Source organism: Monodon monoceros, unplaced genomic scaffold (genome assembly GCF_005190385.1).
Source record: "Monodon monoceros isolate NGI ecotype Baffin Bay Population unplaced genomic scaffold, NGI_Narwhal_1 Super_Scaffold_20, whole genome shotgun sequence".
Lineage (NCBI taxonomy): Eukaryota > Metazoa > Chordata > Mammalia > Artiodactyla > Monodontidae > Monodon > Monodon monoceros.
Window position 1 is genome coordinate 73,715,230 of NW_021703777.1, and position 144,179 is coordinate 73,859,408.

The following is a 144,179-nucleotide window of genomic DNA, read 5'->3' on the forward strand; positions in this document are numbered from 1 at the left end:
TTACAATAATTGAAAAGAATCCATACTGTTTCCTCCTGGGGAGTCCCAGGGCAGATGCTAGGTGACCAGAGGCTGGGGGAATCAGAGACTGAACCAAGAAGGTCAAAGGATTAAACACGCATATCATCCAGTCATATACCCTGAGGGAAATATAACTCGAAGTCAACTCCTAGATTAAATTGGTGTTTGGAGAGAGTGAGGGGTCAGAATTAGGAATCTGGATATACTCTGTCCAAGAAGCCACCAAATGTTTTAGCCCATCTACTAATGTGTTGATATGCATCTGAGCTATTCCATGCCAGAGGCACAATCTGGGTGAGAAAGGGACAGATAGAAGCCATGCTATTAATGTACTGGTGTCCAAAGGCACAGGCTCACCCTAGGGCAACCTGTTACATAGCCTGGGAAATTCTTAGTAGGTAGTGAAGATGGATCTTCTAGTTTAGACAGATGTACGGCTTGACCAGGGAAGTCTTCATTTTAAACTACAAAATTTCTCTTGCAATATCAGGGAAATCTGAGGTGGTAAAATTTCCATTTATGTAAAGCATCTCAAATATTTAGCAGTGTATCCAGCTACAACCTACCAAGGACAGGAATCTTTCGAGATGTCTGACGATTATAAATGAGCAAATTTCCTTTAACAGTTCCAACAGCCAGGAAACTTCCAAATTTTGACCAAAGAAGGAAAGACAATTGATCCCTGTAACATTAAGATACAAATTACTAAATAATTCACAATTATAACCCCCTAAGTAGTCCTTTTAAAAAGTACTTCATGAATAGTTTTAACATCTACGTAGAAGCTGAAGTACAAAATTACAACTTAATGCTTTAGGACTACGAAGAAGTGCTAAAGACATTCTGAGACACTATAAAATGATCTTAGGTGAGTGAGACTTAAAATACAAATGTATGATGAATATAGGCTTCAATTCAGTCATGATGGAATCTCAAATTTCATCAGATGACTCATGATGAGATACTTATTAAGTTGTCTACTAATGATAGTTGTAACTCTAATTGTGGTAAAAATCTTCATGGATGATAACATCTTATGCTTTAAAAAAAAGTAGGGTCCAACTATACGGGTCCAATGATTGGAAAAATCATTGGGAATTCATGATTCATGAAAAAGGACATACATTTTCCAGCTCTGCTAAGAGTAGCTAAGAAGGAGGTAGAAGGCACGTTTGCCTACCAACAGTTCTTACTGTGCATTCTAGGATCCATAGGTTGAACTTTTATACAATCCTCTACTAAAGGGAATCAAGACTCCTTGGAGAGTAGCTCACTTATATATTGAGGAAAGAAATCACAATGGATCTAGAAAAGTGGTTATGAAAATACAATCCCAGGACCAGCATCATCACCTGGGAACTTCAGAAATGCTAGTTCCCAGATCCCACCCCTGTCCTACTGCATGAGAAACTGGGGGTGGTGCGCAGCTGTCTGTGTTCGCATAAGCTCTCCAGGTGATTCTGATGCAGCTAAACTTTGACAGTCACTGATAGATCAAGCTACTGTTTTCAGAAAGCAACACAGCTCTCAAGAATGTTGAGGGCAGTAATAAAAGGACAAAAGAGTCAGCTTAAAGGGGACTCCTCTGGCTAAATTAGAGGAATTTGAGCATTAAAAATTACATATTTAATTGAAACAAGCTGAGTTTGTGAAAGGCCATAAAACGTAATGATACTTGGAAGACAAAAATTCACTTAAAGCATAGGAAAAGTTAGTTGTAATAATAAGTGAATGTAATAAAATGTTTAGCTAAAAATTAATTTTAACAAGAAGTATTAATATACTGGGCTGCTAGCTTTCTTCAATTGAGTATATATTTACAATTATTGAATATATTAAGTATACAGTATATTTTATAAAAGATATTAAGTACATACTTTATAAAAGATAAATATGCATTTGTCTCTCAGTTTAAGTAGGTACAGCAGCCCTGAGAATATGCCTCTCAGATCTCCAACTATAGAAAGTATAACCGACCAAGGCGCCCAGCTGCTAGGCATTGGAATCCATCACTTCAACGTGCTGGGACCACACCTTCCCATGGGCTGCTCCCAGACAATGATTGCGCATGGCAGGGGTCCTGCTGAGGCCCATTCCTGGGAGGCACAGGACTCCTTTGATGGTAACCTTGGCTCAGACTGGGCCTAGCTGAACTTTTTAGAACTGTGCTGCGGTCCCAGATGTTTCTACCCCCCCTTTCTTTCTTCCCTCTCTCCTTTACAAGGGTCTGACGGCTCTTCTAACTTCTTCTCCCTCTCTGTTCCCTCACAGATATTTCCTGTGATAAACACCTTACACACTTAATCCCATTTTGGAGTCTGCTGCTCAGAAAACATGAATTTAAAAAATTGGAGTGAGCTAAATAGTACCAGAGAAAAGAAGAACTATATGACAAGAACAAGGTCTGATTAGCAACTGTGGTCACATATAGTAAGAGTAGTGTAACAATATTAGTCCAGTCAATAGTTGATCAGTACTAACAGTCACAGAACCACCAACTAGAAAGAGGGTTAAATAGTGGATTACAAGAAGATCAAGTAATCAAATGTCATCAAAAGAAGAGTTAACTGAATGGGCTTTATCTTTCCTCTCTTAGGAGATAAGATGTCTAGAAGGTCCTACAAAGTACAGTAAGATCCCAAGGCATACATGTTTCCAATTATGCTAACCGATGAGGCCAACATATAATAATGACACATATTTCTGGCCAAGAAAAATGTAATGAATATATTATTTTAGGAAAATGCACCTGGCTACAAAAAAAGGCAACCTATGTGAAAGGCAAAGGTTTGTAAAATCCAGGCTGATATGACAGTTGAAGGTCAATTAGAAAAGAAGCTGAGTAGGGTGACTAGTACTCAGGTGTGAATGGCCTTGGGAGAAGCAACCATGTCCCATGATCCAACCAAGAATCAACTGGTTGATGAACCAGATGTTGTATTCAGAGTTTCTCTGAAAAGACTGCTGTATCCCAGGTAAAAAACTAAATGATTACTGCTGTCGGCCTAGGTAGGATCAGGGTAAGTACCACTATAATCTTAAAAAGGTATAAAAAATACATTTAGTAAAAATGATGAAATAAATTCAACCCATTGTGCTAACCTAATAATTTAAGATAGTTAAGTGGCATTGCAGCAAGTTTTGTAATAATTATATTTGATGCTTTGTGAATTATTTGTTTGAAGTGCGCAGAAGAATCTAATCAGATTAAATTTGTAAGTGAAATTTTAATTGTTTAAAGGAAACTTAAGTTTGCAAAATAAGAAAATTTTGCAAACTTGATGTTCAAAATTTTTAACTATCATGATGTATTAGATTGATCATTAACAAAAAAACAAATAGTAGTAGGTATACCTTTCTATAGCCAAAGGCCTTTAGACATTAAATATTAATAGCAACAGTAAAACACCCTTAATTTTACCTTATTGATAATTACAATAACATCTACTGTTTCCCCAGTTCTTATTTTGGTGCCTGGCCACTGCATACAATTAACTATCACAACAATCCTGAGATGATGCGAGAAAATGGAAGTGGGGGAAGATAGACAGTGGGAGGCAGAGCTGCCAATTCGAAACACCTGGGATTAATTATGCGTTTTTCTCTGGGTCAGGACGTGGCCTCACTGATGCTCAATTTGGTTCAAGAAGCAGTACTTGATGTTTATAAACATCCTCTTGAATGGAAGCACATTCAAGGGTGTGTAAAATCCTTCTGAAAAGTGATGTACCGAAGTGTTAAAGGACAGAGCAAGAAATGAAGGTTCTCAGACCTAGCAAGACCTGATGTTGGTCAGACACTATTGCCTGTGGATGCATGTCTCGTGCGTCACTTTGGAGGGTCAAGAGAACCTGCGCTAAGGTGATGTTTGGTCCTGCTCTGTTATTCCTTGGCAAGTAAGCTGGAAAAGTATAGTCTAACCTTATGGTGTGTGTGTGATCTCTTCCTGCCCACCTGCAGGCCACATGATGCCATGAAGCAGATTATTATTACTATACACTCTTTACATATATGAAGAAATTGAGGATTAAAGAGAGGTTAAGCAACTTGTCCAAGGTCAAAATTGCAGTTTTAGTTGTAAATACCAATAGGTTTTTCTTTTCCATATGGCAAAATGGTTTCCATTTTAGCAGAGACCTGCAATTTATTCTGTCTGCCCAGGATTTTTCCCACTTGTGAACTTCCCCACCCTCACTCCACTCTTCACTGGGTAGGATTATCAACCCCATGGCCTATTCCCTGCCTACCCCTATTCAGAGACCTTCTGAAGAAATGAGTGGACACTAGTAATGTGATAGGGGCATGCTCTTTCCTGTGGCATAACTTGCTGTGAAGAATGGTATAAGCTGATACCTGCCAGTAGCCAGCAAGAGTCTGACTTACATATATAGGATGGATAAACAACAAGGTCCTATTGTATAGCACAGGGAACTATATTCAATATCTTGTGATAAACCATAATGGAAAAGAATATGAAGAATATATATGTTTAACTTAATCAGTTTGCTGTACAACAGAAATTAACACATTATAAATCAACTACACTTCAATAAAATTTAAAAAAGAGAGAGAGTCCGACTTAGAAGTCAATACAAAGAAAGGAAGAGCCGAGAGATGGAGACAGTCTTGACTGCATCATTAGAACCCCTAGATCCAGCCATGCATGCAGCCAATCCCATCTCCAGATTTTCCCATATACGTTTTCTCTCTTCTTTGGACATTTTAGTCTGTTCCATTGAAAGCAACTTTTTAAGAAGTCATATTTTATAATCATAACAACTTTATTCTAATTAACTGAACAAAATTAATAGGATTATATATAACAATTAAAAAAGAAATGAACTTTTTCCTTTACAAGAAAATAACTCATCAATGCATCTTTATAATGAAAGTAGTATTTGTAGCATCAAACCTGCAAATAATGATATTTCTAAGTGAAGATTTAAAATATAAAAAAAATTATCCTTACCTCATGCCACTGTCTAACTGGCTGGTTTTGTTTGTGTTGGCATCCCACAGATAAATGCAACTGGATTTCTCAGCAATCACTGCTAGGATATCTCCATCCTTATCCCAATCCATAGCAACACAGTTACTTTTTAAAAAGAGAGCAAAACATCACTATGCATTTTTTTTAAGTAGGGAAAGAAATTTAAACACTCAACTATTTGTGATTTTTGTCTATAACAAGACCATTCAATCTATTTTTGAATATGTCATAAACTTTCTAAAGTGAGAAATATAACTCACCATTCAGTGCCTGGATAAAACTAACACCAATTATGTCGTTGTTGAGGGAACAGAAACATTTTAAATTCTATTTTAAATATCATTTTCATATACTATATTAAATATAATTATGCCTAATAAGTTAGCAGATTTTCTCAACACCTATAAAGAGCCTGGCCCTTTGGTAAAACAAACTCATCAAGCACCTCTGGAAAGGAATCACACCTGGAATCAAGAGGAAATTTGTATGATCAACTTTCAAAAGGTTATTTCAGATTTACAGAGGGAAAAAGTAGGTACTGATAAGAAATGATGCTATATCTAGGTAAACTGAGTATTGAACAGATCAAGGCTGGGTAGACGTAGGACTGCAAACAACAAGAAAGACTTGAATTCTGAAATAGTAAGAAAGTTTATTTTTATTTCATATCTTAATAGAATAAGTGATTCAATTAAGATAACAAAATTGTTATAAATAGGAAATGCTCTATTTAACATGTTTCTTACTGTTTAAAATTACTCCAAATGTCTATTACAATTTAAGAACTTCCTTGAAGATTAACCTTTCCTTCCTTCTCTGACGCTATATTTCATTTGGTGACCCTCTGTTCTTGGGTATTGACTAAGCCACACTCAGCTTTACATTGAAGACAGCTGGGCATTACTTAAGTTATTTTATTCTTCGAACTGTTAAAATATGTTTTGGGGGACTTCCTTGGCGGCCCAGTGGTTAAGACTCCATGCTCCCAATGTAGGGGGCGTGGGTTCGATCCCTGGTCAGGGAACTAAGATCCCACATGCCACAGTGTGTGGCCAAAAATAAAAAAAGTTAAAAATAAATAAATAAAATATGTTTTGGGATCTCAATTTTCTATAATATTTTCAGGATTTTGAGAGTGTGGAAGAGGGAGGCTTTCAAATTGTTGATAAAATCATCTGCCAATTAAAGACAATATATAATGGCATTTTATTTATGTGGAGATCTTTTGTCAGCCTAATTCAACTATGATGAATACAGCAAAAGAATTCATAAGTGGGCTTCCCTGGTGGCAAATGGTTGAGAGTCCGCCTGCCGATGCAGGGGACACGGGTTCCTGCCCCGGTCCGGGAAGAGTGGCTGGGCCCTGAGCCATGGCTTCTGAGCCTGTGCGTCCGGAGCCTGTGCTCCGCAACGGGAGAGGCCACAACAGTGAGAGGTCTGCGTACCGCAAAAGCGACAACAACAACAAAAAAGAATTCATAAGTAAAAAAATAAGGCCATTGTGTAACCAAAATAGATGTCACAGAGATTATGCAATAAAGCTCATACAATTTACTCAAAGAAGTTCTTTTACTAAGTGCCTTCTTACTTTATTTTAGACATAATTATAACTAGCTTGCCCTCTGTTTCCTAGAATAGAGAAACCAGAAGCAACAATTAAGAGAGCAGTGGGATACAGATGGCCAACAAACACATGAAAAGACGCTCAACATCACTAATTGTTAGAGAAATGCAAATCAAAACTACAATGAGGTATCACCTCACACCGGTCAGAATGGGCATCATCAGAAAATCTAAAAACAACAAATGCTGGAGAGGGTGTGGAGAAAAGGGAACCCTCTTGCACTGTTGGTGGAAATGTAAACTGATACAGTCACTATGGAGAACAGTATGGAGGTTCCCTAAAAAACTAAAAATAGAACTACCATATGACCCAGCAATCCCACTCCTGGGCATATATCAGGAGAAAACCATAATTCAAAAGATACATGCACCCCAATGTTCACTGCAGCACTAGTTACAATAGCCAGGACATGGAAGCACCTAAATGTCCATCAACAGAGGAATGGATAAAGATGTGGTACATATACACAATGGAATATTACTCAGCTATAAAAAGGAATGAAATTGTGCCATTTGAAGAGAAGTGGGTGGACCTAAAGACTGTCATACAGAGTAAGTCAGAGAAAAACAAATATCATTTAATATCGCTTATATGTGGAATCTAGAAAAATGATACAGATGAATTTATGTGCAAAGCAGAAATAGAAACACAAGACGTAGAAAACAAACATATGGATACCAAGGGCTGCAGGGGTGGGATGAATTGGGAGGTTGGTATTGACATATATACACTACTATGTATAAAATAGATAACTAATGAGACCCTACTGTATAGTACAGGGAACTCTACTCAATGCTCTGTGGTGACCTAAATGGGAAGGAAATCCAACAAAGAGGGGCTATATGTATATGTATAGCTGATTCACTTTGCTGTACAGCAGAAGCTAACACAACATTGTAAAGCAACTATACTCCAATAAAAATTAATAATAATAAAAAAAAGAGAGCAATGGGAAATGCTAAAATGGTGGCATTAGGTGGATGGGAGAGAAGTAAAGCAACCTGATTTGCATAGATGGTGGCGATAAGCTACAGAAAGCAGATGTGAATTTAAAAAGGCTGGCAGCATAAGACCATTCAGGTGAGGGACTCTACACATCATAATAACGACTAAGATTATCAGTAAAATAACTACTACAGGGAATGATAAAACTGAATCATTAAAAATGCTTATGTTACGCTTACTGTAATCTAGAATGACTTCCTTAAAATAGATAAAATAAGGCCTTTGTCCTTTAAGAAGTATGCAGAAAGTAACTATTAGAGAGGAAATACTACAGCCATATGGGCTTATCTTATCTGCATATACACACACTAAAGCTTGTTTATAATTAAATAAGAATTATTTCACATGGACTCATTTATAATTCTGTCTTACAGCTTATCTGTGAATGTATGAGTGTTTATAAACGTTAAATTCTAATTCATATGCTATATATATACATATTTCATTAACTGTTTATGGTATAAAAAACCAAATCTCTTTGCAAATGGAGAAGGCAAAAGAGGAGATACAGGTTAGCTATAAGTTATAAAATTCTATTTGATTATAGTTTTAAGACAGTGTTTTTTTATTTTTTAGGCCACAAAGCTTGAAAAAGTTTTTGATCTACCACTGTACTTACCCAGATAAGTTGATTTCACTTCTTTTTTGACCATGGCGATCAAAGATTTTCACAATATGATCAGCTCTAAAAGCAATCAGAACACAAAGATACGATTTAAGTGTTTCTTATTTCTCTAGAGTTTTTTTATACACCCAACTGATTTTATTTTCTCACGACAGTTTCATAAATTATATGTAAAAAGTTATTACCAGGGAAAAGGTTCTATGAATTGTGATGTTAATGGAAATATATTACTTTTCCCACCATTCAGTCATCACCCAAGAATTTCTACTGAACAGATAGTGTAGTTAGGTGGGCATACAACCATTTGGAGTCAGGATGATTTACCAACATTCGCTAATTTCTTACCCTGTTACTGCAAGGTAGTTCCCTGATGTTTTCTGCCAGGTAAACTTTATTGGTGTGCCAAGCCAAGTCTTTTCTAGCAGTGAGAAAACACGCTAAAAAACACAATACAATTTCTATATTTTCAAAACATACAATTAAGCGTTGGTCAGAAAAGATGTCAAAACATGATAATGAAAACAGTAGGATTCAGGATGGTGAAGGCTTATGCTAGAGCTTACCCAAAAGAAGTCAACAATGTAACAAACAAAATGACCAACCAACCAACCAAATAATCACAATCTGATCGGTAAAGTATGGACCTCAATATATATGGGAGCATTTACTATAAAACGTTTTTGCTTTTGAATGTTTTCAAATATTAATTTTATAAAAATGTATGGCTTTAGTATTTTATAGCTATTAAAAATTTAAATAATTTAAACTTGAACTTAGCTAATTATTAATAGCATAGATTTGGGGAGATTAAATTTAACAAAATTGCTATTAAAATATTAACTCTGATAGAAATACAAAATGTCTATACGTTCTTCAAAATTATTATTTTCCTTTCCCCATCAGTTACATTTACTTTATCATTAAGTGTTTAATTTGGCTATTGGGTGGACACTTTTTCAACTGAAAAATCATTCTTTTCACTTAGACAATAAAGAACTGTGTATCCAGTATGGAAGCCACAAACCACATGTGGACTTGGAATTTTATTGAGGACTTGAAATGTGGGCAGTCCAAATTTAGATGTGCTGTAAATATAAACTACACATGGGGTTTCAAAGACTATAAAGGAGAGAATGCAAACTATCTTCACTGATAATTTTCATACTGATTACATGTTGAAATGATAATATTTTGGATATACTGGGTAGAATAAAATATATTATGAAAAGTAATCTTACCTGTTTCTTTAAAAACATTTTAATTTGGCTACTAAGATTGTTAAATTACATTGGCTCACATTATATTTATATCATAACAGTGCTGATCTAGAACATCTAGGAACTTAAGAGCTTGGGATGCATAAATGTAGATTTTAACATTAGGTTAAATTACAGGTTAAACAATGATGCCTGTATCTAGGCGTGTGAAGTTTAGAGACTACTGCAGGTGGCTTGACAGTCTGAAGAGCAACACAAAACTCTTCAAATGGTCAAAATTGAACACCAATCATAGGCATTTACTATGTTAAAGATTAAATCCACCTGTACTGAAAACAGATGCGCTAAAATCACAGGTGCATCCAAGTTTTGTGGAGCATGAAGACACCCTTAAAGAAAAAAAGAGTATAAAAGCATCTTACTTTTGCAATTTTATGACCACATTGCCCTGGAACCCCTGCATGCAAGTGAGGGGTCCCTAAACTTGAATTTTACCAGCTTCATGGTAGACCTCCCCTGGCTGTGATCTTATATTTTTCTTCAAAGGAGGTTTACAGACACTCCATACACATACAATGGACCATAAAAGGTGCTAGCTTCACAACCAGAATACCAACGTTTGTATTTGGCTTTTTATTTATTAGCTGTAGGGCTTAAAGCAGGTCGATTAAATTGCCTCAAACACAGAATTCTCAACTGTAAACCAGGAATAATAATATCTCCTTACTTCTGGTACTTCATAAATTGTGAAGAGCTTTAGAAATGAGTTAAGATTACCAGTCTGTCAACTGCAATCTCCACATTAATAGCCACCAGAACTTATAAAAATTAAGCTTTCCATTTCTTTGCCAGATCAGGGCCAGGGTGTGTGTTTGTAAGGGGATATTGCTCGGTAAAGCGAAGGGTGAATGATCTGTAGCCAGTGACCCGGGAATGGGGTTCACGAGAAGCCCAAGCCTAGAAACCGTGCGTGCAGAGGATGACGCTCTAGAGCTTGAGACCTGCGTGTGCAGATTTCCCCGTGAATAATGTACATCGCCACCAGGTGATCTGTAAATTGCACCAGTCACAGGCAATACAATTTGGGATTATTTTTTCGCAGGCTTTTCACTCGTTTTAAGGCGCTGAGCAGTCGCGCGGCTTGCCAGGTGTTTAGCTGCAATAAATGAGGCAGCTCCTTGACACCCGAACGAGTCAACTTCACCGCGACCCTCCAAGCGCTTTCACACAACTCGTTCTTTCTACCGTGCGAAGTTTGGGTTCTCTTCAGATCCAGTCTGCTCATTTCCAGCCGTGGCGGGGTTCCCTCTTCCCGCAAAGCACCAACCCCATCCGCGGTCCCAGAAATGAGAGGCCTCCCTCCCCGCCTTCTCCTCCTCAATTTTCCTTCCTATTCCCTTGTTCCTTCAACTTCGCCCCTGCTCTCCCCCTCCCTGGTCGCCCCGCTCCCTTCCCCACTTCTCACGCACTCGGGAGGACGAAAGGAGGTCACAAGCTCCTATCCTCAAAGCGACTCTTGGCGGGCTTCTTCCCGCTCCCCCGGGGTTCGTAAGTTATTTACCTTCATCTCAAAGCTCGAGCAGCCGCGCGATCTACCAAGTGCGCAGGCGCACGCAGTCTCCTCCAAGAAGGCTACCGCGTTCCCGTCTCCCAGGAGACCGCGCGAGCAATGGCCAATCAGCGAACGCCAGCTGAAGACAGTGCCTAGCGGCGACCTCCGCGAGGAAGAGCGGGCGGCGTGGACTGAGATCACGTGATGCCCGCGAAGCAAGGTCCAGAGAAGTTGAACCTCGCGAGGGTTTGCAGCGCCCTTGCTTTCTGGCTGGGCCCTGATTGGATGCGACCCAGGGGAGGCTGACTCTATGAGACGTTGGAAAGCGCCTGCGTAAATTTCGGCCTCGGCTGCTAAGAAGTCAATAGTTGCCGGAGGAGGGCGCTGAGAATTTCAAGAAAAGAAAGGAACTGAGTGTGGATAAAAGGAGGGGGGAGCTGGTTCATGGGGCAATACTCTTAAGCAATCCACGCAAAGAGATCACTCTGAAGCTATTCAAAGGATGTTAAAATTGAAGACTGATTTCTGCTGGGGATATATTTGTATCTTCAGATGTTTAAATTTGGGTGCAAGACCTGCACATTTAAACAGATTTTTTTTTTTTTTGGTACGCGGGCCTCTCACTGTTGTGGCCTCTCCCGTTGCAGAGCACAGGCTCCGGACGCGCAGGCTCAGCGGCCATGGCTCACGGGCCCAGTCGCTCCGCAGCATGTGGGATCTTCCCGGACCGGGGCACGAACCTGTGTCCCCTGCTTCGGCAGGCGGACTCTCAACCACTGCGCCACCAGGGAAGCCCCAGGAGATGTTTTTAATAGGTGACTGAGTGAAGGAGAAAAAGGTTAGAGAAGTAGAAATTCAGAAATTGTCCTTGTAGTATTTAAAACAGAGTGAATGGGACTTTTTTAGATTTCGGGAATGTGAGACAAAATTTTACTTTTACCTTTAGGGCCTGAGAAACTGACATACGACCAATTAACAGGGGAAAAGCATACAAATTTCTATGTATTATGTTTACCTGATATGGGAGAATGAGTTGAAAAGAAAGAAAACAAAAATCCCACATCAACATATTAATTTGGGGGGGCATATTTCCCTCTATTTTTTCCCCTATGTATACCAATTTTACTATGTATTTATAATTATGGTATATATGTGTGTATTTAACACATTTATTTAGGTCAAATAATATAACACATTTATTAGGGTGCTTAGTACTGAGCAATAGAAAAGCGTACAATCCTAATAAAAGTTTTTAGTTTCCCCATACCAAGAAAATCAACTTTTTCCACTCCTTCCACTGCTTCTGAGGCTGAATCATTTAGAAAAATTGGTTCTCTAACTTTACTGTGTATCTGGTAGGTTTAGTGGGTGTCAGACTCACCTAGAGGGCCTGCTGAAACACAGATTGCTTGGTTCCACCTGGAGTCTCTGATTTAGTCCTTCTGGGGTTGATGTGGAGAATTTACATTTCTAACACATTCTCAGGTGATGCTGATTATGCCCATCTGTGGATTACACTTTGAGGCCACTGTTCTCTCCATATTTGTTTCCTAAAGCCTCTCCACTTTTTTGTCCTACGTGTTATACTAAAAACAGTCTGTATTCCTTTTTATGTTGATTAAATTTACAAAGCAACAAATCTTTTCCAAGTATATGCCTCTGAAAGTCACTTTTCAATTTATTATTTTTAAGCTGCAAGGAGCATTTGGTATTATTTTAGATAAAACAGGGATCCTAATTAATGCCTAGTTTTTTGTTTTTTATTACTCTGTTTCTCTCATTAGGCTGACAGAATAGGCAGGATTTCAATAGGTGGATAAAAGAGGAAGGATACTTAGAGGTAATGAGGTACATGGTGGAAGATGCAGACAAACTGATTTGAACCCAGTAACAACCAGTTAGTAACAGATTACGTACTTAACTTTCTCAGCTTCACTTTTTTAAAATTGAAACATATATTTGACATATAGTGTGGTATAGATTTAAGGTGTACAACATGTTAATTTGACACATTTATATACTGTAATATGATTGCCATTGTAGCAATAATTATCAGCTTCACTTTTCTTTCTTTCTTTTTTTTTTTTCTGGCTGCACCTCGGTTTGCAGAATCCTAGTTCCCCAACCAGGGATTGAACCTGGGTCATGGCAGTGAAAGTGCCAAGTCCTAACCACTGGACTGCCAGGGATCTCCCCCTAAGCTTCACTTTTATTATCTATAATGGAACTTGAAAATTGATAAAAATATTTTTAGTTGTGGTATTCTTCTGGAAGTTTTTGTATACCTTGGAAATACGTGTATCCTTACCTGAATACAAAATTTTATGTAAAATATTTGGGAAAGAAGAGAAATACAGCTTCCCATTCTAAAATTTAAGAACCAGGAACATGATTAAACCTGTACATCTGGGAAAGGATCTGGTGTCCATTTGTTGGGAGAGATTCACTGAAGAGTTAGCCAATCTGTTATACAATCTATGGGAAGGGGTAATTCTAGAGTGCACAGAGCTATTTTTTAAAATAAACTATACAACTTAAAATTGATTCCTTATTTAAGTATAAATAAATATGTTATTATAGTAATCTCCAGGAACCTCTAATTTATCTGGAAAAGTATGGCATTATGAGAAAGTATTTGTCAGAATCTGCTATAAAAGCTGGTAAAAATGGTATGAAGCTTCTCAAACGGATATTGAGAAAAATGAATAACATAACTTGTTATAATATCAGCAAAACGTTTTTCCAAAGAGAGAAAGAGGAGAGCTTCTAAGGTGAAGAGAAAGAGGGATAGCATGGGATTGGGGATGGAAAATACTGACATTTAACACTAAGTACAGATAAAGAAACTAGGACATTTAGGTGGAATTCAGATTTTAAAGATAAATAGATAAAAATTCAGAAAGTTTTTATTGCATACTACACTTCCAGGAAATGCCAATATTGTTTGATCATCTTATAATTTGCCTTCAGTTTATCATTTACACTTCCAAACTTTAAAATGATAGCCATTTGAGGAAATAATTTCCTACCAATATTATATAGAGGGCTTCCCTGGTGGCACAGTGGTTGAGAATCTGCCTGCCAATGCAGGGGACATGGGTTCGAGCCCTGGTCTGGGAAGATCCCACATGCTGTGGAGCAACTAGGCCCGTGAGCCACAACTACTGAGCCTGCGCATCTGGAGCTTGTGCTCCGCAACAAGAGAGGCCGCAACAGTGAGAGGCCCATGCACCACGATGAAGAGTGTCCCCCGCTCGCCGCAACTAGAGAAAGCCCTCGCACAGAAACGAAGACCCAACACAGCCAAAAATAAATAAATTAATTAATTAAACAAAAATTATATAGAAAGGAAGTCTAATAAGCCTAACAATAACTAGAGAAAGATAGTGTATTCAAAAATAATATCTGGGGCTTCCCTGGTGGCACAGTGGTTAAGAATCCACCTGCCAATGCAGGGGACACGGGTTTGAGCCCTGGTGCAGGAAGATCCCACATGCCACGGAGCAACAAAGCCCATGCGCCACAACTACTGAGCCTGCGAGCCACAAGTACTGAAGCTCACATGCCTAGAGCCTGTGCTCTGCAACAAGAGAAGCCACTGCAATGAGAAGCCCACACACCACAACAGAGTAGCCCCTGCTCGCTGCAACTGCAGAAAATCCGTGCACAGCAACAAAGACCCAACAGCAGCCAAAAATAAATAAATAAATTTATTAAAAAATATATATATATAATTGAATATTCAAAATTAAGCCAATTATTTTTGTCTAGTTCTGTGCCAAGCATGATTCTAGATGCAGATACATGGCTATGAATCAAATAGCCAAGGAAATTAAGAAATTAAAATTAGTTCTGGGAGGCGGAGTCAAGATGGCTGTGTAGGAGGACACGGAGTTAGCATCTCCCCACAACTAGGGCACCTGCTGGCCACTGGTGGGGGACTCTGCTGCCCATGGAGATGCGAGGAACCCCAAAGTGAACCAGTGTGATGTAGGAAGACTGAGGGGGTAGGAGAAGTGGAGCCCAGGGGGGATAGGTGCCCCTGAGACCGGGGAGATCAGGAGAGGCAGGTGGGAGGGACTCTCCGGGAAGAGGGGGAGAGGAATAGAGGGTGATCGCCTGGCCCACCAGGCCAGGGAGCCTGCTGAGCTACCAAGCCAGTACTGCCCCCTCCAAAGTCCCATACAGGCTGTGTGGGTCCTGGGGGCAACAGCAGGGAGGCTGGGAAGATGAGGAGAGGCAGGTGGGAGGAGCCCTCCAGGAGGAGTGGGAGAGGAGCAGAGGGCGCTGGCCTTGTCCACTCGGCCTGGGAAGCCTGCTGGGCTCCCAGGTGAGGTCCCCTGCCCTCTGAGACCAGGGGAAGGGCACACCTGGGCCCCTTCTGTTCCTTGAGCCTAAGCCCCACCCCCCACATCCCCCAGGGCCTTTTCCAGCCCTGTGGGTCCTAAGCATTGGCCCTGCCCTCCACCCAAAACTCGCCCTTGCTTAGGACCCACCCTCCACAGCCAAGGTCTTCCCTCCTCCCTTTTTTTTTCTTTTCCCTCCTCCTCTTTTTTACTATTGTGGTACTCATGTACCTTCTGGTTGCCGATTCATCTCTATTTTAATCTTTATATTCTTCCTAACATATCTGTTAGTTTCCTAGTGTAATTTTATTTTTTACTTTGTTATTGTTCTTTTTTTTTTTTTGCCACCCCAGGCAGCTTGCAGGATCTTGGTTCACGAGCCTGGGGTTGGGCCAAAACTCCTGCAGTGGGAGCTCCAAGTCCGAACCACTGGACTAACAGAGAACCTCAGACCCCAGGGCATATTCATCAGAGTGAGGTCTCACAGAGGTCCTGATCTCAGTACCAAGACCCGGCTCTACCCAATAGACTATAAACTCCAGTGTTGGACGCCTCAGGCCAAACAACTGGTAAAACAGGAGCACAATCCCACTCATCAAAAAAAAAAAGAGAGACAGCAAAACAATACATCACAGATGAAGGAGCCAGGTAAAAACCTACAAGACCAAATAAATGAAGAGGAAATAGGCAATCTACCTGAAAAAGAATTCAGAGTAATGGTAGTAAAGATGATCCAGAACCTCGGAAATAGAATGGAGGCATGGACTGAGAAAATATAAGAAATGTTAACAAAGATCTAGAAGAACTAAAGAACAAACAGAGATGAATAACACAATAACTGAAATGAAAAATACACTAGAAGGAATCAATAACAGAATAATTGAGGCAGAAGAATGAATAAGTGAGCTGGAAGACAAAATAGTGGAAATATTTGCTGAGAAGCAGAATAAAGAAAAAAGAATGAAAAGAATTGAAGACAATCTCAGAGAGTTCTGGGACAACCCTAAATGCACCAACATTCAAATTATAGGGTTCCCAGAAGAAGAGAAAAAGAAAGGGTCTGAGAAAATATTTGAAGAGATTATAGTTGAAAACTTCCCTAACATGGGAAAGGAAATAGTCACCCAAGTCCAGGAAGCACAGAGAGTCCCATATAGGATAAAACCTAGGAAAAACACACCAAGACACATATTAATCAAGCTAACAAAAATTAAATTCAAGGAAAAAATATTAAAAGCAGCAAGGGAAAAACAAAATATAACATACAAAGGAATCCCCATAAGGTTATCAGCTGATTTTTCAGCAGAAACTCTGCAGGCCAGAAGGGAGTGGCAGGTTATACTTAAAGTGGTGAAAGAGAAAAACCTTCAACCAAGATTACTCTACCCAGCAAGGATCTCATTAATATTCAATGGAGAAGTCAAAAGCTTTTCAGACAAGCAAGAGCTAAGAGAATTCAGCACCACCAAACCAGCTTTACAACAAATGCTAAAGAAACATCTCTAAGTGGGAAACACAAGAGAAGACCCACAAAAACAAACCCAAAACAATTAAGAAAATCGTAATAGGAACATACATATCGATAATAACCTTGAATGTAAATGGATTAAATGCCCCAACCAAAAGACACAGACTGGCTGAATGGATACAAAAACAAGACCCATATATATGCTGTCTACAAGAGACCCACTTCAGACCTAGGGACACATACAGACTGAAAGTGAAGGGATGGAAAAATATATTCCATGCAAATGGAAATCAAAAGAAAGCTGGAGTAGCAATACTCATATCAGATAAAATAGATTTTAAAATAAAGACTGTTTGGGCTTCCCTGGTGGCGCAGTGGTTGAGAGTCCGCCTGCCGATGCAGGGGACACGGGTTCGTGCCCCCGTCCGGGAAGATCCCACATGCCGCAGAGCGGCTGGGCCCGTGAGCCATGGCCGCTGAGCCTGCGCGTCCGGAGCCTGTGCTCCGCAGCGGGAGAGGCCGCGACCGTGAGAGGCCTGCGTACCGCAAAAAAAAAAAAAAAGGAAAAAAAAATAAAGACTGTTTAAGAGATAAGGAGGGACACTACATAATGATCAAAGGACCCAAGAAGAAGATATAACAATTGTAAATATTTATGCACCCAACATAAGAGCACCTCAATACATAAGGCAAATGCTAACAACAATGAAAGGGGAAATCGACAGTAACACAATAATAGTAGGGGACTTTAACACCCCACTTTCACCAATGGACAGAGCATCAAAAAAATATAAACAGGAAAATATAAACAGACCTATCACAAATAATGAAATTGAAATTAAAAATCTTCCAACAAACAAGAGTCCAGGACCAGATGGCTTCACAGGCGAATTCTATCAAACATTTAGAGAATAGCTAACACCCATTCTTCTCGAACTCTTCCAAAAAATTGCAGAGGGAGAAACCCTCCCAAATTCATTCTATGAAGCCACCATCACCCTGATACCAAAACCAGAAAAAGATATCACAAAAAAAAGAAAATTATAGACCAATATCACTGATGAACATAGATGCAAAAATCTTGAACAAAATACTAGCAAACAGAATCCAACAGCACATTAAAAGGATCATACACTATGATCAAGTGGGATTTATCCCAGGGATGCAAGGATTCTTCAATATACGCAAATCAATCAATGTGATACACCACATTAACAAATTAAGGAATAAAAACCATATGATCATCTCAATAGATGCAGAAAAAGCTTTTGACAAAATTCAACACCCATTTATGATAAAAACTCTCCAAAAAATGGGCATAGAGGGAAACTACCTCAACATAATAAAGGCCATATATGACGAACCCACAGCAAGCATCATACTCAATGGTGAAAAACTGAAAGCATTTCCACTAAGATCAGGAACAAGACAAGGATGTCCACTCTCACCACTCTTATTCAACATAGTTTTGGAAGTCCTAGTCATGGCAATAAAAGAAGAAAAAGAAATAAAAGGAATACAAATTGGACAAGAAGAAGTAAAACTGTCACTGTTTGCCAATGACATGATAGTATAAATAGAAAATCCTAAAGATGCCACCAGAAAACTACTAGAACTAATCAGTGAATTTGGTAAGGTTGCAGGATACAAAATTAACACACAGAAATCTCTGGCATTCCTATACACCAACAATGAAAAACAGAAAGAGAAATTAAGGAAATACTCCCATTTACCATTGCAACAAAAAGAATAAAATACCTAGGAATAAACCTGCCAAAGGAGGCAAAAGACTTGTACTCAGAAAACTATAAAACACTGACGAAAGAAATCACAGATGACACAGATGGAGAAATATACCATGTTATTGGATTGGAAGAATCAATATTGTGAAAATGACTATACTACCCAAAGCAATCTACAGATTCAGTGGAATCCCTATCAAACTACCAATGGCATTCTTCACAGAATTAGAACAAAAAATTTTACAATTCGTATGGAAACACAAAAGACCCCGAATAACCAAAGCAACCTTGAGAAAGAAAAACGGAATTGGATGAATCAGGCTCCCCGACTTCAAACTATCCCACAAAGCTACAGTAATCAAGACAGTATAATACTGGCACAAAAACAGAAATATAGATCAATGGTACAGGATAGAATGCCCAGAGATAAACCCATGCACACATGGGCACCTAATTTATGACAAAGGAGGCAAGAACATACAATGGAGAAAAGGCAGCCTCTTCAATAAGTGGTGCTGGGAAAACTGGACAGATACATGTAAAAGAATGAAATTAGAACACTACCTAACCCCATACACAAAAAATAAACTCCAAATGGATTAAAGACTTAAAGGTAAGATCAGACACTATAAAACTCTTGGAGGAAAACATAGGAAAAACACTCTTTGACATAAACCACAGCAAGATCTTTTATGACCCACCTCCTAAAGTAACAGAAATAAAAACAAAAATAAACAAATGGGACTTCATTAAACTTAAAAGCTTTTGCACAGCAAAGGAAACCATAAACAAGACAAAAAAAACAACCCTCAGAATGGGAGAAAATATTTGCAAATTAAACAATAGACAAAGGATTAATCTCCAAAATATACATACAGCTCATGGAGCTCAATATCAAAAAAACAAACAATCCAGTTAAAAAATGGGCAGAAGACCCAAATAGACATTTCACCAAGGAAGACATACAGATGGCCAAGAGGCATATGAAAAGATGCTCAACATCACTAATTATTAGAGAAATGCAAATCAAAACTACAATGAGTTATCACCTCATGCTGGTCAGAATGGACATTATCAAAAAATCTAGAAACAATAAATGCTGTAAAGAGTGTGGTGCAAAGGGAATTCCCCTCCTGCACTGTTGGTGGGAATGTAAGTTGATACAACCACTATGGAAAACAGTATGGAGGTTCCTTAAAAAACTAAAAATAGAATTACCATACGACCTGGCTATCCTACTACTGGGCATATACCCTGAGAAAACCATAATTCAAAAAGAGACATGTACCACAATGTCCATTGCAGCACTATTTACAATAGCCAGGATATGGAACCAACCTAAATGTCCATCGACAGATGAATGGATAAAGAAGGTGTGGCACATTTATACAATGGAATATTACTCAGCCATAAAAAGAAACGAAATTGAGCTATTTGTAATGAGGTGGATAGACCTAGAGTCTGTCATACAGAGTGAAGTAAGTCAGAAAGAGAAAGACAAATACCGTATGCTAACACATATATATATGGAATTTAAGGGGAAAAAATGTCATGAAGAACCTAGGGGTAAGACAGGAATAAAGACACAGACCTACTAGAGAAAGGACTTGAGGATATGGGGAGGGGGAAGGGTAAGCTGTGACAAAGTGAGAGAGTGGCATGGACATATATACACTACCAAACGTAAAATTGATAGCTAGTGGGAAGCAGCCGCATAGCACAGGGAGATCAGCTCGGTGCTTTGTGACCACGTAGAGGGGTGGGATAGGGAGGGTGGGATAGGGAGGGTGGGAGGGAGGGAGACGCAAGAGGGAAGAGATAAGGGAACATATGTATATGTATAACTGATTCACTTTGTTATAAAGCAGAAACTAACACACCATTGTAAAGCAATTATACTCCAATAAAGATATAAAAAAAAAAGAAACAAAATTGAGTTATTTGTAGTGAGGTGGGTGGACCTAGAGTCTGTCATACAGAGTGAAGTAAGTCAGAAAGAGAAAGACAAATACTGTATGCTAACGCCTATATGTGGAATCTAAAAAAAAATGGTACTGATGAACCTAGTTGCAGGGCAGGATTAAAGAGGTAGACATAGAAAATGGACTTGAGGACATGGGGTAGGGGGGCGAAGCTGGGGCGAAGTGAGAGTAGCATCAACACTACATCATACACTACAGAATGTAAAATCGTTTGCTTGCGGGAAGCAGCAGCATAGCACAGGGAGATCGGCTCAATGCTTTGCGATGACCTAGAGGGGTGGGATAGGGAGGATGGAAGGGAGGCTCAGAGAGAGGGGATATGGGGACGTGTAAGCATATGGCTGATTCACTTTGTTGTGCAACAGAAACTAAACCAGTATTGTGAAGCAATTATACTCCAATGCAGAGCTATAAAAAAAAAAACCAAAACAAACAAACAAAAAATTAGTTCTGGGTCCATGACAATTTAATGATTCCTATTCTCTAGGGGAAATGTTTTGCATTACTCCCCGGAGTTCATATTGTAGTTCTTAATCCTGACTGCCATTAGAATGACTTGGTGGTCACTTGGGGTGGCTCAGGCTCAACCCAGATTTATTGAAACAGAATTTCTAGAGATGAAGCCTATCTTTTCTTTCTTTCCTGCTCTGTCTCTGTCTCTCTCTCTCTCTAATTCTCTGGTGTACAGAGGTGAGAACCATTCGTTTATTCTAGAGTATGCCAAATGTAAAACAGCAGATGGAACGCCTGTTTTGTTTCTGAAAGTGGAGAGCTAATTCTGGTAAAAGCCTATGCTCACTAATGTAAAATGGTTCAGTTGCTCTGGAAACCAGTTTGATGGTTCCTTAAAAAGTTAAACATAGAATTACTTATATGAATCAGTAATCCCACTCCTAGGTATATACCCCAAATAATTAAACACAGGGATTCAAACAAATACTTGTACACATATGTTCATAGCAGCACTATTCACATTAGTGAAAAGGTAGAAACCACCCAAATGTCCATGAAAGGATAACCAAATTTTGGTATACACATACAATGGAACATTGTTCCAAAATAAAAAGGAATGAAGTGTTGCTACATTTCATGCTACAAAATGGAGGAATCTTGAAAATATGCTAAGTGAAAGAAACCTGACATAAAGTCACATATTGTATTATTCTACATGAAATACCCAGAAGAGGTAACTCCATAGAGATGGGATGCAGATTGGTGGTTGCCAGGAGCTGGGGAAAGGAGGGATGGGAGGTTACTTCTTAGTGGCTACAGGGTTTTCTTTTGGGCTTATGAAAATGTTTTGGAACTAGATAGAGGTGGTGGTTACACAACAATATGAATATACTAAATACTACTGAATTGTCCACTTTAAAATGGATATTATGTTACATGAATTTTGACTTAATTAAAAAAAAAGCCTATGCACAAACATTGAATCTTTACATTTAATGTGATTTTCTTGATAAACAAAACTAGCTTTTCTGAAAATCAGATTAAACCTTGTCATAAAACAACTATTGAATCTACCTAATCACACGATCCAGGCTTTTTGTTTGTTTCATAAAGAGCCTTAGGTAGAAGCTCTCACTTACCTATATTCTGAATATACCTAAGAATATACTGTATCTGGGGATTTGAATTTTTTTTTAAACTGGGTGTTTAGGTCCTCAGTGAGGAGCATGCAGTTACCAAAGGGTATCCCTTGTCTCAATTATTAGTGATATAAAAAAAATATTATGTCTTTATTTTTAAAAATTTTTATTTATTTATTTTTTGGCTGCATTGGGTCTTTGTTGCTGCACGCAGGCTTTCTCCAGTTGTGGAGAGCGGGGGCTACTCTTTGTTGCGGTGCATGGGCTTCTCACTGCGGTGGCTTCTCTTGTTATGGAGCACGGGCTCTAGGTGCACGGGCTCAGTAGTTGTGGCTCACGGGCTGTAAAGCACAGGCTTAGTAGTTGTGGCACACGGGCTTAGCTGCTCCGTGGTATGTGGGATCCTCCTGGACCAGGGATGGAACCCGTGTCCCCTGCATTGGCAGGTGGATTCTTAACCACTGCACCACCAGGGAAGTCTCTTAGTGTTAGTAATTTAAAAACTTCTGGATGGACCTGTCCTCCAAGGGTAAATGATTGAAAATAATGCTTTCTCTAAAAGGGCAGAGGAGAAGCATGCCAAAGGGAAGGAAAGAAATTAAGGAAAATAAAAAGAATAGGAAAAATCAGAGTAGTAGGGTTGAGAAATGTGAATATTGTCTTAAGTAGTTGCAGACTTCAAGATTTTCCTTGAAAACACACCAGAAATGTGACTTTTTCTTAAAAAAAAAGAAAAAGATATCCTATGGTATTTAAAAATGCCAAGTGGATGGGATATATTTGGAACCAAGGGAAAAGTTACTATTTGAGAGTGAAAAGTTACTATTCTGAAAGAATGAAAATAATGGATAAGTAATGTAACTGTTACACTGCAACATTCTATGATAAACACACAGGATCAGACTTACAGGGCAGAAGTGGTCAGGGACCCGAGACCTGCCCTTAGATTTCTTCTAGCTGATACTTCTATCTATAGAAGGACCACTAATATAACACAGAGCTAAGGCCCTAAAACACTCTGGTTACACTCTGGTCTTTCAAACCCTAAGGCTATCCCTGAATATAAAACACCTTTTCATCTTCCTAGTTAATGTGTAAAATATATGCTACTGATTTCAAAGGTTTCAGCATTTTTTTCCATGCCTTCACTCACTTTATCTAATCTCTTCCATAGGGAAGGGTATCAATTTGCTTCTAAGAATTTCTCGGAAGGAAGAAATGGAAAACTGAATTTTGTCTGCTTCATTTGCAATATGGATCATTTTCACAAAATCGATCTCATATTGATGGAGTTATATGTGGAGAAGCTATCATTGGCAAATCTGAGATCAGATGTGCAGTTTTCAATAATCAACTACCTGTAGATGATTTTCAACTCCACTAATGTTTCCTATACATCTGAGGAAGGCAAGAAATATGCTTTGTGGAAAACTGGAAGGAAGAGGCCTAGAACACAGTGAACATGTGTTAAGCCTAAAATGGGCCTACTTTTTAAAAACCACTTTCCCAAATTTTGAAACAATCAGAGTTACAGAAAAGTAACGCCCCCCTGCCCCGACTCCTGCCCCGAATTGTTTGAGAGTAGGTTGCCAGCATGATGGTCCATCACCCCAGAATACATTGTATTTCCTACAAAGACAGTTATCTACAAAACCACAATACAACCATAAAAATCAAGAAGTTAACATTGATACATTACTATCATCTAATTCACAGAACCATTCAACTTTTGATAGTTGCCTCTATAATGTTGCTTACAGTGAAAGAATTCAATCCAGGATCATGCATTGCATTTAATTGCCATTTTTCTTTAGTCTTCAATCTGGTATAGCTACTCAATCTTAACTTTCATGCCTCAACATGTTTGAAAATTCCAGCCTAGTTGTTTTGTAGAATGACCCTCAATTTTACTTCGTCTGATATTTTCTCATGATTAGATTCATGTTACGCATTTTCGGCAGGAGTATCACAGAAGTAATGCTGTGTTCTTCTCATCCCATTCTATCATGTGGCGTAAGACTTTGATTTGTCCCATTACTGATGATTTTCAGTTTGATCACATGATTAAAGTGGTATCTGCCAGGCTTCTTACCTGTAAAGTTATCCTTTGCCCTTTGTAATAAATGAATATTTTGGGGGGAAGATATCTTAGAACCATGTAAATATCTTGTTCCTCATCAAACTTTCAGTTTGTGTGTTTATTTATACCTGTATGGATTCCTCTGTTATTCAAAGGGATATAATTCATTATTCTCATTTATTTTTACGCTTAAATTGGCTCCATTTTGGCCAGTGGAAGCCCCTCGAAGCTGACTTCTGTGTACTTTTGCTATGTCCCCAACATTCTTTGAGCACAGCCTTGTTTACTGGCACAATAAGATGTTCCAGGTTCACCATGTATTTTCCCTGCCTCAACTCTGGAACCAGCCATTTGCCCAAGGATCCGTCATTCCTTTTGGTAGAAAGTGATGTTTGGAAGTCAAGATCTGGGCACAAGATGTGATCACTGTTATTCCCAGACTCTCTGTGGACTGAGCTAGGGAATATATCTATTTATCTATTTATTATCTATCTATCTATCTAAATCTATCTTGAAAACTGAGTTCATACTAATGTGCCCAATTCCAATTCAACACTACAGTGTTCATTCTAGTTTTTTTTCCCTTTTCTGTATTCATAACTCTCTTCTCCAACAGTGAGAATCTGGTCTTTCATTATCCTTAATATAATCACTAATTTGATTAATCCCCTTTAATAGTTCTGGGACCAATTCCAATGTCTGCAGGGTTTTTCCACACCACCAAGCAATTCTCTGATATCAGCTGGGTGTCTTGCAATTCAACTCAACTCTGACACTACCTGGAAATATCCCGGCAGATCCTACAGGTTAAGGGCTCAGTCCTTAGACTGTTACCCCCTACTCACCCACCCTCACACTCCTAACACCAATCTCAAGCCCAGGCGTCACCTGTGATTCTGACCAAACAGCTATAGATTGGAGGTTTCAACAACCTCCTCCTTAGGTTCCATCCATTTGCTAGAGCTGCTCACAGGAACATTTTATTTACCAGTTTATAAAAGGATATAACGCAGCAACAGCCAGGTGGAAGAGATGCATAGGGCAAGGTATGGAGAAAGGGTTCAGAGCTTCCAGTCCTTGCTGAGCATTCCATTCCTCAAATCTCCATGTGTTCACCAACCCAGAAGTTCTCCATCCCTTTGGGTTTTTATGGAGGTTTCATTACAAAGCACGATTGGTTAAATCATTGGCCATTGGTGATTCAACTTCTAGCCTCTCTCCCCTCCCCTGAGGTAAAGGAGGTGGGACTGAAAATTCCAACCCTCTAATCACTAAGTTGGTTCTCCTGGCAACAGACCTCCATCCTTAGGTGCTTTCGGAAAGTTACCTCATTAACACACACAAGACACCTTGATCTCCCTCAGCTCAGGAATTTCCAAGGGTTTTAGGAGGCTGCCAGAAACTGGAAGACAAATAGTGATACACATTTCTTATTATAAATCACAACATCACACCCTTGTATGCAAACACTCTTTAATCCCTGCCCCCATTCCCTCTCTGCCCAGATGCCCATGCCTCCCTGCTGGGCTCTAAGTCCTCTTTCCAGACTTTCGTTATGTGTCATCCTCCCCACACACACCTTCCTCACTGCTCAGGCTCTGACTTTCTAATGCCAGGCTGCCCCCTGTGTGGTTACCCTCCTTACCTTGCTTGGGGTCTGACACCCTACCCCAGGCCATCCCTCTCCTCTGTAGGATGCCCTCTTCACCCCACTTGGACTCCAATACCCCACATGGGGCTACCATGACGTCCTTCAACACCACTGCAGGTGCCATCCTTGTCATATTCCACCTAATGGCTTTAGATCACATTATTAGGATAGGAAAATGCTTTTCTAAAATGAAATTTAAATTATTTACTTTTTTTTTCTAATTAAAAAAAAATTTATTTATTTTGGCTGAACTGGGTCTTTGTTGCAGCGCACGGGCTCTCTTAGTTGCCCCGAGGCATGTGGGATCTTAGTTCCCCTGACCAGGGATTGAACCCACGTCCCCTGCATTGGAAGGTGGCTTCTTAACCACTGGACCACAAAGGAAGTCCCTAGTATGTTTTTATCTGAATTAGATTAATTTTACAGTCAGTCATTCTGATTCTCTTACCTACTTTTAAATTGGCTTGGCAACAAAATCAGATGGTACTTTAGGTTGAAATTACTGGTAAACAGTATACATTTTTCAAGGGCTGTTGTTTTTACTTTCAAAAGCCTTGTAAATCTTGACAGTTTGTTCCCTATTCTTTATTTCCCCCTTCCCTATTCTTTATTTCCCCCTTCTCTGTTCAACTTCATAATATCCCCTGTAAACCATTTTTTCCCCATTGCCATGTTCTTCCTTTTTTCTATTATTTAGTCACTCATTTTCTTTTCTTTTCTTTTTCATTTCTCGAAGGAAGGGTCCATAGTCTGGTATGACAGTCTAAGATAGCCACAACAGATTTTGTTGTTATTGTTAGTTCATGCAGAAAAGGAAAAGAACATCCTTTATTGCTCTCTCAATTGACGTTTAGGTAGAACATGAGATGTACCTCCATGTCTCTGTTGAACTTCTGAATCTGAAGTTTAATTGGGGCTGGACAAGGGAATCAGATCATGGAAGGAATATTAGATGCTACACATTAATTTTAAAATTTGAGACATAGTTTAAATTCAGCGTTGCCTACCATTTACTACAAAAGCAGTGGATTCCCCAAGTCAGGGAATTTCCTACCTGGGATTTTCCACGTTGCTCATGTGGGACTTGGGAGGCAAGGGGAATTAACCCAAAGATGACAGTCATACTGCTTTCTACGCCTTGAGTAATAAAGTCCTTTTTCTCTGATCCAGGAGTTTTGTGTCTTCCGCCAGCACCCATGAAACAATAACAGGATAATTTACTAGCTTGCAAATAGGGCAGAATCAAATTCCAAATCTTAATAACCAGCCAATCCTTTGTGAGTTCAGTCCTCTATTATAGCATTTAATTCTTTATATCAAACCTCCCCTGTTCAAATTATTGTGTGGTTTCTGTCTCCTGATTGGTCCCTGACTAATACATCATAACTACAGAATCATCTTCCTCATATCCTTAGAATTTTTAAGCACTTGTCTCTATTAAATTATACTAAGCTTCTAATAATGGATTCATGACTTTCTACTAATGGCTCATCTTCTCATTTCCACTCATTGCTGCTCTACTCAGCATCCCTGCTCTTCACTCTATTGACAGCACCAATTCTTCTCTGTACCCAGGACATTAAATATGCCATCCTTACTAAAATGCCCTGCTTTTGTCCTCTCACCACAGAAAGGTACTTAGTAAGGATCAGTTTCTGCATGTGTGTGTGTGTGTGTGTGTATGCACTCATGCACATAATAGGCAGAACTACCCAGCCTGTTTCTACTCCTTAAAAGCTTAAAATGTAGCACAGATGTGATGAGGACACTATCACAATATCTAACCTTGGCATCAAATAGGTACCATCATCCTACGTAATCAGGACAGCCAGAACTCACCTTCATGTGGCAATCTTGCATAGATCTTTGTTAAAGGCTCTAAGGTCATACACATCTGGTTGGTTTTTAAATTTGGCTCTGTTAGTTTCTACATCATTAAGTGGGAAAAATCATATCTACTTCATAGGGCTATTGTAAAGATTAAATGTATGAACATATACATGATGTACTCAGCACACAGTATCTGCCACGTAATCAAGTTGACTCAACCTCCCTATATTTCGGTAAACAAATGACCAAGTCTGAGGCAATTTAATAAAACATGAGCTTTTAGCCCAATTTCATTTAAATGCTTCAACACCTAAGAGAGGCTCTGCTTGTCTTTAGGCCCAGAGACTCAGTGGGGAGACCTGACATACTGAGTTCAAGGCCTCATTCCTCAGTCTTTCATCTTCTTTCAATCACTTTCTTGATGTTGGAAGCTCCACCTTGGTTTACCATTTTCTTTGCTATGTAATTTCTCCACATCCTCTCCAACACTTATTTTCTGTTTTTAAAATTATAGTCATCCTAGTGGATGTGAAGTGGTATCTTATTGTTGTTTGGATTTGCATTTCCCTAATAACTAATGATGTTGAGAATCTATTCATGTGCTTGATGGCCATTTGTATATATCTTCATTGGAGAAATGCCTATTCAAGTCATTTGCCCATTTTAAAATTAGATTGTTTGTCTTTTTGTTGAGTGTAGGAGTTCCTTATATATTCTGGATACTAGACTTTTATCAGATATATGATTTGCAAATATTTTCTCCCATTGTGTGGGTTGTTTTTTCACTTTGATAGTATCCTTTGATACAGAGGCTTTTAATTTTGATGAAGTCCAATTTATCTATTTTTTCTTTTGTTGCCTGTGCTTTTGATGTCATATTTAAGAAATCATTGCCAAATCAAAGGTCATGAGGATTTATGCCTGTTTTCTTCTCAGAGTTTTATGGTTTTAGCTCTTATATTTAGGTCTTTAATATTTATATATGTTGTAAAGTAAGGGCCAAATTCATTCTTTTGAACATGAATATCCCTGAAGAGACTATTTTCTCCATTGAATGGCCTTGGCACCCTTGTTGAAAATCAATTGACCATAATATGTTGACCACAGTTTATTTCTGGACTTTCTATTTTATGCTTTTGGTCTATATGTTTATCCCTACACCAGTACCACATTGTTTTGATTACGGTAGCTTTGCAATAAATTTTGAAATAAGGAAACGTGAGTTCTTCAACTTTGTTCTTTTTCAAGATTGTTTTGGCTCTTTTGGGTCCTTTGCAATTTTACGCAAATTTTAGGATCAGCTTTTCCATTTCTGCAAAAAAAGGCCATTGGGCTTTTGACAGAGATTACATTGAATCTATAATTTGTGGAGTATTGCCATCTTAAGTCTTCCAAACCATGAACATGAGATGTCTTCCATTTATTTAGGTCTTATTTAATTTCTTTCAGCAATGTTTAGTAGTTTTCAATGTATAAGCCTTGTACCTCCTTGGTTAGATTTATTTTCAAGTATTGTAAATGGAATAGTTTTAATTTCCATCTTAGCTTTTTTTTGGGGGGGGCCTGTGTATAGGAATCAACTAACAATTGTGTGTTGATCTTGTATCCTGCAACATTAATGAATTTGTTTATTAGCTCTAATAGTTTGTGTGTGTATTCTTTAGGATTTTTAATACATAGGATCATGTCAGCTGCAAATGGAGAGTCTTACTTTTTCCTTTCTAATTGCGATTCCTTTTATTTATTTTCTTGCCTAATTGCTCTGGCTAGAACTTCTGGTACAATGTTGACTATCAGTGGTGGGAGTGAGCATTTTCCTGATCTTAGAGGGAAACCTTTCAATCTTTCACCATTTAGTATGCTGTTAGCTGTGGGTTTTTCGTGAATGCCTTTTAACAGGTTGAGGAAATTCCATTCTCTTCCTAGTTTGCTGAGTGCCATGAAAGGGTACTGATTTTTGTCAAATGCTTTCTCTTATCAATTGAGATGATAATGTTTATGTTCCCTTCATTCTTTTTTTTTAATAACAAAGAGCTTTATTTTCATAACACTGTTCTAGTTTCTTCTGAGTTCTCTGCATTCTATTATGTGGTATACCGCATTGACTGATTTTTATATGTTGAATCATCCCCATATTCTTGTAATAAATCTTAGTTTGTCATGGTATATAATCTGTCTTTGTCTGGCTTAGGTATCAAGGTAATGCTGGTCTTATAGAAGGAATTAGGAAGTGTTAACTCCTTATCTATTTTTTTTTGTAAGAGTTTAAGAAGAATTTGTGTTAATTCTTCTTTTAATGTTTGGTAGACTTCACCAGCGATTTCTACTAAATTCTGGTTCTGTACTTTCTTTGTTGAGGGGTTTTTGATTATTGATTCAATCTCTTTGTTATAGATGTGTTTAGACTTTTTACTTCTTCTTGAGTCAGTTTTGGTGATTTGTGTGTTCCTAGAAATTTGTCCATTTCATCTAGGTTATCTATTTTGTTGGCAATAAAGCTTATTTTTGATGAATAAATTTGTTTATGGTTCAGCCATCCAAAATACCATGCAATTTATCTAATATTTATAAAACCTGAAATGTATGTTTTCTTGCATTTAGTCTTCTAAAGCAAAATGTATATAAAATTCCATAAGAGAATTAAACAAAATTTCCCCAATAGTAAGAAACAAAAATCTTCTGATAGGAGTGTGACTGATAAATTTCACTTCTAAAAAGCATAAGCCTTCTTCACATTTCTTTTTGTTAAAGTAAATGATTTCTCACATAAAAGGAAACTTCTTTTTCTACCTAGAAACAGGAGTGATGACAGAATGGACTCCTGAGCCTCTGCCTGTGTTTGAATCCCTGCTCTGCCACTTATTTGCTATATAGAATCTTGGGGTTAAACTCTTCCTGACCCAGGTTCCTCATCTGTAAAAAGGAGAATAATAACAGAACATACCTCATAAGGTTGCTGTGAAGATTAAGTGCATTAATACATGCAAAAACTTGGTTCCTGGTTCATAATAAGCATTCAATAATTATAAGAAATATTATTTTTCATAAGGTGGTCATTAATTGGGGTTAAAATTAAGAGCAGCTAGACATCTCAGTGCAGAAGCTAACAGTAAAAGTCAAGACAGCAATGTTAGATGATGCACACAAGGAAGGGCCATATTTTCCTCTAGATTTATAAGATCCCAGACTAGGAGAAGAATGAATGCTTTGGTGAATGCTCTGTCACTAGAAAAGAAATAGTTTTCTTCACTAGTACCCAGAAGAGCAGAGCCTGCTGATGACAAAACTGCATTAGAGAGGCCCCTTCAGTGGGATAAAAAATCAAAGGGACTGTTCTATGAATCTCATAAAGGAAAGGAAGATCCTCAGAGAAAAGAATCAGTTCCTTTACTTTAAGGCGAGTCTGACTCCATTGCGGGCACAGGGAACAAGAGAGTGGATGATGAGTGGAGATGAGAAATGATCACAAGTGTAAGTACTTTCCTTCCAAATCACAGGTCTAAGCCTCCACAAGAAGGGATGATGTACTGACACATTTCTGCTTTTGAAATTTTTGCTTTGTTTCTTATAGCTTTTCCTCTTCTTCTCTCCCTTACCCTAAATACATAAATATACTCTACCACTGATCCCTCCTTGTCAGGAAAGTAACTGAATTCATATCCACACTATAATGAATATATGAAATATTAATGTATTTGTCACTATCACTGCTATTTTCTTAGTGGCCACACCAGTAAAATGCCCATGGAATTTGTTTTGTGCATAGACGTACTAAATTTCTTTGTTTCCTGTGTAGAAACATTTCACAAGCATTCAAAATCAGCTAAAAAAAAGTTTCTTTTAATTTTTAAAGGAAGCAACTAAAATAAAGCCTACCCTGATATAAAATGTAAAAACACATTAACCACAATATGGACTTTTAAAAGGTGGGAATTTAGTTTATACTCATTTTATATTAAGATATAAGTTAAAGACTTATACCTTAAAGGATTTATCATAAAATGTTACTGCCCAGTGCATTTTTGCAAACAATAAATAATTCACTGAGAATATTAACATCCACATGTGTAATTAAAAGTTTACAAATGTACAAAACTTTGGGTAATAAACACTTTAAACTTATTTTTCAAACACTGAATAAGCCCCTTCCCCCCAAACTGTTTGATTACAAAGAAGCACAAAGGATTAACTAACTCTGGCAAAAGATAGCAAACAAGGCAGGGGAGGCAAATAGAGATCTGAGAACATAAGAATATCCAAACAGTTCTGTCAATATAAAAAGACAAAATCAAAACATTTTTAACGATATAAAAGAAAGCAAATTCACACGATTAAATGCTAATTAGGTGAAAGAACATTAGAGGGTATATAACATTTATTTTCTCCACAAAATTTGCATATCTTAAATTTAATGCAAAACACCATGTTTCAATTCTAATTTAAGAATATCAATAACATGGAGTTCTTGGTGAATCTAGATGGAATGAACATTTAAAAAGATCCCAAAGGTCATATCAAGTTTTTATTTGGTCTTTGTTGTTCTAACTCTTTAATATTTTTATTTATTCACTGGACTAAGCCGATTTTAGAAATATATCCACAAGCGAAGCATATATAATGCAGCTATTTCTGAAAACAGCTAAATGCATAGTCTTTAGTAATATCATTAAGACAGTGGTTGTAGTTAAGTAAACAAATGAATAAAAATTACCATAATTCATGTATGATAAAGTTACATAGCAAAACATTAGAAGTTTTACCTGGGGTATTTGCACTGTAAGAAAAGAAATGTGGATAATATCAGCAAAATGTGCTTGATTATTAAAAGAAATGAAATTCCCAGTTAACACTGGGTTGTGTCAGGAGCAGTGCATTTGTCCTCATATTTTATATCAGGAACATACATTCACAATCCACCAGCTGCAGTTTTGATTTGCTAAGAAATGAAAGTATTTAATCCTGGTTCTTCCTTGTTTTAACATCTTCCCTTAGAGACCAGGCACTTCGTGCTCTGGAATGTGGCCTTGCAAATTTACTAAAAACGTATCCATTGATAGTAGAACAATTATACTAAATTCATAAAGGAAGTGAATATCTTCATTTAGAAAACAAAGCACTAAGTTATAACTTTACAGTCACAACGCAAGCCCCAGCTCTTCCTAGGCACAGTGGAGCAACCTAAAAAAAAAAAAAAAAAAAGACATGTGTTGGGTTTGTGGGTAAAAACATTGATAATACCACACCAGTCGGTGAAATACTGAAATAGTTCGTACTTGTTGGCAAAGAGCTGCTGCCTGAACCCTAAGCTGGCCCAGGTCTTAAACAAGACTCTTCCTCCTGATGCCAAAGCTTCATAGACTAAATTGTTTTGGGTATATAACATAATTATGTAGTATTTACTTCTCTTTAAAGGTAATTTTTAAAGATAGCACAGGAATTGTTCTACATGAAACACTATTTTGGCCAACATGATGCACAATATGGATGTGAGGAAATGCTGAACACTTAGAGTAACTTTGTGACTAATATGGAGAAAATATCAAGTATTATCCTGAGAGGCCATGCAACGGAAGTGCTACCTCAGAGAGAGTACACAGAATATACCACATGCCCTGGGTCTGTCGACTCCAGAGGAACCGCTAACTTTACATTCACTGATGACCTTCTCAGCGTGGCTGAAGGGTCTAAGCCCATTCTACTGCTTTTTAACCAGAGTGAATAAATAATAAATACTACCGATTGAACTCCTTAGGAGTGGAAACAAACCTGGTGAATAAACTCCATGACAGTGAGATAGAAGTATGAGGTACTACGGGAAAAGTATAATCTTGACTTATGCATTAGGAACAATTCTTAAATCTTTCACTTCTTGTCTTTTTTTTAAAGTACTCTAGACACTGGGCAATTCATAGCGGAGATAAGTGTGGACAAGGATAGTTTTAAAAGAAGGACTACTTGGAGCCCAGTAAGAATCTATGCATTTGAGCTAACAGAATTAAGACATTAGCATTTGGGAAGGGGTGACTAATATAAAGTACTAAGAAAGTTTGTTTTGTACTTATGTATGTGGGTGTATGTCATAAAGTACTTTTGTCAAATACATGATATCAAAGTGACTTTCTAGTCATTTTGACTCCTCCTCCCCAGACCAATGAGTGGATCTTAAGAATACATGTGACTTCAATTTTAAGAGAATTCGTGGTTGTTCTCCATCTGAATCAGTTGTTTTGATCACTGTTATATCTTTTTGAACAAATAACCTGTTTTAAAACCATATTTACTTACAGTATTCTAGAAGTAACCTCTACGTCATTTAAATCAAAACGTCTGTAATCAGCAGCTTTTCTCAAAACACTCAAGACACTAAGCCTCTACATTGTGAACAGCTGATGTTGTCACGACACCAGCTAGAAGTTTAGCTTAGAGAATTTATTAAATACAATGCAGTCACCTCCTGCTTTGGGTCAAGGCTGGTAGTGGGGTGGGTGATGGCTTAAGACTTAGTAATCGCATTTCACTCCCTGTACAAATAAATGTCCTCTTGTCCATTTGTAGAAACATTGAATGGAAAACATTTATTTTTCAGGTACTATGGTTGTAAATTCACATTTAGGAGCTTTAAAATCACTTTTATGTAGAATCTAAAAAATACAACAAGCTAGCAAATATAACAAAAAAGAAACAGACTCACAGATATAGAGAACAAATTATTGGTTACCAGTGGGGAGAGGGAAGGGGGAGGGGCAAAATAGGGCTAGGGGATTAAGAGGTACAAACTATTATGTGTAAAATAAGCTACAAAGATGTATTGTACAACACAGGGAATATAGTCAATATTTTATAATATCTATAAATGGAGCATAACCTTTAAAATCGTGAATCACTATATTGTATACCTGTAACTTATAATATTGTACATTGACTGTACTTCAATAAAAAAATTTTTTAAAAAGTAATGGAGATGGCATGTAAACCAAAGAGCTATGTGGTCACAGGTTATTAATTTTGATACAGGGTGATTCAGCATAAGGTATTAATTATCTGTAACAACAAGTCTGAAATACTGGCTAATAGGTTTCCTTATAACTGGCCTAAGGGCTTAAATAAAATACATCTCAGGAAAAGAGATTCTTCTATCTCTTCTTGGATTCCTTGGTTATCATTCACAATTACTTCTGCCACGGTAGGAGGCTGATGGTAGGTAATCTCATAATTTCTATGAAATCCCGTAGCTCTAACTCAAGCTCTCAAATTATGCCTTCTCGCCTTCACCAAGTGATCTCACTTACTTAAGAAACAAGATCAAGGTCATAACAATCTAAGTCTCTTTTTCTATCCTTCTCTTCACTTGAAAACACTTTGTATCTTTCTACACTGATATTCTCATTTTTCCCTCCAGCTTTGGAGGATAAGATCTTTCCTCCAGTCTAAGGAGGACCCGCCTTTGCTCTCAATTCTGTTCCTGTCCTTCTTTCAGAAAAGTGCCCTTCAATTTTGCTTTCTCCTTCTAGCATCTGGAACCCTGTTCAACTCTCTTGTCTTCATCTCTATTGTGAAAAAGATCCTAGGCTCAAATTCTAACTCTACCATTTATCTGCTGTGTGACGTTGGGTCGCCTATTTAACCTCTCTGTCTCAGACTCCTTCATCCAACATAGTGAGGAAATAATAGTACTTTCCTTATAGTGTTGTTGGGAAGATTCTTTAATGTAAAGTACTTAGACCAGAGTTGGGTACATAAAATGTACTCAGTAAGTATTAACTTTCTATCATCATCATTATTTTAAAATTGTATGCCCCTCTAACTCCCACATTTACTTTTACTCTTCTCTTTACTTTTTACACTGTGTGGTGGCTTCTGCTTCTATCATATTCTCAAAGGTCCTGACAACTTCATGAATGACAAATCTTCTTCATTCTTCCTTACGCTGTTGAAATTCCCCTCTCCTTTTTTTTTTTTTTAAACACTTTTTTTGGCTGCGCTATGCAGCATGTGGGATCTTAGTTCCTCCACCAGTGATTGAACCTGTGCTCCCTGTGTTGGGAGTGCAGAATCTTAATCACTGGACTGCCAGGAAAGCCCCCTGGCCCCGCCTTTCTTCTTTTTTTTTTTTTTCCCCCGCCTTTCTTTTAATGTTCTATTTCATTATCTACTAAGACACTCTCTGATCATTCCTTTGCTGTTTCCTTCAGAAGCTGCACCTCTCTATACAACCTAGTAAGTGTATAAATTAAAAATAAACAGGACTTGGTAATATCTCTTGGATCCATCTGTATATTTAACACTTCAAGCCTTATAACTGAAGTAACTTTATAAATGTTTATAAGTAACTTCATAAATGTTTATAAATGTTTTATAAGGCTTCACTTACCCTGCCCCTAACCCAACTTACCCTGTCCCCACCTGCTGACATGTGGACTTTCTATTACTGCATTGCTCTCTTGGTTAAATCTCTTGGTTAAAAGTCTCCACTGGTTTCTCATTACCAAACTCTTTAGGTTGACCATTGCGGACCTCCATCCTGACCCCAACCTTCCTGTCCAATAAGAACTCCTACTCTTCTCAAGCATGGAGCCTTATAACCCGCCACACTTCCTTAATAGAGCCTGCATATTTCTGCTTTAGTGACATTTCTTTCATGTTTTCTCACACAATTTCCTTTTTCCTCCTACCTTTTATTTTTTGGCCACGCTGCGCGGCATGTGGGATCTTAGTTCCCTGACTAGGGAGCGAACACTCGCCCCCAGCAGTGGAAACAAGGAGTCTTAACTATTGGACCACCAGGGAAGCCCCTTCCTTCTATCTTTTTGAATTGGATCAATTCATTAAGGCTTAGATTAAATCCCACTTCTTCCTTACCGAAGCCCTCTCAACTGCCATTTTCTCTCTTCTCTTTGATTTCCTAGGCCACTCACTGCCTATACCATGGGACATTTCATACCAACTGCTCCACACTGTGGATCCTCCCTTTACATGAGCAGATCTCACCTACCTAAGTAGTTAAGCTCTGTGACAGCAGGGATTCTCATAGGTATTGTTTTCTTGACAGTACTTACCACTGCTCCTCGTATGTAGGAAAACCTTGGCTCAATTAAACATCTGAGTGCCTTTTATGTACCATATACTGAATTGGATGCCAGAGGCAGAAAATTCCTGGTTCTGTTCTGGGTGATGATGGAAACAAAGATCTCAAAAGATCATTCTTAGAAGTGCTAGGCCCTCTCAGAAATAGACAAAGAGGGAATTTTTTCTGTTAAGTTTGTCAGGTCAGGTTTCTTACTTGTTAATGTAATTTAGGATTGCCATCTTTACTAGGTTATAACCAGACATTTGATCTGCTCCCAAATATCTGTGGCTTGAGTATTTAAAAATTATTGCTCATGTATGGGTAAGTGGTTCATTTGTTCCTGACTACTATCTTTGTTTTTAATTTTCCACAATCTCCCTCCCTTTATTACAGCCCTCTTGTGGTCCTATCAGCTCTATCTATGCTAGAACATCTCATCAATTCTCAGCAAGTAAATGGTGGCAGCTAATAATAGTAATAACCAACTAATAAGAATTTCTTTGAGTACTAACTTGTATTTTAAAGGTAATTTTGGATTTTAACTATACTATAAAATTAAACATTCCCTGTTTTCTTATATTTAGTTAAAAGATGACTTTATCATGTTTATGCTATATATTTTGATATTGGACATAATTGAGAGGATTTGTTTTACCAAAACAATTGTTTGTAACAAAAACAGAGTAAATGTAATAATGAAAAATGAAATGCCATACCTGGGTCCACTCATTTGTCTGGGGATCATAAGCCTCCACTGTATTAAGGTAAGTCTGTCCATCATACCCTCCGACAGCATATAATTTATCACCAAGTAAACAGACTCCCACGGCATCTCTGCTGATGCTCATAGATGCCACTGCAGTCCACATATCCGTTTTAGGATCATATCTGAAAGAAAATTTTAGAACTGGAGCTGATATTGTTCTCACAGTATTTTACATAAAAATAGTTTTGTCCTTTAATCTTATCTTATCTGCTATATAAAGTACATTTGAACATATTTTAGAGAAAAATATCAATATTTTCCTGAAAACTTTTAACTTACAACATAATAGAGCTATTTTGCAGATGCATAACACTTAAACTAGTCAAAAGAGCTAATGTAAATGTTGAAACTGCTTTAAGGTTTCAGGTTGCCTACTGAAAATTTGAGGAAATCAATTCATGAAGCTCTATGTAAGATGACTTACAGCCTCAATCACTGCTAACTGTCCATTTTTGGAGCTTCTTGTTCCTTTCATGAAGTATGTTAATTAGAACTGCCCCAAATTGTCTATCTGAGAGCAGATACATCATGCTAAGATGACTTATACTGCTTCCAATACTTGTATCAATGAACAATTTTTCACTGGGTGCAGTCCTGTAGTGGGCCTGTAATTTATGGGGCAAAGTATATAAAGACTTCTATATCCCTTTCCTGGATTATAACATGTAACAAGCATAGTCTGAATTATTTTCTCCCCAATACAGGTGAAATGCAGGTGTAACTATCATGCTCTCTCAAAAAACACCAACCAACTCTGCTTATTATTTCATAGAAAGCACTTGTCATCAACAAATCTTCATTTCACTTTTTATTCTTCTTCTAGTCATTTAAAACGTATTGAATAATATATACACACACATTCATTAACTTCCCATTGCTCTTTAAAATCCAAAGTTTTTAATAAGGCCTCAAGACTCTGCATGATCTGCCCCAATGTCCCCCCACTCCTTTCCTGCCACTCTCTCCATCATTCTTTTTTCTCCAATGACAGTGGGCCACCTTCCAGTTTTCTGAATGAAACATATTCCTTCCTGCTTTGGAGTGTTCATACACACTCCTATTGACTCTACCTCCTAAAGCCCTTCAATTCTCCCCATTCCACTGACCATAGCAGATGGGAGCCTAAGCCACTGTCCAGAGCTTCCACTGACGTCGGGCTCTTTACCTAGGCCCATATTTGAGTTTTGAACAAGGATGACTTGATCAAGATTTCAAGCCTTACTAGCCCTTTATTTTCTTTTAGTATTTCATACTACTTCATTTTATATCAAAATATGTCAGGAATGTCCCTCTCCTTTTTGCTTATTTGGCCTCCAGCCCGTAATTAATTCTCTGTGAAATTTGTCAAACCCCTTTTCTTATTAGGTACAATGTCCAGTACAAAATAGGTACACAATAAATGTTTGTCATATGATTCAATTAATAAACTGTATAATCAATTCTAAGGTCAGATTGAGAGAAGACTGAGTAGGCTCTTGGTGACAGACTGAGAGATGGCCTGAGCAGACCACCCAGTGTTTACAGAGCTCCTAAGGAACTGCCTTGCACATGGTGGATGCTCAATAAAGAGTTACCAATTCGTGTGGAAGTATCAGAGGCTTAGGTTTGATTTTTTATTCCTAGTTTTCCTTCACAGGAAATTACCTCTCCACACAGTCTGAGAGTCTGGAAGTCAAGTTGGATGCAGGTGCATCGTGGCCTCCAATGGCGTACAGCAATCCATTCCAGGTAGTGACTCCTACTCCCCCCCTCCTTTTTGACATTTGTGCACAGAGTGTCCATTTATTAGTATGAGGGTCAAAACATTCTACTGACTTGAGACAAGAACTGCCATCACGACCACCAACTGCATAAAGTCTGTAAAAACAACAAATGGGATGATAAATAAGAGATGGTGCTATTATTATGCATAAGACAGAGGTTATTCTTATGGTATTTCATTGAATTCAAGGTGCCTATCAACGATAAGAAATACTGTCAATTTATGTGCCATTAAGAAAGAAGATGGGACTTCCCTGGGGGTGCATTGGTTAAGAATCTGCCTGCCAATGCAGGGGATATGGGTTCGATCCCTTCCAGGAAGATCCCACATGCCGCGGAGCAACTAAGCTGGTGTGCCACAACTACTGAGCCTGTGCTCTAGAGCCCGCGAGCCAGAGCTACTGAGCCACTGTGCCACAACTACTGAAGCCCACGTGCCTAGAGCCCATGATCTGCACCAAAGAAGCCACTGCAATGAGAAGTCCGAGCACCGCAACAAAGAGTAGCCCCCAGTAGCCGCAACTAGAGGAAGCCCGCGTGCAGCAACGAAGACCCAATTCAGCCAAAAATAAATAAATAAATACATTTATAAAAAAGAGAAAGATGTGCTACCAATTAAATGGCACATATATATATCATATATTATTCTGTACATATATAAAAAAGAAAACATAAACTCACATGAAAACAATGACAACATTTTCACAGCTGCCATCTGTTTGACAAGTTATCATTGAGTGTAAAATGCATCACAATTTTAGAGATGTTAAAGTATGTCTTAAAATAGATAAAATATTGTGTATAAATATACCATGACATTTCTTAAATAGCTAAGATAGGACTTGGTGATAAATGAAAGAATCTAACCTTCTCTGAGCACCTACCACAGGTGAGGCACTTTACATGTATTAATTTAATCCCTATAATGATGCTATGACAAACCATTTGTATCCCTGTTGCACAGGTGAAGAAACTGGGGTTCATGGAGATTAAGAGACTTGTACATGGTCACCCAGGAAGAAGCAGAACCAGGACAATAGTTATATTAATGAGCAGTTGGACAGTCAAGAGTCATCTGGTATGTACTTGTAATAGTGAAATATGAGAATAAAACTATAGATTCAAATATATTGATTTACTAGGCAACGTTTAGGACGTTAACATACCATATTTATATTTATTGGTATGTTAACGTCCTAAACGTTGCCTAGTAAACCAATTTATTATCAATCAATATACTGCATTAATTTAAAAGTCTTTTTACTCTGAACTTAAAATATATATAAAATATTTTAAATATTTAAACATTTGAATATTCTTTATTAAGCACAAAATCTTCTTACACTTACTATTCACATAGGAAGCTCTTTGTAGATATTTTTTCTATCATTTAAAAAATAATAATAAATTCAGTTCACTGCTTGTTCAAAAGCTCACACATTTTGAATTTATGGATGCCTTAGTTAATATTTAGCTATTTTTAATTCTTGAGAAATAATATTTGAACTATATCAAATTTCTGCCCATTAAAACTCTAAGTATTTATATTTGGATAAATATACATATTTTAAAGACAGATTTCATAATTTTGATTCATAATTTAAAGTACCTATGCCACTCAAACTGGTTCTTAAATAATAAGACGACCATATCTTAAACAGCAAAGCATGTTTGTAGCAGTGTCTTGTTCTAAACTTAAAATATATTAATAGTATGGAATTTGAAATTTATTTGAAACTTTAATCTGTTAAAAATTTTATCTGTTAAAAACTATTTTTTGTACTACTGTTCTTAATATTAAGCTGTCCTCATCTTTAACTAATACTTGGAAGAATAATTACGTAAATATGGATCATAGAATATTAGAAGGAATCAACTAGAAAATGTCAATAACTAAAAATATATGTACACACTCACATATAGTATCATAGGCTTCCAGCACCCTTCCCTCTTCGCAGTGAACTCATAGGTCTTCTTGTGAAAAGTGGTGTACTACAGTGATTTAGAGCATGAACTCTGGAGCCAGACTCTCTGGGTTTGAATCCTGGTTCTACCACTTATCACTTACTAGCTGTGACTGTGGACAAGTTATTTAATCTCAGTCTGCCTGAACTTCATCATCCATAAAATCTATAAGCCCTGCCTCACAGGATTATTGGTGATCAAATTTAAAGTACTTTGAATATTGCCTGGCACATGGTAAACATGGTATGTGTTAAAGGGGAAAAATAAATTCTGTCTCTATTTGCATTCTTTTAGAAAACGGTATTTTAGGAGATGTTAAATGTACAAACAACATTCATACTGAGATAATATTAAGGGCTAAAATGTATTGTAACACTTTCTGAAGAATCATATCTCACACAATGGTTTTCAAACTGTATCCTAAGACCAGGACTCTGTGGAGGATGTTAGGGGGCCCCCAAAATGGTTCATTTAAAATTAAAGATTAAAAAGTAGTTTTAATTTTCAAAAGTATCACCTGGCTCAATTAAACGTCATGCAAAATTCAGAACTCATCTTTCTTCCCCATGACAATATCTATTACAATAAAAAGATAAATATTATGTCAAATTGCAATAGTTTTGTACTACATATTTAAAAATAAGATTTAGGTCTCACCTGACTTCTAAAATTATGATCAAGAATACAAGTGGCTGGTAGATATTGTTTGAGATTCAGCTGAGAAAAAAAATGTCTACTACTTTCAAACTACTTGAGCAATTTAACTGAAGAATTTCCTGTGATTCCAATTAAATTGCTCTAGTAGTTAAAATAACTATTACCAATTTCAGCTTCTTATCTGCGAATCAGGATTTTCTTCATACTGGACAACCAAAACAAAACAGAAATAATCTGTGTTCTTTAAAACACTTATGCTTCTACATTGATTTTTACAGTAAGTATTATAAACTCAAACTTATAATAAATTTAAAATAAGCTTATTATAAACTTGAACCTCCATTTGCCTTAAGTATCGAGGTTTTTGTAAGATTTCACTTGAAAGAAAGATTCTATTGCCAAAAGTATTTGCCAGCCAATGGCTTAAAAGTAGCCTGAGCAACTGGAAGTTTAGACAAAGCTTCTTTCTGTCAAACATGGCAGAAATAAAAATTTTAACACTTTCAAAATTTTAAGATACAGAGTGTAACTCATAAAACATTAAAACAGTTCTTCCCTAAAGAAAAGAACTATATTTTGCATCAGGAAGCATTGTAAAATAATTTAAAATAACAAAAACAGTATTTAACTGGGCTTTTCATTTTATAAATTAAAAAAATTGAGGCACAGAGAAATGATTTGTTTTAAATCACAAAGGACTGGTAGAGAGAAGATACGTAATTAATTTTTTCAATCAACTGCATATTTAAAATATTAACAACATAATTTCTATTTTTTCCAGGTTCTGGATTTGTACCCTAAAATGGAAACTAACAAAATATTTTAAAACATTGCTACTTTATTTTAGTGCAAGCTTAGAAAAATGGTGGTTGATGGATTAACACATCCTCTTCTTGGGGTGATTAAAGCACTACTGCATATAACTGGTACCAAGATATTCTTCACTAAGGTTGCACACTTCAGCTTTACGTGCTGGATACTGTGCTAGGTGTAAGAAACAAGAAGTCAGATCAGGTCATTTAAGACCATGATCTGCTATAGGAGATGGACCAGTCAATAACTACAATAGAGTGGTACATGCTGCAATACAATTATATACAAATTATATACAGTAAAATTGCTGAGGATGGAATGGACAATCAGTGCAGGGGGAATGAAGAGATGAGAGTGGGGATTGGAGGTTTCCTGGAGGTGATTTTTAAGCAAGTTTCAAGGATGCTGAGTTTGCCATCTGAGAAAGATGGTGTCGGTTAACAGATAATAGGAATGTGAAACAAAATGTATTTTTCACAAATGGATTAGTTTTGCTGGAGTGTATTATGCATGGGTAGAGGAGAAAGAAGAGGCTAGAGAGGTGGACAGAGGCAAGATCAAAAAGGAGGCTTGGTCAGATAAGCTACTGAAAGGTTTTAAGTAGGAAAGTGACATGGTCCTATTTGTGTTTTAGGCAGAACATTAGGTGAGTCTCTAAAATGAAGAATGAAAGGAAGAGAGTTAAGGTTAGGGACAAAGTGACCAGTCTACCCCAATAGACCAGTTAAAATCACAACGTAGATATACGATACTTTCAAAATCAACTGTCTTACTACTTAGTAGATAAGAAGTCCTTAGCTTCTGATATTATTAGGTACTCTCAGAATTATACTCAATAAATTGTGCTTCAGGTAGGTTAAATACAGAAATATTTATTTCTCATTAGAGAGCAAGAAAAGGTAAGAAAGTAAGATACCTCTATGCCTAGAAGTCCAGGATACTGTAGGTTTGGAAATCAGGTTTTAGAGAAGGCATTTATTCTTATGTCTTCTATTAGAAATAAATATTTCTAGCCAGAAATAGTAATTTCTTTTTTTTCACTTTCTGTACTCTTTGGTGGCTGACTCTTCTACCAAAGAACTAGGAGAGAAATGTAGTGATAAAATTTGAAGCCATTTCTTTAGCTAAAACAAATGAGGGGAGCTGTATTGAGATCAGATATATTTAAAAAATGGGTTTCTATTTCTATATCTTATTACTTGTAATCGTGCTAAAAATTAACAAAAAAAAAAGGATGCAACTAACAGATCCTGAGGAAACAAGACCTTAGGTCATAAAATATAAAAATATTACTAACATTTTTTGATAATCAGTAACAATCCAACAAATAATTTTAAGTCTCTATGTTTTAACCTTGGTTCTTTCCTCTTCCTGGAAATGATGATAAAACATTTTAAGTGAGTAAAGGTATGCAACAAACAACTTTTATTTAATAACCATAAGGGCTTCATTTTATGGAAGAAAGGCCTGAAAAAGATACTATGTATTTAGTATTTGAGTGGTGGCTCTATCCAAATTTGTTTATTTAGAGCAGATAAGAAGCAAGAAAGCACCTCTTTCTAAATGCATTCTAGTTTTCAGCAGTTTACCAAGATAAGAAGGAAGTAAAAGTAAGGAAAAATCAGTAGAAGAAATGGAAAGAATTATTTAGGGAAACATGAGAGAGACCATACAACTTTTAAAAGACCATATACTTTTAAAGTTATATGAACCACCAGATTTTGACGACATTGAATATTCATATAAAATTTATTCACTCAAAATGATAACTAGAAATTTATAATATCTGCACATTAGAATAAAAGACTAACAATGTTGAGCTATTTATATTTAGAGCTATTATAAAAAGAGACTATTTAAAAAGGTTGTTTACATCACTCAGAGTTATTTCTCTCATGATTTCTATATATCTTTAAGTTGGACAAGATATAGCTTAATACATTTAATTTATTGTGTTTTAAGTGGAACCTTAAATATTTCCTTACTTTCCGCTTAGTACTGCCACACCTACTGTGCTTCTGGGAGTGGACATAGTGGCAACAAAATTCCACTGGCGAGCCTGAGGGTCCCATCTTTCCACTGTATTCAGATAGCTCCAACCATCATGCCCTCCTACTGCATACATAGGACCTTCCAATACAGCCACACCTACAAGGAGACAGGAAAGAAGCAATGACTTAAAAATCTTTTAACTGAAATGTAAGTACAATGAACCTTTAACATGCAAATTTAACTAGGCAAAAATTTATGATAAAGATATCTGGCTTCTTCATAGCTCTTCTTGGTAGATACGTGGGTGGGTGAGGGGGAGCAATAGCACTGTAGCTCTTAAAAGTTTTAGAGGCAGGCCTTCCCTGGTGGCGCAATGGTTGAGAGTCTGCCTGCTGATGCAGGGGACACGGGTTTGTGCCCTGGTCCGGGAAGATCCCACATGCCGCGGAGCGGCTGGGTCCATGAGCCATGCCGCTGAGCCTGCGCGTCCGGAGCCTGTGCTCCGCAACGGGAGAGGCCACGGCAGCGAGAGGCCCGCGTACCACGAAAAAAAAAAAAAGTTTTAGAGGCAGTATTTTGAGGTCCAACAGGGGAAAGTTATTTTAAAAAAATACAAGATGCACACATTGCCATACTTAAAACATTTTTCAATAATTTGGATTTATAATATATTAGAAAACAGCAATTTTATTCTTTTCTCCCTTTAATTCAAATTCATAATATTTTGCTGTAGATTAGATACCACAATCTATTGGCGTGTTTCATCGCGAGGGAACCAAGCCAAATTTCATTTATTCAACAAATAGCTATTGAGTTTCTACTAAGTGTCAGGCACTTAGTAGAACGTAATAGATAAGGCCTCTGCCCTGATGGACCTAATATTTTATTTTATTTTAATCATTTATTTATTTATTTTTGGCTGCTTTGGGTCTTCGTTGCTGCACGCAGGCTTTCTCTAGTTGCGGAGAGCGGGGCCCACTCCTCATTGCAGTGCGCGGGCCTCTCACTGTGGTGGCCTCTCTTGCTGCAGAGCACAGGCTCAGCAGTTGTGGCGCACAGGCCTAGTTGTTCCGTGGCATGTGGGTTCTTCCTTGTCCAGGGCTCGAACCCTTATCCCCTACATTGGCAGGCAGATTCTTAACCACTGCGCCACCAGGGAAGCCTCGACCTAACATTTTAGTTAGGAAACAGATACAAAGTATATTTCAGGCATTGATAAGTGCTAACAAGAAAAAAAAGTAGTGGGACTTACCTGGTGGCGCAGTGGATAAGAATCTGCCTGCCAATGCAGGGGTCACGGGTTCGATCCCTGGTCTGGGAAGATCCCACATGCCAAGGAGCAACTAAGCCTGTGAGCCACAACTACTGAGCCTGCGCTCTAGAGCCCGCGTGCCACAACTACTGAGCCCGTGTGCGGCAACAACCGAAGTCCGAGGCCAAAACACAAATATTGTGATACGAAGACATTTACTTTTGTGAAATCATGGCCAGATGACATAGTCACCATTCATGTATGACCAAAACCAATGTATCATTCCACTCATTTGTGTTCTGCCAGTACTGGCTATAGGAGGTCTATCTATCTATCTATTTAAGTTATCTCCAATTATATATAATACATATTCAATTATATATATGTGTGTGAGTATAATTAAGTAATTTAAAATTTACTTACATAAAGATTTCTTTTATAAGTTCAAATTTAAAACATTATTTATTATAAGGTAAATAATATTACAAGGTAAATAGTTACAACAAAGCTGTTTTGAATGACACAAAAATGGAAATAAAGGTTTAAAGAAGACACTGTGAGTGATATGATCATTCTTCTCTGAACTTGCTGCAGTTCAATAAAGTCTTTTGTATGGTACCTAGAACTAATGATAGTATTCCATGCACAATCTCATCTGCACAAGACATAGCTGGATCATGGGCATTCTCATTCTATGTAATACTATATATATAAGATTTATCTTAAGTTAGAATTGATTTTCTTTTCCCCATAGTAGGGGAAAGTTTGCAATTGAATCACACTTTTGACCCTGGATTTTATGGTCAACACAAATTTGTAAGTCCTGTTCATGTTGCTTTTAAGATATATCTTCTTGTTCTGTGCCTACGTAATAGTTGATTTTATGGACTCAAGAGTAATGTGTTATGGTTTTCTTTGTTAAATTTCATATAGTTAATTTTAAGCTCTTCTCTCAGTACCTTAGCCCCAACTGTCTGGTTTTACTCACTTACCTAACTTGGAATTTAAGATCATCTTTCATTGAAACCCAAATGCAACTAGTAGAAACACTTGTCTCTTTGATTTTTTGCTGTATCCACTACCATACCAATCTTCATGCCTAGATATTTTTCATTGGCCTTTTGGGCAACCTCTACTGTGGTGCTCAGTATTAATAAACTGAGTATAGTAGAAACCTATGCTATCCAAACTCAACTATCCTTTCACTGCTACTCATTCATCTTTTAACTCATCTTTTATGATAACCTATCAAATTCTTTATTGCAACTATTTTAAACATTTTCCAAATTGTGATAAACTGACGATAAGGTCACATATTCTTCCTTTCCCAGAATACATGCTTATTTTCAATGTGATTCTTGTAGGTCCTCTCATCAAGAGGAGGAGTCTATTTCTCTATCCTTTGAAGCTGGGCTTGGCCACGTGGCTTGTTTTGGCCAATGGGATGTTAGCAAACATGAGGCAAGCAGAAGCTTGAAAAGTGTTTGTGCATTGAAGCATGCCTTCTCTTCCTGCTTTTGAAACCCTGTGACTGCCACCATTTGCAGAAGCCTGGTCTAGCCTGAATGATTAGCATCATATGGCCCAGTTGCCTCTGCTGCCCAGGCTGACAGCCTGTCTACCAGTACCCACGTGAGTGAGGCCATTCTAGATCAACCGGCCAACCAGCCTGCCTGCCCAACCTAGATTCATGAGAAAACCCAGCAGAAATCTTCTAAGACAGTCCAGACCAGAAGAACTGCCCAGCTGATACACAGATCCATGAGCTAAATAAATGGTTCTTGGTTTAAGCCTCCAAGTTTTGAAGTGGCTTGTTATGCAGCAAAATCTGGACGATACACATACATTGCAAGCCTCATCTTTCTCATCTTTGTATACCTACAGAACACAGAGCATGGCATACAGCACACACTAAGCAATATCTGCTCAGTGAATTCCTGAATTAAAGGAAAAAAAGCCTCTATCATTACATTCTCTGTGCCACCTCAAAATTTTTCTGCGTCGTACTCATTTCTGCTTAAAAACTAAGGGATATAGATGAAAACCAATAATGCTAAAGGTTTTTAAATAAGTATGCATTTCAATTAGGTTAGATAACACTAATTGTCAACATAGAACCCACATGTCAGAAGGTGGCTTGTCAGTCCATCGTGGTACACCACAATTCTTAAATATTCATGTTTTCACTTGTGCTGGTTGCACAATATACATTTATGTACAGGCTTGTTTTCTCTGCTTCTGCTTCTCAGATGACAGGGAGCATGTGCAGGAACGCTTGGTGACTGCTGTTGGCCCAGCAGCTGCCACACTGCTCTTCTGCCTGGTAAGGAATGTGAAAATGCCATGCAAGCCTAGGGTATAACCTTATGAATGAATCTGCAGTTATGCTTACCAAGGCCATGCCTATGTGTAGACATAGGAGGCATCACACTCCAAGTTTTTGTTTTGGGGTTGTAGCATTCTACAGTATTCAAAGTCTTCAGTCCATCTCTTCCTCCAACCACATACAGTTTGTCATCTAACACTGCAACGCCGAACTGCAGCCTCCTCCCATTCATATTGGCTACAGGAGTCCACATATTTGTACGGAGATCATATTTTTCAATGCTTGTTGCTCCTTAATAGTGATAGATAGAAGTTAGGCAAATAAAAAGCTCACCATGCTTGAGTGTTTTATGAAATTAGACATATAAAAGTATATTATTAGCAGTGACAGTAATACATTTAATAAATTACAATAAGCCCCTGCATGAGCTCATCCTTGCTTGTATCTCTGTCCTCATCTCCTACTATTCTCTAGTACCAGAGTACACCTGGCTCTGGTACTAAGAGGTCAAATGAGAAAGGATTATCTGTAAAAGGGGGCTGAGTAGCAACAGCCAGAAGTGGGAGGAAAGCAGGGTAGTTTAGCACCGTGGACGCCAAAGTAAAAAAGTGTATAGCTGCTGAGAGTATCAAGTAAGATGAAGACTAAAAAGTATGACTGGATTTAGCTGCATGGAGGTCACTGATGACTTCAGGCAGGGTCCCTTGTTTGAGCAGTTGAGACGTGATTGAGAGGTGAGGAAATGGAGACAGTGAGCATAGACGATTCCTCTAAGAAGTTTGGCTACAAAAAGGAAGAGAGAGATAAGAATTACTCAGTGGAGGGAGGTTTCGTTTTGTTTTGCTTTTAAAAGTGGAAAAACTTGAGTCAATGGGAAGGATCTAGTTGTGGGGAAGGAAGCTGAAAATACAGGAGATGAAAGGATCCTCATTAATGGTGGGAGGTTCCTGAAGAGGCAGGAAAGGGCAGTATCAGGGCACAGTGGAGGGGCTTTGATAGGAGGAGGGAGAGGATACACACTCCACTGCAACCAGGAAAGACAAGAGCATAAGTGTACATCAAGTGCTTTGGGAGCTATGAGAGTGGAAAGTTTAGGGAATAACTGCTGGACAGTGTATACATTTTTTTAAGAATTAGAAGAGCCAAGGAACTCTTTTGTTCTCTTTATGAGGTAAGAAGAGTGGAATTAAGAAAAAAAAAGACCCACTCCTCTAAAACAAACAAACACCCAACCCCCAGGTATGAAGAGTTCAATTAGTATCTACTTTACTTCTGTCTTCTAAGCTTCTAATACAACATGTTATCAGTGCTATTCTTACAAAATTACAATCAAGACAAACATTTATTCTAAAGTATTTGCTACAATTAGGTCACCAGAGCACAGACGCTATTGATATCTCCTAAAATTTAGAAACAGTTTTGCCATATACATATATGGCAAGAAACCTTTGAAGGTTTATATATATGTGTGTGTGTATATATAAAATATATTTTTCTTATATATTTGAGTTTTATTATTTTTTATTTACTTTACAAAATTTTAAGTTATTTGCAATAAATACCAAGTCTCTTTCCATCTTTGCCTTCTCAGTGGCATATAATAGACTCCACTGTATACAGTAGCTGTTCAAAAATATTTTTGAGGACTTCCGTGGTGGCGCAGTAGTTAAGAATCCACCTGCCAATGCAGGGGACATGGGTTCGAGCCCTGGTCCGGGAAGATCCCACATGCCGTGGAGCAACTAAGCCTGCGTGCCACAACTACAGAGCCTGCGCTCTAGAGCCCATGAGACACAACTACTGAGCCTGTGTGCTGCAACTACTGAAGCCCGTGTGCCTAGAGCCTGTGCTCCGCAACAAGAGAAGCCACCGTGGGCTTCCCTGGTGGCACAGTGGTTGAGAGTCCACCTGCCGATGTGGGGGACACAGGTTCGTGCCCCGGTCTGGGAAGATCCCACATGCTGCGGAGCGGCTGGGCCCGTGAGCCGTGGCCGCTGAGCCTATGCTTCCAGAGCCTGTGCTCTGCAACGGGAAAGGCCACAACAGTGAGAGGCCCATGTACCGCCAAAAAAAAAAAAAAAAAAGATGATGTGGTACATATATACAATGGCATACTACTCAGCCATAAAAAAGAACGAAATAATGCCATCTGCAGCAACATGGATGGACCTAGAGATTGTCATACTGAGTAAAGTAAGTCAGACAGAGAAAGACAAATATTGTATGACATCACTTATATGTGGAATCTTCAAAAATGGTACAAATGAACTTACTTACAAAACAGAAACAGAGTTACAGATGTAGAAAACAATCTTATGGTTAACAGGGTGAAAAGGGGAGAGGGATAAATTGGGAGATTGGGACTGATATATACACACTACTATATATAAAATAGATAACTAATAAGGACCTACTGTATAGCACAGGGAACTCTACTCAATACTCTGTAATGAGTATTACTCTTTTCTCTATATGGGAAAAGAATCTATAAAAAGAGTGGATATATGTATATGTATAGATGAATCACTCTGCTGTATACCTGAAACTAACATAACATTGTAAATCAACTATACTTCAATAAAAATTTTTAAAATATTCATTTTTCCATTCCTTCAAATAAAAGATTATTTAATACCTTTTGTTGAATCCATTCCTCCAACTGCAAATAATGTACCAACAGTTGACTTCCTAGGTTTTGTCCGAGGACTCTGTAACATGGGCCGTCTCTCTGGTAGTAGGTGATACTTCATTGCTTCCATAATTAGTTTCTGACATTGTATATCATCTCGAAAAAGTGCATTATTTTCCATGTCTGCTAGGAACTAGAAGAAATAGTATGTGTATTGAATGACCAATAAAATAGTAAGGTTGAAAGAATAAACTAGTTCACAAATGGAAATGATCTCATTAAAAAAAAAATCCAAGGGACTTTCCTGGTGGTCCAGTGGTAAAGAATCTGCCTTCCAATGTAGGGAACATGGGTTCAATTCCTGGTCGGGGAACTAAGATCCCATATGCCATGGGGCAACTAAGCCCACGTGCCACAACTACTGAGCTTGCGTGAGCCTCGACTAGAGAGCCTGCATGCCGCAAACTACAGAGCCCACGTACCCTGGAGCCCACGCGACACAACTAGAGAGAAGCCTGCGCACCACAAGGAAAGATCCTGCATGCCTCAACGAAGATCCTGTGCGCCGCAACTAAGGCCCAATACAGCCAAAAAAATTAAAAAAAAAAAAAAAAAAGATAAAGCAAAAAGTTAAAAAAGAATCCAAGTCTGGACATCTATTTTTAACTAAAATATTCAACATTTACAAAATTTACATTTTACATTTCATTGAAAAACAGAAACTGAGGAGAAGTGGTATGCTTTAAAATCTTAATAGTGCTTATCTCTGGGTAGTGGGGAAACTGGTGTTTTAAATAATCTTTCTTTGTATGTTTCTATATTTTCCAGATTGTCTAAAATAAATCATTTTACTCTTTAAGTTAGAAATAGTTTTAACTGAAGAATAATAAGTAGGAGTTGACTAACTAGACTGCATTTAACTGACCTCTCTAAAGAATGTTCAACCAGCAAGCAACAGCAAAAACAAAACTTTCCAATTCTTTTAAGGGGCAAAGAACTCCAAATGGTGATTTATTCTAAATGAATTAAAATTCCTTGTACTTCACTGAATCCTATTTTTTTACCTATGTAATTTTATGTAAATGCATAAATATGGTCATACCCTGCCTTTTAAAAAATTATTTTTTTCCTTTTTCTACTTGGTTCTCCATCCCCCTCCCTGCCCCTTTATTGCCTTATTTCTTTCATTTAGGATATTGAGCCATATGAAATTAATTTTTAAACAGAAGATGAGTTGAGAAATATTTTTTCTTCCAAATGAATAGCTAGTTCTGTACCGGCACCACTTACTAAATAATTCCCTCCATTTCCAACTGAATTGAACTTTGGTCATAAATAGTCTCAGGATATATGAGATCTGCTCTTTAATCCTCTAATCTATTTGTCTATTCCTTTTCTAATACTATATTTTATTAGAGCATCTTTATGGCATTTCCTGCTTATATGATATAAATCTACCCTCACTATTCATTTTCACAGTTTTCTTGGCCTTTTTTTTTTTTTTTATAGCGGTACGCAGGCCTCTGACTGTTGTGGCCTCTCCCGTTGCGGAGCACAGGTTCCGGACGCGCAGGTTCAGCGGCCATGGCTCACGGGCCCAGCCGCTCCGCGGCATGTGGGATCTTCCCGGACCGGGGCACGAACCCGTGTCCCCTGCATCGGCAGGCGGACTCTCAATCACTGCGCCACCAGGGAAGCCCTTGACTATTCTTGAGTCTTTACTTTCCATATAAACTTAAGACAGATTTATCTAATTCCCCTTTGCCATCTTGATCCTGTTGGCATTCTAATATGAACTGCATTCAATTTATTAATTTTGGGAGAATTTACATTTTTATGATGCTAAGTCTTTTTGTTCAAGATGCCTTTCCACTGTTTATAGCTTTCTTTATATAGGTACTATTATGCCTTTTTAAATTAGATATGCTAATTTTATATTAAATGTATTAAATAATATATTAAATATATTTTTAAATTTTTTATTGCTATTGGAAATAGATTTTGAATTTCCACTTTACATATCTTTTGTCATTGTATACTTGTATCATAACCTACAACTTTACCACATTCCCTTATCAAACTCTAGCTATTAGGCATGTAATCATAATAATCACCAAATAGGGATAGTTACATCTTTTTCTAATATGTATGCCAATTATTTCATTTTTATTTTATTATGGTAGTTGCTAAAACCTTCAAAGCAATGTTAAATAATTACGGTGATATAGAGTATCCATTTTTCTGGTTTAAATTGATATGTTTTTAGTGTTTCACTATTTAAGATAATAGTTACTATAGCATTTAGTAATCCATCTTTATTATAGATAGGTTGTTTTCTTCTCTCCCTATTTTACTTTAGAGTTTTAAAATTAAGAATGGTTGCTAATTTTTTCCAGTATCTTTTATACATCTATTAATATGATCATATGGCTTTTTCTCCTTGAAGTTACTGATATAATTACCTTGACAGATTTCCTAATACTCAACCATTCTTGTATTCCTAGAAAAAGACCTTCCTGGTCATAGTGTTTCATCCTTTTGATACACTGTAGGATTGTATTTGATAATATAAGGTATACTTTATATATTTTATAATTCACCATTTCAAGTATACAATTCAATGATTTTCAGTAAATTTACCACGTTGCGCAACCATTATCATAAAACAGTTTTGGAACATTTTCATTACCCTGATTAGATCCCGCATGTCTGTTTACTGTTAATCTCTGTTCCTATCTCCTCTTCCAAGCACTAATCTGTCTCTGTAGATTTGCCCTTAGATGTTTCGTATAAAGAGAATCATACAATATGTGGTCTCTTGTATCTTGCTTTTTTCATTTAGCGTGTTTTTGAGGTTAATCAATGTGTAGCATGTATCACTACTTCATTTGTTCTTACTGTTGAATAATAATTCATTGTATGGCTACATCACATTTTGTCTATCCATTCACCAGTTGATGGACACTTATATTGTTTCCAGTTTTGGGCTATTAGGAATAAAGCTGCTAAGAACATTTGTGTGCAAGTCTTTATGTGGATATATGTTTTCATTTCTCTTGGGTATATACCTAGGAGTAGAATTGCTGGGTCATGTCATAAACTTATGTTAACTTTTTAAGAAAGTGTCAAACTGTTTTCCAAGGTGGCTGCACTATTTATATTCACACCAGCAATCTATGAGGGTTCCTGTTTCTCCACATTCTCACCAACAATTATTACTATCTTCTCTTTTTAGCCACTTGAGTGGGTGGGAAATGCAGTTTTACTTTGCATCGCCTTAATGGCTAATGATGTTGAGAGTATGTTCATATTTTGATAATGGAAGAGAAGGAAGAGTCTCTAACAAAAGTCACTGTAAAATAGTTTGTGGCATTTGGAAACTGAGAACGGCATGCTAAAGACAAAAAAGCCAAATTAAGACCTAAGTCTCAGGACCTAAGCCAGAGTATAAATTCTGGTATTAATTATTCTATATTATTCTGTGCACACAAAATACAGTTATACTTGCTAGAGAAGCCATTAATGAATATGCATTGAGTTGGTTCATTTAGATTCATCTTAGTGTTTATATTACTTTGGTTATATATAATTGCTTTAGTCCTTTGAAAAAAAAATAAATGTGAAAAAATTATAGAAAGTAAAGTCTTGTAAGACTCAATAGTTACTGCAATATGAAGCAAAATATATTTCTTAGCATGCTGACATTATAATTTTTGAACAAATGGAATTAATTATATTTAAGTAGAGAGATGAAAATAATGGAAGAAAATATGAATCCATTAATCTAAGTATCAGATTAATCAAATAGAAGGTACCAGATATCATTTGGAAAATCATTCAGAAGGCACTGATAAAGCACTACAAAATACAGACTCTCATATACTCTTCATTTTAGGTGAATACTATGTACCTTCTCTGCCATAAAAGAATGGCAAATTATTAAAATGGAAACATTTAGAAAATAGAAGAAACATTTTCCATTTGTAAATTTTTATCTTCACTCACATACTTGTTCACTATATGACTATTTCACTAAAACTGTCCCTTCAACTACTACTAAGAGTGAAAAACAGAATGTGAATGATTTATGAACTCTACAGCCTTTAAAAGTTTTTTTTTACAAACTTGCAAAAAAAGTTTTTACAAAACTTGTAAAATAAAATACTAAATATAAATACTGACTCGTTTTATATTTCTGAATTTTAGTAAAAAACAATAATGAGAATTGAGAACAGAATAGTGGAGACCAAGACACTTGTAATACAGGGTAAACATTGGGAACATTAAGAATTTAGGTGCCAAAATCTTTAAAATAATGTCCTAATGCAGTTGACCCTTGAACAACGTGGATACAAAACACACAGGTCCACTTACACACAGATATTTTTCAGTAGTAAATACCACGGTATTACACAGTCCACTGGTTGAATCCACAGATATAGAGGAACCTCAGATATGGAGGTTATACGTTATACACAGATTAATCCCCATGCTGTTCGAGGGCCAGCTGTATTTCTATACACATTATTTAAAATGGGATCAAACAGAAAAGTCTGAAATGCTTTCGAAGGTAAAATAAAACTACACACACGCTTGTCTTCTGGATTATTCAGAGTTTAAAAAAAAAAGCCACACTAAAATGATCATTTGGATGAGGATTACAATGATATATATGATTTCCTATATCATTTTAAGGAGACACTACAATAAAATTACTATATGTCAGTTGAACTCTTTCTAGTTAGGGTAAATAGAATGTTTCTTATCAACGGAGTAGGGTAAAACCTCATTGAAAAAGGAATTATTTCACAAAAGTAAATTCATTAGGTAACTGGATCTAATGTCAATTAAAAAATTAGTCATTTATTTGATAGGCACTAGACTTCTTTTGTTTTCATTTTTCACTTTTGTTTTTATTGAAATATAATTGACAGAGAACATATTAGTTTCACGTGTACAACATAATGATTTGAGATATATATATATATATATATGAAAATGATCACCACAATAAGTCTAGTTAACATCCACCCCCACAGAGTTACAATTTTCTGGTGTGTGATGAGAACTTTTAAGATCTTAGCAACTTCATCCTTTTCCTATCTTTTAAAATAAAACATTCAGAATACAATCCAACATTTTCTTGATGATTTCAGAGTCTACTTCAATACTTCATCACTTGACAACTCTAAGTCTGCAAACTTGCCCTTTACTTTTAGCAAGGGAGAAAAAAAAACCCTGCTAGTATCTCTAAATGCCATAATGGTGCAACAGAGTATTACCACTGCAGAAAAGAAAAACAGTGCTCCAAGAGGTGTTATTAACTTGTTTAAATTATACAGAGCAATGTGGCTTCCATCACAACTACTCATCAAGCTAAGACAGTGGTTCTCAAACTTGAGTGGGCATCAGATGCACCTGAGGGCTTATTAAAACACAGCTGGCTTGTGTTTTAATAACCACCCCCAGAGTTTCAGATTCAGTAGGTGTAGACTGGGGGCCTAATAATTTTCATTTTAAACAATTACCCATGTGGTGCTGATCCTATAGTTGGGGATCACACTTTGAGAACCATTGGGCTAATCCAGTGGTTTTTCCATCCTTATCTGTCTTCTCTGTAGCATCTGATGATGTTAAAATTTCCTCCTTCCCTGGTGGTGCAGTGGTTAAGAATCCGCCTGTCAATTCAGGGGACACGGGTTCGATCCCTGGTCTGGGAAAATCCCACATGCCACGGAGCAACTAAGCCCGTGCGTCACAACTACTGAGCCTGCGCTCTAGAGCCCGCGAGCCACAACTACTGAAGCCTGCGGGCCTAGAGCCCGTGCTCTGCAACAACAGAAGCCACCGCAATGAGAAGCCCATGCACTGCAACGAAAAGTAGCCCCCTCTCGCCGCAACTAAAGAAAGCCCACGTGGCAAAGGAGACCCAAAGCAGCCCCCCTGCAAAAAAAATTTCCTCCTTCTAGAACTTGCAATCTCTTTTTAATGGAACTACAGGTATTTAGGCAGCTTTGGGACTACCACTAAATATTAGTAATTCTTAGGGTTCCACCCCTAGTACCCTCATGTTCTCTTTGATCAGTGTCACTCTCTTCCCCTTGGCTTCAACAACATAAATAAGTAGTTTTCAAAACTTCTTAGACTCTAAGAGGGTTCAAGGTGTCAAGAAGCTCTGGGAACATGGTTCTTCTACTTTCTTCCCCACCTTCAAAATCAGCTCTTCATCCTGTATTCTGTCTTAATCAACAGCACCTTCATCAACCTAGTTGCACAAATCAGAATTATTCTGGACCCTTCTTTTTTTTTCTTTTTTACCCCACACCATTCAGTTGGTCATTAAGTTGCATCAATTCTACCTTCTAAATAGCTCTTGATTCTGGTAATTAATTTCTCTACCTCCACTTCCAGAAAGTGATTAATTCACTGGTCTGAATCCAATAGCCTTCCTAGTGTATTTCTACTTTGACTCCTCCAATCCATTCTCTGCAATGCAGTTATAGGATCTTTCTAAACTAAAAGGATAATTATGCCATTCCCTACTTAAAACCCTTTAGTGCTTCCTCACTGCTTTTAGGATAAAATTCAAACACCTTGGCATGACTGAGTTCCTTCACGATCCGGTCTGTTTACCTCTCCAGACTCATCTCTCAACATTGCCCTTTTATTTCTGTACTCTAGCCATGCAAGCTATCTTCAAATTCCAGAACACGATATATGTGCTCATGGCTCTATAACTAGAACCCCTTCTTCCTTGGGCTATCATGCCCATTCTTTTGGGTGGCGAACTCAGCCTGCAAACTGACTGACACTTCAGAGGTTCTCCTAGCTTCCCCACCATCGGTCTGGGTGGGCCACTCCAATTATTTTCATAATACCGTGTTTACGTATAGATCACAGCCTTCATCTCATTATATTGTAATTACTGATTTATTTTTTATTTATTTATTTTTTTGTGGTATGCGGGCCTCTCACTGTTGTGGCCTCTCCCGTTGCGAAGCACAGGCTCCGGACGTGCAGGCTCAGCGGCCATGGCTTACGGGCCCAGACGCTCCGCAACATGTGGGATCTTCCCGGACCGGGGCACGAACCCGTGTCCCCTGCATCGGCAGGCGGACTCTCAACCACTGCGCAACCAGAGAAGCCCTGATTTATTTTTTAATCTATTTCTTCCTCCACCTGATGTCCCTCCCCCCACCTCGCAAATTTACACAAAGTACATTCAAAAGGCAGAATAGTTCAGTGGAAAAGGCATAGAACTTTATTTGGGTTCAAGTCCTACCTCTGTCTCATAACTCTAATATATGTTAGCCAAGTAACAAAGCCAAAGAAAACTACAACGCAGAAGGGATTTATGCAATCACTTTGCGATTTTGCGCATATGGTTTTACTTTTTTGGTCTGTTACTTCATTTGTACAACAGGTGTTAGACTAAATGTTCTCCAAAGTGCCTTTCAACTCTAAGATCTTATGGCTATGATTATCAGCAGTATCCTGGATAAAAGAAATTTTAAAGATCTCTTAGAGTCATGCAAATATAGTATCATAAACATTTGAAGCTACAGGACTGAAGTAAATTGTCAGGTTACTTAATTGCACAGATTCTTTTCAAAGTCCACTAGGATTTTTCAGATTTTATTTTCTTTCATTTAGAAAAGGATAAGAAAAAAATTCTGTTGTATATCAGCAAAAATAGTCCTCTCATCTTTAAATCTGATTTTAAGAGAAATGTTTTATGATGTTATTGTTCCTGAATTGTCACCAGTTCGTGTAGTTTCACTCCTATGAATTCAAACAATATTCTATCTGTGAAGAGAGGTCTTTCTTATAAAGCAGCAGCACTGATTTTTGTTTTATAAGGTAGAGAACAAACAGTAACTTTTGCTCACAACAGATGGAAATAATATATAATGCTCAAGATAAATACAAATAAAATTAAACTCATGGCACTTTAAACAATAACAACAAAAAATCTGATCTCAAGCAGTAACAACTCATTCTTTCTTTACTTTCAAGGACTCTATTTAAGGCCTCAAAATAAGTAGCAAAGTATGCAGAGGAAATTTTTGTATATTCCAGCTGAAACTGTAAAAAGGGGAAACTATGCATGTAAATACGTTACTGATTGCTTTGACTATACCAACTAGATATCTCAATTCTAAAATAATGGTAATAATTATACTAATATTATTTATAACACATTTTATTTCACAGAGCACTTTTCTGATCCTCATTAAAATCCTGTGAGATAGAAAGGATGTTATCTCCACTTGACAGATGAAGAAACCGAGGTAAGTGAATTTGCCAAGTCACAGAGTTTTAGGATGTCAGAGCCAGAACTATTAACATGTTATTAATTTATATACCATCAGAATCCAGCATTTAGTGGATACTTAATAAATGTGTGGCAAATGAATTAATCTAAATTTTCTGGTTCCTAGAGTCCAGTGTTTCTTTCATTAGCAGCTTTATTAATTCTTCAGTTGCTAGGATAGGTCTGCAGTTGCTAGGATAGGTCTGCAGCTGAGTCAAATAAAATTACTAACCTCAAAGCAACAATGTTACTTAATGGATGCAATTTAGATAGACCTTCTGGGTTGAAAACAAACAGAATTTTATTTTTGCTATCTTTTCACCTTAACATTTCATAGGGATATATATAAAATAACCATATTGAATAGAATAAATAAGCTCATATTAATGTAATTAATAGATAAGCTCATATTAATGTAATTAGCATAAAGTGAATACAGTAGTCCCTCAGTATTCTGGGGACAGGGGGTTGGTTGCAGGATTTGTGTGGATACAACATTTCACCTCAAATATGTAGTATTTGCAGATAACATCTACACAGTCTCCTGTATACTTTAAATCATCTCTGGATTACCTACAATACCAAATACAATGCAAATGCTATGTAAATAGTTGTAAATGCAACGTAAATGTTATGTAATAGTTGCTGGTACAGGACAGCTTCAAGTTTTGCATTTTGGAATTTTCTGGAATTTTTAAAAAAATATTTTCAATCTACACTTCGCTGAAATTGAGATGTGGAGCCCACAGATGTGGAAGGCTGACTACTCAAAGTTGCAGCAACTACTGTTGTTGAAATTATGACATTGATTTTAAATAATCAAAAATAGTTTACCTGTGGCGCAAGGAGAGGTAGCCTAATATAAGCCAAAAGTTTACTGAGATCTTTCCGTCTCTCTTCCAAATCATGACGGACCCAAGTAAGAAGTGCATTCAATATTGTCTCCTCACTAGGAATGTTCATGTCATCACTGGCCAAGAGCTTTGCAATTTCACTGGCTGGTAATAACACAAACTCCTGGTTTCGAATTACTTCCATGAAATGTTCCTAGAGGGAAAAAGAGCATATAATTGATATTGTTTCTTCTGTCCATCACAGTTTAAAAGAAACTAAACATTTTTTAATTAGATGCCAAAACACAGTTTATACTTCAGCCCTTCCTTACAATGTATTATTGCGTGCAAGGGAAAAAACACAGAAGAAAATAACATTTAAACTGTAATTATGTTGTTGAAATTCTTATTTCTATGTAAGTAGAATTAAAGCTTTGTATCATTTATTACAATTAAAAAATAAATTTGGGATTTTTAGGCATTGCTTTGCTCAAGTTAGGGAATAGTTTTGGCCAGTCTTTCAAAGGAAGATAGAAAAAAATGACATAGACACTTTGTATGATTAACATCAAAAGTGAGTTTAGATTTGTGGTGCAGAAGATTTTGGCCAAGAGGGGAGCGATATACCTGGGTGAGAATGAAGTTATTTCTCTTACCCAGAAATGGCCTCTAGGGTGGCTAAATTTCCCAAGACCATTCTGAACCACGGAAGTCTTCTCAGACTGCCTGGGAAGAGAATGTGTCCTTAGAGCTATCCATGAGCCAAACTGGCCTTTAAAAGTATTTTAATATTATTTATAAGACCACCAAGGATTTTAGGTCTGATTTGAAAACTTTAATCTCTTCTTACCTGATTTATGTACAAAGTTCTTTTGGTCTCATAGGAAAAACAGCCAAAACAAAAATGTTGACCTACAGTACACTGGGACTCCAGGGCCTTAGACCGAAGATGACTCAGTTCTGGCTACATTCTAGAATCAGCCTCTTTATAATTTGAAATGGAAGATAAAAATACCCTTAGATAACTTTTACTAGGCTATTATGCTAAACAATCTAAAGAGAAAAGAAATAGTCTTCTGTTGTAAAAGGTTACAAGTCTTAATGCATGGGCTGCTTACACAGTTATAATACAAACGCAAATGCTACAAGTATTGTCCCTTAATGTTTTTCTTATGCTTCTTAACGTACTATGGCTGTCTCAGCATACAGTTTTAATAAAAAAAGCTAAGGCTGTTTAAATCAGAGCTATTTAAAAATAGCTCAAGATACTTAAATTAGAGCTAGAGATAAGGACTATCAACAATTATCTTCTATATTAAGATGAGAATTGTATTTTCCATATAGCATCCAGTAACCCAAGTTAGGTACTGATCTAAGATATATCTTGGGTTGACATTTCACTCCTTTCCAAGAAATTCTTAAGAGGAAAACCATACATGAATAATTAACTACATTCAATTGCCTCAATTCATCATGATTTGTTAAAGATGCCCAAATGAATCTATTTTAATATGACTGATTATCATTTTTCAGAAATATATTTTAACAAAACCTCAGGGCTGGAATGGCTTCAAGCAAACTGTACTACTCAATTGTATAGCGACATTATAAAATGATTTGGTAACACACAGCAAGAGCTATAAAAATGTTGAAGCTCTCAACTCGTAGTTATACCACAAGTAGTTTAATCCTTAGTAAATAATTCACAAGAGGGGGAAGAAAAAGCTGATGCTTCTCTAATGGTGCTTCTTTGTATTATTATTTATAATAGTAAAAAAAATGGGAAATAGCTTAAATGTCCAGCTCTAGGGGGTTGTAACTCAATTGGCTATTTTTCAGGCATTAACAATTTTAGGGACAAAGACCACATAGATAAATGGAAAGATATTTATTATATAATGTTAGATGAGATTCTGAAATCAAAATAATATACATTTCTAATTGTTCAAAAGTATAGTGTATAGCACTGTCAGCAGTTATAAAACACTTGCCATACTTTCAAATGGAATTAATTTCATTTTATCAATGAGAAAAAGATTATATAAATATTCATTTAATTAATAGTTTATTTGTTGATATATCTATTTCAGAACAATGCCCATGCCATTCTGGTATAATTTGTATTAAGTGAAAATGGAGTTTTTCAATACCTTACAGAAATACTACTGAACTGAAGGTTAAACATAAAGTGCTTTTCAAAAGTATTAATTTGGTTTTGAAGCAAGTACTTTAGCAAAATTCAATGTTTTTTTACAGGTTTTCTAGAACAAGAAACAAAATTTAAAATTGTAAAATCAAATGTTTGTATTTATTTTATCAATCCACAATGACATTCAATATTTGTAATGACATAACCAGTCTTAAGATTTTTTTTTGTAGAGGTTACATGATGTCTTCCAGGTCACGTTCAGTGGCAGTCAGAACAAGAACAAAAGTTTCCAGATTTCAGGATTACAAGAAGGAACTTTTCATCCTTTTCTATTTGTATTCGTGCAGGATGGGTGAACATCCCAAGTATGTGCACTATTTGCTAATTGTGACAGTTGATTTCACTCTGTGGCATTGTGCTTACTTCATATTTTAAATCCATTTTACGATACAAACAGCTATCATGCTACCAAACACTTGCTAGCATTATGCTCTTTCCTCCTTTGGAATAGTTTTCAAGCACATGAAATAACTGAGGGATTTATTTAAATTGAAGACTGAATTTTGCTATACATTTTGATTCAGTTCCCACAGCAACAACTCAAATCACACAACCTGCCTCTAAATTACTTATTGTTATTAGAATTCAATTTCATGTCTCTGCTGAAACTGAATAATGTTAAATAATGGCCTTGGGGAGAAAAAAACTACCACAACTAACTGGCTATGAAAATAGCTTTATAAACATCGAGCTAATTTAAATTTAATTTATATCTAAGCCTTAAAGGAGCAACTGTGCCTCTACTGTAAAGAACAGCAATGGCCTAAATGCATACAAATGTTTGCATGTGAATAAAACTCCTTCTTAGGTAAGAAATATTATGTAAATTATGTAATAATTACAAAGGAAAAAAATCCACCTTTATTTTATTTATATTTATCTTATTCGAAAAAAAATTTGAACCTGAGCTATAAAAGTTAAACTAAGAAATTTACAGGGAAGAATAAAGACTGGGGGGGGAAGATAACTTCAACCACCAGAGGGCAGACAGCAGAAGCAAGAAGAACTCCAATCTTGCAGCCTGTGGAACGAAAACAACATTCACAGAAAAACAGACAAAATGAAAAGGCAGAGGACTATGTACCAGATGAAGGAACAAGAAAAAAACCCAGAAAAACAACTAAAAGAAGTGAAGATAGGCAACCTTCCAGAAAAAGAATTCAGAATAATGATAGTGAAGATGATCCAGGACCTCGAAAAAAGAATGGAGGCAAAGATGGAGAAGATGCAAGAAATGTTTAACAAAGACCTAGAAGAATTAAAGAACAAACACCTAGAAGAATTAAAGAACAAACAAACACAAATGAACAATACAATAACTGACATGAAAAATACACTAGAAGGAACCAATAGCAGAATAACTGAGGCAGAAGAACAGATAAGTGACCTGGAACACAGAATGGTGGAATTCACTGCCGCAGAACTGAATAAAGAGAAAAGAATGAAAAGAAATGAAGACAGCCCAAGAGACCTCTGGGACAACATTAAATACACCAACATTTGCATTATAGGGGTCCCAGAAGGAGAAGAGAGAGAGAAAGGACCAGAGAAAATATCTGAAGAGATTATAGTCGAAAACTTCCCTAACATGGGAACGGAAATAGCCACCCAAGTCCAGGAAGTGCAGAGAGTCCCAGGCAGGATAAACCCAAGAGGAAACACGCCGAGACACATAGTAACCAAACTGACAGAAATTAAAGACAAAGAAAAATTATTGAAAGCAGCAAGGGAAAAACAACAAATAACATACAAGGGAACTCCCATAAGGTTAACAGCTGATTTCTCAGCAGAAACTCTACAAGCTAGAAGGGAGTGGCATGATATACTTCAAGTGATGAAAGGGAAGAAACTACAACCAAGATTACTCTACGCAGCAAGTATCTCATTCAGAATCAACAGAGAAATCAAAACCTTTACAGGCAAGCAAAAGCTAAGAGAGGGCTTCCCTGGTGGTGCAGTGGTTGAGAGTCTGCCTGCCGATGCAGGGGACATGGGTTCGTGCCCTGGTCCGGGAAGATCCCACATGCCGCGGAGCGGCTGGGCCCGTGAGCCATGGCCGTTGAGCATGCACGTCCGGAGCCTGTGCTCCGCAACAGGATAGGCCACAACAGTGAGAGGCCCACGTACCGCAAAAAAAAAAAAAAAAGCTAAGAGAATTCAGCACCACCAAACCAGCTCTACAACAAATGCTAGAGGAACTTCTCTAAGTGGGAAACACAAGAGAAGAAAAGGACCTACAAAAACAAACCCCAAACAAGAAAATGGTCATAGGAACATACATACAGATAATTACCTTAAATGTGAATGGATTAAATGCTCCAACCAAAAGACACAGGCTTGCTGACTGGATACAAAAAGAGACCCATATATATGCTGTCTACGAGAGACCCACTTCAGACACATACAGACTGAAAGTGAGGGGATGGAAAAAGATATTCTATGCAAATGGAAATCAAAAGAAAGCTGGAGTAGCAATACTCATATCAGATAAAATAGACTTTAAAATAAAGAATGTGACAAGAGACAAGGAAGGACCTACATAATGATCAAGGGATCAATTCAAGAAGAAGATATAACAATTATAAATATATATGCACCCAACATAGGAGCACCTCAATACATAACGCAACAGCTAACAGCTATAAAAGGGGAAATAGACAGTAACACAATAATACTGGGGGACTTTAACACCTCACTTACACCAATGGACAGATCATCCAGACAGAAAACTAATAAGGAAACAAAAGCTTTAAATGACACAACAGACCAGATAGATAAGGTACTTGTAGGATATTCCATCCAGAAACAGCAGATTACACTTTCTTCTCAAGTGCACATGGAACATTCTCCAGGATAGATCACATCTTGGGTCATAAACAAGCCTCGGTAAATTTAAAAAAACTAAAATCATATCAAGCATCTTTTCCAACCAGGACGCTAGGAGATTAAAAACAAATCACCAGGAAAAAAACGTAAAAAGCACAAACACATGGAAGCTAAACAATACGTTACTAAATAACCAAGAAATCACTGAAGAAATCAAAGACAAAGTCAAAAAATACCTAGAGACAAATGACAAAGAAAACATGACAAACCCAAACCTATGGGATGCAGCAAAAGCAGTTCTAAGCCAGAAGTTTACAGCAACACAATCCTACCTCAAAAGAACAAGAAGAATCTCAAATAAACAATCTAACCTTACACCTAAAGGAACTAGAGAAAGAAGAACAAACAAACCCAAAGTTAGTAGAAGGAAAGAAATCATAAAGATCAGAGCAGAAATAAATAAAATAGAAAAAAAACAACAGCAAAGATCAATAAAACTAAAAGCTGGTTCTTTAAGATAAACAAAATTGATAAACCTTTAGCCAGACTCATCAAGAAAAAGAGAGAGGGGACTCAAATCAACAAAATTAGAAGTGAAAAAGGAGAGGTTACAACCGACACCACAGAAATACAAAGCATCCTAAGAGATTCCTACATGCAACTCTATGCCAATAAAATGGACAACCTGGAAGAAATGGACAAATTCTTAGAAATGCACAACCTGCCAAGACTGAATCAGGAAGAAATAGAAAATATGAACAGACCAATCACAAGCACTGAGATTGAAACTGTGATTAAAAATCTTCCAACAAACAAAAGTCCAGGACCAGATGGCTTCACAGGTGAATTCTATCAAACATTTAGAGAAGAGCTAACACCTATCCTTCTCAAACTCTTCCAAAAAACTGCAGAGGAAGGAACACTCCCAAACTCATTCTACGAGGCCACCATCACCCTGACACCAAACCAGACAAAGATACTACAAAAAAAGAAAATTACAAATATCACTGATGAATATAGATGCAAAAATCCTCAACAAAATACTAGCAAACAATCCAACAACATATTAAAAGGATCATACACCACGATCAAGTGGGATTTATCCCAGGGATGCAAGCATTCCTCAATATATGCAAATCAATCAGTGTGATACACCATATTAACAAGTTGAAGAATAAAAACCATATGATCATCTCAGTAGATGCAGAAAAAGCTTCTGACAAAATTCAACACCGATTTATGATAAAAACTCTCCAGAAAGTGGGCATAGAGGGAACCTACCTCAACATAATAAAGGCTGTATATGACAAAACCACAGTCAACATCATTCTCAGTGGTGAAAAACTGAAACCATTTCTTCTAAGATCAGGAACAAGAAAAGGTTGCCCACTCTCACCACTATTATTCAACATACTTTTGGTAGTTTTAGCCACGGCAATCAGAGAAGAAAAAGAAATAAAAGGAATCCTAATCGGAAACGAAGGAAAACTGTCACTGCACGTGACATGATACTATACATAGATGATCCTAAAGATGCCACCAGAAAACTACTAGAGCTAATCAATGAATTTGGTAAAGTTGCAGGATATGAAACTAATGCACAGAAATCTCTTGCATTCCTATACACTAACAATGAAAGATCAGAAAGAGAAATTAAGGAAACAATCTCATTCACTATTGCAACAAAAGAATAAAATACCTAGGAATTAACCTATCTAAGGAAGTAAAAGACCTGTACTCAGAAAATTACAAGACACTGATGAAAGAAATCAAAGATGACACAAACAGATGGAGACATATACCATGTTCTTGGTTTGGAAGAATCAATATTGTGAAAATGACTCTACTACCCAAAGCAATCTACAGATTCAATCCAATCCCTATCAAATTACCAATGGCATTTTTTACAGAACTAGAACAAAAAAATTTTAAAACCTGTATGGAGACACAAAAGACCCCGAATAGCCAAAGCAGTCTTGAGGGAAAAAAATGGAGGTGGAGGAATCAGACTCCCTGACTTCAGACTACACTACAAAGCTATAGTAATCAATATGGTACTGGCACAAAAACAGAAACATAGATCAATGGAACAGGATAGAAAGCCCAGAGATAAACCCATGCACCTATGGTCAACTAATCTGTGACAAAGAAGGCAAGGATATACAATGGAGAAAAGACAGCCTCTTCAATAAGTGGTGCTGGGAAAACTGGACAGCTACATGCAAAACAATGAAATTAGAACACTCCCTAACATCATACACAAAAATAAGCTCAAAATGGATTAAAGACCTAAATGTAAGACTGGACACTATAAAACTCTTAGAGGAAAACATAGGAAGAACACTCTTTGACATAATTCACAGCAAGATCTTTTTGACCCACCTTCTAGAGAAATTGAAATAAAAACAAAAATAAACAAATGGGACCTAATGAAACTTAAAAGCTTTTGAACGGCAAAGGAAACTATAAACAAGACAAAAAGACAACCCTCAGAATGGGAGAAAATATTTGCAAACAAATCAACGGTCAATGGATTAATCTCCAAAATATATAAACAGCTCATGCATCTCAATATTAAAAAAAACAAACAACCCAATCCAAAAATGGGCAGAAGACCTAAAGACCTAAATAGACATTTCTCCAAAGAAGACATACAGATGGCCGAGAGGCACATGAAAAGCTGCTCAACATCACTAATTATTAGAGAAATGCAAATCAAAACTACAATGAGGTATCACCTCACACCGGTTAGAATGGGAGTCATCAGAAAATCTACAAACAACAAATGCTGGAGAGGGTGTGGAGAAAAGGGAACCCTCTTGCACTTGAAATTTTGGTGGGAATGTAAACTGATACAGCCACTATGGAGAACAGTATGGAGGTTCCTTAAAAAACTAAAAAAAGAATTACCATATGACCAAGTTATCCCACTACCGGGCATACACCCTGAGAAAAACCATAATTCAAAAAGACACATGTGGGCTTCCCTGGTGGCGCAGTGGTTGAGAGTCCGCCTGCCGATGCAGGGGACACGGGTTCGCACCCCAGTCCAGGAAGATCCCATATGCCGTGGAGCAGCTAGGCCTGTGAGCCGTGGCTGCTGAGCCTGCGCGTCCGGAGCCTGTGCTCCGCAACGGGAGAGGCCACAACAGTGAGAGGCCCGCATACCGCAAAAAAAAAGACACATACACACCAGTGTTCATTGCAGCACTATTTACAATAGCCAGGTCATGGAAGCAACCTAAATGCCCATCGACAGATGAATGGATAAAGAAGAAATGGTACATATATACAATGGAATATTACTCAGCCATAAAAAGGAACGAAATTGGGTCATTTGTGGAGACGTGGATGGACCTAGAGACTGTCATACAGAGTGAAGTCAGAAAGAGAAAAACAAATATCATATAGTAACACATATATGTGGAATCTAGAAAAATGGTACAGATGAACTGGTTTGCAAGGCAGAAATAGAGACAGAGATGTAGAGAACAAAAATATGGACACCAGGGAGGGAAAGCGGGTGGTGGTAGGATGAATTAGGAGATTGGGATTGACATATATACACTAATATGTATAAAATAGATAAGTAATAAGAACCTGCTGTATAAAAAAATTCAAAAAACAACAAACAAAAATTTAAAGAGGGTACCAGTCTCCTTAAAAAAAAAAAAAAAAAAGAACGGCTTGAGGGGGGAAATATTTCAAAGGACTTAATTTAAAAGATGTTAAGCTAATATGATGCTAGGTCTGTACAGTACTGCCCTGTCTACACAATCTCTATTTTTTCACTTGAAACACTTTGACATCATAAATAAGAAACATTTCTAAGAAGCGATTACACCATGGGGAGAATAAAGGTTCTGCTTTTGCCTGAGTGCTTTTGCTTGCTCACATAGATCACTACTGTGTTGAACAGAGTAAATCTAAATGATGATGACAATGATGATATCATTTATTGACTGGGTATACTATGTATCAACCACTGTTTTAAGTGCTAAACTTCTATTAACTCATTTAATCCTCACATTAAGCTCATGAAGTAAGCAGAATTAATCTTCCTCATAGTTACAAATATCTATTCTTATAATTTTTTCCAAATCTCTATTTCTCTAGTAGAAGATTCCTAAAGTACTGTTCAATCCCTTCACCTACAAACCAATTCAATGGAAGGAAGGGGGATGGAAGAGAGGATAGACAAAAAAATATCCCCTAAATGTTGACTAAATCAGTAACAGGGATAATGATATATGTGTATGTGAATGTTCACATTCTTTCTTCTCTCAGAAGCCGTATTGCCCTAAATGAAGCATTTAAAGCAAAAATTTCAATCACTGCCCAAGTGTGAAGACCCATGTGTAGCAAGATGGTCATTCCTTAAAAATCCACACACCTCCGTTCCCCAAATCCCTCTACTATTAAGATGGTGGAGGCTGGTCCCAACAGTATGCCCTCAACATGCCCTTATTTTCTTGCTGTCCTAGATCAATCTATATCCATTATCCTCCAGGCTTCTGAATCAGAACCCCCTGTGTTTTACTTTGAGCACATAATTTGCTACAATTAATAAGAACATTTTTCTATGTAGCTAAAGACACTTCTAACATATAGTCAGATTTATCCTTAATAAAAAGTCTCCCTTTCATCCTCCTATCTTCTGTACTAATACTGCACCAATACACTACAATCACTATCACCAACTTCCAACAGTATGTGGACAATTCTGAAATTCATCCATGTACTACAAAATAAACTGTCTGGGGGGGAAATCCTGCTTTAAAAAGCAGCAGATCTGAAAATCTTGAATGGAATAGTCCTAGGCTACCGCTCTGCTTCTTAGTGGCTATAATAACTTAAGGCTTGACTCATAAGTCCAGGAGAAATATTACTTGACGTTTTTTCCTCATAACTCAATGAAAATATGACAAACTACACAGTGAGCCTGAACCTCAAGACATATGCAGAGCCATGGGAAGACAGCAACATGTAGATAAGCCTGCAACAATAAGGAATAAAGCAAAGAGCATATACCTTCCTGCTTTTCAAAAAATACATACCATAGTATAATTGTGAGCCACTTTATGCAAATCTGTACAACCTTGAGCATCAGCAAAAGAACGGATTCCAAGACAGTTGGATGGGTGAAGCTGTTTCATTAAAAACTTACAGCATGCTTCCACAACCTGTGAAAGCTGAAGAAGGCAAGCTGTAGATAACAGGCACTCAATATTATCTTCTTTTAATTCAAGGCGGCCTTAATGATAAAAAGAAATTCCATTAACTATGGAATTATATTAACTTTAGTTTATAAGGTAATTGGTGTTAACAGTAATAATTCTAAACAAGAGCTCATTACATGCATTCCAGACACAGATGATTTAAGACATTCCAAAAAGAAAAAAAAGTACTAAACATGAAAAAAAACGATTAGCACTTTGTGACTTCTACTAAAATTTAAAAATTAATAGCTTGTTTCCAGAATTTTTAAAGAATGATTTAATTAGTAATATATCTATTACATATAACTAAAATTTTAAATGCAATAATTAAAAAACATAACTCATCAAATTATTACATTAATATTTAAAAATATCATTCAATAGCTTAATTATGATAACCATTTTAAAGGTTCTAATATAGAGATTTTAACCTATATACATACCACCAGGGGTGGTGATTATAACAGCAGAATTAACTGTTAGCTAAGGCAGGCTTTATTAAAAGCAGAAATCTGAAATCAAATAATACAACTTACATTTAAGAAGTTTTAAATTCATATTTTCAGATTTATTACCTGTATATGCATACTGAATCAAGGACCATAGTGAATTTGGTTCTACACCTTCCATTTTTATTTCTTCTTGCCTTGCTTCCCTGACATCATTAGTAAACATGGCAGCAAAATAATCTGAGACAGAAGAGAGCACCAATCTAAGAACATATTAGAAGAAAAGCAACAAATCAGTGACAACATCAAAGCTGATGTTCATTAGTAAATGCTGCTGCTTTCTTTTTCCTTATTTTTCTTTTCCTTTTTAAAAAAAATTTTGTTACCCATAGAAAGTGCTTGGTACTGAGAAATGCATTTTAAGTTTGACAAACTGCTTTATGCTCTAGCTCCTTCCTTTGAGTAACAAATTACCATTACTGAAAATTTTCTGCTGACATAAATGATTTACTCATTCACTACTTAAATATCCCTTTTTAACATCCTGAAAAAAAAGCTACAAGCTCACAGCATTAAACTGATGGTAAAAAAAATGGGGGGAAGAATGTAAAGGTTCTTCTTTTTATCACTTTTGAAAATAATCTAAGTTTTGTTTTAATTGTAGAGGTAGTCAATATATGGAAGACATTTGAGACTGGTTTTAGGTTATTTTTAAAAAATATTTATTTATGTATTTGGCTGCGCCAGGTCTTCATTGCCACGTGTGGGATCTTCGTTGCAGCATGTGGGATCTTAGTTGTTGGCATGCAAACTCTTAGTTGCAGCATGTGGGATCTAGTTCCCTGACCAGGGATCAAACCTGGGCCCCCTGCATTGGGAGCACAAGTCTCAGCCACTGGACCACCAGGGAAGTCCCTAGCAGGTTATTTTTAAACTTCATGATTTTTAAATTATTATAGTATATTATAATGCTTGTATTTTGTTATAAAATTATATCATTATCACAATACAAAACTATACTTTGTATTTTGTTATAATACATTATTACATATTAGGTATGTCTCTGTCCAAATTATTGATAGTCACATATTAAGCAAAAATAGGTTATAAATATATGTATTTGAAACGTGCATTTTTCATTTGATAATATGTCTTGAGGATATTTTCCATATCAGCACACTTACACAGATTTACTTTATTCATTTGTTAAAGAAGTAGAAATTATGATACAGGTAATAGTTGAAGCTCTCTCTATGCTCCTCTCTAATTCCCTTTACCTCTCTCCCCAGGAGAGAGGTTTGCCAAACTGCTCTCCAAAGAGCTGTGCCAGTTTAGTCTAGCATCAGCACTACATAAGAGTTAACCTTTCCCCACAATATTGTCGATGTCAAAATTTTGGCCACCTGCAAGGTGTTAAATGGTATCTCATTGTTGTTTTAATTTTCATTCACCTGATTGTTAGTGAGGTTGAAGGTGTTTTCAAATGTTTTATGGCCATTCAGGTTTCTTCTTCTGAGAACTGCCCATTCATTCAGTTATTCACTGAACAAATAATAATGCACACCTAATAAATACTGGGCACTGTTCTAAATACTTGAGATGTATTAATACCTTCTATTATGGAGTCTTATATTCTACAGGGAGACAAACAATACCCAGCAGAAGTAAATTCTACAGTACATCAAAAAGTGATAAGTGCCATGGGGAAAAAAGCAGGGTAAGGGCAAATGGGGAGTGGGTTTAAATAGGTGGTCTCATGGGAAGGTGACACTTGAGAAAAGACTTGAAGGAGGTGCAGGAATTAGTCACACAGGTATTTGGGAACAGCATTCAGGCAGAGTAGCAGCCAGTGCAAAAATCGAAAGGCAGAAGCGGCATGCCTGCCACATACAAGAGACCACAAGGGGGTCAGTGTGGTTCAAGCAGAGTGAGAAAGGAGGGCAGAACGGTAAAGAGGTAATGGCAGGCTGGGTCACATAAGCCACTGTGAGGAAATGGGCTTTCACACTGTGACATGAGGAGGCACTGGAAAGTTTGATCAGAGAAGCAACCAGATCTAAGTTCCATTTTAAAGGATCACTCAGGGAGCTGTGTAGAAAAGGGAATGTAGGAAGAAAAAGTGCAAACAGGGAGACTAGTTAGGAGTTTCTTGCACTGGTAATCCAGGTGAGATGGTAATGGCTTTCACAAGCATTGCAGGTAAGGTAATGAGTTTTGTTTTGTAAACAGGGAATTTGAGATGCCTGTATGAAATTTAGGTTGGAATATCTTTCTTATAAACCCATGCTCACAACATGGACTTTCTGTCACAATATATAGTAGCATCTCAATAAATATATGCTGAACTGAGTAACTGAAAACTTTAAGACCAAGACCATTTTTTCTAATTTTACTTTCGCTTTGGAGGGTTTAACAAAACTTTTGGGACACAGTATTAATTAGTTTTGAAAGGTATTATAAAAAAAACCTTTGGGATCATAATGGTGATTAACACTGAACAATTAAATATGTAATTATTAGGAGAAAAATAATGAATCGTTATTTATTTAACAGCTTCTATTTCCTTTTCTTACATCAAGAAGTAATACTTCATTTCTGTTAAAGGCTTTTATTCCCTAGCACCACTGCTTTTCATATTTCTTGGAGGCAGGCAAACAGAAGTTGGAATAGATGTGGCTATTTAAAAACTCAACAGTTTTGCCACTCCATTCCACCAGCCTTTTTGTTTCTAAATACTCAAAGCTCTAATTTCTACTGAGCTTACTGAAAGTTATTTAATTAGGTGGAGTGCTGCTCATAGTAGCTGAAATCTATACCAAACAATACTGATTTCAGGCTGGTATGTTTTGTTTTTATGCTTCTACAGAGGGAAAGTGATCCTTTTGGGGTCATTTAATGTGTAATAATTTCATATGCACTGTCTTCTTTGCAGAAACTCCATGAAATATACCACTTTACCAAAAGAGTCCATTGCATAATCAATTAGAACAAGTTACCTCAATATACATAATTAAATGATCAAGGAAATATTTCACACATATAGAAATTTAGAAAACAATTACCTGTGAGCTGGAATTCTGCGATCACCAGCAACTAGAATTACATCACATAACTGTTTGTGTCTCAAATAGTTTTCCATCTTTTTGAATGTTTGTTCAGCATGATTAAGGGCTTGGAAGAATTCATCTGATGAACATGGCTCCATAGTATGGCAGGATGATAATGTCTGACTGCTATTGGAAGTCCTGAAAAGAAAGAAAACACACATTTTGAAAAGTTGCTAACACATTAAAAATATCTTTCCTATTAAGTCCTTTTAAATCCTTCAAATGTAATAGAAGCAATGCTATCGGTCTATATTAATGAACAATCATTCATCATTTTTGCCTTTGAAAATCAAATGATGGCTCAAATCATATGTGTGTCTTGCAAACATTGTGAATGTGATACCTTCTAGTTAATAGCTACATATATTCTTTGCCTGTTCCTGAGGTCTCTTCTCTGGTCAATACGACGTCTCTGCTGTAAAAGAGCCAAACTATATTCATATTGATAGTCATAGCTCCAACATTATATTTAAGGGCATAAGAGATCTTTTTTTTTTTTTTTTTTCGGTACGCGGGACTCTCACTGTTGTGGCCTCTCCCGTTGCGGAGCGCAGGCTCCGGACGCGCAGGCTCAGCAGCCATGGCTCACGGGCCTAGCCGCTCCGCGGCATGTGGGATCTTCCCGGACCGGGGCATGAACCTGTGTCCCCTGCATCGGCAGGTGGACTCTCAACCACTGTGCCACCAGGGAAGCCCAAGAGATCATTTTTTGAAGGCAGAAAGGGAATTAAACCCTTTTGGAGATATAAACCCAAGCCATCCTTTAGTTAAAAATGGGTTATGTTCACAGTTCATTTATAACTGCTTAGAATACAAAATATATTATCATAAAATTATAAATGAATTATAAATAATTATAAATTATAAATAATAATTATTAATAGATCATTATAAATTATAAATAAATCATTTGATTCTCTGACTAGTCTTCAATAGCCCAGGTAACCTATAACTTAGATTATAGCTTAAAAGAATTTGATGGCCTAACCCAGGTATCTAAAAATTATTTGAAATTTCCAAATTATAATTTGAAGAGTATGAGTTCTATATTTTCATTATGATTCATTGATGGAAATGGTGAAAAAGTGAAAAGATTGAAACTAAGAATGAAATCCTAAACCCACCCCTCTCCCCTAGATCCCTTCTCCAAGATCACTTGAATCAAGTAATCAACATCCCTTGGTTATACAATTAACTACAAAACCACCGACTATGCCATAACTTAGTTATCATTTCTCATCAGATCTACTTTTAAGGATATAATGATTCTGATAAATGCTTTGCTGAATTAAGCCTCACTATATCTTAAGAGAATTTTCTTAATATAAATATCTAATATCTTACCAGGGACCAGCTGCCCTCTTGACCACCAACCCTACCCTCTTTGCTGATTTGTATTAGCTCTCTGGCTCCTAAGAATTCAAATTTTCTACTCCTATTTACACTCTCTGCTGAACATTTCGAACTTCTTGATTTGCTTTCAAGGCTTCATTTGCTATCACATGTTAAATAAACATGTTATTTCAATGTGACAATTAATTCAGAGATTTTTGGGTATAGCAATCACTCCCACTGCTCCAAATGAAGGATCAAAAGAAGTGCAGGCTTCTGATTTGTAGTCTGTGGAAAAGCAAAGCTGTCCATTCACAAAAGGAACATGAAAGAGGTAGGAACAAAGCTACTCAGGCTTAAAGAGCTGCACAGCTTTCTAGCATTTCTTGTTCTGTTTTAAGAAATTTGGGACCTTGCACATACAATTTTAATAATGGAAGAATTTACTTAAAAAAAGAATTTGCTGCATATCCAGACAACTGTAGAACCTAGGTATCAGAACCATTATACACAGAATTTTTACATCTAGAAGGAACCTATGTAGTCATTTAATTCAACTCCCTTATTTTGCAGATGAGAAAATTTTGAGGCCCCAAATGGCTCAAAGTGATCAACCAAGGACATATAGGTAGCTGGATACAAAACCAGGGATCAGGAGGCATTCAGAATGTTGGTCAAATCACTCACAAAGGAATGGAAATTTTTGCTTACCTTTACCTTAAGGCATCAGTCAGTGCAAGGACCAAGGGTATGAAGGGAGAATGATAGTACAATATGAATGAGGATAATCTAACAATAACAACAACAACAACAAAAGACATGAGAATTCAGGATCTTAGACAAAAGTCTACTGCTCTGTTACTGCCCCTTAGCTAGGGTTAAGACAGCAAGAGTCTCTTAGTTTTCCATGGGGCAGAGATAACATCTCTATCTCTGGCTAATCAAAGGTTTTTAATACTCTGGCTCTGTGTAATTTATAATGTCATTACTTTCTTACTATTTCTTTTCCTATTATGTGTTTTGGTTTGGAAGCTTGAATTGGACAGGTATGGGGTAGTGATTAAGAGCATTTTAGGAAGGTTCTAGAACTGTGCTGTCCAATATAGTAGCTACTAGCCCCCATGTGGCTATTTTTTTTTTTTTTTGCTGTACGCGGGCCTCTCACTGTTGTGGCCTCTCCCGTTGCAGAGCACAGGCTCCGGACGTGCAGGCTCAGCGGCCATGGCTCACGGGCCCAGCCACTCCGCGGCATGTGGGATCTTCCCGGACCGGGGCACGAACCCATGTCCCCTGCATCGGCAGGCGGACTCTCAACCACTGCGCCACCAGGGAAGCCCCCCATGTGGCTATTTTAATTAAAATAAAATAAAATTAAAAAGTTCTTTAGTTGAACTAGTCATATTTCAAATGCTCAAGTAGCCCCATGGGGCTAGTGGCTGCCAGATTGGATGGTGCAGATATAGAACATTTCCATCATTGCATAAAGTTCTATTGCATAGTGCTGATTCAACTCTGTTACTATGTATCTGGACGAGTTATTTAACTTCTCTAAGTCTTACCTCCAATAGCAATACAGGAATAAGTAATACATAGTACTTTCTTTTAGAGGATCCTTCATGGGAGGATTATTAAATGAATGCATATCCCTAGCACAGAAAAAGTACACAATCAAGGTAAATAAACTCCTATTAGTAGATCCTTGCTTTTCAAAGGCCAATGGGAAGGCCTGTAATCTCAGTCTTTTGTCTTATACAATGTTGTTTGGTTGTCTTCCTAAAAAACGATCGCCAACATTATCAATTTTTATAACTAAATTTCCTGATTCTTAATTAAAATGGCCTTTAACAAACCCAGTAGACATCCTAACCCACAATATAAACATCTGGGAATAGGCCATTTATGGAGCATTTAAAACATATTTCTCTGTGATTCCTACTAGATCTTTACATGGTAACAGAGGAAATATATCTAACATTTCTGCTTAGTTTTATTTCTTTGATGTTACTAAGATGGTAAGTCATATTTCAAAGAATTGCATCATGAGATCATTCAAATCTTTTGTAACAGACGTTCTTTGTGATGAACTCTACCTTGCTGGATATTTCCAGACTACCGGGAAACATTTAATTTTTAGCTTATTGTCCCTCTGCAGTAGGCTATGAATTTGTAAGTCAGAAAATGCCTAAACATAGAAAAGAGGCAAGTATCAAACAAATCAAGTCACCAGCTATTTATAGAGTAACTCCTGAGATGCATGATTGCACCAGTTGTTAGAAACTGGGGATGCAAAGAAGGTATGATTTTTTTCTTTTAGTGAAGGGACTTAGAATTTGAAGACTTGTTTTATAAAGTGGAAAAAAGTAAACAGCAACACTAATACTTGCAATTCTTCAGATTTCACACATCTGTGCGCACACAATATGCACCAATACTATCTTTTTATTAGAAACTATTTAGATTTCCTCACTATCATCACCAGAACTTGCATTAGGCTTTCTTAATGGAGTAATTTTTCAAAAAGAAGTTTTAAAAATCACTTCACAAGAATTATACTGTATATGATTTTGCATAGAAAACAAAGCTGCATTGAAACTCTTAAGTGGTCTGTTTGGCTCACTCCCCAGGTAAGTGATAAGCTGCCTCATAGCTTCTGGCATTCAGAATTCATGCTTTTGCCAAAGTGCAGATTACTATATCATGAATCTTTTGACATCTTTTACACATATTCAAAGTCACAAATGTAAAATAAGAATGTAAGTTGCTTAGTATAGGCTAGCAGTCTCTAAAAATATTTTTATGCATATCCTTTTCAGTATACTTTTAAGCATGTGCCCCAATATATGGATATTTATGAGTTTATAAAAGATATACATATATCATTGTACAATTATTATTTACATTATAAAACAGAAAAAAATAGATTTAAAAAATAGAATGTAAATAAACATTCTAATATATATACATATAATTACCATTTCTCCAACAGATCATCTTGTACATCCCCAATTGGAACGTAACTGCGATCAGAATTTACAGAAAGGAAAGATCAGTATGGGCTGGTGTTCGGAAAGGCAACAAGCAGCAGGTGAGATCTGAAATACACCTTAAGGTTTAGATGAGCAAGGAGGAAGAGAAGTTGGGGTTTTCTCTTTTAAGGAGAGGACAAGGCAGGTGCATAAAGAGAAATGGCAAGAGGCAAAGAAAAAGAATACCTTCACCTCTTCCCTTCTCAAGAGAAATACTTTTTCATTTTGGAATTTAAGGAGTTCTCTGCTGATCCTGCAGTCAGAATATCTTTGGTGAAAAGAGTCAAATGTTGTTTATAAAAGAATCAGATTTTCTTAAACAATAACCAGTGTGAAGGAGAAGGGCCAGTGGGCCCTCTCATACAATGCTGCTGAGAATTAAAAGAGGAGTAATGTTCCTGAAATAACTTTGAGAATACAGATCAAAAACCCTAAAAACGTGCACACCCTTGGGACTTTATCCAGAGGAAATGGTCATCTGTATGTAGAGATCTAACTATGGGGAGGGGGTTATCACAGGTTGTTTCTAACAAGAAAATATTGGAAACAATCTAAATTCCAAAAAAATTCGAATATTGGTTAAATAACCAAAAGGTATGTCTGTGCAAGGGAGAATGATGCAGCCATTCACAAAGATACAGGAGAACATTTAATGACATAGCAAGCTGTTTTACTGGACACTGCTTTTGCCTATCCAGGATTCTTTCTATGGTAACAGACCCATCTCGACCTTTTGGGAAACCACACATACCCTACCTCAGTTCACAGGGCTTGGGCAGAGGTGAGCAAGCGACTGAGGCCTGGCCAACAGGAGTATCATATCTTCTGGTTATAATGATTGATTTGGGTGGACATAAGATCCAAACAAGACCAATGAGAGTCCATTTCAAGATGTTTGTTGGTACTCTTGGAAAAGAGTCACTCTCTTTCCATTGAGGAGGTTAAGCTGATAAAAAGTAAACTTAGAGCTACTAGTGGCTTTTTGCTACCACAAAGAAAGCCTGTCTAAGGTAATGCCATCACAAAGGAAAACAGATTCTAAAGAGGGAGAAAAAAAGGATTTCTGGTGTTATTTGAGTATCTGGATTCATCATGTCTAAAGTTGTTTGAGTTTTTATTTACTTATGTGAATCAAAATGTTCTAGTTTTTGCTTGTCAGTTTGAGTTGGGGCTTCTGCCTTTTTTGACCAAAGGAGTCTTAATTTTATGTTTACATTAGGGTGAAAAAGGTTACAAAATAGTATGTACAATAAGATTCAGATTTTTATTCTAAAAACATATTTGTATTCTATACTTACCTAAAATATACTGGAAGGATACTTCCTCAAATTGTTAATGGTTATTATTTTGGGGTGGCAGGGTAATTTATAATTTTTGTTTTTCCATTTTTGCTTATCTCTATTTGCTCACGTCTCAGTGGTAAAAATAGTAAATAATATGGGGAAAAACTCATTAAAAAATTAGATCCAAAGATTCCGAAAAGTTCTATCCAGCTGTCCTCACCTCTTGCACCCTGTTGATTACAACCTCCAAACCATTCTTCACATCTACCACAGTAATGAGTTTTAGCTGGACACATGGCTACCCAGGCAGAGACCACAGCTGCGCCTCCTTTGCTACTAGTTGTGGCCATGTGATTAGGTTTTCAACAATGGCACGTGAGCAGAAATGATATATGCAACTTGTGTTATTTGCTTAATGTCCTCCCTTTTCTTTCTTTGGTCCTTCCCATAGGCTAGAATGCAGAGGGGGAGCTGAGGAAGCTTTGACCATAAAGAAATAATAACACCCTACAGGATGGAGAAACAATATGGAAGGAATCTGGGTCTCTGAGGGAACCTGTGTAGCAGAGCTACCTGTCTGCCCTGGGCCACTTCCCCATTTGTTAAGTGATAGAGAAAAAAACTTCTATTTTATTTGAGCCACTATATTTCTGAATCTCTTTGTTATATTATCTTAGCCTATTCTCTACTAATATATTCCCTAAAGTTAAATGGCCAAATTATATGGCTCTGTGCATATGAATGATTATGTGGGGTGTGTATGTGTGTGCATGTGTATCATTGTTTTCATGCCTAATATATCTAATTCTAAAAATGTAAAACTTCACTATCTAGTTCCAACTAGATGAAAATAAAATATAAGCAATAAGTGTCATAAAAGGTTCTTTTGCCTTAAAAATCTGGACTTATAAAGACCAGTTGTGCAACTGTAATGCTCAACCTTTTTCCTAAGCTGATTCTTTCTAGGAACTAATATGATTCCAATAAATTCCTATTCTGTTTAAACCAGCCAATTTCAGTTGCTTAAAACTAAGAACACTGATAGAGTGTACAGACAGGTTTTAGAGGGTTCATGAATTCCTTGAACCCCATATGAACCCCATATGAAATATTTAACACACATATGTGCACATACGCACATGTATGTGCACACACACATACAGACGGTTTTCTGGGGAGAGGTTCCATGGCTTATGTCAAGGGAATCCATGATATGACTTGGGCATACACGTGTGAGGGAGGACAATGCAATACATCCTTCCCAGATACAAGTACAATATAGTTGAACTTCTTTGCCATCTCTGGAAGCAAAATTTTTTTCATGTGGAAACATATAAGATTTTAATTTTAAAGTGAACCAGAATTAATAGAATGGTTCAAACAAGGAGATGTAGAGACAACCTAAAGAGGGTCAAGAAAAAGGAGATAGCACTTGAGAAATGGTATATTATGAAGATAACCCCTTGTTGGGAGAGGAGAAGGACCTACATGCCTTCAAGATGAGTCAAAGAATAGCAAATCAACTGACAAGGTATAGAAGAGTTCAAGGGTATGTGCAGGTGAAACACAGAGTAGCAAACAATGGGTAAGACAGATCGGATGACTGTGGGTAAAGGGTTGTGGGTGTGTCGAGAGATTATACCTGTATGCCAGCCAGCCAGGGTTGGCTTTTTCAAGAACCAGCCTGAGAAAATTAGTTGAGGAGAGAAAGTGAAACTGGATAGACTGAATCATTAACTGTTATGTTGATCCAAGTTGAACTCAGTGATTAAATGAATAGTCACAGAGAACTGCTTACTGGTATGTGTGCATGAAATCTACATGTTAATCGTTTGGGTTCAAAATGCAGCTATTTCCAAGTGATCAAGGTCAATATCAACAATGATAAGTTAGATTGATGATATGTATCTTTGATATGATGTGCTGAAAATGGTACTTTTCCTTTGTGGTCTTCCTCCTTAAAACTCATTAACCCCCACCTAAGCATGAGAAAAATATCAGACAAATCCCAACTGAGTAAGACATTCTACAAAACACCTGACCACTACTCCCCAAACTGCTAAGGTCATCAAAAACAAGGAAAGTTTGAGAAACTGTCACAGCCCAGAGGAGCCTAAGGAGATATGATGATTAAATGTAACTGGTATCCTGGACTGTAACAGATAAAAGGACGTTAGGACGTTTTCTGTAACAGAAAAAAGGAAATTAAGGAAATCTGAATAAAGTATGGGCTTTAGTTAATAATAATGTATCATACTGGTTCAACAGTAACAGATACACCATATTAATATAAGATATTAGTAATAGGGAAAACTGGGTGTGGGATATAAGGAACTCACTATACTATCTTTGAAATTTTCCTGTAAATCTAAAACTATTGTAAAAATATAAACTTTAATTTTTTAAATGCAGTTTCATTTTACTTACTAATCTTGAGCAAGTTACTTACCCTTTCTGTGCCTCACTGGCCTCATCTCTACAATTAGAAGAATAATAGCAATCTAACTCAGAAATTTGTGAAGACTAAATGAGGTAATATAGTACTAAAATGCTTAGAACAGTGTCTCACAGATAGCAAGCACCCAATCAATATTAGCTATTATAATTTTTGGATATTTGTATAGAAGTATTTTATACATATTGACTAAAAATAGTCTGATATATAAAATATTAAACCCTAACTTTATAAACAAAGGTTGAAATAATGAAAATTTCTCCAATATGTCAATATTACATAATTTCAAAATTGGCAAATCCAGTAAAGTGTAAACTGTGTTTAAGCTATGGTCACATGGTGAGCCACTATGTAAACCTGGCTGGCCCTGGTGAAAATTCATCCTGAGTTAAAGTCATTGGAACTTACTGCTCACATAGGTCACAACTGTTACTTAGGGTCTAAAATTCCTCATGGTATAAAAAACAAAGTTTTTAATTTTATTTTAAAAACAAAGTAATGACTTAGAGATGATTCCATAGACAGAGAGTGGCTAGGCTATAGACCCAAGATCCAAGTTAAAAGATAAGAAACTTTCAAATCACTTAGATGTGTGACAGCAGAAATTACCATAAGCCGAAGGCTCAGGCAGACATTTCTCCTACTTAGAATACAACTGATCATACATATTAGCAAAATATGCTGCCTCTTAACTTCTGCTTTAACTTGTCTGGACCCACTGTAGGGGTTATGATTCTGTGTATGTAAAACCACTAAGTTGTCTTCCCTTTTTTCTAATAACTCAAAATTTCAATCTGAGTTCTGAGGTCTATGCAAGTATTATGACCGCTGAAATGAGAAATTCTTCGTATATTGTATTTCCCCACCATGTGATATCAATCTATAGTATACTCAAATAAAATGTTTACTATATATTCTATTATTTGCAAATATTATATAATGAAAATAACTATTTCCAAGTTATATACAAAATCTGATGAATGTCAATGCAGCTTCTTTCGACATTAACAGTGATAGTTTTTGATTTGTTTACAGTAGAAGGGCAAACACCTAGAGAGACTGCTTACTTAATCAAAAAGCTGGGGGCAAAAAAATTTATCCTCATAATGAAGATCAAAGACTCAGAGCTGGAGGACTGAAGGAAGATGTGAGAATTAGATATATTTAAATCTAGGGAAAAAATGGAAAAGTAAAAGTATACACACAAATGACGTTTCTAAAATCTAGAATGCTTTTTACTTTTTTGCAATAAGATGTTGGGATAGAAATTTTAAACCACCAGGAATATTAAATTTCTTTGACAGATTTCCCCTCTTATATCTAAAAATCAAAGACATGTTCTCTAAGTACATTTTATTTTTGAAATAATATTTTAGAAATAGTTTGGTCACTGCAGATGTGAACTGTTTACTCCCATCGACAATTGTATTTTCTTGAAGTATGCACATAGCCACCTCAGTAAAAAAAAAACAGTCTTTTTCTGTCATAATGAATATCCCATCAAGATGACACTTTAATATGGATACTAAAGAATAGATTAACTTAATTTCAGTAATCATTAGCTATGCAAACTACTTCTGTTGAAGGAAGTAAATTATAGTGACCTATGTGTGTACAACCTTTCTAAGGTTATACATGTATATAAATTTTATACTCACATATGCATAATCTCTCCAGGTAGTAGATACATGTTAAGATTTTCATAACTAATGCTGGTAAATGAATGAATGTTTTGTTTTTTGTCTAATTTTGTTAGAATATTCTTGATACATTGCATTGGTTTCAAATAAAAAGATGATTACTCTTTGGTTTCCCACCAAATGGGAATGGTTTTATCCCAAAAATGATAAACCCTGAACCTTTTAATATATACTTTATTCTTTTTATGGCAACAAGTATCCAAAGAAAATACAAAACAATGAAACCATATTAATTCGAATAATCTCCAATCAAAATTATTCGTGGCTCCTATTCCCTTAAAATAATGCTAAATCATAAACTAATTAAATTTTTAAAAATTAAATACACTAGTTACCTATGTAAAGATATTCCCCTCTCTCCATTACACAAATGATTATAGAGGACTGTTCTATATTTGTTATTATTCCAGCATCACAGTTCAGAATTCCATATTCTGAAGATTAGAAGAGAAGGCGGTAAATATCCCCAAGTAAATGATATCTGAATATACAAACTCATTGTCTCCATCTCTTATGATGCCTATATTAATAATAACCAACATACAAATTACAAGTGTTATCAAAACCTGTAAAGAAATTTTAAAAGAAAAATGATCCAGTAATTAATCTAGAAAAATAATAAGCCTTTAAATATTTTTGAATGAAGATGAATCAGAAAGATGACTTTCAGGCCCTAACTTGTTACATAATATGCTATAGTATTGATAGTTTAAACTGATTAAGAAGAAAATTCATTTCAGAGGTAAAGACTGGTTCCATGGGTGAAGGTGGATAAAGTCATTATGAAATTACCAATTTTTAATTTTCTCTCCTCAAACTCATTTCCTCTTCTTTTTGCCCCCTTTTCACCAGCTGACCACATCTAGCTCCTCTATGTTCCCTTACACTCTCCTGAAGGAATGTCCTTCGTTTCCCTAAATAGCACAATTTTCAGAGAAGTGAAGGCAACAGGAATTAGTAGCTGTCATCTTAGAAAGAGACATGTTACTGTATTCTCTGAATTAGTCTGGAGGGCTGCAACACAGGACAAAGAGAAATAACCATAAGAAAAATATTATTGACAACTACAATGGTGCAAAAATTATTGGCAACTACAATATGCCTCTCCTCATAAAATCTTTCATTTTCATAAAAATTTAAAAATGACTCTATAATCTGTTGCAAACTAAAATGTCATAAAAATTTTTATACTATAGAAATGTCTTCTATAGTTTTGCTATGACTATAGAAGATAAACGAATGAAGCAAAATGCAAGGCAATGATGCATAAAATTGCTACCATGTATTATTTTCAGGGCAGAGCCAGATCTATATAGGGAACACAAGATATTTCAAAATGAAAGCTATTTGTTGTCTTTATAATTTTACAGAATTAAAATCAATATTAGAACATTTTTAAAAATCCCAGCAAAAGTATCACATATACATACCAAGACATTACGTATGTGTATATATGTAGAGGTATATATATATATATATATATATAAAATCATAGATTTTAAATAATAATACTAAATTATTTTAAACAGTATATAGAATATACCCCCACACCCCATTTCTATCAGTAAGAAAATAATCAACCTGCATGAACTGGAATCAGATTCATTTTCTTCTTCACTAGTGCCATCATCCACTTCTGGTCTATCCAGCCAGTGTGCACCGCCACAATCTTCTGCTGTAAACTCAAACGCAGGGACTTCAGAGGTGGATGCCATTGGCCAAGAAGGTGAATTCTGAAAATCCAGTTGGCTGGACCTTCGGTAACCAATTGAAGCCAAAGGCAATTGTAGGCTACACGGATCTAAAAACTTTCTCCCACCGTTTGCTCCAGTCTGTCCTCGATTCCAAAATTCTCCCTGCTGGCTGTCAACTGTAGAATTCGGAGATGATGCTTGATGGCTAAACCACCTCCATCTGATTTTCAAAATCTGCTTCACATCAAACTCTTTACGAGAACCAGACATCCTCAGAGAAACCAAGTGATCGTCTAGGCAACGGGCAAAAAGCACTGCACAGAGATTTGTGCATCCAACCAAGACAAGAGAAGTATATGCCCTGTTGTACACAACAAATTGAAAGGAAAATAAATCACATTCACATATATATCTACATTTACTTTTATACCAATATATCAGATTATAGAGAACAAAGGACAATGAAAAAAAGATGAAACACGGTGGAACATTCCATTCAATCAGAGCAAACTCTCATCCACCTATCCTGAAACAGCTAGACCACTGTCCCCTACTCTCCTTTCCCTTACTGACCATTAGCTCTCACAAACACTGACAGCATTCATTAAAGTCCTTTTAAACGCAGAACACCACCCCCTTTTCTTAAACCACAAACGACAGTGACAGAAAGCACTATCCCGTAGTCGCAGTGTCTCAGTCTCTGCTGCTTAGTATATTAACTCTTTTATTGCTGAAACAAGAAATGTATGCCACAGCATTTTCCTTTGTACTTAAAAATCACTGTAAAACTAAAATGTTTCTATTTTTATACTAAGTTCCTAAATGAGATATCACAAAACAACAGGTTGTTTTAAAGTTTTTTTAAATTAGATGAGTTATAGTGATTTTCAAGCTGGCTCTTTGGATGCAGGGTCAGGAAGAAGGAGGAGTACAAAGGTGGGGTTCCCGTTCACTGCTCTCCACTTCTATCTTCTCCCTTCAGGAAAGGAGTGTGTTTCATTAATACAGTAAGATCTGGGTAAGACTTCATCTGAGCAAAGAATATTGAGAAGACTAAGAAGAAAGAAAAAGTCTGAAAACTACAAAGGATCAAAATACGACAGTACTTATTCTTTCTCAAATAAATGACCTGAAGTCCATATTGCTCTATAATTAGGATTGAGCCACTCTAAATTACTACGATAGCCAAATTTCTATGACACTACTTAGGAAAAGGAAAGTGTGGCTCAAGAAAGCTACCTAGGACTGGGATAGGATTATTTCTTGGATGTATAAGTACCCTGATGGTGCCCTCTGTTGTTGGCAAAACAAAGCAATGGTCTGAACATGGTTACAGCTAAGGAGAATTGATAAAGCAAATAAAAATCTATCAAATGCAATCAAATTTTAAAATATTGAGTGATTATTGTGAGCAAGACACTCTATAGGCATTATGGGGGAACAGATACATACATCTTGGTTCCTACCCTCAAAAATAATTAAATCGAGTTACTGAAACAACAAAATTGATAACTTAAGTATAAGAAATATTATAATGCTGCAGTATTAACATTTTGTCATCTACAAAGACAGAGTTTGAGTTTTCAGGGTGCTGAATATCTAGTGCTATATCAAAATGACAAATGACAAAAAAAAGCTGCTTTGGAGGCTTACAAAAATATTGTGAGGTATATCTTAACCTCACACAGCTCTTTAGGAGAATAAAAATTATTCAGAGAAATAAGACTAATAGGCATGAAAAGCCATATATAATTTTGTGCCAAATACTGTAGGACAAACCATAAATACTATAAGAAAGAGAAAGGAGATATCAGGATGGTGTGGAGTGCTATGGGCCAGTTTCATTAGGGAGGAGGCTTCTAAGAATAGTAAGAAGTTTTACAGCCAGAATGATGAAAGATTTTATAAAGGAAGAAAGATATTAACAAAGCATGAAGTGAGCACACTGACAAAGAAAGAGGGGGGAATATCAGTTTGATCAGCCAACCAGAAATACCTAATTAATATTAAGGAGTAATAAGAGATAAATTTGGATGCATAAGATGACATAAAATGCCCTGAACACACATCAAAGGTGTAAAGGCTAGCAGGCAATGTTAAGTGGACTGTTGAACGGGGCAGTGTTTTAGAAAATTAATTTGTCAGTAGTATGCAGGATGCATTAGAGAGTGAAATGACACCATTCCCTCTCCTCTCACCTCTGTCAGACTCCTTTTATCAACGCCCTTCTAACTCCACTCTACCTATCCAACTTTGTTTCTAACTATTTTCCAAATGGACACACTGCTTCATCAGTTAAGACAGAGTCTACTGTGCTTCCTGTTTTACATGCTGTTTGTGTCCCAATTTCTCTGGTTTTGAAATCCCACTCATCCCTCAAGGTTTAGCACAGATACTGCTGCCCTTAGAAAGGCTTCTCCAATTACTCTAGCCTTGTGGTTCTCAACAAAGGCAGCAACAGCTCTCTGTTCCCACACCCCAGAAAGGCTTCTGGAAGTAGGGGGCATGGATTTTTAGTTGTTGGAATGACCAGAGAGGGCTATGGGCATTGAATGGGCAGGGGCCAGAGATGGTAAACATCTTGCAGTGCATGGTATAGACCCACACAATGAAGAAATGCCACTGTAGTAGTTCATAATGATCTTGCCATCACTGTCTTCATGCAAATAAGTATTTACGAAGCGTTTAAGGCACCACAAGAGGTAGAAAAATAAATAACAAAGATCTTTCTTTAAAGAGGGCTATACTCTGGTAGAGAAAAGGATAATTAAACGAACATTACAAATAAAGAATACATTTTGATATATATAATTTTATATAAATATAATTTCTAATTTCAAATTCAATCTGTCAACATGAGAACAATTACCAGAGAGCCCATTTACACTGTGCCAGCTCCAAAAGCTAATTTTAATTGTTTTGCTGTTTGGTTGATTGGTTGGAGCCTGAACACAAGAGTGGACTTCATTAAAGACCACTGAGATGGGCTTCCCTGGTAGCGCAGTACATAAGAATCCTCCTGCCAATGCAGGGGACACAGGTTCGAGCCCTGGTCCAGGAAGATCCCACATGCTGCGGAGCAACTAAGCCTGTGCGCCACAACTACTGAGCCTGCACTCTACAGCCTGCGTGCCACAACTACTGAAGTCCGCATGCCTAGAGCTTGTGCTCCGCAACAAGAGAAGCCACTGCAGTGAGAAGCCCGTGTACCACAACGACGAGTAGCCCCTGCTTGCCCCAACTAGAGAAAGCCCACGTGCAGCAATGAAGACCCAATGCAGCCAAAAATAAATAAAGTTTAAAAATTTTATTAAAAAAGACCACTGATATGCAAGACATTTCCTGATATAGAGAAGAAATCCAAAGATGTGAACGTTAAAATGTTGAACCATGCCTCCACTCCCAAGAGGGGCCAAAGACCCTCTTCACCAAGATAGTGAGATATACATTAAATAAATACCTCTTTAATGTAGTAGCTCTTCTGAGTAGACTAGAGATGCATATGGGAGATTAGCCACTGAAATAGGCTTTCTGATTTTAAAGGGATACTAGGATCTTGGGTTGACAAAGGCCAAGTAGCAGCCTTTAACCACTGCTGTAATAGTCATGGGTTTGGTTACATGCATACATACATACATACGCATGTATATACAAAAGCTCACCACCACCCCAACCTTTTGTATCGGTGGACTCATACTGCATGCTTTTTTCACTGAGACACTTATTTTGTCAATCTTCCTCCTTCTTCCTGGTAATCAATGTTGACAGCTTGGTGTATAGCCTTTCACACCTTTCTCTTTGTTTATAAAATTCATATCCAAACTTATATACACATATATAGGAGTTTTTGTTATTATTTTATAAAAGAGATCATACTGTATACATACTTTTGGCATTTTGCTTTTCCCACCAAAATTATATACATGGAAATATAAACTAATAATGATCTTTTTAATAGTTGCATAATATTCCATAATTGTAAAACACAATTTATTAAACTACTTCCTTGCTAGTGGGCATGCAGATTGATTTCAGGTTTTTTTGTTTTATGCTATTAAGATAATGTTGAAATAAACATCCTTGTGAGGCTTTTGTGTCTCTGGAATTTATTCACAGGAGTGGAACTGCTGGGTTGCAAGTATGTGCATTTTAAATTTGAAAAGATAGTTTACTTTCCTGAAATTTATATTTTCAAAAGTAAAGTGAGTGTATCCTCATTCATTTTCACAGGCCCACCAGTCAACAATAAGTATTATAATTCTTTATATTTCTAATATGAGCCCTCTATTATCAACATCATTTTGATATAAACCACCCTTTTCCCACTGAATTCAGGTATTATTTTTGTTATGAATTTTAACAATTCAGGATGCTAATTCTGTTGCACCATTTGTCTATTTTTATGCCAATATTAGTGTTTTAATTACAGTACATTTACAATATGCTTATTATTTGATAAAGCAAGTTCCTATCTACACATATATTCTTTTACAATAAATTTTAAACTAATTTTGAATATGTACTCTTCTATATATACTTTAAAATAATATTACCCAATCCTCTCAACAAAAATCTCCAACCCTAGGGACTTCCCTGGTGGTCCAGTGGCTAAAACTCCATGCTCCCAGTGCAGGGGGCCCAGGTTTGATCCCACATGCTGCAACTAAAAGATCCTGCACACAACTGGCACAGCCAAATAAATAAATAAATAAATATTTTTAATAAATCCAACCCTATTGAGATTCTAATTGGAATTGCATTAAATTTGTGTATTAATTTTAAGATGGTTGGCATTTTATGATATCAAGGCTTCACATCCAAGCATGTTTTTTAGTTTGTTCAGATCTTATGCTCATTAATAAGATTTTTAAATCTTTTAACTATAGGTCCTGTGCCTTTCTTATTAAAATTTTTATCATGTTCTTTTATTTTCTCTTTTTTCACTGTTGTAAATGCAATAAATTTTTTCTAGCATTTCCACACGGTTATTGCCATTATAATAAAAGTATTAAGTACATTTATCTTATATCCAGTCCTTTTATCATACTTTCTCATTAGCTTTGATATTTTTAAAATTAGTGTTCATTTCTTGATAAGTTAGAGGCAACTTTGAGACATCTAGGTAGATATGTCAGGTAGTTGGATAAATGTTCCTGGAGCTCAGATCCAAGCTCCAAGGAACTCTAACAGATGAAGGCAAAGGACACTAAGGAGGAACAACCAACGAAGTAGAGGAAAATCAGCAGCGTATGGTGTTAGGCAAGTCAAGGGATAAAGGTGTTTCAACGCAAAAGCCATGGTCACAATGTCAAATGAGAGGTCAGGTACCACGTGAAAAGAAAAATGTCCACTGGAATTGGCAATATAAAAATTTTGCCAAATCAGATAGGAGCAGTTTCAGTAAAGGGTTGGGGACCAAAGCCAGACTGCGGTGGGTTGAGAGTTAACGGAAGATGAGAAATAAGAGAGAGCATGTACAGACAACTCCTTCAGAAAATTCTGCTCAATAGTGAGGCTGTGGAATGAGATTACAGCTGGAAGAGTTGAGGAATCAAGGCAATGGATTTGTTTTGCCTGCTTGTTTATTTGTTGATTTTAAAAAACACAGAACATATTAGAATGATGAGAATGATCCAACAGGAAGGTGAGATTGATGATTGCAGGCGGAAGCAATGGAGCAAAAAAAGTGAAGACTTTGATAAAAGAAAAAGGAATGGCACCTAAGCACAGTGGATGGCTTGGATAATCATTGTAGGTGGGATATTTCCTCTACTGTAAGATATATGACTTTCTAAATGCATTGATTATTTAAAAAGGAAAGAAAAGACATGCACTAGTCAGTCTATTCAAGTTGAAAACCAAATAAGCCCTCTAAAAGGAGTCATGAAATAATAAAGATTAGAGGAAAAACTAAAGAATTAAGAAATGAAATGACACAATTAGAGATCTAGCTCTTTAAAAATGTGCTGTACTGATGAATGGGGAGATTGGGATTGACATATATACACTAATATGTATAAAATGGATAACTAATGAGAAACTGCTGTATAAAAAAAAACAAAAAGAATCCACCTTCTAATGCAGGGGATATGGGTTTGATCCCTGGTCAGGAAGCTAAGATCCCACATACTGTGGGGCAACTAAGCCCGCACACCTTGACCACTGAGCCCGTGTGCTCTAGAGCTCACACGCCACAAAAAAAAAAAAAAAAATTTGCTGGTATCTTCTCTTACCTCCTAGCAAGTTCAATCAAAGAAAAAACAAATTAGAACTTAGAACGAGGATAACATGACCATTAAAATAGAATATTTAAATAAAAGACTTAAAAAATAAAAGATCACTATTGCAACAAAAATTTTAAATGTCATATTGAATAATGGAAATGATGACAAATGGAGAGAATTTAGGTAAGCAAAGTTGGAAAATACTCCTCAAAGACAGAATTTGCTCAAAATCCTTTATAGCTAGGTCTCTAACAATTTTCACCTAAGCTTAAGCCTGTCTAAGCATGGGTATTTTGGGGAAAAATCTTTACTCTAACAAAATACATTAAAAAATGATCTATTCATAAAGTAGCTTGTTATAACCCACTGATAGAAAGGGGTTTACAGAAATATTTCCCAGCTTTAACTGAATTCTTGGGCCAAATACTTTATGAAAAATATGTAGTAAACTTAAGCATTAAGGTTTTCATGGCATGGAATTCAGCATTTATTTAAATAACACTTTTTCTTCTGTCCCATCAACTTTTACTATACAATATAATATTGTTTCACTCAAAAATTTATGCATTTCTGATGAGAAGTCCTTCCTAGGGTAATTATTTATGAAAGAGCAATACATACTAAAAGGCATTACATTGTTAAATTATCAAAATGGTTTGCACAGGCTACTCTATATAAATTAGATCCCTCATCATTCTCTAACCCCTTGACCCTCCTGATTTTTTTCACAGCACTTATCACCCCCTAGCATATTAGATGCTATTCCCTTATTATTATCTTTACCCTCACCACAAAGTTAGCTGCAGTACAGCTTTGTTTGACTCACTGCTGTAGCCCTAGCACTTAAAACAGTACCTGAAAGACAGGTGCTGAATAAATATTTCTCTAATGAATGAATCCAATAACTATAAGAGCAATAATAAAAGATATATACTTATTATGTACATTTTTGAAATTATAAAATAAACTTAAGGGGCTTCCCTGGGGGCGCAGTGGTTGAGAGTCTGCCTGCCGATGCAGGGGACATGGGTTCGTGCCCCGGTCCGGGAAGATCCCACATGCCGCGGAGCGGCTAGGCCCGTGAGCCATGGCCGCTGAGCCTGTGCATCCGGAGCCTGTGCTCCGCAACGGGAAAGGCCACAACAATGAGAGGCCCACGTACCGCAAAATAAATAAATAACTAAAAATAAACTTAAGAACCAAATGTTAAAAGAATATTAGAAAACATTTACCTCTGGTGACAAAACCTTTTTAGTATTTTTTCAACTTAAGAAAAAAATCACAATATATTACTCAAAGAATTTCTCTTTCCTATTTCATTCTTTAGGCATAAAATTTGTATCACTTTGAAATCTACTGGCTAAACAGCAGATATCTTTTCAGACTGACATTTCTTTCTTCAAACTGATTATCAAATTATATTCTGTACCTCTTGTTTTAATAACTTTGCTTTACTTAAATTTGAGATACAAAAGCTCACACAGTATTTAAAATAGGTGTCAATTATGAATACATTTTTTTAAAAGTAATTAAGGAATACACATGCAATTTCTGCTTCAAAACTTCTCATATGTTAGTTTGTGAATTTAAAAGATGACATTATTCAATATGACAATAGCAACACTGAGATGTCATTAAGATACACTGCAGATGAGCTCACTTCAACAGTATGGCTTTTAAAGCTATGGCTTAACTCAACAATTTAAATTACAACCATTTAGTAACTGGTTTATATGTGTAATCATTATTATACAAACCTCTCTTCACATAGAGTTTTTAAGAAAACAGTATTTGTTTTATGAGTAATCAATTTTAATGAATCTATTCCTATAGTTTTAAGTGTTTACTACATATTGCATAAAACACATCAAGAACTAATTTTACTGTACTAACTTAGCAGCACTTCACCTCCCCAATTTTCCCCTCAACTATAAAAAGAATAAGTTACAACACATGATTTCAAAGAACCCTTTAAAGTTTGATAATTCCAGGACACTTTTAAAGCTCTGTCAAATTAGGTCTTTTACGAGAACTTGGCTTATTTTAAAAATTTGAAGACTGATATAATTCCACTAACATTTAAAAATGTATGGTAGCAGGGCTTCCCTGGTGGCGCAGTGGTTGAGAGTCCGCCTGCCGATGCAGGCGACACAGGTTCGTGCCCCGGTCCGGAAGTTCCCACATGCCACGGAGCGGCTGGGCCCGTGAGCCACGGCTGCTGAGCCTGCGTGCCCGGAGCTTGTGCTCCGCAATGGGAGAGGCCACAACAGTGAGAGGCCTGCGTACCGCAAAACAAAAAAATGTATGACAGCAGAAAATGGCAGTCAAGTATTTACCCAGGTTAGGAAAGATTTGAGATTTAATTTTAACTTTAATTCCAGAAACAGATATTCTGTACCTCTTCCCCAAACTCATTAAAAGCAAACATTATAAATGGAAAAAAAAATCCTGTATTTATATAAACTCAACAAATTTTGCTATAAGCAGAAAGAACTCAAAGATGAGAAAATAGACAGTAAAATCCATCAGGGCAGGGGCCACTATATCTGTAACAACTTGTATAGTGCACGACATTCAAACTTTTACTGAATTTAAACCAAAGAATAAATGAATAAATTAATGGCACAGACCTTGAAAGATCTTAAAATATAGCAGAAGAGGGTTTTGAATGAAACCCTTACTAATTATCAAGAGGTAGGTATGTCCTTTATTTGAGAGAGGATGAGGTTCTTGAGTTAAGAATTTTGAGGTATACCTCAAAAAAATTAACTTGCTAAGTGAAGAATGGATTTGTGAGGGCAGATGCCATTGGTAGGAAAATCAGAAAACTCTTTGAGGTGAGAGGATAGTAACCTTGGCAGGAAGCAATGAGACCTGAAAAGGGGGTGGCTGTTAAAGATACTACAAAAACAGGCCTGATAAAATGTCTGTGGCAAATGGACAGGAAGAAGTCAAAGACCACAGCATTTTCAAATGTGGGTGGCTGCAAGAATGGTAATATTAACATAAATAAGGAAGTAAGAAGGATACAGTTTCAGGGGGACTGAGTGTAGCTTTAGACAAACTTAGCTTTAATTATCTACTTAGCAACAAAATAGCTAGGAATATGGAGTCTAGAGCCATATTTAGCTTATAGTTAAAAATCAATCTACAATCTATCTAAGAAAAGAAACTTAAAGTGTGGATAGATGAATCCTGGGCTGTTAACATTGGTTATCTTTGCATTCTTTCCACTCTTTACTACAAACACATGGCATCAAAATCTCTTTTGTAATAAAAACAAGCTTAGAAACACACTCTGAAATCCAAAATTAAATTTCTCGCACAATGTTAAATCTTTCACTCAAAAATATTTGGGAAATATTTGTGATTAAACAGTAAATGAAAATTAAAAATAAGTATTGAATTTAAATTCAGCTGTAACAAGCTAAGAGATTTAGTTTAGCTTTGTAAGTTACACGGTAGACTGAAAACAGCAGTTGAGAACTCTCCTATACACTGAAAACTGAAGACTAATTTCATGGTAATAGCCATCTAATACAAGGATTTTATTTCTTTGTGTACCCTAAAAGTATTGTGATATATACTTATATGAGATCAAGGTGAAAAAAAATGAGTGGGGTAAATTTTAACCTTTAAACTAAATTATGTCTCCTTGCTATATGGTCACATAGCATTCCAAACTACTTGCTCAGATAATTCAATAATCTCACTGAAATTATTTACTTAATGTCTGCCTTCTTCCCTAGACTGGAAACTCTATGAAGATTACAGAAAGGACTATGGCTTTTGAAGCACTTACAATACATGAACTGACATTCAATTTTAAAACTGCAATACAGCATGGTAAAAATATACAGGGGCAAGCACAGGATGCTAAGATAGCTGCAGAGGTCAAAGATATATTTCCAGTTCAGCTGGAATTCTAAGTATAATAAAAGCCCCCTTGTTGGATGAAACCCATAGCTGGTCCACTAAATGAAAAAGTTAGTAAGCATAAAAATTATATTTACATATTCTTAAAGGTTTTATTTCAATTTAAACATAAATGCACATTCATTCATAAATCTTTTCATATAGGGTTAATGCCATGTATTTGACGTGGGCCTCCTACTGAGTTTGGGTCCTCTTTCTTGCATAAGCCATGCTCACAATGACCCATCATCTACGATTTCCACTTATTGCTTCTATAAATGGAGAGAGAACTTAAAAGCACTTCTGAAAGAATATGAATACAGAATCCATCAGTCCAATGGTCTATCCACCACGAGATAAAAAACTTGCGCCAGAATGTAAATTAATGCACTGCTTCCTTCAAGGAGAAAGTTTTACCACAAAAAACTCTCAGCTGAACCAAACAGTGTGCTTAATGATGTAGTTAATTTACATTCTGGTGTGGGCTCCTTATTTCCTTGAGAACCACTAATAGTCTAATGACCAGTTAGCTGGACCATGGACTTGAACACTTTAACAGCCTCTGGTTTATGCTTTGATGATGTTCCCCCTAGTCTTTTACAGTTATCCAGCCTTCATCAAATTTGATAGCAAATTTGTTAATAATTCATTTACATTGAGATGACGTCCCAAAGCAGTCAACTTAATTTTCAAAGAATGAATTCTCTTTTTCTTACACTCTCATGAATTTACATGTTTACCAATGTTTTATAGTTACCATAACAAGCATAACTGTTAAAAATAGGTTTGTGAATAAAAGCAACCAACTTTTGGTAAGTACCCAACTCAACAGGTAGGCACAGAGTCATGCAGGTCTGCCACGGAGTAGCCTACTCAGCCATGAGTGATCACTTGGCCCCTGGGATCAGTAAGTACATTTTACAGAGGGAAAAGAGTGTGTTAGGTTAAAACCATGAGTCAGTTCACAGATAGTTGCTGTCATTTTCCCACATGGTCACTTATTAGTGGTAGCCTAAGTGGTAGAGCAGAAAGAACTTGAGTCAATAATTGAGCCACTCACCAGCTAGCTGTATAATTTGGACAAATCACTTTACCTCCTCGATCTTCAGTTTTCTCTTAAGATAAATGGACTAAGTAAGTAGCACGTGGAAGAACTGAGTAAGTATCTGAATTTGTAAAACCAGCTACCACTTCCTCAGTGTGCAAATGTGCAGGGTAACACGGAATACTTTACATTGAATGGGGCATTCAGTTGTCACAGACACTTGGGCAAACAGGGGTCATTCCGCTTTCCCCTTACAAGGTGAGGACCTTGAAGTGAACTGAGGCTACATGTATCTGTCTGGTGAGTAGCAGGGTTCAATTTGAATCCAAGACTGGCTCTAAAGACCATACACTGTCAAGTACATCACACTGCTTCTTGCTTTTAAAGTATTCTCATTTGCAACCCACAGCTACCTTGTTAGAAGGTAGAGTAGGTATTTACCCTCATCGTCCAAATTGGGAAGCAGACTCAGAGTGTAGCTGAGTCTAGGTTATCAAGGTTAGCTATCTAGAACAGAGCCATTGAGCAGACTTAAATGCTTTATCAGTAAGACTGACCAAACTAAAAGCAAAAAGACAATAAGCAAGAAAAAAGGAGTACTTACCATATCACTCCTAATATAACAAAATACTAAGTTCATCATTATTGCAATTAAGTGCCAATATGGCATTTATTCACCAAGTACAAATGCCTCACAGATTTTGCCCCACTTGGCTCCCTCCCAACTTCTGTCACTATTTCTTATAGCGTGAAGTGCTGACCCACATTAACATCAAAAGTACCTTTTCATCCCTCAACTGTCTATTGGTACTAACAGCTTGTAGTAGAACAAGTTACATTTTAAAAATCAGCTAAACTAATATTATATGGCCTTTTAATCCCCAACTCACCTATAAAAGTTATCACAATTGATACTTTGAAGACCATAGCATGATTATAACAAAATATTGACTTTAAAAAACAGCCCTTTGGGGCTTCCCTGGTGGCACAGTGGTTGAGAGTCCGCCTGCTGATGCAGGGGACACGGGTTCGTGCCCCGGTCTGGGGGGATCCCACATGCCACGGAGCGGCTAGGCCCGTGAGCCATGGCCGCTGAGCCTGCGCGTCCGGAGCCTGTGCTCCACAACGGGAGAGGCCACAACAGTGAGAGGCCCGCGTACCGCAAAAAGACAAAAAACAAACAAACAAAAAGAAAACAGCCCTTTGACCTGATGACAGGTCAAAACGAAAGACTTCCTTAGCACCACCTCCTTAGATTTTGTGAATTTAAGTATGTATTTGCTGCGGCACAAGGATGAAAATCATACCATAAATCTGATGGCAAACCACTGCTAAATTCCTGCTGGATACTTTATGTTTGGCATGTGCACATAGCTGTCTTATGTACCATAAAAAGTAATAATCTGTATAACCATAATGTTGTCTTTTACTGACCTGAACTAAATCCAGTAAGTGTTTGTCTTCTTTGTAGCTTTATGGTGATGGAAAAAAGTAATCAATCAGTACTCTCTAGACACAAATATAATCAAGCAAAATTGCCTGAGTTCTTGGAACATAATGAGCCCATCACAGATCAACCTGACTCTGCTGTAGGATCAATCAGATTTTATGAACTGTATTTTATATTAGATAGAACAGTGTAAGCTGGGTAAGGAAAGGGTAAAAAGGGCAATGTAAGCAATAGAGAGGAGAAAAACATGAAGCACTAGGTTTCTCAACTGCTCATAATTAGAAATGGTTAATCACTACAAATGTTAAACCAGTTAGCTATTAAAGAAACTCCCTGGCTTGCCCTACAACCAGGCCTAAAAAACCCAAACCAAACCAAAAAAAAAGGGGAAAAAAAAGAAAGAAAGAAAGAAAAGAAGTGAAAAAGCCACCAAAAGACTGTTCTATAATTTAACTCTGGCAAAAAACAAACTAAGGCATGCTAGTGAGTCAAATGGCGATCAGTGGAGACCAGTGGAGGCGAGGATTATTTCTTAGTGTTAATCCAATGTTCAGAGCAGTCCTCCCAAACTCTCAGTCTTCAAGTTGGGGGTTGGGGGGGGATGGCGAATAAATTTAGAAAGATGAACTGGTTCCATCCAGTGGACCACGCTGAAGCTGTCCAGCAATTCTAAGCTGCAGAGCACAGAATTGAATATTCCCTCTTTCTGCTTATAAGAGAAATATCTCCCCAAAGAAAGGCAAATATTTACTAGAAATGAACCAAACAGCCTCAAATTTAAATCTCTTCTAATTTGCTCTTCACACTATAGCCAAAGTTAACCTTCCAAAGTGTAATTCTTGACATCACTCTTACTTAAAACTTTTTTTTTCCCTGATCACCTACAAGATAAATAAAAGCCAAGGTCTTTAGTACGGAGTTCAGTGTTTTTGACAACCTAGTAGTCCTTGCCTACCTTTCCAGTCTTCCCTTTCTCTCAAGCTCTCTATTTCACTTTCTGTCACGAAGAGTTAAAACACACTACATTAACATAAGCAAAATGAAGATTATTGAGTACTTCCCAAATGAAAAGGACTATGGAAGACACTGTGGATAATGACAAGTGTGGGTAAAATCTTTTTCCCGGGCTTCCCTGGTGGCACAGTGGTTGAGAGTCCGCCTGCCGATGCAGGGGACACAGGTTCGTGCCCCAGTCCGGGAAGATCCCACATGCTGCAGAGCAGCTAGGCCTGTGAGCCATGGCCGCTAAGCCTGCGCATCCGGAGCCTGTGCTCCGCAACGGGAGAGGCCAGAACAGTGAGAGGCCGCGTACTGCAAAAAAAAAATTTTTCCCTTCTACTACTAACCTTCAACTAACTCTCTTGGCTCTATTCCCCTGGCAATCTGATGGAAGTATGTATTTCGACTATGTTACCTGGCAACATTGCTTATATTAAAAATGATCCCCCGATTAGTAAATTTGCATCTGGATTCAGAGGAATGATAAATGAACTATAAATACCTCTTAAGAAGCCATAGCTTTGACTTTCCTAAGTGTGGTGGCTCTTGTAATTGGCACATTCCCTGTGGGGACCCTGGAAGCTAAGTCTATGGAATCCTGTAAGAGAGAACTGTCGCCTGTGGGACACGAGGATTTTAAGCCAACTCAGCTCTCGCATCTTCCTGTTGTGAGCTTTGTCTCCTTGCACCTAAGCTTTCACGGGGAGAGATGTCTCCCAGGTGGCTACATGAACGGCTTACGTGGCCTGCTGTGAGGATTACAACCACTGATGAGTAATATGTGATGCTGCCTTGCTGGCAAGCTGTGGTTCCTGTCTGATAGCCTTCTGAGTAAACAAGCCTGTGGTAGTTTTACGAGTCTGAACCCAAGAAGACCCATTCATTTGCACAGCAACAAGACTATAAGAATGTCTTAGAATGACGTTCCAGATGTTCTACAATCTGAACCCAACCCCTTCCTCTATTTTTTTTTAGCCTAACATGTATCCCTGTCAAATCCCACCTGATCTCTTACACAGCTTTTACTCGCCTTCCTCTGTTGTTATTTGTTCCTGGGGATCCCCTCTTCCAGGTAACATATACTACCTCTCCACAGTCCATCCCTTCAGCCGTCTGCTAAGGTGAAGCTACGGACGTTTTTCAACCAAAACTAAAGGAGATATTGCATAGGTAAAGAATGGCAAGGGAACTTTTCTAGAGAAGCTAAGTACACAGTTTACAGAAAAAGAATGGAAATTTATCAAGAATAAAAATAGGTTAAGTTGGTGGGGAAATATGGCGATCATGTTAAAGGGTAAAATGCCAACTAGAGTGTCTAGACCAATTTGGAGGATAGAAAAGAACAGCGTAAAGCAGTCTATTAAGTGCTCCCTTCTGCATTATTAACCATGGGAAGAAACCAGGAAGCCCTGCATTAGCATCAAAAGTAGGTGACTTATAAGAATTAGACAATTCAGTAGTCTGTACCTTGGGAGAGGGAGAAGGGATGGCTAAAAGGATTACAATGGAGATGGCATTTGCCAGTGTTCGGGGAGGGGATATTGTTGCCACAAGTCAGCTCTAGTTCTACCCTCTTATCCTGATTATTCTAATCAGCCTGTCCCAGGATATTTGCAAGCTGATGTTAATTATGTAGTAGAACTTTCACCAGCATCACAGGTTTCTTTCATCCTAAGCTATTAGAACTGCCTCCTTTATTACAAAGTTGTCAATTACCCTAACTTGTTATATTGATATTTTAGGGCCAACTCTATTATTTTCAAATTCTGATAGTGGTTAACTTAAGAACTAACCAAGATGTGGCACTTAGAAAAAAAGTAGTTCTTTTGGAACTGCTAAAGGCTCTAGTTAGTTTCCTTTAAGTGTGTGAACTCTTAGGTTAAACACACCCATTTAACAGCAGAATAGAGAAAACCAGTCAACAGAGAAAAAGAGGAATTAAGTATACGTGCAGAGAGAGACACTGGCAAGAAATCATATAGACCTGGAGAGGGGCAAGCAGCCCAGCTCCTAACTTTCTGTTATTGATGCCAGTTGCCTCTGAGACTCAGCTGCACTTCTTGCCCTTGGATTCTTTGACATAAAGCTATATCCCTTTTCTAACAAAACATTCTTTTTGCTTAAATTAGTTTAACTAATTTTCTATAACTTGTCACCAAATAATCCCTAAGACCAAAAAAGATGGTTAGAGGCAAAGTGTAACAATGTATATATACATAATCAGGTTTTATCATATTGAAAGATTGTTAATTTTTTTTTAATGTTGTTTTAAAGAGAAAGGGGAAGAGAGAGAACTCAATTATAGTTATTTTCTGTTGGGGTATAAACTTTCCATTCATCTTTTTATCCTCATGGTATCTAACATCCTGCCTCATACACACCACATTTAACAAATGTTTATTGAATGGACATGTAATTAAAAAATAATGAAATCCACTTGGCCAGTTTGTCTAATTGGGAGTTTTCAAAAGCATTTCAGTTCCAATTAATAAAATACGTTCTTTAAATTCTCATTAGCATAATTCTACGATTTTATATATATATATATATACACAAAGGAATGCTGTTTTCTATTCTCTAAATAGAATACTGAAAAACACAATCTGGATCTGATTTATTCAGATTTTGTATTAACTTGTACTATAAAGTCTGCTTAGGTTGTTCTTAAGACTATTCCCGTTTTCCTCCTTCTGGGCACGAGATAGAATTGCAGTTCTCTACCTCCTTGAAGTTGGGTTGCAGTCATATGACTTGTTTGGCCAATGAAATGGCAGTAGAAGTTACGGTGTCACTTTCATGTAGAGCCTTAAGAGCCAATGTGCAATTTATCACATCTTCTCCCCTCCCTAACAAATGTGGAAGCAGGTGTTGAGATGGAGCCTCTGACAACCTGGAGCTCTAAATGATTACTGCAACAGAGCTCTCCTGCTGACCCTAACTGAGCCTGACTGAGCAACAAACCTTTGTTGTTTTAAACCACTAAGATGTGAGGGCTTTTGTTACCACATCATTATTTATCCTACCTGATATACTCTGCAAACCCCTCTCATTGTCTTCAGAATGGTAACATTTTGTACAGCACTGCATCATTTATAGAATACTTTCTTATAGAAGTATCACTCATTATCCAAACTCTCAAAATCCAAACACAACTGGATGGAGTCAAATAAATTTTTGGACTAATCCCTCATTCTCTCAACCCCTCACTACTTGCTATCTGAAACTCAGAGACCAAATATATTGGAATAGGATGATATTCCTTGCTGTTCAAACTCTTGCCATCTACACTCAAGAACAGAAAAAATTTGGACAGTAAAGGATTCCTGATACATTATTTCATTTGTGCCCTTAAAGCTGTTTTTCTACTACCCAGTATCTACTAGACTTTCAACATCTATTGAATGAATTGTGTGCTGTCATCATTCTAATCTTACAAATAAGGAAACAGAGAGGTTCATAAACTTACTGGAAACAACCCTGCACATTAGTGACACAATCCCAGATTTTCTGGCTCCAAACCCCTTTCCATTATGTACCATGCTTTCCAAGAAGATCTCTTACAGCTACAGAATTCTAGGATTTGATAGTAATAGTACCAACAGTGTTTAGGATAAAAAGTAAATGTTAATGACATATTTACATCCAAGAATAATAAAAGTCAACCTTTAAGGAGTTCTACTTGCCTAAACCTAGTTTAATTCAAGACCCTGAGTACCCTGAAGCACAGAACAGGAAGAAGTTCTCAAGATCATTTGGCAATTTGCAGAACAACGAGGAACTATAAAAAGAACTCCAGGGAAAAGCAGCCTTTTCCTTTGATATATAGTTGTTGTTTTTTTTTTTTTTGCGTTACGCGGGTCTCTCACTGTTGTGGCCTCTACCGTTGCGGAGCACAGGCTCCAGACGCGCAGGCTCAGCGGCCATGGCCCACGGGCCCAGCCGCTCCGCGGCATGTGGGATCTTCCCGGACCGGGGCACAAACCCGTGTCCCCTGCATCGGCAGGCGGACTCTCAACCATTGCGCCACCAGGGAAGCCCCAGATATATAGTATTTTAAAATTCTGACTTTTAAGGACTTCCCTGGAGGTCCAGTGGTCAAGACTCTGCACGTCCAACACAGGGGTCGAGGGTTTGATCCCTGGTCAGGGAACTAAGATCCCATATGCAGCACAGCCAAAAAAAAAAAAAATTCTGACTTTTAGATTATCTTCAGTTTGGCTTTTAATAAACTGGCTAACCTCAAACCCTTTGCTCTCTAATTCTTATCAAACCGCAGCTGTAAGAAATATTCACAAAGAATCACCTGAAGGGGGCTTCCCTGGGGACGTAGTGGTTAAGAATCTGCCTGCCAATGCAGGTGACAGGGTTTCGAGCCCTGGTCCGGGAAGATCCCACATGCCGCGGAGCAACTAAGCCCGTGCGCCACAACTATTGAGCCTGCACTCTAGAGGTCACGAGCCACAACTACTGAGCCCATGTGCCATAACTACTGAAGCTCACGCGCCTAGAGCCAGTGTTCCGCAACGAGAAGCCACCACAATGAGAAGCCCGCGCACCACGACGAAGAGTAGCCCCCGCTCGCCGCAACTGGAGAACGCCCGGGCGCAGCAACGAAGACCCAACGCAGCCAAAAATAAATAAATTTTAAAAAAAAAAGAATCACCTGAAGGATAGGCAATCCACCCATTTCTACAGGTTCAGTGGTTCTCAATTTGTGTTCCACAGTCAAATAATTTTGGAAAAGGTCACACAATACATCCCCCTTTAAGACAGTAAACTTGAACATTAGCCAAGAAATTGAGAAAAAAAAACTATTGAAATTTGTCTAACCCAGTTATCTCAAACTTATTTGAGCTCAGAATCTTATTTTAAGAAATAAACTACTAATTTCTGATGCCTAAGAACACAGTTCGGGAAATACTGTTCTAGGTAATTCTAAACGTTATGAATGGATAAAGTTAAGCCTTCAGAGAACTCACCTTTAGAGTCTTACCATTGTCCTATACTGAAGAACACTGTTAACCAAAATTCATCAGTTTCTGTAGGGATATTTTAAAGCTGTTGTCAACTGCATCACAACAATCTTCCTTTTTATTAGGGCCCATGAGAAAATGTTCCTCTCAGGCCTCATTACTAGAAAATGTCGTGCTTATGCAGGGGAACTGGTTTGTTTTTATCTTGGAATTAGAAACACACTGAAACTTATTTTATTCCACTCTCTCTCTTTTTTCTGCCTGGCTGCTAGGGAAGCCCAGAGCCAAAACTGTCACTCACCTCTAGTACAGGATCTTATGCACTTGGTATTATCTTACCCTTGACTTTGTAGTCATATTTTCCCCTGCTCTGCCTCAATTTTTCTCATTTAGTTTTGTTTTACCCTACAATACCATATGGACACTAAGTTGCTTCAAATCATTTTTGAATCTATTGTATATACTAAGTCCTATTTTCTTACAATTTCATATTGATATCTCCCTACCTGTCCCATTACCCCAAAATATCAGTGTCACCTTTGTGTAAAAGTATCCACATAGTTATGACAAGCCAATAGAACATACACATTCACAATATAATCAAACTCGCAACGCTTAAACCAGAAGAAAAGTTACTACTGGTTTTTCAGCGGTCTAATACCAAAAAGACTTATTAAACTCTTTTGGAAACGTAAGGACAACTACCATTTATTGGGTACCAGTAACTGCTAGGCACTTAACACACAACAGTTTCACTTTATTGTTTTAAAGAAGAACATTGGCATTATACGTGATCCCTGGAAAGATGCACAAGAAACTGGTAATATTGGTGGGTGGGGCGAGAGACTTTGTGTATCTCTTTTGTACCGTTTGAATTTTAGGAATCAATTACTCAAAAAAATTTTTTTAAAAAACGGAATGATAATAAAGACGGCAGAAGTGCTTTACTCTTTGATTCAATAAACTTTCTTCGTCAGCTTTTGATCCCTGCGTATGCACTGAAACGCCTAAATGAAAAAGTTTCAACCAGACACGCCGGTTTTTATTGAAATCAAGTCTCTTTCTGATTCTCCACACTCCGGGGCTGAGGCAATTATATACTTAAAAACTTAGATTATGATCGCCTGCGGGTAACAATGAAAAAAAAATTCGATATGGTTTCCACTTTGTTTTACTGGTAGATGAGGACGGGGAGGAAGCACTGATTCTGGACAGCAGCCCACGCCGCAGCAGGCCTGCCACACACGCCGCGTCCAGAACTTTGCACAACTCGAGGGCAGCCCAGACGCCGCTCAGGACTCTCGGCTGCGCGGCGGGAGACCCGGCCGGGGTTCGAGCCCCGGGCGCGGCTCGGGGAAGTCCCCGCCTAGCCCACCCCTCCGGACCGAGACGCCCCGGGGCCGCCTCCCCGAGGGCCCGTCCGGAGTCGGGCAGCCGCGGCCGGGCGGGAAGCTCGCGCGGAGAGGGGAGCGGGCCTCGGCGCGCGGCCGGCCCTCTGCGGCCCCATCCCCGACGCCGAGGAGAAAGTCGCACTTACCGCGTCGGGCTCTGGAGGCGCCCGGTGGTCACGGCGGGGCGGGGCGGCCAGGCGGGAGAAGGAGGGACGGCGGGGAACGGGGGCCGGCGGGCCGAGGAGAGGGATGCTCGGCCCCTCGGGCGCCCCCAGCCCCTTCCCGGCAGCCTCACCCCCGGCGCCGGCCGGCCCGGAGCCAGCCACTCCGCCTCCGTCAGGCCGAACCAGGCCAGTGGGGACAGAAATTAGTCTGGCAGCCCCGCAGGGGGGCGAGTGAGCCGGCGGGTGGGGGTCGGGGGTCGGCTCGCCAGTCAGTCCGGGCGCGGCGCGAGCGGCTGCCCGCCCCGCCCCCTCCAGCAAGGCTCCGCCCCCTCCACCCAGGCTCCGCCCCCTCCTTGCTAGCCCGCCTGCCCCGGGAGACCGCCGCCGCCACCCGGTTGGCGGTTTCCCTTGCCCCGGGAGTGGTGCCCGCCGACGGCCTGGGCCCGGGGAGGGAGAGGAGAAGGGGGAGGGGCGGGGAGTAGACGGGAGGCAAGGCCGCAGGCTGCGGGGAGGGGAGCTTTTGGGGGAGGAGAACGTCAGGCTGGGTGGGGCTCTGGGGGGAGGGGGCGGGGCGCGGAGGACCTGACAAAGATTCCGGTTGTTCCCCGCCCCTTGAAACTGGGATAAGGGGGAATTCCTGGGGGTGGAAGTTTAGGAAGAGGTCCCTCTACAGGGCTGGAAGCCGATCAGAGAGCTGGCCTGTGTTTTTTTGATTCCTTGGAGAACAGGACTGTATTGTCCTAGAGCTTTGGGGGAACTCACCAAGAGTTGCCTCTCTTCTCCAGCCCCTGCAACCCTTCCCCTTGCAACACTCGGATAATTATTGTGCTCCACGTAGTGGGTTTGTGGGTATTGTGACATAGCAATTATTATCCTCAACTCTGTGGCCATAATCATTGGTTTCCAATGGTGGGATAATAAGAATTCCGCAAAAGTTGGTTCCTTATTTATTTCTCTAACGAGCTATATTCTTTATTTCTCTAGTATGTTAATGTATATATATGATAGATGCTGAGAATGTCAGTGACTAGTTTATTCAGCGCCTATATGGCAAACACAAATCTAAAGCGCTTTATATATGTTAACTCAATCAGTCTTAAGCAAAACAGTTAAGGTCCTTCCCCCACAGAGCTCACGGTGGATAAGGGAGGGAAGGGGTTTCCTTAGTTTGTCTCAGACTGATGTGTAAAGGAAATGTCCACCTGCTTTTTGATCTCAATGTAATGCATATGTTCATTATTTGCAGTCAGTGTACTCTGAGCCATCTCTATCTATCCTATCGGTGAGGGCTGCATGTGGTCAGTCGTCCCAAAATGACTTACTAAGGAGGTCTTCAGTACGTGTCCATAATGAAAACCCAATGGAAGCAAATGGTCCAGAAGACTGATGGGTCAAGTCATCAGCAGAACAGCATAGCCAAATTGTGGCAACAGCCTGGGGTGCCTGGGAGATCTATTTAGGGATCTATTTTGTACACTCCCTCTTGGGGAAGTGGTTAGAAAAAGCAACATAATGTAAAACAATGAAGCATTGAAATGCTAGTTCAAAGTGGATGACCTGATTTTAAACTGTTAAAATCAGGAAGAGATACTTCACAAAATCTATCACTGAGGGCTCCAACGGCAAAGCTCAGGATACATTTTTTATCAGAGCCACCTGGAAGAGACTCCCCACTCCCTCTTTGCAACCTCACCTACCATGCATAGATAAAAATTACTTCAATAGCATTGTCTTTAAGTACACAAGACAACTGTGTAAACCCACAGCCTGAATTTATAGAATTTGGTACTAATTTTAAGCTCTCATTTGATTTTTCAGTGTTAACATTTGTGCACATTGACAGCAAATGACATTCTTCTCATAGTTTTGTTTCCTCTCATAGTTATTTGTTCAGTTTTGGAAATTTAATTCAGTCTTTTTCATTTGGGTTTATAGTGAGAAAGGCTAAAAATGCATTACAATCAAATCAGATTACAATTGCAGTAAAAAAGAAATAGGAATTCCCTCTCTCTCTCTTTTTTTTTTTCCCCCATACTAAGTATATTGTTTGTTTGGTCCTGAAATCTATTCTCTTTGACTTACTAATCTGTTTTCAGTTTATTTGCTCCTCCACCCCAGTGAAAGCAAATCAAATAAAACATCCCTTGTGATCTGGCATCCTGCTGTTGGTCTCAGCTCGCACCATGCTTGCTCTCAGGCTGTTCCACACAGTGGACTCCTTTCACTCCTGCCAACAAACCAAGAATTTGCCAGTGAAGCCTTTGCATGTCTGTCTGTTTGGAAGGCTCTTAGCCATACACATGACTGTCTCCCTTTTTTTTTCATGTCACCTTTCCTGACTATGTATGTAAACCTGCAAACCGCCACCCCACCCCATCTCCTTTTTCTCAACACTTAGCACCACCTGACATATATTTGTTTCTCTACTCCCACGAGAATGTAAGCTCCATGAGAGCAGAATCCTGTCTGTTTAGTTCACTGTTCCATATCCAGTGTCTTATTACTTACTGTTGTCTGTCACATAGTAGATACTCAGCAAATATATATATATACATATACATATATGTTTTAAATGAATGAATGACTTCACATAGCTTGTATCCCTTTTTGTAACGGCCAAAGGGCTTTCATGAAATTTATCTTATAACTGAGTCATATGACTTAGACATATTTATAAGGTCTAAAATACAGCCTGGTTTTACCCTATTTAAAATTAGAATTTGAAAATGGCAGGTTTTAATCTCTTATTCTGGCAATACACTAAGAAACAGGAATTGAAGAAGTATTCCCAGCTAAGAATTTATGCAGAGATCTTACAACCTGGCCCAAAATGGATCCATAGAATCAGAGAATAATGATAGATCAATAAATGTTGTCAAAGTCTTAATATTTTTCCCTGAGATGAAACAATATAGCAGTAATCAGAAGCGGAATAATTAAACCTAAAATGTGATTACTCTGATAACTTGATAAATGGTGCCAATACAATGTCCTTTGTGAGTCCTCAGATGATTTTAGTTGGTAATAATCATGATAATGAGGTTAACAATTAATGTTTTAATCTGGTTAAAATGTAGCACTGATAGATAGCAAACAGAACTTAATCCTAGTGTATAGATGCCCTTAGTAAAGAGGTGTTTTGACTTTTCATTTTCTGCTCTGATTACCAGTTGTGTGAGTGGGGATAATTAAAGGCTTAAATATCATTATATACAGTATGTTCAAAATCCCAGGAATGGGATCTTTTTTAGAGACTTTAGGATTACTTTTAACAGTATTGCTGCTATCCATGTTTTGACATGAAACAGTTTCCTATGACAATACAGAGCTTTAAAAGGTCTAAGCAGATCATACCCCTGGAAGGAGAATCTCCAGGTTGGGAGAGATAGATGGTCAAGAAACCCAACCCAAAATGTGTCCCCTTGAAGTTCACTTCAGATTCTCACTCTGGTTTCTCTTGGTTCCCCAGCGTAATTTCATTTCCCTTTTTAACTTGGTTCAAATACCAAATTAAATTAAATTAAATTAAAGGTTTCCTTGGCTTTCTTTACCACAGCCAAGCCAATCTAGAATTTTCAAAATGAACTTTACTAAATTCTAAAGGAAAATAAAAATGAAATTATTATGGAAAATATAAGCAACACCCATAACTCCATTAATTTGTTCAGCTGCTCTTCTCCAGTTTCCATTCTTCCAGGATCAAATTTCCATCCCCAAAGGGCAGGTATAAATTTGCAGGCAATCTACCTAGTTTCCTTCCCTCTTGACTTCCTTTCTTTCTCCACATGGTAGGGTCATTTTTTCTGTCTTTCACATGAGAGCCATCAGGTTTGTCCCAATCACAACTATTGGACTTGTACAATGCTTGTACAATGCTTACTTGTTCAATGCTTACTTCTGGTCAGAGGGCTATGGTATAGTCCCAGTCCAATGCCAGGACTTTGGGGACTGTCACAATGTGAGAGTTCCTTCTTCAGGTGAGACTCTCTTTATGGAGGAAAGGTCATTATAAGCCCACTGTCAGGTTACTCCTTTCTGTCCCCAGAGCATTCACATAAGAATTACTCTACAATAGAAAGACTCACAATTATGTCTAAAATAAGTTCTGTTCACAATAACAGGTGACCTAGATCTTAGGAATTAGAACATTTAAGGACTCCCCTCTTGGGACAGGGGTCTGGCAGTGCTGGGCAGCAGAGACAACAAAGTCAGGCACTGACTGCCTGAGGGTTTCTTGCTGGAGGGCACCCCAGTTCTAAGAAGGGAACACCAGGGGCAAGAGCAGCCCTATGGTGAGAGATGCTCAGCAACAGACACACAGTGGCCTTCAAAGCACAAATCCATGGTCATAATTCAGCAGAGGTGGCAAACTTGGCACCTGTCTGAGTCATGAGGGGCTCCTAGGAGACATCACTGGCAGTGCCTATCAGGAAACAGACTGACAGAGGGATAAGAAATGACTTGTCTAAAGCTGCCCAGCAAGTCAGCAGCAGAACCAGGATGTGCCCAACAGGTCTGTCCTCCCACAGTCCAGGACATACCACCATATCACAGATGGCTGTATCAGACCTGGTCCTGAGCAGAGATCTGGCATCTCCGCCGACACACGGTCTGCTCAGCAACCCCCTTCCCATGGGAACACTGTGGCCTCTGGCAGGCAGGGTAGTAGTCCTCAGGCTCAGGGGCTGTGAGTCAGAGGGCACTGGGCCTCGTGGGGGGGGCCCTGCAGCCCTGCCTGAAGCTTGTAACCATTCAGCAGGGCCCTACTAGGCTCAGGTTCACGCTCTGTGGTTAACGATCATGGTGGATGGGTACCAGCCCCAGCTCCCAGGGGATTGCCACGGTGGTCGCCAAAATGGCATAACTGAGATAAGGTGAAAGAGTAACAAATAAAGCCAACTTTTTACCAAAAATTAAGAAAAGTAAACAACAACCACAAAAACACCCAAGCCTCCCCACCCCCCAAACCTGCTGGGGACATTGGGAAACAATGTGCATTCACTCATGCACATATTTCCATCCACTCATTCGTAAGTAGGCCTTTTATAATCAGGCTGTGTTCTAACCAGAAAAAAAGGTTTTTGTAAAGCAAATTTAAACACTTCCTGCCAGTCTCCCTAACCTTGCTAAAACACAAACCTAATTCTGTTCATCCTCCAGGACCCTGCTTAGCAAGCTTTAGTGACTCCATTTCCTTCAGGGTAAAGTTCAAACATCTTAGCATGGTTGTAAGATCCTTTATAACCTTACCCCTTTATTACCTCTCCAGGCCTGTGCCCATTCTGAATGATTTGCAGTGTCCAGAATGTATCATTTCTTCTATAATTATACTTTTAAATATGTTTCCTCCATCTGGAATGTCCTGCCTTTCCAATCTCTGCTTGCGTGAGTTCCTTGAGACTCAACTCAAGGGGCATCTCATCTGGCAATCTTTATCCTGAATCTTCCAGGCTGACCTTGTTCCTTCTCTGTGTTCCCATAATATCCTACATACTCCTCTATTGTCACAGGTACTTAATGGGCTATGAACATTGGTTTACTTGTCTGCCTCCCTGACAAGCTGAGAAGTCTATGATGTCAGGCACTCATAAATATTTGTTGAATGAATGAATGAAAAAAACCCTTGCCTATGAAGCCTTGAGAAATAGCAACTTATTAGGGTATGGCCATTTCTACCCCTTAGGATTATAACATATATGAATGGAAACTTTCCTCTAATTTATAGTGTTACACTACCAGTTTCATAAAACTTTAGAAGGTCCTTAATTTAGGATCCTATTAACTTATAAGGCAAGAGAATGAGCACAAAGTACTTGTATTTATTTTCATGCATTAAAAAAATTCTTCCAGCATCTCAATATACTTGTTGTGCTTTTTAAAAATGAAAGTTGCAAGACTGCTAATTGATGTTGATTTCTTATGAGTTAAAAAATGTTCCTTGATGTATCTTCGTATTTGATATATTACTTCTGGGTCCACTGCCTAACAGACAGGAACCACTCCTCTGGCTTCCATCTCAATGGTCTCAGAGAAAAAGTTGATAACCACTATGCAGGGTTAAGCATTTAGGTTTGGCACTGTGCTGATGGTTTGCTCTTCAAATATTCATGCAGCAACACTTACCAGATGTGATGAAGAGGCCTACAGCACAGAAGACACGATGCTACTTGTTATGGGGGAAAGTATTAAACAAAGATGATTCAGACAGATATGTAAACTGAAAAGTTCTTATCAATCATTATGCTTCCTCTTCCTCCTCCATTTTGCTCATCTTTTTTTAAAAGCACAAATCCCTCTTTGTTCACACCAGCATTCTATATTCAATATCTATACTTAGCACAGAGTTCTTGAGGAAAGATTCAAGTTGAGTAATAAGTAGCTGACCTGAGATACAAAAACAGTGGGTGACTAGAAAGTGGCATGTTCTGTACACATTCAAAGACAGTCACAAAGTCAATGGTCTCAGCAAGACAGGGAAGAAAACAAACAACTCATTCTCCTTCCCCAGTCCCTAAGAAAGTCAAGACATAGTATTACTTATAGATTACACGTATCAAGAGATGGAGAAGCACAATCAGAACATTCTTCATGATGCTAGAATATAACAACCTTTGACTCTTTAGGAAATAGAGTAAAATCAATCGCTCAGCATCTGAAAGTATTAGGTGCAATAGGTCCAGTCTCAGATATAAAGAACTTGCTGCAACAAGAGGGCATTTTAATGTCAAATTATGAATGCATTTCATTCTCCTCCCCTCCATTCCCAAGAAAATCAAGAAATAGTGTCGCTTAGATATAGAAGAGCCCTCCTATTGCAGCCAGTTCTTTTTATCTGAGTATAGACCTATTGGACCTAAACTTTCAGATGCTCAGCGATTGATTTTACTCTATTTCCTAAAGAGTCAAAAGTTGTTATATTCTAGCATCATGAAGAATGTTTCGGTTGTACTCTTCTGTCTCTTGATACATGTCATTAACATGATAATACATTTCAAGGTCAAATTAGTTGCCAGAAACTTTGTTCCCACAGGCTGAAATACTGCAGTGGTCCAAGGAATCCATTCCAGGGTGGCTTTCCGTCTAGCCTCCCCTCTCTGACTGTACTGTCTGGGCAGACAAGCCTGCCTCTTATTCCTTTTAAGGAAAGTGGTCCCGACAGGTTCCTTCCTGCACAGGCTGCTATCTCAGTTCAACGGGTTTTGTTAGTGAAAACAGATTCTGCTTTTCCTGCCACAGGTGATGGGGTGGGGACAGGTTAGGGAAAGCAGCCATGTGTGGGCCAGGCACGTGAAGGCCTGACACCTCTGAGGCCTGTGGGTGAAGACCTTGGGTGAACTCTGCCCAGTCTTGAGAGTTCTAAACACAGCTGTGGCAGAGCAAACCAGATCTTCCCCAGAGGGGAGGTGAACAAAGAAAAGGCAGCTCAGTGAACCGTAGCCTGTGGTCTGAGCATCTTTTCTGGTTCTCTGAGGGGCCAGGTGTACATCCCAGGTTGGCCCGGCTCAACTGGCTGCTAAACAGGTGACCTCCTGTGTGCCCACATGACCTCAGTTCTTTGCAGCAGCCTCACTACAGCCACTGAAGGTAACAAGGCAAGCAGGGGCAACACTGTGGTCTCCTGTCAGCCTGACCTGAGGCTTTCTCTGAATTTCTCTCCAATTAAGTTCAAGTTCTGGCCCACACTCCCAGCCTCAGGAACAACATCCCAGCCTCTTTCTCAATAATCTTTGTTTATAAAACAGTAAGAAGCCTATGTGGAGAGAGAGAGAGAATTATGTATACTGAGTTAAAATTTACATAAAGTAAAATCTACCCTTTTCAGTGTACAGTTCTAGAGTTTTTGCATACAATTGTATGCTAGCCATCATCATCAAGATATAATCAAGATATATAATATTTCCATCACCTTAAAAATTCCCTCATGTGCCTTTGTAGTCAACCCCTCCCTCTACCTCCAGCCTCTGGCAACAACTGGCCTGTTTTCTATCTCTGCACTTCTGCTTTCCCCTGGTGTCATATAAAAGAAATCATAGAAAGCCTTCTTTAACATCCTTATTTAAACCAACATGTACCTTGCCCAACTCTCTGTTAGCACATCATACTCTTATTTTTTTTCAGAACACTTAACATTATCTGAAAATGAACTATTGTCATTTTTTTCTTGATTGTTGTCTGTCACTGGAATGTACGCTCCCACCAGAATGTGAGTGCCAGGACTTTGCTTCATTTCCCACTTCATCTCCAGGGTTCAGAACACTGCCTGACACTGTGTAGGTGTTCACTAAATGTCTGCTGAATGAACTGCAAAATGAATGAGGACAATGGAGCTTCCCCAAAACCTCTTTATACTTAGGCAGGCCTCATTGATAAAAGATTATTTCTGCCCACAAAATGTGTTAATCCAAGCACTGCTGTGTTGCCAAAGTAGATGGTTTATCTGCAAGTAATACATTTAGATGTAATTAGACTGATCCAGATTATGAATTGTCTTTTAAATTCACTTCCTGGATGATTAGATTATCTAGAATAGAACTGGTCTGAAGTGGGTAAAATGGAAATAATGACAGTAACTATTTCATACGGTTGTTATTAGGATTAAATGACTTAATGTAAGTGAAGTTTTTAGCACAGTAGTTCTCAACTGGGAGCTATTTGGCCCACCCCAGAGACATCTGGGATTGTCTGCAGATATTTTTTTGTTGTTGTTGTCCAAACAGGGGTGAGGAGGGTTGCTACCGGGCCTCTGCTGCTAAACATCCTACAATGCACAGGATAGCCCCCTACAGAGATTTATCCAGCCCCAAACGTTGGTAGTGCCACCTGTGAGAAACCCTCGACTAGAGCAATGTCTGGCACACAGAAAGGGATACACAGTAAGTCCCCTACATACGAATGGGTTCCATTCCAAGAGCGCGTTCATAAGGCCAGTTTTGTTCCTAAGTCAAACAAAGTTAGCCTAGGTACCCAACTAACACAATCGGCTATATACTGCTGATTTTACACTTGCTTCCGGACATCCTGGGCTTGAACTAAAGATACTGTACTACTGTACTCTATACAGTATTGTACAGTAAAGTACACAAAAGCACAACCACTTGTAGAGGATGCATGCATGTGACAGTGAACGCCAGACACGAGAACTAACTTACGTGATTGGACATGCGAACGCATGTTCGCATTTTTGAAAGTTTGCAACTTGAAGGTTTGTATGTAGGGGACTTACTGTATTTGTGTTTGCTATTATTATTATTTTATAAGTGATCCTTCTCTGACAGACAAATGTTCTCACACAGTCTGTAACTGGGGGTATAGCACAGTGGCTGACAGCATTAAATCTACAGTCAGACTCTGTGGGTTTGAAGCTTAGCTTTACTGTTTATTAACAATGTGATTTTAAGCACATTACTTGACTTCTCTATGCCTCATATTCTTTGCCTATAAAATTGGAATAACAATAGAAACTCCCTCAGAAAGCTGCTGGGGATTGATTAAAATAATCTATATAAAACACTCAGTAATGTTGTAAAAAATTAATCAACAGAAACCTCAATTAAATAGAGTTGGGAGACCAGAGCAGGGAGCTCCCATGTCCTACAACAATAGGAGAGCCTAATAGGAAGAAGAAAGACTCCTCTTCTTGCCTGGCAAGAGCTCAACCAATGAGAGGCTGTCACAACTCAGCCAATGAAAATCCATGGACTCTTTGTTTACTATAGTCCTCCTAATTTCCTTTCCCCTTCTATAAAAGAGTACTCCTCTTCACTTTTGCTGGGGACTTGCTTGTGGCTTGCCATGATTGCAGACTCTGAATTGCAATTCTTTGCTGATCCTGAATAACAACCCCCCATTTTTTTTTCCTGGAGAAATAATTGGCAGTCTACTTGTTTTAAGTCAACAATGTGTAATAGCACGTAGTAAACATTTAATAAATGTCATTGATCATTGCTATTGTTTTTGTTGACTTCAAAAGATCTTTCCACAGAATATAGTGAAGGGATTGGGGGTAGTTTCAACAAAGAAAAAATATTGCTCATATAAAGTATTACAAGTGTATATTTCATATAATAAGAGATAACTACACAGACTTTAAATCCAAACCATCATTTTTAAGACTATTATTTTTTAAAACTATGTTGCTCTTGCTTTCCTGGTAGAGCAGCTCCTTGAAATAAAGGATTCTCTCATTTTAAAAAGTTGTATCTAGCACGCAACGTACGATTATTTAATTAAGACTTTTTTCAATTAGAATTATAGATACACTAAAGTATTTCCAGAATCCAACTCTCAAATATGAAATATAAACTTAGGAATGTTAAACACTAGTACAGTATCAACAGTCTCTTGTGTTTTAGATTTACTAAGGTTTTATTCCTTCATTGAGATAGTAGAGAGAAGCCCACAGTGAGTTTGCAGATTTGTAGTCATCCTCTTTTTATAATCTGATGTTTGTGAAGGTGCTTTGGAAATTGTCACAAAATGGGGGAGAAAACCCCCACCATATACAAAATAAAAGGGAACATGACAACCTGGGGAAAATGTTTGCAACATATATGGCAAAAAATACATATTCCCAATAGAGAAAAGAGGCCCATAGAGCAACAACAAGGATATGAGTGCTCCCATAAAAGACATGAAGAGGCAATTCAAAAGAGAAGAAATTCAAATTGCCAGTAAATATGGAATATGTTCAGACCTACTAGCAATCAGAGAAACACAAATTAAAACAAGTTTTGTTTTTTTTTTCCCTTTCAAATTGACAAAGGTCAGAAGAATAAAATGGCCAGTGTTGAAGTTTGGTGATACAAGGGCACCCCCATCCACTGTGGGTAGAGTATATGTTGACACAACTTTGCTGGGAGACAGTTATCTATATGAATTAAGAACTTCAAAAATCTTTATGTTGTTTGTCTTCATAATTCTACTCTATAATCAGACTTGCACAAAGATATATGCATGTGACTATTCACATTGTGGTGCTATATAAAAATTTTTAATGACAAATGGAGTATGCTTAAATAAATTTCGATCTACGAACCATTAGAAAATCAAAGTCTTTATTTTATTTATTTTATTATTTTAACATTTTTATTGGAGTATAATTGCTTTACAATGGTGTGTTAATTTCTGCTGTATAACAAAGTGAATCAGCTATACATATACATACATCCCCATATCTCCTCCCTCTTGCGTCTGCCTCCCACCCTCCCTATCTCACCCCTCTAAGTGCTCACAAAGCACGGAGCTGATCTCCCTGTGCTCTGCAGCTGCTTCCCACTAGCTATCTATTTTACATCAAATAGTCTTTAGAAATAACTTATTCTGTAGAGTTTTCACGTTTGGCTGACAGAGAGGTGATGGTACAGAAATATGAAAGAAAGGAGAGCACAGATGCAAGGGGAGACATCTAAAGAGGAGTGTCCTTTACCCTTACATACTTCTCAGGCTCTGGGAGTCTCCTGGGCTTCTCACAGTACCTTAGGGTAAATATTCACATTAAATTCTAACAGTAACTCAGAGTCACACACTTAAAGGTTTAGAGCTTACTACATCTCTGGCCTTCAAAGCCACAAATAACATTGTTAAACAAAGTTTCTTACACACCACTAGATGCTTATCTACTTATTTGTTTCTTACTTTTCTGCTGCTTCAGTTCTACCTTCAAATTAAAATTAAATAAAATCAAGAGTTAGCACAACCCATATTTATTTATTTCTAAGGCACTATCATTTTAAGTTGGATTACCTACAGGAAACTGCAGCCTAATTCTTAAATTTTAGTGATTGGTGGTGTTTAAAATGCAAATATTTAATGACATACTTTATGTGGCCATGTCAGTAATAAAACATTTTAGTGGATGAATTATGGCAGTCAGAAAAAGCAAGATACTTCAGCTCTTTTCACCCTTGCTATTGAATCTTGGAGGATTTGACCCAAGGGGTACTTGGAACTTCTTGTTGGCTATTGTTCTGCTAACACTTTAAGCTATTAGTAACTGTAAGCAGAAAGATCAAAAGTATTTATGAAAATTAAATTAAAATATAATAGAACAATCGAGGACAGTAAAAGATTCTTGAAATATCTGAAGGAATATCACAATTTTCTCATGATTTGCTAAATCAGAGATGATACACTGGTATCCGGCAAATGGATTATAGGCCAGGTATGAGACACTGAACCCCTACATCCTCAGAGCAGCCAGGCAGTGGCCTGGGTCTAAGGGACCCTAGACTGGTCTCCTGACATCCACCATCTGTACAGCACCAGAGAAGCCAGCTGCAGAGAGCATGGAACAGCCCATTATTGACAAAGGACCCATGATGCCACTAGGGAAGTTTATCTTCTAGGTGTTCAGGAATAAGTTTAGCAGCCTGAGTTCATATTGCGGGGAAGAGAGTAGCAAGGAAAGAAGCAGATCTATGAGAAATACTACTACACAAACAAAAAAACTCACAAATCCATAAAATTTAATATGGACAAAAAAATTAATAAATGAACCAAAGTGCTGTTGTTCATAGAAAAGGACAGGTACTAACAGAAGTAGTTTCAGGGCTTCCCCAGTGGTGCGGTGGTTGAGAGTCCGCCTGCCGATGCAGGGGACACGGGTTCGTGCCCCGGTCTGGGAAGACCCCACATGCCGCGGAGCGGCTGGGCCCATGAGCCATGGCCGCTGAGCCTGCGCGTCTGGAGCCTGTGCTCCGCAACGGGAGAGGCCACAACAGTGAGAGGTCCCGCGTACCGCAAAAAAAAAAAGTAGTTTCAGTAAAATCAAAATTAAAGGGCAAAAATATAGAAGTGGTTTAACTGCTCTTATAAGAAAATTCATCCAGGAATTAAACTGACTTAATAGTGCTATGTCAAGTAAATACTTTCTTGATCAATTTTATTGCCATTGGTAAAGTTATGGTTGGAATGTTTGTGTTCATAAATAAGAGTTAGAATGTCTGAGGGAATCAAAACAGGGTCAAAATGGGGAGTAGAGAGTCCACTGACCACTTAGTGATACCTGTAAGAATTAAGGAACAGGGTTTCCCATCCATCCTTACCAGAATCTCTACTGAAGACACTGCCTGACCTGTAATCCAATATATCTCAGTCCAGTAATTGGTGCAGGCCGTAACTCTCATCAATTCCTCTCTTCCTTTGAATGATTCTTGATGCTGGTCATAAAATAAGTCCTATATTTGAAGTCATACACCCATTTTGACTGTTCTTAGACTCAAGTCCTAAGGTCCACGATTCCCATTTGTCCAAAAAATTGTTGCACCCAATCAGAAGAAAAGACAGTTAATTCATATTCACAACATATTCACAGGATGACCTTTGCTCCCTGCTTCCTACCCCCAGCTCACCCATTGTTCCATAAAGCTCAGGGCTGGGTGGGTAAAGAACAAGAAATAGGATAGATGGAAATGGATGGGTGGTGAGGGTACAAGAGGGAATGAGAAGGGAGAAAAGATTGGACATATCTGATACCATTTTTTTTTAAAACCAGAAAACAAGAACAATAGAATAAAAATACTTGTTTGCACATATTCTATATTCACCATGAATTTTACCTGCCCTTCATTTATATTCTAAGATGATGCATTTTATTTCACTGGAATTATTGTAATGAAAGATCGTTTTTTGAAATGGGAACTGAAAATGTGGATTCTGTAACAATAATCACTGTATTTATAGGTATAATGATAATAAGTACCATTCTATTGCTTTTATACAATGTAGTAGAGCCAAAATTTTACATGTGTCTTTTTAATTTATCCTTACATTTTATACTGTTTACTGTCTTCTAGACATATTGTTTTCTGAACACCAGAATCCAGGACAATGCACTTAAAAGTGGGTCAATAATCACTTAATAAGTAAATGAATGAATGACGTTCTTACAACCTGGACATAACTGACATTCATCATTTCACTTTTGGTGAATATATTGTGGGTTTATATTTACTCACACAGATTGGTAAGTGTAGGAAAATAGCTTCAAATTTAGATGAGAACAAGACCCCTTTACTTCCTGAGATCATTTCTTTATTCTTTCTTGTTTAGAAGATAGTTTGAAAGTGCTTGTTAGAAAACAGTTTTCTTAGTGGAAAGTGACTCAAAAATGAAGTCTCAGTTCAAGGCCTCCTTTTTATAAAAAAGGAAGTGAGTATGAGGTAAACTGTATAAACAAAGTACCGCAGAGATGAAACTTAAACCAGGAAGAAACATGCCATCAATGTACTTGATGAGAACACATGTGTCATGTGAAGAGACATGACAAATACAGCCCTCCTTAAATTAGTTTTGGCCATGGTGATCACGTTCATTTTAATTTTGCCAGAATATTTCAAGACACCAAACAGTGAGTATTTAATTACAATCTATTTTTTCTTTTTTAATTTTTAAAACTTATGTCAGCTAATGGTTACAGGAAAGGCCTTTGTTTTTGAGTACATGTTGTGTGGGCTGAAGTTCTATGACTGAAAAGCTAATAAAATGAGATTGCAATTTTAGTTGACTGTTATATAGAACAGTACAGTACAGTACTTACAGTACTTAAGTATTGTAGCATACAACAATGAAATGAAAAAATGAAAAGAAATACTTGAAATCTGTAGTCTAGCTTTCAAACATTGAGTTTACAATAATCTCATCGTATGATTTTGCTCTTTGAAAGTTTCCTTCAAAAGAGTTTTAATTATGCTTTTACATTCTGGAATTATTTTATAAAGAAAGTAACATTTACTATGTTAAAAATGCTTGAATTCCCTCTATCACAACTATTTCACACACATCACTTACTGTCACTTTATGGAAATGTATTTAGATTTTTTTCAAAATAAGAGGGGTGCAAATTTAAGCAGGTGTATGCCTGTGCATATTTGCAAATAGAGAAAAATGGAACAAAATTAGCTTTGTGTATATTTCAGAAAATTGTGATATTGCTGAAACCTAGAGTAGGAAAATAAATAGATGTAAATTTAAACTATGTTTATGTGTCAGTAAAAGATTTGAAAATATATTAGTGTGATTGTTTGAATGGTAATTGTGCTCCCTAGCATCTTATAAGAAGAAAAAGTAAAAAGAAAATGTTGTGTTCTATCAGTAAAAAGTTATCATATGAATTTGATTAAAATCAGACAAAAGCTTATATTTCATGACTTTTTGCAATGATTATTTATTATTGCATATACATAATACTAAGTGACCAGATGAAAATACTTTTGCTAATAACATTTGGTGACATATTGCAATGATTATTTAATATTGTATATACATGATGTGAAGTAGCAGATAAAATTTTTTTTGGTAAACACTATGAATGTCCATTTTGTGAATAATTGAATTTTTCAAATTACTCTTGGTTTTCTGGCATTATGTTGCTTAGATTAAGCAATCATAGCATATATTTTAATTCTTGATTTCACTGAGTGAAAATATAAAAGGAATAGTTAGAATTGGAATGGAGATAACCTATTTCAATTTTTAAGCTATTGTGGGCTGAGGGGTAGCTCATTTAATAGCTGTCTAAGGTAGGTCAGATAGATGTATCTAGCAACTCCAAAGAAAATCAGATTGGATCTAATGAAAACCAGGTAATCAGTCTAAAAGATTTAATGATCTATTTGCTAAGTATTGGTTAGTGTTTTGTGAGAACTGGTGACTACAAGAGCATGTTAAAAGTTTTTCTTTTGGGGGCAGATGTCTCGACAATAATCAACCATCATTGATAATGATTTTGTACTCTTAGTTTCTTAACTGATTACAATAGCTTCCAATACTACCTTTACTGCCTCCTAAAATTTAAAATACCCATTTCTCTTTTCCTTGTCCAAGAGCAACGTAGATATTTCCTCCAACTCTTTTTAGAGTGATGGATTTATCTGAGAATTTTGTTTCAAAGGAACTCTCCTTGGAACCAACAAACAAAACTGTTTGAAAACCACCATTTTGTCCTAATATCATTTTGTGGTAGAAGGAATTTTGCACAGAGCTGCCATAAATGAAAAGTTGATTCTTAGGCAAAATGTTTTACACATGCAATAGTGTAATAATAATGCTTTATATTTTATAATGGTTTATGGATCACCAGGAGCAAGTTTATATAGCTTCATTTTATACAGTTCTATATTGATTAAACTAAGGGCACATAATTGTTTTGTCTTTTAAAAAAATTATATTTTTTTTTAATTTTTTTTTTTTGCGGTATGCGGGCCTCTCACTGTTGTGGCCTCTCCCGTTGTGGAGCACAGGCTCCGGACGCGCAGGCTCAGCGGCCATGGCTCATGGGCTCAGCCGCTCCGCGGCACATGGGATCTTCCCGGACCGGGGCACGAACCTGTGTCCCCTGCATCGGCAGGCGGACTCTCAACCACTGGGCCACCAGGGAAACCCTAAAATAATTTTTAATCACAATAAGTTGCCTTATGAAATGAGCTGACTTGTTAACTGATGTATTTCATAAAATAAAATATCTAGTAAGATTATTTAGATGATAAAAGAGTTCCAGAAGTGCTAAAATTAACCTTGAGAGTTTCCCATGTAGTCTTACCCTTCCTGTCAGTTACTTGTGTCTTTTTTCCATTCTTATATTCTATTCACTTTAATTTCTAAGATAAATATTATAAAATGATTTTTACTTGCAAATTATTTATTGATACACTGTCTTTAACATGTCAAATGAATTCAAAAGGAATCTTAATGAGGAATAATGTATTCACCAGGTTTAATAGATTTGATTTCAACATAATAAATCCTCTGAAGGCCTAAGTTAAAAATAGAACACTGTGTTTGATCATTTTTCATCAAGAAGGTATCTGAATAATCATTACACAGAATATTCAATTATTATAATTACATAGTATAAGCTATTTAGTCTAACTTTAGCAAAGATGGGGAACTTCTTTAATGGTGTTTGGGACTTCTAATGACTTTGCATTGGTTTGCACTGGCAAGATAGCTTATTCTAGTTTTCAGTTTATTGGAAAGGCAGCTTATACTAAGACATAGTAGTTAATATAACGGTTTCATACTCTTATATTGCATTAGATAATAGAGATATAAAAGGGTATGGATATATTTTTATTTAGAGTTCTTGAAATTAAGGGAGCTGGGTTGTTCCAAATAAAAGATGTTTTACCAACCTGCTTTAGGTGGACTTACAGTGTTTAAGAGAGAGAGAGAGACCTGGTTAACTCATATAAATCTCAGTGATCTTTATTTATTCTTTCACTTATGAATAGTGTCTAACTGTACTAGGAACCCAAGGCTACAAAAATGAAGGCAATTCTTCCTTCAAAAAGTTTTCAGTCAAGGGGAGGACTGACTGGTAAATAATTAAATACAATACTGTAATCATGAAAATAGCAACGTTAAAAAGATGCAATGGGAACATAAAAGTTGCTTCCAATCCTGTCTGGGGGAGGATGTTTCTTCCATTTTCATTCACAAAGAGAAATAATTGTCAGAGTTCTAATGATCACCCAATATTTCTCCTTCACTACTTGCAGGAGCACTTTCTAAAAGAAGCAATTGTTATTGATTCTCAAATAAAATATATTCGTATTTATATCTCAGAAATTCTTGAAGCCAGAAATTTTAGTGAGTTATGTGAGTATATTCCTGACTGTGGTGACGAGGACCAGGAATAGCACAGATGAAAACACCTCATACCTAATTTCATCTAGCTGTTTTGACTTCCTCTCTTACTTTTTTTTTTTTGCGGTACGCGGGCCTTTCACTGCTGTGGCCTCTCCCGTTGCGGAGCACAGGCTCCGGACGCACAGGCTCAGCGGCCATGGCTCACGGGTCCAGCCGCTCCACGGCATGTGGGATCCTCCCGGACCGGGGCACGAACCCGTGTCCCCCGCATCGGCAGGCGGACTCCCAACCACTGCGCCACCAGGGAAGCCCACCTCTCTTACTTTTAAGAGCCAAACTGACATACACTATGTTTACCAGCTTTCATTTCCCTTCCACTTCACACTTTCTGATGGAAATGGCTGTATAGTGAGCAGTGAAATGGAAGAAAACAAAGGATAAAGGAACCTCAAATACTTACAAACTATAGGATAAACCCTGAAGTATATGAGAGTATGTACATATTACTTATGTCTATATTATAAAGACCAGTGTAATCAGGGTAACTGCAATTAATTTGAGAAATTCTTATCTTAGTTCTCAAAAAATGGGCACTTTATTTTCTTATTGGCTGATGCATTAATAATTTAATCAGTAATCCCCAATCAGGTTTGGGATATAGTCATGACTATTAAAAAAAGTTTTTTAAAAATTTAACATATTTATACATACATCTGCAGGTACTATATACCAAGTACTTTTACATATAATAACTAATTTTAACTCATTAAAGATTTCAACTCATTAATGGTGAAGCATCATTCTCAAGGGAGACTATTCTGAAAATCTACAGGAAGAAGGAATAAGCCTAGATGGATAAATTTGCTTTTTTTTAAGATTTTATTTCTTACTGATTTTTCTGAATCATTATAGTTTTAAAATGGCTACTAATGGACATGGTTTTTTTGTTGTTGTTGTTGTTGTTTTGCGGTACGCGGGCCTCTCACTGTTGTGGCCTCTACCGTTGCGGAGCACAGGCTCCGGACGCGCAGGCTCAGCGGCCATGGCTCACGGGCCCAGCTGCTCCGCGGCATGTGGGATCCTCCCGGACCGGGGCACGAACCCGTGTCCCCCGCATCGGCAGGCGGACTCTCAATCACTGCGCCACCAGGGAAGCCCTGGACATGGTATTTTTACATATATATCTTAGACATACGTACTGGCAAAAAAAAATACTGCTGAAAATAATGCTTATCACTGCTTTGGCAGAATTGGCCTTATTCTCTCATAAGCGAGGTTACAATACCAATAACCCTTGCTTGGGAAGCTTTCTCACTACATGTCTCATTCATTTGCATTGGTAGATAAATGTTCTCTCGGAATATCTTTTTTGTTTTTATAGAAAAAATGGCTTTCTCTAAAACATTAATATGGTAATGTATATTCCCCTTACACTGCTCTCTTTTCTCCATAGCACTTACCACCTATATTATTTACTTATTTATTGTTTATATTTTTTGTTGCCCAATTTCTCCAAATAGAATGTAAGCTCAATGAAAATGAGGTTTTTTTGTCTGTTTTGTTCATATTTCAAGCACTTAGGACGTACCCGCCACATTAGAAGGCAGTCAATTTGTGCTTAGGTGAAATTTCTGAGTCATATTGTAAAGGAAATTAAAAATATTATAGAGGAAATAAAAAAGAAAATGCTTTCTGGAAGGAAGTATTTCCCATCAGACCCTCACAACCATCTTTTAATTTAGGTAGGCCAGGCATTATTATCCTCATCTTACATTTTGAAACATAAAATTTCACCACAAACCTAGAACTTTTAGGTTGTGCAGCCTCTGAAATTTATTTCACAGAATCTCTTACTTAAAAGATATGCATCACTTTACCCTGAATCATTTACCTACCATTTTTTTCCCCAATGGAGAATTTCACAGTGTGCATTTACTTTCCTTGTTTTGACAAATAAAACCAGTAGTCTCTTTCTTATGTCCCAAACCTGCCATTCATATACTGCGACCGTAGGTTAAAAGTGATCCCAAACCTTGCCCCTTCCTCCTAGGAAATATTTTATATTGTCTTCCCCAAATGATCTCTGAATAAATCCATATTCTCTCTAGACTGCCCTTTTCCTAATCTGGTTAACACCATGGATGTATATCCATACACAACATGATTTTTTTTTTCATTTTAACATCTTTATTGGAGTATAATTGCTTTACAATGGTATGTTAGTTTCAGCTTCACAACAAAATGAATCAGTTATATATATACATATACAACATGATATTTTTTCACCCTTTCCCGCTCAATATTGCTAGAGAAGCTTCAACTATTGTACTCAAATGGAAATATAATTGAGTTTTTGCTATTGAAATTGATACTCTTTTGAGTCTATGCCAGTTGTTAAAGAAGCAGACCTGTGACCAAAGGAAAGCAATATATATTAACTAACGTCTTTGTAAATTAGGCAGCTAAGCCATGAACTTCTATCCTGGCAACCAATATGCATATTTTAATTCTTGTGGAATAGAAATTTATCATGGCATATCTTTTATGCAGTTTATGTGGTTAGAGACAAGAATTTTTTAATTAAAAATTTTAAATTAATTTAAATCCTTACCATATTATATTAGTTTCAGGTGTACAACATAGTGATTTGATATCTTTATATATTACAAAATGATTGCCACAATAAGTCTAGTTACCATCTGTCACCATACAAAGTTTTTACAATATTATTGATTATATTCCCTATGCTGGACATTAATTACATCCCTGAGAGTTAATCTCTCTCATCTATTTCACTCTTCCCCTCACCCCTCTCCCCTCTAACAACTACCAGTTTGTTCTGTATGACTCTGTTTCTGTTTTGATATGTTTGTTTTGTTTTTAGATTCCACATATAAGTGAAATAATACAGTATTTGTCTTTCTCTGTCTGACTGATTTTACTTACATAATACCCTCTAGGTCCATCCATGTTGTCACAACTGTCAAGATTTCGTTATTTTCTATGGCTGAGCAATATTCCATTGTATATACAATTGACCCTTAAACAACACAGTTGTTAGGGGTGCTGACCCTCCTTAAAGTAAAAAATCCATGCATAACTTATAATTGGCGCTCCAAACACGCAGTTCCTCCACATCTACCCACTGTTCTGCATCTGCAGATTCAACCAACTGTGGATCTTGTAGTACTGTAGTATTTACTATTGAAAAAAATCCATGTAAAGTTTGGACCCATGCAGTTCCAAACCTGTGTTGTTCAAGGGTCAACTGTGTATACCACATATTGTTCATCTATTCATCTGTCAATGGATACTTAGGTTGATTCCATATCTTGGCTATTGTGAATAATGCTGCAATGAATATAGGGATGCATATATCTTTTCAAATTAGTATTTTTGTTTTCTTTGGAAAAATACCCAGAAATGGAATTGCTGGATCATATGGTAGTTCTGTTTTGATTTTTTGAGTAACCTCCGTACTGTTTTCCATAGTGGCTGCACCAGTTTACATTCCCACCAGTAGTGCACAAGGGTATCCTTTTCTTCACATTCTTGCCAACACTTATTTGTTGTATTTTTATAACAGCCATTCTGACAGGTGGTATCTTATTGTGGTTTTGATTTGCATTTACCTGATGATTAGTGATGTTGAGCATCTTTTCATGTGACTGTTGGCCATCTGTATGTCTTCTTTGGAAAATGTTATTTGGGTCCTTGGCCCATTTTAAATTTAGTTGTTGGATTTTTTTCTGTTGGATTGTATGAGCTCTTTGTGATATTAATCCCTTATCAGATACACTGTTTGCAAGTATCTTCTCTCATTCAGTAGGCAGCCTTTTCATTTTGCTGGTATTTTCCTTCACTGTGCAAAAGCTTTTTAGTTTGACATAGTCCTGTTTGTTTATTTTTGCTTTGGCTTCCCTTGCCTGAGGAGACATATCCAAAAATATTAATAAAACCCATATCAAAGAACTTACTGCCTATGTTTTCTTCTGGAAGATTTATGGTTTTAAGTCTTACACTGAAGTCTTTAATCCATTTTCAGTTCATTTTTGTATATGGTGTGAGAAAGTACTCCAGTTCGATTCTTTTGCATGTATCTGTCCAGTTTTTCCAACACTGTTTATTGAAGAGGCTGTCTTTTCCTCACTGCATATTCTTGCCTCCTTTGTCATGATTAATTGACCATTTAAGTGTGGGTTTATTTCTGGGCTCTCTATTCTGTTCCATTGATCTATGTATCTGTTTTGTGCCAGTAATACTCTTTGATTACTGTAGCTTTGTAGTATAATTTGAAATCAGGGAGTGTGATACCTCAAGCTTTTCTTTTTTAAGATTTTTTTTTTTAAACTATCCGGGGTCTTTGTGGTTCCATACAAATTTTAGAATTATTTGTTCTAGTTCTGTGAAAAATGCCATCCTTGCATCTCTGGGATAAATCCCACTTGATCATGGTGTATGATCCTTTTAATGTATTGTTGACTTTGGTTTGCTAACATTTTCAGTGATATTGGCCTATAATTTTCTTTTTGTTTTTGGTGGTGTCTTTATCTGGTTTTGGTATCAGAGTGATGCCGTCCTTGTAAAATGAGTTTGGAGGCATTCCTTCCCTTTAAATTATCTGAAATAGTTTAAGTAGGATAGGTATTAACTCTTTTTAAATGTTGGGTGGACTTTACCTGCAAAGCTCTCTGGTCCTGGACTATCGTTTGTTGGGAGTTTTAAAATTATTGATTCAATTTCATTATTGCTAATCAGTCTGTTCATACTTTCTATTTCTTCCTGATTTGGTCCTGGGAGATTGAACGTTTCTAGGAATTTATCCATTTCTCTAGGTTGTCCTTTTTATTGGTATATAATTGTTTGTACTAATCTCTTATGATCCCTTTGTATTACTGTGATGTTGGTTGTAACTATTCTGATTTTATTTATTTGGGCTCTCCTTTTCTCTCTCTCTCTTTTAAAAATTTTATTTATTTATTTATTTAATTTATGGCTGCGTTGGGTCTTCGTTGCTGTGTACAGGCTTTCTCTAGTTGCAGCGAGCAGGGGCTGCTTTTCGTTGCAGTGTGAGGGCTTCTTATTGCGGTGGCTTCTCTTGTCACAGAGCATGGGCTCTAGGCACGCAGTCTCAGTAGTTGTGGCGCACGGGCTTAGCTGCTCTGCGGCATGTGGGATCTTCCCGGACCAGGGCTCGAACCCATGTCTCCTGCATTGGCAGGCAGATTCTTAACCACTGTGCCACCAGGGAAGCCCTTCTTTTCTCTTGATAGTCTGGTGAAAGGGTCATCAATTTTATTTATCTCTTCCAAGAACCAGCTCTTAGTTTCATTGGTCTTTTCTTCTCTTTTTTTTTTTCAGTCTCAATTTCATTTATTTCTGCTCTGATCTTTATGAGTTTTTTCCTTCTGCTAACTTTGTCTTCCTTTTCTGGTTCCTTTAGGTGTAAGGTTAGATTGTTTACTTATTTTTCTTGTTTCCTGAGGTAAGCTTATATTGCTATAAACTTTCCTTTTAGAACTGCTTTTGCTGCACCCCATAGATTTTGGATTGTTGTGTTTCCATTTTCATTTGTCCAGGTATTTTTTGATTTCCTCTTTAATTTCTTCAGTGACTCATTGGTCACTTAGCGGCATATTATTTGGCCTCCATGTGTTTGTGTTTTTTCCAGTTTTTTTCTTGTAGTTGATTTCTAGTCTCATACTGTTGTAGTCAGAAAAGGTGCTTGATAAGATTTCAATCTTCTTAAATTTACTGAGACTTGTGTTGTGGAGTAGCATGAGATCTATCTTGGAGAACATTTTATGTTCACTTGAAGAGAATGTGTATTCTGCTGCTTTTCTATGGAATGTTTTATGTATATCTATTAAGTCTGTCTGCTCTAATCTGTTGGCCAGTTTCCTTATTGATATTATGACTGTATGATCTGTCCATTGATGTAAGTGTGGTGTTAAAAGTCCCTCACTGTTGTTGTGTTACTGTCAATTTCTCTCTTTACATTTGTTAATATGTGCTTTATGTACTTAGGTGCTCTTATGTTGGGTGCATATATGTTTAGAGTTGTTTTACCTTCTTGGATTGATCCCATTATCATTACATAATGTTCTTCTTTGGCTCTTGTTTTAGTCTTTGTTTTGAAGTCTATTTTGTCTTATATAATTATTGCTACCTCAGTTTTTTTTTTTCATTTGCATGGAGCATTCTTTTCTCTCCCCTCACTTTCAGTCTGCGTGTGTCTGTAGATCTGAAGTGAGTTTCTTGTAGGCAGCATATATATGCGTTTTGTTTTTGTATGCATTCAGCCCTGCTATATCTTTTTTTTTTTTTTTTGCGGTACGCAGGCCTCTCACTGTTGTGGCCTCTCCCGTTGCGGAGCACAGGCTCCGGACACGCAGGCTCAGCGGCCATGGCTCACGGGCCTAGCTGTTCCGCAGCATGTGGGATCTTCCCAGACCGGGGCATGAACCCGTGTCCCCTGCATCGGCAGGCGGACTCTCAACCACTGCGCCACCAGGGAAGCCCATGCTATATCTTTTGATTGGAGCATTTAGTCCACTTAAATTTAAAGTAATTATTGATAGGCATGTACTTACTGACATTTTGTTAATTGTTTTGGGGTTGTTTTGCAGTCCTTATTTGTTCCTTTCCTCTTCTTTTGCTCTCTTGTGATTTGATGATTATCTTTAGTGTTATGTTTGGGTTCCTTTTTTGTTTTTTGTATGAGAATCTATTATAGATTTTTGGTTAGTAGTTACCAAGAGGTATATATGACAACCTATAACGTATGTAATTGTTTTAAGCTGATGATCTCTTATGTTTGCATGTATTATAATAACCTGCATTTTTACTATCCCCCAAATGTTTAATGCCTTTGACATCATATTTTACATTTTTTTGTTTTGTGTATCCCTTAACTACTTATTGTAGATATAGATGATTTTACTACTTTTGTTTTTTAACCATCATAATATAAGTGGTTGATCTACTGTTTGCTTTCACCAATGGGATTTTTCCCTTTGTAACTTCATATTTCTAGTTGTGATCTTTTTTTTCCACTTAGTGAAGTCTGTTTAATATTTCTTGTAAAGCCAGTTTAGTGGTTCTGAACTCTTAGCTTCTGCTTATCTGTAAAACTCTTTATATTTCCTACAAATCTGAATGATAGCCTTGCAGGATAGAGTGTTCTTGGTTGTAGGTTTTTTTCCTTTCATCATTTTGAATATATCCCTTCTGGCCTGCAAAGTTTCTGCTGAAAAGTCAGTTGAGAGTTTTATGGGAGTTTCCTTATACGTAACTAGTTGCTTTTCCCTTGCTGATTTTAAGATTCTCTTTATCTTTAATTTTTGCCATTTTAATTATAATGTGTCTTGGTGTGGACCACTTTGGGTTCATCTTATTTGGGACTTTCTGTACTTCTTGAACCTGGATGTCTATTTCCTTTCCCAGGTTAGGAAATTTTTTAGCTATTATGTCTTCAAATAAATTATCTGTACATTTCTCTCTTTCTCTTCTCCTGGGATCCCTATAATGCAAATATTAGTATGCTTGAAGTTGAAAAAAATTCCTTTTTCTGTTCAACTTGGATGATTTCCACTACTTTGTCTCCTAGTTTGCTAATCTTTTTCTCCGTATCATCTAATCTATTGTTGATTCCGTCTAGTGTGTTTTTTATTTCAGTTATTGTATTCTTTAGCTTTTAGGTTCTTCTTTATATTTTCTCTTTGTTAAACCTCTCACTGTGTTCATTTATTCATCTGAGTTCATTGAGCATCTTTATGATCATTGCCCTGAATTCTTTATTGGGTAGATTGCTTATCTCAACTTCACTTAGTTCTTCTGGGATTTTGTCTTTTTCCTTTGTTTGGAACATATTCCTCTGTCTCCGGATTTTGCCCAGTTCTCTGTGTTTATTTATATGTATTTGTTAGGCCATTTACATTTCCCAATCTTGGAGAAGTGGCCTTATGTAGGAGAAGTCTCATGGGGCCCAACAGAACACTCCTTCATGGTCACTGGAGCGATATGCTCTAGGGGTACTTCCTACTTGGCTGTGTGGGTCCTTCCGTTGTTTTGGGGCCAACTACTGTTTGCACTCTGGTAGGCGGGGCTGGCCACTGGCTGGTTGGCTGCCAGGCTCTGCTTGTGTGGTGGCTGCTGGCCAGCTGGTGGAGCCAGGTCCTGGTGCAGCTGGCTGTGGGGCCTGCGGGGGCCTGGTGCTAGTGGCTGGCCTGCTAGTGGGTGGGTAAGCCCCTGATGCTAATAGGCTGGAGGGAGGACTCCAAAATGGCACTTTCCAGCACCTGTGTTCTTGTGGTAGAATGAGCTCCCAAGAATGGCTGCCACCAGCATCTACATCCACAAGCAAGAATCACAGGTGCTTCCCACGTCACTGGGAGGGTCTCCAGGATCAGCCTGACCCAGGCTTCTTTCAAGCCTACTTCTGTGCTGAGACTTGGGGGGTGTGAAATTTTCAGTGGAGTCCCTGTTTCCTACAGCCCTCTGACTCTCCCATATGTAAACCTATCTGGCCTTCAAAACCAAGTGTTCTGGGGGCTCATGTTTCTGGTGCAGAACCCCTGGGCTAGGGAGCCCAAAGTGGGGCTCAAACCCCTTGCTCCTTGGAGAGAACCTTTGCAGTTGTGATTATGCTCCCATTTGTGGGCCACCTACCTGGAGGCATGGTCTTGACTGTGCCACGTCTCTGCTCCTCCTTCCCATCTAATTGTGCTTTCTTCTCTATATCTTTAGTTGTGAAAAATCTTTTCTGCTAGTCTTCAGGTTGTTCTCATTGATAGTTGACCTATAAATATCTGTAATTTTCGTGTGCCCATGGAAGGATGTGAGCTCAAGATCTTCCTACTCTGCCATCTTGTCTACACCTCTGGCAGCTAATATTTTTAAATTGCTGAATTTAGCTACAGAATATCCAGTAATGATGAAAGATCTTTAGAAACAATTGGCTACGTTTTGTTCGGTTTGACTTTTTTTTTAAAGACATAATTTACATATAATAAAATGGAAAGGTCTTAAGTGTTCAGTTTCATGAATTTTCACAGTTGTAAGCACCTATCTATCACCCTATACAAGGTACAGATTGTCATCACTCTCAGGAAGATTCCTTCTGCTCTTTCCGATCAACTCTCCTTCCAGCCCCAAGGCAACTTTCTGGCCTAGCTCACCATAGTTTAGTTTTGTCCCTTCTTATACTTCGTATTTTTTAAAAAATATATTTATTTATTTGGCTGCACCAGGTCTTAATTGCGGCATGCAGGATCTACTGCCCTGACCAGAGGATTGAACCCAGGCCCCCTACACTGGGAACATGGAGTCTTAACCACTGGATCACCAGTGAAGTCCCTTATACTTTGTATAAATGGAATAATCACAAAGTATCTACTTTTGGTCTGGCTTCTTCAGCTTAGTATAATGTTTCTGAGATTAATCCATGTTATTGAGTGTATCAGTAGTTCCCTTCTGTTTATTGCCAAGTAGCCCATTGTCCGAATACACTACAATTGTCCTTTCAACCACTGGGTTGTTTCCAGTTTTTGGCTATTATAAAAATGTGGTTATGAACATTCTTCTACAGATCTTTGAATAAATATATATCTTCATTTCATTGGATAACCATCTAGTAGTGAAATAACTGAGTATATTTAATTTTATAAGAAATCACCAAATGCTTCTCCAGAGGAGTTGTACTCACTATAACTCATGGTAAAATTTATCTTCTCTGGTTTATATCTAATATATTGGACCAATAACACTTAGAATATATATATTGTCTGAAATAATCCATGCTTCCTTAGAGTTCCCTGACAACTGATTAACAGAGGAATAACCTAGGTATTGGGAAAATATGACATAAAGTAGTTTCTGGAGCTCCTGTTGTGGGCCAAACAATGAAGATTTTATTATAAATTATCACTTACTTTTGAAGTTCAACAGATAGATGAGACTTCTGTTCTTGCAGTCATACTTTAAAAAACACTTCTGGCACAAAATATCTAAAAATACGAGATTAAACATATTAAAAACTTTAAAAATACATAGTTGAACTGATAAGAAAATAAAAAAACTCCTTAAAGATGGAAAATGACTAGAAATTACAAATCTAGGTGGATAAGCAAGAGTGAAGAAATTGGTCACCTCAGGAGCATCTACCAATTCCTGGTGGCTAGAGTCTCAGTTTCATTGGGCCATGCATGGGCAGGACATGTAAGTCTGGGACCCAAAAGATGATATGCTCCATGAAAGAGTAATCAAGGAAAATAACCTGTTGGTTTGTAAGTAAATTTAGTAAGGAAAAAATTCCTTTGAGAGTCTGTGAACACAAGATGGTCATAATTTGGATACCGAGGGTCATTGTCTATGAGGTGTGAAAAGCCCAATCCAAAAATTTAATTTAAAGTGCTTTTTGGATTAATGGTGCCATTACACATCAAGTAGAGGTAAACAGAATCATCTTTGGAGGAAAATACCTTCAAACCAGATCTCAGATATTCCTGAATAAAATTCTAAGGAACATGTGCTACTATCAAAAATCATAAAACATATTAAGACTCCAGTTGACAAGAGTCAACAGAAACAACAAACATAATCAGATCTTTAAAGATTTCAGATATCAGAATTATGAGATAAATATAAAATAAGTATTTAATTTGTTTCAATACATTAAAAATGGTATCAAAATGTATGATTAAGAAACAAGATTATTAAATATAACCAGGCAGATTTGAAAAAGAACCCTACTAGAAATTCTAATTATGAAAATATAATAATTTGAAGTAGAAACACAAGGAATGCAATAAATAGATTAGATGCAACTGAATAATGAATTAATGAAGTAGAAGTAAGGAAATTACTTAGAACACATTTCAGAGAACCAAAGAAATAGAAAATGTGAAACAGAGTTGAATTAGAAATAGCTCTCCATGGGAGATATGCATGTTGACTGCAGATAATGACACCTTTATATCTTGCTTTTCAATCCTTATACCTTTTATTTCTTTTGCTTGTCTTAATGCACTGACTAGGACTTCCAGTACCATGATAAATAGAGGTGTTGAGAGCAGACATCCTTGCTTGCTCCTGCATGCTTATGATGTTCAACACTGAGAGTGATGTATAATCATTTTTAGATATCCCGTTTCACTTTAAGGAAGGTCTCTTCTATTCCTAGTTTGCTAAGAGTTTTTAATTATAAGGGCTGTTGAATATAATTGAATGCTCTTTCAACAACTATTGAGATGATTATATAGTCTTTCTTCTTTAATCAGTTAATACAGTGAATTACATTATTAGATTTTCTAATGCTAACTCAATCTTGCATTCCAGGAATAAATCTAATTTGATCATTTTTGTACATTTTTGAGATTCAAGTCAGAATCACAACTGGGTTCTTCACTGAACTTAGTAAGCTGATTCTAAAATGTATTGGAAAGAGCAAAGGGTCAAGAATCGCTAAGATGTTCCTAAAGAAAATGAACAAGGTGAGGGGATTTTTCCTGTCAGATATAAGAGCTTTACAGAGCAAAAGTAATTAAGTCAGTAAGATATCTTTGCCAAGATAGAAAAATGGACTGATGGAACAAAATTGAGAACCCGGAAACACAGTCATACATACATGGATACTTTGATAGATTATAGAGATGTCATTACAGATAGTGGGGAAAAGATAGACTACTTAATAATTGGTAGTACAATTGATTATCACATGTGGGAGAAATTAATCTGGTTTCCTACTTCATACTGTACACAGTATCAGATAGATTAAGAACTTAAACATAAAAGGCAACACTTCAAAACTTTTAGAAGACCATGTGGGTGAAGATCTTTTTAAAGGAGAAGGATTCTTTTCTTTTATAAATTTATTTACTTATTTATTTTATTTTTGGCTGCGTTGGGTCTTCGTTGCTTCGCGCGGTTTTTTCTCTAGTTGTGGCGAGTGGGGGATACTCTTTGTTGTGGTGTGCAGACTTCTTACCTCAGTGGCTTCTCTAATTGCAGAGCACGGGCTCTAGGTGCGCGGGCTTCTGTAGTTGTGGCACGCAGGCTCAGTAGCTGTGGCTCATGGGCGCTAGAGTGCAGGCTCAATAGTTGTGGCACATGGGCTTAGCTCCTCTGCGGCATGTGGGATCTTCCCGGACCAGGGCTTGAACCCATCTCCCCTGCATTAGCAGGCGATTCCTAACCACTGTGCCACCAGGGAAGTCCAGGAGAAGGATTTCTTAAACAAGACACTAAGCACAAATTGTAAAGAAAATGATTGATAAATTCAATACATTCAAGTTAAGAGCTTCCTTTAACTAAAAGATCATGAAGAAAATGAATGGACAAGGTACAAACTGTGAGAAGATATCTTAATAGAAAATGTAAAGAACTTCTTAAAATTTTTAAAAGGAAAGTTAAAAACTCCTAAACATTAATAAGAAAAAGACAAACAACCTACCAGAAAAATAGAAAAAGTAGGGAAAACCAGGAAAATACACTTTTAAACCATGATGAGGTTCTATTTAGCATTCACTGAATTGTCAAAACTTGAAAAGTGCTGGCCAAGATATGCGTCAATGGGAAACGTTTATACACTGCAGGTGGGAGATTAAATTGGTCCAACTGCTTTGTACAATGATTTGGCATTTTCTAGTAAAATCAAAGGTGTGCATACTGAATACCCAGCAATTTCATTCAATATGTATGCTAGAGAAACTTCTGTATTTGTGTACCAGGAGACATGTTCATGAATATTCATAGTAGCGCTATTTTAAAATAAGCTTTATTGAGATATAATTTATATATAATAAAATGCTGCGATTTTTAAGTATAAAGTTTGAGGTTTGACAAATGTTTACAGCAATGTAACTATCAACAAAATCAAGATATACAACTTTCCAATACCTCCAAAATGTCCCTCTTTCTCCTTTGCAGAAGAACCCTTCTCCCACTATTGATATAGTTTTCCATTTTCTAGAACTTCATATGAATGGAATCACATTAGTATATAGTCACTTGTGTTTGGCTTCTTTCCTTTGGGATAATGCATTTGAGATTCATCCGTGTTGTTGTTTGTATCAGCATTTTCTTCCTTTTTGTTGCTGAGTAGTATTTCATTCTATGGATATGTCAGGAATTGTTTATATATCCACTAGTTGTTAGACTTCTGGATTGTTTCCAGTCCTTAGCTATTATAAATTTTAAAGGTGCCATGAAAATTCATGTACAGGTATTTGTGTGGACATATGTTTTTATTTCTCTTTTGTAAACTCCTAGGAGTAGAATTGTTGGGTCACGTGCTAAGTATATGTTTAACTTAAAGAAAATAAAAATGTTTTCCAAAGTGGTTGTACTATTTTACATTCCTACCAACAATGTATAAGAGTTACGGTACACAGCAATATTATCCAGAACAGCAAAAATAGAAACAACCCAAATGCTCACTGTCAGAAGAATAGATACATAAATTGTAGTATATTCATTCAAAACGTACCGCAAATAATTAACTACAGCCATGTGTAGCAACACGACTAAAACATATTCTGCAAAAAAATCAAGTCATATATGAATACCTACAATATAGCCCATATATATGTATACAGTATGCTAATGCAACAAAATTCAATGTGGTGCTTAACCTCTGTGAAAGAAGGAGTATGTAGGGGCAGGGAGGGATAGGGTGCTTCAGAGATGTTGCTAATATTCTATTTCTTAACCTGTGTGATAGATACATGGGTGTTCGTTTATTTTTATTATTCTTTAACTGGAACAATACATTTTATATAGGCTTGTATATGATATATGTTTACAATAAAAGTTAAAAAAGAAAATAAAGACAGTTTAACCTTACTCTTTGCTTTTCTTTAAAAAGAAAAAATCATTGACTTGGGCATTTGTCCTATACTGTAACTTATTTTCCTAATTCTAGTTAGTATTCTATATCCTTATCTTGAAAGATTGCAGTCTTAGTACTGGAGTAATTCTGGAATGCATTTCTATCTCTGAGAGTGAGAATTTAGATGTCTGACTCTCAGCAATATTAATGGCAGTAGTTAAATTCATATATCCTTGTTTATGAAGATGAGAATACAGCCCACCTGATAACAAAAATGATTGAGTAGAATTCATTTATTTCTTAAAATTATACTGGGGAAGGATATGTCCTGTATTTCTTTCTTTCCTAATTGAATTATTTAAAACTAAGATTTAAAAACTATCATAAAATGACCTCATAGCCAAATACAATGGATATATCTCAACAATTCTAGAAAGCCAAGTTTGTCACTTATTGGATAAGAAGACTGCAATATTGACAGTAAACATTTCTCTATGACAGTAAAAATTTCTCTATCTCCCTTCTAGGTCATAACATAAGAATATAAATTCAAGAAGTTGAAAATTTCATAAGATGAAAAATGCCAGTGAGGAAAATGGAGAGATGGCAAGAAATAATTTTTTCATGTGTTTAGTAATACAAAAAATCTACAGATTATAGATTTCTATCAAATGATACATTCCTATCTTATTTTTGAGACATTATTATTGAAGACAATTTTTTTAAAAATAGTTTTAATTTGATTACAACTTTGTTTACAAATATATTGAGACATTACAAAATTGTGTATTTGACTAAAATACAATCTCTACCTCCCAAAACTTTTATAGCAACTCAAGTATGAAATGTGTTTATAGCTGGAAATTACATGTGAATTATTACAGAAGCAATTTCAAATGTAGAGGGCTGGTAAATGAACCTTTTAATTTGTTAAGTAATAAAAATATCATCAGTAACGAAACAATTATGAAATTACTATCAAAGTACAAATTCAACAAGTAAAAAATGTGCTTTAATATAAATCAATAGCTTGATTTTCTTTTACGTTTGAATCAAGATGTATGACTAGGAGTAATCATTCTTAAAAATGAAGAAATTCTTTCATTGTGCTCCACATTATTTAGAAAATTTTAAAAATATATTTTGCCCCATGTGATTATGAGAAATGGTAAAGAAAGCCACATAAATGTGGAACTGAGCGTGTCAGCTATTTCCTCATGCGAGTAAATGACTGTCAAATTGAGAATATCTGAAAGAGAGGTTACCTATTCCTTAGTTTATCATTACTGCTACATAGGGATTCCCAAGTTTCATATAGTGAGCTTTAATTACTCATGTGGATTAAATCTCATCTTAACTAAAGGATGAATTTTAAATTTTTACTTTGGAATATGGGTTTGCATTTTAATAATATACATTTGAACAATTTTCAAAAATATTTTCATATATATCACTTGATGCTACTATAACCCTACAAGGTTAGCAGGATCTTGTTATTATCTCTATTTTGCTAAAGAGAAAATGAGACTTGTGGAGACAAAGTAAATTATTCAGGTATCTTGGCTAATAACAGCTTTAGCACTAAAGTCTTTGTCTTTTGCTTTGAACTCAGTCTTCCTTCTATTATGCCATTATTTCCAAATCTGATACTTGTCTTCACACCAAAATAAAAATTATGATGTTATCCTATTAAATTTCAAGTAGGTTGAATAATGGTCACCCAGATATATCAGGTGTTAATCCCTGGGAACCTATAAATGTTACCTTATAGGGAAAAAGGGTCTCTATACATGTGATTAAGTTAAGAATCTTGAGATGGGGAGATTATCCTGAGCCTTATCCCAGTGGGACCTAAATCTAATCACAAGTGTCCTTATAAGAGAGAGGCAGAGGGAGATTTGACACAGACAGAAGAGTAGAAGATGGAGATACAGAGGAGAAAGTAATGTGACCATGGAAGCAGAGATTGGAGTGATGTGGTCACAAGCCAAGGAATGCCAACAGTCCCCAAAATTTGGAAGAGGTGCAAGGTCTTCAGAGGGAGTGTGGTCTTGGGAATGCTTCGATTTCAGACCAGTAACAGTGGCATTGAACTTCTGGCCTTCGGGACTGTAAAAGAATAAATTTCTCTTGTTTTAAGCCACCAAGATTGTAGTAGTTTGTTACAGCAGCCCTCAGAAACTAATACAGATATACTGTTCAAGTTTTCCATTCCCTGTTCAACTCCATGCAATTCACTTGAACCTCTATTTGGGAACAGGTGGATTCAGAGGAAACTAAGGTTTGTCCATTAAAATTTTCCTAGAAAAGAGAATGGTTACAATGCTAGGGTTTCAAAGAACTTCTCAGCAGGACTTCTCTTCTCTGAAAATTAACAGGGAATGTTGACAAATTTTTAAAAAAATATTTAAATGGACTAGATATTGTTAATTCATGTGAAAACAAAGTCTTGTCAGTGATAAACTGAAATGTACTGAATCTGCCTAAGAAAAACTGGGAGCTTATTGTGTATTCATTTGAATGCCAAAAACTCAAAATTTTACAGTAAAGAAAGTTGTTTTTTGTTTTGTTTTGTTTTTTCCTTTATAGGAAACACGTTGGAGCTATCATGCCTGGAAGTATGTTTACAACCTAATTTCACCTATTCATTCTCCTCTTTAAATTTTTCTTTCGTGACTTTTCTGCAACCAATAAAAGAAACTCAGACTATTATGGGAATCTTTCTAAATCACTCCAGTTTTCAAAACTTCACCAGGATTTGCCAAGACATCACAAGTGAATTTAAAATGTGCTCCTCATGTTTGGCTTGTGAGTCCAAAGGAAACATGGATTTTATTTCTCAGGAACAAACATCAAAAGGTAAATGCAAAAGAAAAGTGAGAATTAAAATTATCAAGGATAAATAACCTCATTCTGTTAAAAAAGTATTAATAATACATCCCAATGTTAAGTCTAGTGGCCCTGGAACACTCAGCCATGTGGTGCTTAATGAGTGACTTACAGGCTTTGAGATAGGATAATAACTTGTTCTTCGTTTACTTTATCAAAATATCTATGCTTAAAATACATCAAAATGCCACTAATCCATGTACATTTAATGGTTAAAGTATTATTTAGCAAGCTCTCTTCAAAAGTACTGAAAAAATTCTAAGTAAACTTGCAGGTTCTCATATAAAATCACACTTGATTCCCCAAGGAGTCATTGAATCCTTGATGCATCCTTATAAATAAAAAAAATTTGGATATAGACATGCACACATAGGGAGAATGCCACGTGAAGATGAAAGCAGAGATCAGGGTGATGCTTCTATAAGACAAGGAACACTAAAGACTGCCAGCAAACCACCAGAAGCTAGAAGGGAAGCATGGGACACATTGTTCCTCACAGCCCTCAGAAGGAAGGAACCTTGTCAACACCTTAATCTTGAAAGTGTAGCCTCCAGAACCGTGAGACAATAAATTTCTGTTGTTTAAGCCACCCATTTTGTGGTACTTTGTTATGACAACCCTAGCAAACTAGTATAATGTGGGATGGGAAATATTGTTGTGGTCATTTTGGAAAATAAAATCTGTCCCACAAGTCATCAGGAAAATGTTTGCTTTTTCTTTGAGATGCTCCAATTTTATTTCAAACTCACCTAGTTTTCACTCTCTTAAAAAAGGTAAGCACTGTAATTGTTATTTTTAGTGCTGGTAACTTCTTGTTTCTACTCTTTTTTGTTGTATAGGAAGGAGGGGATTTAGTTTTGAGTTGTATGTGTTTTCTTACTATGTACTACTATTTTTTGTGAATAACATTTTCTTAATCTCTTTCTAGTTCTTATCATGAGAGGATCAACGGAAGTGAAGGCAAATGATTTTCATTCACCTTGTCAACATTTTAACTTCACTGTAACTCCTGTGGTTGACCACTTGGAGGAATGTAACATTACCTGTAATCTAAAAACACACACTAGAAGGTCAGCAATCGAAGAGGAAGATCCAAACAAGGAAACAGATATAAACCATACTTGTAGAATTATGGAACACCCGACTAATTGTATAAATATTTCTTTGCACCTAGAAATGGATGTAAAATGTGAGTTTTTAAGGAAATTGGAGGGAAAAGGAGAATGGAATATAGACACAAAGTTAAGTAAGGACTATCATATTAACTGCATTGAAAGTTGAATAGTTGAAGAATTTTATTGATGAAATAGCAACACTGGAAAGAATGTTAGCCCTTTATCTGTTTATTTTTCTTTCAAAATGTGCTTTTTGTGGAACCCAGCTGTACTCAGAGGTGGAGGAGACGTCTATGGGTTGTGATCTGAGGGGCATTAGAAAGACCCTCTGCCCCAGAATAACTTCTGGGAATGCCTATTAGCTGTGCTTGAGGTAACACTATCACACTTGTGTATTAAAGGATGATATTTCTTTTTAAATGTAAATATACATATGTATTGTGATGTGCTATTAAATTTTGAATTGATTTAACATGTCCTCTCTTAGAGCTGAGAAACAGACCTGAATTAAAGGGATTTTTGATATATTGCTGTGAAGTTAGGTGGGGTACAGATTAAGCATTTTGAGGCACTGGATGACTCTGAGGGAAAGGTGGGAGTCTGAAATATAAAACTTACATATATCTTAATTCTGCTTAAGGTTGATTAACACTCTAGTCACCCTATTCTAAATTAACACAGTTGATCCTCACTACTAAGCAGGGTACCCTCACTTGACCCATAAACTCTACTCTTGAAGAGCATTTTATGATATAACCATTTAAAGAGTGCCTTCTGTATGCCAATCAGTGTGCCAGGCACTGGAGACACAGAGATAGATGTATGTAAAACAATGGAGTCAGTGCAATCAGTGGGACAGGTGCTATGGCAGAGTAACTTGCTGTGTTTTCTGAGGTTCCAGACATAGGGAAGCCTTTCAGATTGCCTTAGAATGAGTTTCTAAAGCTTTGATTCTATTAGAGGTAATTATTTTAAAATGTTATATTTATTTTAAAGCAAACGCAAATATATAATATGCATGCATTTTTAAAGTGAAATATAAGACTTGAAATAAATTTCTCCTGTGAGTTAGTTTGCCCAAGGCCCTACAGTCTCTGCAGTTAGGGGGGTATTTCAAGGTGTGTGTATGTGTAGGGGGTATGGGAGAGGATCTGAGAAGCTGAACAGAGGGGTTAATTCCCTCTGGCTCAGGAATGAGGTTGGAGGTTTTGAAAAGACCACATAGAGAAGGAGACTACGATGAAATCTGAAAGATAAAGAGGTTTGGATTATAGATATTTAAAACTTATATTTGTTTCAATGTCCATTTATGTATCTATCTAATTGCTTTTTATGTTTTCTAAAACATGAAGGAAAAATAAGCATTACCATATTCCTTATTTTGAGAATTAATTTTTGTGTTAATGGAAAAAATCATAAATTCCAAAGTGAAGTAGTAATTGACAGCTTTTATGGGGCCATAAATCAGAAAGATAACAGAGGTGTACAAATATGTAGCCTTTTTTAACCTAATTTTTATTGGAGTATGGTTGCTTTATAATGTTGTGCTAGTTTCTGCTGTACAGCAAAGTGAATCAGCTATACATGTACACATATCCCCTCTTTTTTGGATTTCCTTCCCATTTACGTTACCACAGAGCACTGAGTAGAGTTCCCTGTGCTATACAGTAGGTTCGAATTAGTTATCTATTTTATACATAGTAGTGCAAATATATAGTCTTGTATTTGGGGAAAAGTATACCTATTTTGCCATGTGTAGAAGATTAAAAATTTATTCATATTTTACTCTGCTGTCCAAAGACTAATTTGATCTCCCTTAAAAGTCCTATCTACTGGAGGGCAGCGGGGGGACGGGGACTAAATTTAGTCCAGTCTGGTAAATTTACTCAGAAAAAATAATTTAATCTACCTCTTTAGATTTTTTTCAGACTCCTGTCCATTTCCCCTTGTTCCTCTCCAAGACAGCTACAGGGACGGGGAGTAGGGGGACAGCATAGGATGTAGGGAGATACACTCATCTGTGTTCTCACTGGTGCTTTGGTGGGTGTTCTGGCTGGCTTGGCCCGAACTGTGTACATTCTGCTATTGTAATATAAATTTGGTAAATGCATGGTCCTTTTTTCATGGCTTGATCAGTGCCCCATGATACCTTGGTATTGGGCCCACCTTGGCTCCTGCTGGCACTGCACATTTTCTATGCCAGTTAACTGCATGCTTTTATTTTGCTGAGTGAGGTATGCAAGTCTAAGTAGTATGGAATGATGTTAGGAAGGCCGAGTGCTGCCATTCCAGTCAACCTCTACCTTCTCCATTCAGTGTCTTCTCTAAATAAATGTTCACTGCCTATTTAACGTACATCTGCTTATGGAGTGGGGGACCTGTAAAAGGGGTACCCAGATCATGAGCCCCCAAACAGCAGTCATCTAAGGGCATTAAGAAATTATATATCCTGCTAAGTTGAATAAGTACTAGCTGTGTTTTGCATACAAGGAAGAGAGTACATAGGGTGGCTTAGAAAATCAGTAGATAATTGTGTTTTGGACATAATGAAGTCAACCTCCTTTAAGTCACTGATTCCTGGGTCTGCTGGCCAGTGTGTGTTTATGGGACGAAAGAATATCGTGCTAAGCTATTGCTGATGGTGACTCTACTTCCATATTGCCTCACTGTCATTTGAATGAGCGATTTTTTACCTGTATACTTATTAAATTCAGGCGAGAGTAACTGTATGTTTAACTAATGCATGCACTTGATCTGATCATTGCCATGTGAGCCCCTGTGGAAAGAAGGTCTGATTCATCATCTACCCTGGTCTCTTATATGCCTCAATCCAACCTCTTTCTTTGCCTTTCCCTTTCTTCCCCATCCTCATCTTACACACTGCATCTTTGTTGATTTGAGGATACAGTTTTTGGCTGCTTGGTCCAGGGCCAAATTGTTAATCACAAATGGCTCTGATTCTGGCACTCTGCTTGCTGTGGTCTTAACCTAGTGATAGCAATGATAGCAAAACTAACATCAATATAACTTGGAAGTGAAATTAATCCTAGAATTTTGAAACTAAATGGATCCCTGGAAACCACTTGGTCATGTTTCTTCATTTAATACGTTAGGAAAGAACTCAGGAAAGCAAGTGACATTGTAACAGTGATGGTTATATATTCAACTTTTCAGTTATGGGCAGAATATATAGTAGAAGC

At 37.3% G+C, this 144,179-nt stretch overlaps 3 protein-coding genes across 7 annotated transcripts in view; 1 reads left to right on the forward strand and 2 right to left on the reverse strand.

Moving 5' to 3' along the window:
- Positions 1 to 11,197, reverse strand: part of WDR19 (WD repeat domain 19) — an 84,419-nt gene extending 73,222 nt beyond the window's left edge. The window contains exons 1-5 of one of the 3 annotated variants that reach the window (XM_029234598.1): positions 11,044 to 11,191; positions 8,611 to 8,702; positions 8,260 to 8,325; positions 4,991 to 5,116; positions 588 to 703 (exon numbers count right to left, since the gene is read on the reverse strand). In XM_029234598.1, the coding sequence (XP_029090431.1) occupies positions 588 to 703; positions 4,991 to 5,116; positions 8,260 to 8,325; positions 8,611 to 8,702; positions 11,044 to 11,049 (406 nt within the window). In that variant the 5' untranslated portion in view covers positions 11,050 to 11,191. Of the gene's footprint in view, positions 1 to 587; positions 704 to 4,990; positions 5,117 to 8,259; positions 8,326 to 8,610; positions 8,703 to 10,951; positions 10,991 to 11,043 lie in introns of those variants that run through there. The other 2 variants (XM_029234601.1, XM_029234599.1) reach the window with 2 other exon arrangements.
- Positions 11,198 to 31,608: 20,411 nt separating this feature from the next.
- KLHL5 (kelch like family member 5) lies at positions 31,609 to 105,797 on the reverse strand. Of its 2 annotated transcripts, XM_029235790.1 has the most exons (12): positions 105,544 to 105,757; positions 85,288 to 85,761; positions 73,866 to 74,048; positions 70,930 to 71,066; positions 70,193 to 70,389; positions 60,102 to 60,314; positions 50,960 to 51,146; positions 48,391 to 48,615; positions 44,740 to 44,902; positions 39,203 to 39,415; positions 37,509 to 37,680; positions 31,609 to 32,903 (listed from the first exon to the last, which is right to left on the reverse strand). In XM_029235790.1, the coding sequence occupies exons 2-12, from the start codon at positions 85,668 to 85,670 to the stop codon at positions 32,847 to 32,849; spliced, it is 2,130 nt and encodes a 709-aa protein (XP_029091623.1). In that variant the 5' UTR covers positions 85,671 to 85,761; positions 105,544 to 105,757; the 3' UTR covers positions 31,609 to 32,846. The 2 variants fall into 2 exon arrangements, with proteins under 2 accessions (XP_029091623.1, XP_029091624.1); XM_029235791.1 differs by lacking the exon at positions 85,288 to 85,761 and having other exon boundaries at positions 105,544 to 105,797.
- A 13,987-nt stretch (positions 105,798 to 119,784) lies between these two features.
- TMEM156 (transmembrane protein 156) overlaps positions 119,785 to 144,179 on the forward strand; it is a 48,716-nt gene continuing 24,321 nt past the window's right edge. For both annotated transcript variants that reach the window (XM_029235711.1, XM_029235712.1), the window contains exons 1-3: positions 119,785 to 119,908; positions 139,565 to 139,834; positions 140,793 to 141,053. In XM_029235711.1, the coding sequence (XP_029091544.1) occupies positions 119,821 to 119,908; positions 139,565 to 139,834; positions 140,793 to 141,053 (619 nt within the window). In that variant the 5' untranslated portion in view covers positions 119,785 to 119,820. The remainder of the gene's footprint in view (positions 119,909 to 139,564; positions 139,835 to 140,792; positions 141,054 to 144,179) is intronic.

Bases quoted from the DNA above. Each gene is read 5' to 3' on its own strand.
- KLHL5 (XM_029235790.1), bottom strand. From the start codon at position 85,670: ATGTCTGGTTCTCGTAAAGAGTTTGATGTGAAGCAGATTTTGAAAATC. The intron at 60,315-70,192 runs GTATGTATTTTT...TTTTCCCTCTAG, and splicing joins TGGCTCACAATTATACTATG to GAACATTTCATGGAAGTAAT. The intron at 39,416-44,739 runs GTAAGGAAATAT...TTGTTTTTACAG, and splicing joins GTGGCAGTACTAAGCGGAAA to ACTTTATGCAGTTGGTGGTC.